This window comes from Patella vulgata, chromosome 5 (genome assembly GCF_932274485.2).
Source record: "Patella vulgata chromosome 5, xgPatVulg1.2, whole genome shotgun sequence".
Taxonomy (NCBI): domain Eukaryota; kingdom Metazoa; phylum Mollusca; class Gastropoda; family Patellidae; genus Patella; species Patella vulgata.
Genome location: NC_065883.2, coordinates 8,371,115 through 8,515,293, shown reverse-complemented (window position 1 = coordinate 8,515,293; position 144,179 = coordinate 8,371,115). Strand labels below are relative to the sequence as shown.

Sequence of the window (144,179 nt, the reverse complement as noted above, 5' to 3'; positions counted from 1 at the left end):
GAGAGAGAGAGAGAGAGAGAGAGGGGGGGGGGGGTAACGTCTACTGGACACAAACTAGGTCATTTTGGGAGTAACAATTGATTCAATTTTATTTCAATAATTCTTGCGCATACTGGTCTCGGAGAAAAAACACGAGGTTGGACAGGGGACCTTTCTCTTTGTCACGTACAATCTGGGAATCGAAACCACGCCACTTGACTCAATGACAGACCTTAAGATCTAACGCCTGTCCAGTCCACACTGTGTAAATAGTACATTTGTCAATATATACATTCAAGCTGATGATCGTCATTTGAACTTCTGGGACAATATCCAGGGTGGGACGATTTACCCAAAACTACCCAATACCACCAACTACTAACTAAATACTACCAGATACAATCCGATTAAAATACAGATCTATTTCATTCCGTTTTTTTTATATACTTTTGATGGCCTACACTACATGAAGATCTGACCAGTTGTAGTGGGAGGTCGTGTCAGGGTCATACAACTGACTTTTGACCCTATGACGTCAGATATTGATTAACCAATGACCATTGAAGTTTCTAGTGAGTTACCCAGTTTCGTGCACCTCACGCCAGGAACTCGCCTTAACAGACCGTTTTATTGGCTAATCCCTCACATCAATCAGAACACGGCTTATATAACAACTCTTCGAGATGCTAGTGTAGTAAAGACAAATAAAACGAAATTTTGAACTGTAAAAAACGAAACGAAATAGGATCTGTGTTTTAATCGGATTGTACCACTACTACCCAAATATTGTGAAAAACTAACAAAATACTTCAATTAAAAAATCAAACAAAATTGAATTAATTTGTGGAAAATATGCAAAAATGTACTGCAAAAATGATGGCCAATGTCTCGATGTTCCAGTATCCCCCTTTGATCACCCAGATCTACCAAATATTAGCCCCTACTATTAGAAATCAATCAATTTCTATAAAATAATGGGCCTAAATGAGACAAAAGTAGAATTATTTGAATAACAACACGTTTATTTGTGGAAAATACGTTATTTATTATATGTTAGCCGTTTCATTTATCACTGATACTATAAATAGATATTTCAAATGTTTGCACTTATTATAGGAATTAACTCATTGATATTGACGTAAATTGCAAATTTCTGCAAGTTTTGAATAATAATAAGGTATAGTAAGTAGTATGTGGTAGAATTTTGTAGTATTGGGTTAGAATTGGGAGACATTTGATCATATTTGACTAGATTTATATACGCGTCGGCTACCGGGTACTGATACTATAAATAGACTTTTCCAGTTTATCGTAATAAGGTTTCTAATTCCGCGAATTGATTCATTTTCTTTGCATATAATTGAAGTGTTTTGTTAAGTTTTTCACAATAATAAGGTAGTAGCAAGCGACTAGAGAAATCTAGTCGAAACGTCGCTTAGAATTGTGACCTGTATATTAAACCAGTCCAATTGGTAACAGTCTTGACGATTATTCACCCCAAATTGATTTACCGGATATGTGTGCGCCCACTATCCTTGCTGCTTATGCAACTGTTTCTGCCACACCCGTTACTCGGTTCGTCAAGGAAGTCAACGTTACATTAATTTTAGACTTCCCTGTAAAGATTTTAGTTCCAATAGAATGTTTGTCTTTCCAGCTGAGACATTTTTCTGTCTCAAAAAAGTCTACTAAATACTATAAACAAAGAGATGGGTATCTTGACAATGAATAAATACTAAGCATGTCATTCTATCAAATCTGTAACTTGAAACGTCGGAAGGCCACCCACTATTTTCTGGACATTAAAGTCATCTTAGTACACTGATGGGTACTTGTGTACTATTTCGTTGTACAGTAAACGATAAACTAATTTCAACATTGGTTTAATAACATTTTAACATTGTTAAAGTACTTTTCGCTGATCTTGTTGCTTTTCAAAATAATGTCGTTGTATAGCGATGGACAGAATACAACAATTTATATATATTTACATAGTAACACTGTGATTTTAATTGTATATAGTTACTATTTATACATATTTACATAGTAACACTGTGATTTTAATTGTCTATAGTTAACTATTTATACATATTTACATAGTAACACTGTGATTTTAATTGTCTATAGTTACTATTGATACATATTTACATAGTAACACTATGGTTTTAATTGGTTACAGTTACAATTGTTTATGGTTACAGTTATACAGGTATCTAACAGAGAAATGAAATGAAATGAAATGAAATAGGGTTAACGTCCTACTGTTTTGCTCCGAACTGGGCTAATGAAGACGGGCATACACCATACAGTGTGCTATGAGGGAAATTTTGCCCGGGCAGCGGCGCTACGGCCTACTCTTATATCGAATTCCAACTGCCAAGGGATCTTTTACGTGCACGCCAATGTGTACACGGGACCTAAGTTTTTCGTCCCATCCGAACGACTAGACAGCTGTCCTTGTCAGGAACATGTACACACGTGTTAATGTTTTAAAGGGCAATGTTGGAGCCCACCAATATATGTGATAGAACTGATTAAGCACATTCCAATATTATATTAACACACATGTCATTGCTACGGTAGATGTGTAACAAACACTTGAAGAAAACGGGAAGTGACGCAAAAAATGGAAAAAAATGGGTTATCCATATGACTGAAGTAGAGGGGGATAATAGATAAACGGTCGATTTTCAGCTCACTGATAATTCCTTTGAAGACGAAATGTTGTTACATGTGACTTGAGAGGATTCCGGTTCAAATCTGACAATTCATAAAAGATTTACGAAAGCGAGAAAAATAGAAAGTACCTACATTACATTCTTTTTGTCGGTAACAAAAACGTTGAGACAATGTTTTCTGTCGGTACCGAACTTGGCATAAATTTAACATAAACTATAATTTTGAGGCAAATATTAATTTGATATATCAAGATGGGTGACCCTACTAAAGGCGAATGAGATGTTGAGCTCAGTTTTTTTTTAAATTTCGGCTCCGTATTTCTGCCATTTCGATTTACAATCTATTCAACTTCTTCATATTTTCCAATCTGATTAAAATACAGATCTATATTTCGTTTCGTTTTTTTTTTATACTTTTGATGGCCTACACTACCTGAAGATCTGACAAGTTATAGCGATAGGTCACGTCAGGGGTCAAAAGACCGACATATGACCCTATGGCGTCAGACATTTGATTAACCAATCAGCATTGATGTTACTAGTGGATTACCCACAGTTTCGTGAAAAAAACGCCTAAAGCTCGCCGTAACAGACCATTTCATTGGCTTATCCCTGACACCATTCAGAACACGAGTTAAATAACAACTCTTCCAGATCCAAGTGTAGTAAAGACATGTAAAACGAAATTTTGAACTATAAAAACGAAACGAAATAGGATCTGTGCTTTAACCAGATTGCATATATTCAAATATTTCTTTATATCTTTCATAAACCTGCCCAATAATGCATACGAAGACAACCTAATTAAAAAAATATATATAAAGTTTTTAAATTTCTTTTTATTTCATTGTTTTGTCAATGGTTATTTGGCGTCCATTTTATAATGTAACGTGCTCATGTATAAAAATCTGTTTAACGGTTTCATTGGTAAAGGAAGTGACGTCAGTTTGTGGGTAACGTGCCACGGTGAAACCCGTCATCACAGCATCGCAGTTGTAGTTACTTCTAATTTTGTAATTTTACCAATAGATTTAAAATTGTCTCCAAACAACGCAGCCATGTTTCTTTCTGTGACCACCATCTGTACAACCAGCAAGATAATTGGCATCCATAGACATCGTAAACTCCAGTAATAAACAGCAATCAAGCCTGCAATTCCTGCAAATAAACCTGCCTATAAGTAGACAGTCGGTAGCTCCGAGAACCAACAAGGCAACACGTTAAAATGACCATTGATTATTGAGCGTGAAATGCTCGTCAACTCGTATGGAGCTGCCAAGATGAGTTAACCAGATCCACTTAGTAATAAAAGTTATTTGAAATCGTTCCGCTTGGTGATTTTCTCGTAGATACTGTATGTCGAATAGATATATTGGTGTTAAAATAGTTTAATTAATACCCGAATATATCTCACTGTAAATCATATTGTCAGTGTTATTTAAAAACAAAAAGGGAAATAGTGCTTTGGGAGTAGACTCCTTTGTTAATGTTCAAATGTCATTGTTGGTAAAATTCCAGACGTTTAAGTTAAGCTAGTAGTAAGCGCAGGAGAACCACGCCACACACAACACAAAACTGGACAAGGCAAACTACAAAGACATTGCAAGCAATAAACAACAAATATCAGATCAAATACTAGCCGGGAGGTAGGGTGTTCGATCCCTGCATTGGCCGAGAAAGTTCATCCAGATTTTCCGGCGTGGTTCTCCCTTGTCAGTGATGCAGGACGGATGACCTGGCTAGGACAGCTGTCTCGTCGTTCAGATGGGACGAAAAACCGAGGTCCCGTATACACATTGGCGTGCACGTAAAAGATCCCCTGACTGTATAAATTCGATATAAGAGTAGGCCGTAGTTCCGCTGTCCGGGCAAAATTCCCCTCATAGCACACTGTATGGCGTATTCATTAGCCAAGTTCGGAGCAGAACAGTAGGACGTTAAACCCCATTTCATTTAGTTCTCAAATAATTATTAGTACAATCGTGTAACAACCAATTGGTGCATTACCATAAAACTGTTGATTTGTATTTGATGAAAAAGTCTGGAGTGTTCGTCAATAGTGACTACATGTAACCAACGTAACCGGATAACTCTAGCTAACTTTATAGATGACTGATTAACATTTAATTAATAGGGTCATTACATTAACCTATAATTAGCGCAGACATTAATGACGACAACGAGGCGAAAAACGAGGCGAAGCGCTAAATTCCGTCACAGTTCGTTTCGTATTGCTAGTTTCAAATTCAGCTATCATTTTCAAAGAAAATTCTTCGCTTGAGATATTGAACGTGGTTTTTGTGCGAGGAGATAGCGTGTCTAATGCTTAGAATATTTGTAATAATGTGATGTCATTAGTTGTAATTTGAGTTCTTTCTTCTGAGTTTCTGGTAGCTAGATGAGATGTTTGATGTATCTTAAGACTACTAATACAACGTACAGGGGTGTATATATATCATTATTATTGAGGTCATAACTCATGCCTAATAGTCTTTTGTCTTAACGGTAGGGGAGTACAAGGATAGTTTAGAGGAATTCCATCAGTTCTAATAGGTCATGAAAGGATTTTGGTACCACACACTGTTAAAGGAGCTAAATCGCTAATATTTGGGACCTAGAAATTAACACAAATGGGTAGCGAGAGAGAGAAATGGGGTTTAACTTGACACAAACTAGGTATTTCCGGACTAACATATGATTCAATTTTATTTCCATAATTCGCTTGTGCGTTGGGGTCTTTAGCAGTGGGAGGAAACCGGAGGCCCCGGAGAAAACCCACGAGGTTGGATAGGCGACCCTACTCCTTGTCACGTACAACCGGGGAATCGAAACCACGCCAGTTGACTCAATGACAGACTTTATGATACAGCGCGAACGTGTTAACCATTCAGCCACCCAATGTGTAGAAACACATTTAATGATGTAATATGGATGTATATAAACTCATTTACAATCAGTCGTTTCCGTTTTTACTCTAATTTCGAATCAATTATGTTCGGCGAAATACGCCAGACTTCTCAAACGAATGACAATCTCTAACGTCTGTTTATTCCAGGCTACACCGATAGTATTTATTGCGCATGCTCTCCAGATAAGAATATGGCATCACCGTTTGTCATGACTTGTGAAATATGTCTAGCCTCGTTCTTCGAGTCCCTTGTTACAAATAGCGCTGAAACGTATTATGGTACATGATTCGTGTACCAATGATCAGAAACCCATCTTTTCCTGGTAAGATCACAACATCAATGTTGATTTAAATTGACAAATGGTTCGTGTTTTCAATGTGGAAGACTTTGGATGATATTGAGTTAGCGACTTAGCTACTTTAGAACAGTTGAAATATACAGGCCTTTAAACATAATTTAAAAACAGAACAATTTTTTTCTTCAGCTGTTGTATTGTTAATGAGTTTCGTGTAACACTATAATTAGCGCCACTTGGTCGTATCTGTAGCGCTATAATAAAAGGAATATTAAAATTATTATTGGGGTATAAAGTCTTGTTAAAGATACGTTATGGGAGATTAGATAAAGAGCTGGCATTTCTCACTATAATAGTTAAAAACTAGATAATGTAAAGGCACTTTGCTGAAAATTTCTGTCAAATTGATCCACTATGAACCAAGATTTTAGCGATTGAATATTGGGACTAGCCTCGATCATCATTACTTAAGTCGTAGGATAAAAACAGTCTCGATTATCCATTTTTTTAATTTAATTATGACTGGAAGTCGAAACAGCAAATCGGAACGTGATCCAATAAACATCACAGGCTAGCGATGCCATCGAGAGTTGATTATGCTTTGAATAAGTTAATTAATGTCTAATTAATAACCTAGATAATATTTCAGGCCTAAAGAAAGACCTGCAATAGGCAGATTTACCTCTTGCATAATGTATGTTTAATGCATTTGATTAACATTAAATTTTTGAAATGGTCTTTAACGTCCCACGTTTCTGCACAGACTGGACTAACGATGCCGGCCACCGAAAAAAAAGACGTACGGTAGAATAATAGTCAAGAAATATACACTTAATTTTTTTTTATCTGAGAAGTGTTATTTTACGTGCACACCAGTGTGTCCGGGGTGGACTACCATTTTCTTTTTTAACCCATCCGAACAACTAGGTACAATTTGATTGTCTATCTCGCAAGTATCAACCCTGGCAAATGGTATGAAGTGTGACACTTGTCATATTATTCTGTGATCATTTATCCCCAAACCATCTATAGTTGTTAGATGGGCTATAAAGGCAACAGTGTTGGATGGTCGAATGGTTAGCACGTGCGCGTTGTATCAGAAGGTCTGCCATTGAGTCAACTGCCGTGGTTTCGATTCCCCGCTTGTACGTGACAAGGAGTAGGGTCGCCTGTCCAACCTCATGGTGGGTTTTCTCAGGATCCCCCGCCCCTCCCCCACTGCTAAAGACCCATACGCGCAAACGAATTATTGAAATAAAATTGAACTATATGTTAGTCCCGAAATGACCTAGTTTGTGTCGAGTGGACGTTAAACCCCACCCCTCTCTCTTTCTCTTCTATAAAGACAACAATGTATTTTGGAATGGTGCAAAACATAAAACAAAACAAAATAAACGGCTGTTGCAGATAATACCAAAAAAATATCCAGAGGAAATGAAATGAAATGGAGATTAACGCCCTACTGTTCTGCTCCGAACTGGGCTAATGAAGACGGGCATACGCCATACAGTGTGCTATGAGGGAAATTTTGCCCGGGCAGCGGCACTACGGCCTACTCTTATATCGAATTCCAACTGTCAAGGGATCTTTTACGTGCACGCCAATGTGTACACTGGACCTCGGGTTTTCGTCCCATCCGAACGACTAGACAGCTGTTTTTGCATCACTGACAAGAGGGGAGGAACGCCGGAAAATCATATCCAGAGTAACACCTTGACATGATACACGGTGTAAGAGACGTCCTACGTGTAAAACAACCGACAGTGTAAAATTAGGACTAAAAATAAAATTATCTAGATAAGTGACACATATTTAATGAAATTGTGCCCATGAAATGGGCGAACAGCCTTTTGAACAGTTAATATGGCTTAGTTCAAATAATGCCTCATGCAAACATTCCTGGGTCTGTGCTATGTGTGCTCCGAAATAACATTAATATCCAATAAATATTATAAATTAATTTGAGTGAACTATTAAAAGTTTAAAAACAATTACTGACAACTTATTTCATGACTACTGCTAAACAGTTCTACCCTGATTAATTACATAATATTTACAAGGGTCACTGAATAATTTGTGGTCAAAATTACATTCCGAATTTTCAGATCAGAAGTTCATTCATAATTTTCGATTCAAAATTTCATTCATAATTTTCGATTCAAAATTTCATTCATAATTTTCGATTCAAAATTTCATTCATAATTTTCGATTCAAAATTTAATTCCGAATTTTCGATTCAAAATTTCATTCCGAATTTTCGATTCAAATTTTCATTCCGAATTTTCGATTCAAAATTTCATTCCGAATTTTGAATTCAAAATTTCATTCCGAATTTTCGATTCAAAATTGTATCCAAATTTTCGATTCAAAATTGTATCCAAATTGTCGAGTCAAAATTGTACTTTGAATTTTCGAGTCAAATATGTATTTAGGATTTTCATGTAAAAATATCGTAATATTTATACAGAAAATTTGAACCGTTTAATGTTTAATGATGATAGGGTTGTAGATGAAATGCGAGAACTGGCGGTGACCCTCACGGCCCGAGGGAGGAGATTCTACTTCCATTTCCTCGAATGAAGATTTAAAATAAACAATTTCTCAAAGATGAATGTGTGAACGGTGTAAGAGGAGAAGCGTCTTACATTATTACTGTCGTTTCTTCAAGAGAATGGTATTATTCTACCGTACGTCTTTCTTTTCGGTTGGAGGGGAGGGGGGTGGATGGAGGAGTTTAACGTCCACTCGACACAAAGTAGGTCATTTCGAGACTAACATATGGTTCAATTTTATTTCAAAATTCGTTTTCGCGTAGGGGTCTTTAGCAGTGGGGAGGGGGGAACCGGAGGACCCGGAGAAAACCCACGAGGTTGGCGTAACAACATAGACACCCCTTATGATACAACGTACACGTTCATCAGTATTCCCTTGTCATCTGTGCAAAACGGATAGCCTGGCAAGGACAGTGCCTAAACGTTCGGATGGCACAAAAACCCGATGTCCGTGTAAACATTGACTGGCACATTACACATGACAGTTGGAATTCGATATAACAGCGATCCGGACAAAATTTCCTTCATAGCTAATCGAAACAATGGTCACCGGCCAGAGGTCACTGGTGAGCTAGAGATCGAAACACGACCCACTAGACCACTAGGCCACATAAACCCCCTTTGAATGTTCAAAAATTCAGAACATAAACACTATACTACCCAAACAGTAAGTATACAACGAGCCAAAATTAATGCCAGAATGAGTCCAACTCAACTATAGTACAACTCTATCTCAGACGATCCCTGAAGCTGTACATCATACAATAAGAACAAATGGATATTTATGTGTCAGAGGTCATGAGATAAAAGTTTTATCAACTGTGCCATCTACTTATAACACCTAATATTACCCAGCTAAAAGCTAATAAATATCCTACCAACTAACCTACATCTCTCTCCGTGATAAACATCTTAAACACTGTGAGGACATGGTGAGGGAAACTTTAAGATTGTTGTAACAGTCGTATACAACAATACTGTTGAGATATTTACAGAGAGAGAGAGGGAGAGAGAGAGGGGGGGGGGGGGGGGGGTAACGTCCACTCACCACAAACGAGGGAAAGTTTAAGATTTTTTTAACAGTCGTATACAACAATACTGTTGAGATATTTAAAGAGAGAGAGAGAGGGAGAGAGAGACAGAGAAGGAGAGAGAGGGGGAGAGTAACGTCAACTCAACACAAACTAGGTCATTTCAGGACTAACATATGGTTCAATTTTATTTCAATAATTCGCTTGCGCGTAGGGGTCTTTAGCAGAAGCAGTGGGAGGAAACTGGAGGACCAGGAGAAAACCCACGAGGTTGAGCAGGCGACCCTATTCCTTGTCACGTACAACTGGGGAATCGAAACCACAACAGACCTTATGATACAACGCACACTCGCTAACCATTCGGCCATCTCCCTAGTTTTTATGCAAATGAAGGTGGCGGACCATTTAAAAGAGATATTATGACTATCTTTTAAAAAAATAAAACAACCATAAATATATTTCAGAATTCATCCACTATATTAGGGATTATTGAAAGGTTTAGCCATGTTGTCTATTGAACTGATTATTGATTCCACATATTATATGGAAGTTGAATAGGTGATTGGTTTCTATATAAAAACAGTGATAATTTGGTAAAAACACAGGTTATGACCTTGCCATTGTCAAAATATCTCTCTTGCTTAAAGGCTCAATACCACTCTTGTTGTAGCTGAATAATATGTCCCAATCTTTATTCTGGTCAACAAATTGCACTATTTTACAATATTCCAATTAATTGATGATACAAATTTCATCTTAACACACCTAATTTAAAAAACTGGAAAAATTCAACTAAATGATTTGAAAAGCCTGACGTAAAGCTTTTCAAATGTGACTTGGATTTTAAACTATTTTTGAACCCACTGGACAAGTAAAATAGGATTTAATGGATAATTTACGCAACAGGTAGGACACTAACACATCTAGTACTTAGAATAAGGCTATTTTCGTATTTTCTGGAGCTGTCAAGCCAGCAAGAGTGTTATTGTCCCTTTAAGAAATGTGTTTGGTGGACCAAACAAGATAATGTTCCCCCCTGGTCTTCGGGGTATGGGGGATGTTTATTCAATATTTTGGAAATTAGCACCAAGGTCAGCCTATGACGTAATGCAATTTGGGTGTAGGGAGATATAAAAGACGGTCTTGGGCAAAATTCATTAGAGCTCACCAAGTCTGTCAGAGCAGCCATCATTAAGAACGAAGAAGACTGGTGCCATCCTGCTTAAAGAATAAATTTGTAGTTGTAATTTCGATCACGAAGAGAGCCCAACAATGAAGTAGTTCTACAAACGTTCCACGCCGTCCGAAGATAGCGCCACCCGCTTGACAGCGCTTTACAGTTGATGATGGTGGTAGAATTAAAACCTTGGTAGAATAGCGAACTGCAAAGAAATTAACGAATTCTAAAACAATTAGACCGTACATTAATGAATGATACTATGACATTTCGAAATCGAATTTGGAGTAAGTCTTAGCACCGCTACCAGGACAACATTTCCCTCATAGAACATTGTACAGCGTATGCCCGTATTTATTAGCCCAGTCGGAGCAAAACAGTAGGACCATGGACCGTAAAAAAAGGTGTTTTAGTAGGTTTTTTTTAACGAAAATTCGACATGTTTTTTTCGGATTCACATGAGCGCGTCCGAAGTGAACAAATATGATGTGTTGATACATTTACACCCCAATCATCAGTTAGTAGTATATCTATGCATGGGTTGAAAAAAAAAAGAGTAGCAAAATTAATAAAAATATTATGAACTGATTTCTGTTTCTTTGCTTTTAAAATTGATACTGGTAATTGCGCGAGGGGGTGTAATTTTATTTTCGTCACGATTATCCGGTCTATTTTTTGCCGCGGCGCAGAATTCTAAAGGCTTCGTTTACGTTGCCCGTCCATCTATACACGGTCCGTGTTGGAGAACGCTAGATCGGAGACGGTTAGGGTAAGGGTTAGGCTTGGCCCAGGTTTAGGTTGGGGCTAGCCCTGACTACATCTCGAGACTATGACGAAATCTGCAGATCCTAGCCCTTACCCTAACCCTTATCCTAACCTACAATCCACATATGACGTCATAAAATGCACAGAACCGTCTCCGATCTAGCGTTCTCCGTCCGTGGTAGGACATTAAACCCCATTTCATTACAATCCATCCAGGCATGGGTAGCAGACCATGGATTATGCCAATAAGCTGCCTTTTATTTTTTTCTATACATGTTATTTTCTTGAACACCATCGAGACCCATCTTAAAATAATTTGTCACTCTGCCTCAGCTATCTGTATATCTTTATCTCATCTATCTCTGCCATTATAAATAATATCATATCACTCTACTCCTGTAGTCATTGTATTTACACGGAGCGTTGAAGAATATATACACGACAAACCCAATGTTTATGTGACAATCTTGTCTAATAAACCACCAATAAAACACCCAAGTTTAAAAACAATTGTCGGTAAAAACTGACACAAAACTGCACAAAAACGTGTTTTTAGTAGGTTTTGTTACAACACACTGGACAGATTTAGATCTTGAAAACATTCATTTGTAAGCGCATTACTTTTCTATTTATGAAGCTGTGATGGGGATGAAAGTTACTCACAGAATTCAGAAAATGCTAAATAATTATCTTCAGTATTTTTAAATAAATATTTTTAGACAAAATCAAAGACAAATCGAATAGAGGGGAAATGTATATTTTTTTGTACGTTATGTTATATATTTTGTGCATGTTAACTATGATGAAGAAAGGTCGACACGGAGATGTAGACCGAATACATATATCTACCTGCTATGAACTTTCCTTATGTATGTATGTATGTATGTTTTTACGTATGAAATGAAATGAAATGAAATGGGGTTTAACGTCCTACTGTTCTGCTCCGAACTGGGCCAATGAAGACGGGCATACGCCATACAGTGTGCTATGAGGGAAATTTTGCCCGGACAGCGGCACTACGGCCTACTTTTATATCGAATTCCAACTGTTAAGGGATCTTTTACGTGCACGCCAATGTGCACACAAGACCTCGGTTTTTCGTTCCACCCGAACGACTAGACAGCTGTACTTGTCAGGCCCTCCGTCCTGCATCACTGACAAGGGGGAACCACGCCGGAAAATCGGGATGAACTTTCTCGGCCAATGCAGGGATCGAACACCCAACCTCCAGGCTAACGAGCCAGCGCCTTACCCATTTAGCCACAGTGACCCCCATGTATGTATGTATGTATTGGGGGGGGGGTATGATGGCCGAATGTTTAGCGCATGCGCGTTGTATCATATAGTCTGTTATTGAGTCAACTGGCGTGGCTTCGATTCATTTCGGAACTAAAATATGGTTCAATTTTATTTCAATAGTCCGCTTGCGCCAAGGGGTCTTTAGCAGTGGGTGGGACCTGGAGAAAACCCACGAAGTTGGACAGGCGACCTTACTCCTTGTCACGTACAACCGGGGAATTATAAATTGTATATGATATCATATATGAAGAATATATATAACATATATGTCGTTGCCGATCGCTTTTTTCAATACTATGGGCGCTTCTGACAAAAAAAAAACCCCACCCCCCCCCCCCCCCCCAAAAAAAAAAAAACTTTTTTTTTCAAACTTTTAATTATCCATAATTTTGTCATTTTTTATTATATATATTTTTTTTTTTAAGGAAATCATTTAAATTTTGGACATCATTTGCAGAATGTGCATACCTGTAACATTTCCTTTTTTTCAATACTTTTGGCGCTATATTGACAAAAGAATCGTTCGTGTCGATTGTTGTTGGTGATTAATACGACCATGCCTCCATGGCGGGGCGATAAATCCCATTAAGTTTTATTCGTTGAAGTTGCTAGGCTCATAAAATTAGGCCTACTCTCTGTTCGATTGGTTTATTCTTCCTACTTCAACAAAATATAAAACATTTAACTTCAATAAGTTAAATCACCGTCGATGGCTTCAATTAAAGCAAATTACCACTTCAATAATTACGCCATATAACATGTAGTTATTTGTAGCGAGAGGTGAAATAAATTCGTTAGCCAAACTATAAACAAACAACGACATTACATGAAATGGCGGACGTGTGCCTTTGATACGACTAGGAAATGAGGCTAATTTGGACATAACGCGCTAATCAAAACGCCACAAATCACCACAAGGTGTCGCGCTCCTGCTCATATTCACGCGTGCACTGTTTACACACGTGCATGTGAGGTGTCGATGGAACTTGATACATCGTCTGGTGTCCATCATCAAGGCGGTAAATCAAAGAGGAAAAGGTTTGAACCCGATGACAGATACAATAGGCTGACCACTCCATTGTTTGTAACCAAACAAAATGGCGCGTTTGAAGATTTCGAAATATATCGGATCAGATATCCACCTCAAGAGAAGTTGCAATATGATAGTTTAGTTTCTGAAACTTGCTGCTAACCAGCTGCAGGATTAGTACCTATTTGAAATTTAGTCAAAGCTTTACATTTAGGTCTACATCGATTCATTGCATATCCATAGGCATGTAAACGACGTTGGCAGTGTAGACTACTATGGACATTATTCATTTAGGCCTAGGTCTAACCTAACTGTGCTGTATGTGCTTTTGTGGCTGGGGTTAGCCTAGATGGCCGAATGGTTAGCACGTGTGTTCTGTATCATACGATCTGTCATTGAGTCAACTGGCGGGGTTTCGATTCTCCGGTTGTACGTGACAAGGAGTAGGGTCGCCTGTCCAACCTCGTGAGTTTTCTCCGTGTCCTCCGGTTTCCTCCCACTGCTAAAGACCCATACGCGCAAGCGAATTATTGAAATAAAATTGAACCATGGGTTAGTCCCGAAATGACCTAGTTTGTGTCGAGTGGACGTTAAACCTCATTTCTCTCTCTCTCTCGCATTTGTGGTTTTCAAGTTGACAACATTAAATAACATTGTTTTTAGATTTTAACATACTGACATCTATACACGAGAACCGAGCCTTCTAAAACGGGAAATATTTTAGCCAAAGTTGCAATATGTAATTGAACTGAAATGTTTAATATGTAGGGGTCTACATTTTTCATTATCTATTTTTGAACTATTATTGCAGGAACTCCCCGCTCTTTATCTCGCACTGGAAGGTAATCTAACAGTACTTAAACTAATCAAATAATTCGGAGACAAGTTTTGGTTTAGTTTTTTTTCTCTGTTTAAGTATTGGCAAAAATTCAGTCCAAGTTATATGTTCAAGCTAGTTTAAAGGGAAACGACTCTCAAATGACTATAATCGTAAACCGTATTTGCAATAAACCCAGTCTTCATGTGTCGTTTATAGAAATATTAGGCTATTTGTCATTTCTAAAGCACCAATTAATGATTCTGGCAGTTTTATATTAGGGGGATAATCAGCTACCTAGGGGTGCTATGACGTCATAGCTACAACACGAGCCGGCTGGAGATTTGTCTCGTGAGGTTTAGCGCGTTAAGCTTCACTTATCAGACTTGACATTCGAGAAACCTTGGCAGCTGGTTTATTAGTCTCACACCTGCTTCAAACTTTTTGATCTTCTAATTCCGCCATCTTAGATTAAGATTTCAGCTGTACCGACAAATGCTTCGACCAACCGCATTGGCAGAAAAAAAAACAAGAAAAAACGAAAAAATAAAAACAAACCATCGAATACTAAATCTAAAAAAATCACAACTTGTGGATATTTCGTTTCAGACATCGGTATGTGAATGTAATTTTGTCTTCTCGCGTTATCTCGTCTTTCAACGTGCATAACACATCCATGAGGTATAAACTCGTGGAGTGTTTTTAATCTGTGTTGAAAGTTTGTAAATGTAGCCGTAATATAAACACGTACTGATCGCTTGGTAAATATTTCACGTGTAAAAAAAACTGTCAGTATAAATATGGAACTGTGTGTTCTATGTTGTCTTTGCACGGTGACTAGAGCAATAAGTACATTCACTAAATACTGTACAAAAAACAGAAGCATGCAGATAGAAAAGGGATGGGGGGGGGCTGACTGGTATGACATCCTAAATAGGAATAGAGGGTTGGATGGCCGAATGGTTAGGACGTGCGCGCTGTATCATATATAAGGTCTGTCATTGAGTCAACCGGCGTGGTTTCGATTCCACGGCTGTACGTGACAAGGAGTAGGGTCGCCTGTCAAACCTCGTGGGTTTTCTCCTGGTCCTCCGGTTTCCTCCCACTGCTAAAGACCCCTACGCGCAAGCGAATTATTGAAATTAAATTGAACCATGTGTTAGTCCCGAAATGATCTAGTTTGTGTCGAGTGGACGTTAAACCCCCTCTCTCCCCCCCTCTCTCTCTCCTAAATAGGAATAACGCTAGAGCCAGTCCATTTACGAAATCCCTCGGGATTTTGGAGTGTGGTTGCCCCCTGATCAGTGGTGTAGGACGGAGGGCCTGGCAAGGAACAGAGTCTAGTCGTTCGGATAGGACCAAAACCAGAGGTCCCGTGTACACGATGGCGGGCATATAATAGATCCTCTGGCGTGAAATCGAATTAAGGGTACAAGTAACTAACCCCTCTGCCCAGGTAAAAGGTAAAATTTCCTTGGTACCGGTATAACCTCGGATGGCACAGAAATGTTAAACAGTAAAGGACAATATTGGTGCCAGTCATTATCACATATGTGATAGAACTGGTTAAACACGTTCTAAATATAATTTCAACACATAAATCATTGCTACGATAGATGCGTATAGAAGGGTAACTCGTGTTTTCCTTTTGCGTTCGTCACTTCCCTTTCTTGAAATCTTAATAACGCAGTTATCGTAGCAATGATCTCTGTTAAGATTATATTTGGAACGTGTTTAACCAGTTCTATCACATATGTGATAATGACTGGCACCAATATTGTCCTTTAAGATCAATTAGCCAAGATTAAAGATTCCGGGCCCCCATTGCTAAAAAACCCTACGTGCAAGCGAATTGTTAAAATACAATTGAACAATATTATGCTATCCCTAAAACGCCTTAGTTATCCCATATCTCTATCTTGAATAGAATGGTCACCCCACAGTTGACGACGCATGCAGTCGTGTACCGATCCTAATGTGGTCAATTGACATTAGTAAAGGGAAGTAACTACAATAAAACAACCCAGCATCTGGATGCAGACCAACACATATTCAAACGATATCTGAAGTTGTTTTCAGCCACAACACGTTAAATATCGAATTGATTTTAAGATTGTATTACTTACTTTTAAATATTTAAATAATTTAGCTCCTGTTTACCTCTCAGACCTTTTAGAACTTCATACACCTGGCCGAACATTACGTACATCAGATACGTTTTCAAGCCCCTGTTTTATGGAATAATCTAACATTTAGTTTAAGATGCTGTACGTCTCTGTATTCTTTTTTTTTAAAAAAACAACTTAAAACACATTTATTTCAATAACCCTTTAACTGACTCTGTATTACATGTCCATAATTTGTTTTTGTTTTATAATAACATTGCCACTGAACCCTTGATATGAAAGGTCGTAGAATAAAAATGCTATAATAATAATGATAATAATGAAACAATTTCTACCTTAGTGAAAATTTTCCGTACAAAAGATGATTTATAACCAAAACATGTCAAATATAATTCGCTTGCGCGTAGGAGTCTTTAGCAGTGGGAGGAAACCGGAGGACCCGGAGAAAACCCACGAGGCTGAACAGGCTCACGTACAAACGAGGAATCAAAACCACACCAGTTCACTCAATGACAGACATTATGGTACGTTCTAACCATTCAGCCATCCAACCCCCCGATAAAATAAAATAAATAAATAATTAATTATTTACTAACTACTAACAAGAACTTAGATACTCTACAATAGGACGGACATTTTACATTTAGGTTCAATAAGGTCAAGTCTCCGTGGGTCATTAAAACTCCCTCAAATGACAATCAGGGATTTTAAGTGATATTGTAGTTAGAAAGGGATTTTAACTCACTCAAATGATAATCAGGGATTTTAAGTGATATTGTAATTAGAAAGGGATTTCAACTCCCTCACAGACTTGAAATGACCCAAATGTAATTGAAATATTTATAAGGCTTTGGTAAGAAATTGTAAACACTTGAATTAAACCGTATCTAATACAACCAAGGAGCCAAGGTGGCTAAGTGGGTAAGACGCTGGCTCGCTAGCCTGGAAGTCACGTGTTCGATCCCTGCATTGGCCGAAAAAGTTCATCGGGATTTCCGACGTGGTTCCACCTTGTCAGTGGTGCAGGAATCAGGGCCTGACAAGGACAGCTGTCCAGTCGTTTGGATGAGACGAAAACAGAGGTCCCGTGTATACATTGGCGTGCACATAAAAGATCCCTAAGCAGTCGGGATTCAATATAAGAGTAACCTACAATAAGGGTGTTGGGTGGTCGAATGGTTAACGCGTTCGCGTTGAATCAGAAAGTCTGTCATTGAGGCAAGTGGCGTGGTTTCGATTCCACGCTTGCACGTGACAAGGAGTAGGGTCGCCTCTCTGGCCAACGTTGCGATTTGAACTGAGGGATGAACCCATTTTTACCACCCACCCCCCCCCCGTCTTTGAAATACGTTTAAGGCGGGGGACAACAAAAGCTTCATCAGTTGGAGAGAGGTATGTAATGTATTGGATAAATTCAAAATGTCAGTAGTATTTCCTGTTACCTACATTGTACGAGATCTGAATATGTATCTAATCTGGCCATTAAACTCTCTAAATGATGTTGTTTTTGACGGTTAGTTTTTATATTCAGATAATTTTTAACGTTTGGTGCAGAAAAGTTACACGTTAAACACCATTTCCGTTTATTTGTCCAAGTAATATTTGTCGTCCATTATGGTAAAGAAGGCATTCATTTATAATAAAAGTTCAGCTGCTTATGCCAAATCCACCCAAGTCAGTCGTAAAACTTCGAGCTACACATTGACTTGTTCCATAAGCAGAAAAATCCCATGAATATGAAAAGGATTATCATACAAATTCCCATACCGGAATCTGTTAAACTATGAGAATCATTTAAGTAGTGTCACAATCGAAAGCTGTTGTTAAAGGGAGACAAGTCCTGTCAAGCACCTGGATGCAGACCGATCAATTCCATCAAATCATTGGCTCGAATCAATCAAATCCAACTAGTTGGCTTGGATCAATCAAATCCGAGTTTTTCAGCACTGTAGCAAACACCAAGCGGAAAATCTACCCCATTCCATAGTATAGTAGACTAACATTACTGCCCAAGCGGTTTCAGCCACATAATTTATTATAGCCATAGCCGTTATCGCCCCATTTAATAGGTCCAACTTGTTTGGGTTGAGGTTCTGGTTAGAGTTAAGGCAATAAAACATCTGTAGCCACAGCGATAGCGGCTCCTGTCACCGGGATGAAATAGGTGCTAACTGCTGTCAATGGGAGATAACAGGTTGGGGTTGGGGTTCGGCTTAGGGTTCGGATAAACAAACCCTTGTACCCGGAACGTCGGGACTACCAAAATTCCAATTCCATACCACGTGTGATTATTAAAAGGTAAACAAAGGTAAATCTGGTGACATGCTGACTTAAAGAAGTCCTCCTGTCCTTCATACGATGTGCTATGAGGGAAATTGCCGGGCCGTGGCACTATGGCCTACACTTATATCAAATTCCAACTGCCAGGGGATACACGGAACCTCGGTTTTCCGTCACACCCGAACGACTAGATAGCTGTCCTTGTCAGTCCCTCCATTCTGCATCACTGACAAGGGGAAACCACGTCGGAACATCCCGATAAACTTTCTCGGCCAATGCAGGGATCGAACACGTGACCCCCAGGCTAGCTAGTCAGCGTCTTAACCACTTAGCCATCGTGATCCGGGTTAGGGTTCGGATAAACAAACCCTTGTACCCGGAATTCTATACCACGTGTCCTTATTAAAAGGTAAACAAAGGTAAATCTGGTGACATGCTGACTTTAACACGAGATAAGATACATGTATGTTGAACGGAAATAGGTGAGATAAATATGTGTACTGGACTTATAATACCTATAGCACAGGTGAGTCATATAGATTACAAATCACCATTATTACCTGTGTTTTGGACGTTTTACCTGCTGTCGTATTAAGGATTATATTACACCCTACTCGGATTATTCTTTGACAGACATTGTTTTAATCTTTATTCTGAATTAGGAAAGGGAAGACATTGTATTCGCTGAAACCATGGTTAGCAGTCATGTACTCCTTTCATTAGTATTATTGGTACGGTATTTATAATGTTTTCTTTTTCTTTTTATACATTAAAGATACATTATGTAAGATTTAGATAAAGAACTAGCCATTCTTGCTATAATAGTTCGAAAGTAGATGATGTAAAATGAATAATTTGAAAATTTCATTCAAATTACTCTATTGCAAGCGAAGATATTAGCCTTTGAAGGTTTGGCAGACGTGTGTAATAATTTCAACCACCGTACTGGTTGATCGAAGCTAAGTCTCGGTCCTCCATATTTCATTAAATCAAAGTATCGCTGAACCATTCTAATCTATTTAATATCGGAGAAATCTGATGCCATCGAGAGTTGATTAAGGTCTAGATCAGTTAATTAATGTATAATTAATACTTAAGAAAACATTTCAGGCCTAAAGAAAGACCTGCAATAGGCAGATTTAACTCTTGCATAATGTATGTTTAATATTTCTATAAACATCTTTTTGATTTCTCGCTTGAGAATGTCCAATCTAATTAAAATAGAGATCTGTTTTTCGTCCAAACAATGTCGAATTGTCACCGTATTACCTGTATAACATCACTAAATTATTTATTTTAGATTTCACTGATGTCGTTGTCAACAGAACAGAAACATAAGGTATGGTATATTATTATTATCTCCAGTATCGGCCTTGAAATGTGGTTTAATGCCCTACGTGTTTACTCCATCTAGGCTAATATAGACGTGAATACACCATGCAATGTGCTATGAAGGGAATTTTGCCCGGACAGCGGCGCCACGAATTCCATGTGTCAAGGGTTCTTTAACGTGCAGGCCAATTTGTTTTTAGCTCACATGGTCCATTCTTGATGTTCAACACTGGTTGGGCATCGTGTATTTTACCCTTTGAAAGGGGTGGTGGGCGCTAAAGACTTTAACTCCATGACGTCACTAAGTCCCTGGGTTCTGTGTTTGTATTTCAGTGTAAAGATGGCCAGGTTTATTATGTAAAGGAATTTGGTTCAGGAATAAAACATGAAATATGTAGTAAGTATTAATCTAATTTGTGGGGGGTTGGATGGCCGAATGGTTAGCACGTGCGCGCTGTATCATAAGGCCTACCACTGCGTCAGCTGGCGTGGTTTCGATTGCACGGCTGTACGTGACAAGGAGTAAAGTTTCTGTACGTTTTTTTATTCACAACTGTGAATCGAGGACATGCAAGATTTCGAGTTCCAGCACGTGCTAGGGGCGATTCCCAATTGAATCACGGGCACACAGCATTCAGTAGGCCCCCGAATATTACAAGATTACAAGAAATACATTTTTTGTATATTATTTTCAGTACCTTCACAATGTTTAGAAGACCCAGTTAAAGGACCCTGTCGAGCTCGTCATATCCGGTGGTATTATAATACTTCAACTAAACAATGTGAACAGTTTATATACGGTGGATGTAAGGGCAATCAGAATAAATTCCGTACTAAAAAGGAATGTGAAGAGACATGTATGCTTGAAGAACAATACTGAATATAAATATAATATGTACTCTCACCTATCATTCAGATTAATCTATACCGCATCTACCATTCAGATTAATCGATACCCATCCACCGTTCTGATTAATCTATACCGCATCTACCATTCAGATTAATCGATACCCCATCCACCGTTCTGATTAATCTATACCGCATCTACCATTCGGATTAATCGATACCCCATCCACCGTTCTGATTAATCTATACCCCACCCATCATTCAGATTACCCGATACCCCATCCACCGTTCTGATTAATCTTACCTCACCTCACCTCACCATCCAGAACAATCTATACCCCAACCTCATTGGTTATAAGTAGCCACAGTTGCGGTACACGAGACAGAATATGCCTGCTGTGTTTAGAACATAATATGCTGCCACTTCTAATTACTGAGCAATATTTCTACTTGGCTTCACTAATCTTTATCAGGAAATGAAACAATACAAATGTCATATATTATGTAGAAGTGAGAGGAGATGTATTTTCGTGTATTTTGTAAAAAACTCAAAATGCTTAAGAAAGGTTTGGTAGCAATGGTGGCACAGAGGGTGAGGCGCGCATTCTCTAACCAGGAGCACAGGGGGTAGGTCGGGGTGTTGGTCAAGACAGTTCACCAGGATTTTCCAGTGTTTTTTCTCGCTGTCAATGGCACAGGACGTTAAAGTTATCGAATCGCATTTAACAGTAGGCCCTACCACTGCTACTAGGGTAAATTTTCCGGCATGGCGTATTATTCCGTTTGATACAAGACATTAGTACGAGCATTAAACGTGCGTGTTTCTTGTTTTAAATAAAAGGCTGTGTTGCAGTATATAAATCTCCAAGGGACACCTCCGGATTTCATTGCTACTGTCATTGAATTATAAGCCCGGAAGCCGTCGCATTCTATATCAGATCCGGTTATGCCTTGAAAACATCGGGGTTATATTTTCGTCATGGTATAGGTGTGCCAGGATATTGACCACAGTACGCAAGATTAAAGTGAGATACTATAAAACCCGTGTTTCAAATTTGTTCCGCTTTCCTTTTCCAGTATCTAGTTTTTATACGCCCACATTTTCGTGTGGACGTATATTGTCGTGAACACTCTTCAGGTCACAATTCTTATCCGATTTTGACGAAACTTGAAATATAGGTTTATCTCCAAAAGATCTCGGCTGGCTGCTTTCGATATTGGCATGTATCGGATCGAAACTTCATGGATTATGGCCCCTGTTTGTACGAAAAATCACGTTTTTAGCTTGTGGACACTATAGAGGTCATACTTTTTATCCGATTTAAAAAAAACTATTACTATATCACCATTACACCCTAAGGACGGCTGATTTCGAATTTCGTGAAAATCGGCCCAAAATTGACAGACAAAATGGCCGCCGTTCGTTCTCAACTAGCGTAAAAATATGGTATATCAAGGTTGTTGACCCTATAGAGGTCACAATTTTTATTCGATTTTGTTGAAACTTGAAATGTAAGTTTATAACCCGAAGATCTCGATTCATTTCGATATTCGCGCATATCAGACTGTAACTTCCTGAATTATGGCCCCTGATTGTACGAAAAATCGCGTTTCTAGCTTGTGGACCCTATAGAGGTCATAATTTTTATCCGATTTAAAAAAAAAACGTATTACAATATCACCGTTACACCCTAAGGATGGTTGAGTTCGAATTTCGTGTAAATCGGACCAAAATTGAAGGACAAAATGGCCGCTGTTCGTTCTCAAATAGCGTAAAAATATGGTATATCAAGATTGTGGACCCTATAGAGGTCACAATTTTATCCGATTTTGTTGAAACTTGAAATGTAAGTTTATAACACAAAGATCTCGGTTCCTTTCGATATTTGCGCATATCGAATTGTAATTTCCTGAATTATGGCCCTTGATTGTAGGAAAAATCACTTTCTTTTTAGCTTGTTCTCTATCCATCTCTCGAAAATGTGGGCGTATCCTGCCTAGCAGCCGCTGGTTAACTTTTATAGTGAGAAGTGTCAGCTCTTTATCTAATGGCCGAGAAAGTTCATCCAGATTTTCCGGCATGGTTCCCCCTTGTCAGTGATGCAGGACGGACGGACAGCTGTCTAGTCGTTCGGATGGGACGAAAAACCGAGGTCCCGTGTACACATTGGCGTGCACATAAAAGATCTAAGTAGGCCAGGCCATATTGCCGCTGCCCGGGAAAAATTTCCCTCATAGCACACTGTATGGTGTATGCCCGTCTTCATTATGCAGTCGGAGGAGAACAGAAGGACGCTAAACCCCATTTCTTTTCGTGTGTCTTGTCTTCTGGTTTGTCTTTTGGGTATATGTGGACGTCATATGTGATGTGTGGGCTAGGGTTAGAGTTAGGACTGCAGATTTCGACAAGGTCTCGAGATATACTTACCCTAACCCACACTCCACATATTACGCCATTTGTGCTAGACCGTCTTAGATCTAGCCTTCTCCATGTTAATATGATTATTACAATGACATCATTATTACCGTGACGTCATAAGGCCAGTTTGACTCAACAAGATTTATTGTGACATCTTAGATACGGTAATAAAGTTATGACATAAATATTACAATGACTTCATTATTAGGTTTGTATATATATAAATAAAATAAACTACAGGCATCATTTACACATATAACATCTTGTTACAAATTAACACGAACATAAACAAAAAGATAAACTAACAATTATTCACAAATAGGAGCATGCTATATTAACCAGGACCCGGGCATGACGTCATCGCGGCCATCTTGGATCTGTGACGCCATATCGATCATGCGCAGTTGTTCAAAGAACAAGCATGCCAAGTTCCATGAGTATGCAACCAGTTTCTTTGTCAAAAATGGTTTCCCGGATATTGCGTAGCCCCATCGTCGTTGCGTTGTATCTAGGCCCATTGGGATATCAACTATAGCACTACAGTATTTATATCAAAATGGACGCTATGAGGTCGGAATGTTAAATGAAATATCAACTGATTTATGGATTTGAGTGGGGTAATTATAGTGATAAAAATACTTAATTAAACACTGGGTCGTTTTACACCCTACCCAGGCGTGCGATTAATGAATGGAGGGGGGGGGGTAGTTTTATCAGAAAATTTGACAGAAATGTATCACGGCCGTCCTAGCCAAATTTTCTCATATTCGGATGGACATTTAACTGTCCATATTTCTTTTCTAGATGTGAATGTTTAAAATCAATTTGACTTGCGTTAGTAAGAGTGGAGTGAGGCCAGGGCTATCACCCTTAACCCATATTCACTGTAAAGCATCTGGTTCAATTGTAATCCTTTCCCAGAGAAATTTTAATTGTTGAATCTTAATATTCTGTCTTCTTTAAATAAAATGTTTCTTTTGTCCATTCACACTGATCAATTTCCGGAGCAATTATTCAATAGTTTATAATATAGACAATACAGAGACAGACTAGTCCGGTAGTCCTTAGTTACCACACACTTTCATACACTCATTGCTGGTGTTAAAATTATTGGCATTTCCTTTACATCCTCCAAATATAAACTCCTTACACGATTGACTGGCTTGTTCAAAATACCATCTAGGTTTAGCAGCACGACATGGACCCGTTTCTTTATCTAAATGACACAACTTTTTACCTGTAAGAATAAATAATACAATTTATTAATTATCACGTTCTTATCGGTTACCATGTAAACACCGTGTAAACACCTTACATGTTACCATGTAAACACCTTACAGTTTAGAGAGAGAGAGAGAGAGAGAGAGAGAGAGAGAGAGAGAGAGAGAGATGGGTTTTAACGTACACTTGACAAAAACTATGTCATTTCGGGACTAACATATGGCTCAATTTTATTTCAATAATTCGTATGCGCGTAGGGGTCTTTAGCAGTAGGAGGAAACCGGATGACCCGAAGAAAACCCACGAGGGTGGACAGGCGACCCTACTCCTTGTCACGTACAACCGGGAAATCGAACAACGCCAGTTGACTCAATGACAGATCTTATGACACAGCGCGCACGTGCTAACCATTCGGCCAACATCGGAAGCGAACCCGCGACGTCCAGGCTAGCGAGTCGGCGTTGCTTGGTACAGAACGTTAAAACAAACCCTGTATACTTACTAGGAACACAGACTTGTTTACATTGTTTCTCCGTAGCAAATCTGTTGTTGTTACCGTCACATCCGGTATAGATAAACTTCTCACATTTACCGGAAGTAGAATTAAAGAAGAAATGTTCATAGTTATAAGTACATCCACCAATAACCAGAGGTTCACTACAAGATTCGATAGCTTTTATTTCTGAAACGAAGAGTTCAACATTGAAATAATATACTGGTCAGTATCTCGTCACACCCACAAATACACACGATACAATTTAGTAGAATACAGTTAGTTTTTACTACTGGGCAACGATTCAAATAGGATCCTTTGTTTTCATCAACGCTTGATACACATATGAGGGGTTGGATGGCCGAATGGTTGGCAAGCGCGTGTTGTATCACAAGGCCTGTCATTGAGTTAACTGGCGTGGTTTCGATTCACCTGTTGTGCGTGACAAGGAGTAGGGTCGCCTGTCCAACCTCGTGGGTTTTCGCGGGGCCCTCTGGTTTCCCCCCGTTGCCAAAGACGCCTACGCGCAAGCTAATTATTGGAATAAAAGAGAATTGAACCATATGTTAGTCCCGAAATGACCTAGTTTATGTCGAGTGGACGTTAACCCCATTTCTCTCTCTCTCTCCCTCTCTCTCTCTCTCTCTCTCTCTCTCTTGGTACAAGTTAGAAAATCCTATTTTTGTCGTCGCCAAGTAATAAACGGTAATTGTATTCACTAGAACTCGAAGTTATTTTTGGGACAAATTCACCATACACCATACACACAGTCACACAGTTCGGAAGTTTGAAAAATAATTTCGACCGACATTCTAACTGATTTTTGTTCCCTTTGCAAACTGGCCTGTCACTGACCATTTTACTAGCATTGTAACACAGTGTCACTGTTGGGAGTTGGTGCGGATGTAAAGAACCCATAGTATCCTCACTCGGCAAACCTCAGCAATACCCTACATCTAGCCTCGGCCGTATGACGAAGGCCGCCATTGGAACTACTTTCAAGTTCCCGGATTACCAACGGCGTCGCCCGTGACGACGCCTGGCGACGCCTTCAAAGAATGCTTTATCATACAAAGCTTTCAAAGTCTAAAGCTGTTTTTCTTTCAAGTTAATCCGATTTCCTCTAAACGACGCAATTTTGAGAAATTCTTTCTAAAAGCGGCAAGTTTTCCTAATAAGTAAAGTGGTGTCGCATCGCAATTGTATAGGTGTAGGTACATATCACTTACCGTCAAACAGCCGAGGCTAGATGTAGAATACCGGAATCTGCCGATTATTGCCGAGTGATAGTATCCTAAGACAGGCACTGGTTACGATAGTTATATAACCTACCATTTAATAATACTCTCTATACTAAGGGGTGAATCAAACTAAAGTCGGAGAATACAAAACGATGAATAAGAGTAGAGTGAATTCTCCATGGACCGTGTAAAGTAGACGGTCGATCCACTATCGTGCATACTATGCTACGTGCACTACACCCACAATAATTTGTTACATGTAGATTTTGCGGTATTAGATAGATCTTAAGTTATGGTTGATAAATTGGTTATATTATACTTACTTTCACAAGCAGCATATTTAGGACACGGCGGATTGGTACATTGACTTGGATGAGATGAACATAATGTGCCTTTAGGACAAACCACATACTGAAAATTAAATGTTTAAATAGTAAAATATGGGTGCTTGGGTAAGATATTTATGTTTATATGTCTGTGCAAAAATAACAAGGTGACGAGATCTGTCATTGAATCACGTGTACATGATAGGGTCACATGTCGAACCTGGGTCCTCTAATTTCCGCCTCCAGCTAGAGACTCCTACAAAAACAGAAATGAAATGGGGATTTAACGTCCTGCTGTTCTGCTAATGAAGACAGGCATACGCCATGCAGTGTGCTATGAGCGACATTTTGCCCGGACAGCGACGCTACGGCCTACTCTTATATCGAATTTCAACTGCCCAGGGATCTTTTACGTGCACGTCAATGTGTACACGGGACCTCGGTTTTTCGTCCCATCCGAACGATTATACGTTGTCTCTGGCCAGGCCCTCGGTCCTGCACCACTGAAAAGGAGGAACAAGAAATTTCTCAGCCAACGCAGGGATTGAACACGGGACCTCCAGGTTAGCGAGCCAACGTCTCACCCACTGAGCCACCGTGGCTCTTTCCCCTGTGAACAAGTAAAATGTGCCATATGTCAGTCCCGAAATGACCTAGTTTGTGACGAGCGGGCGTTAAACCCCATTTGTCTCTTTTTATCGCATTAATGACACTCAAACGAAGTGAACCCCTCATTCTGTACACAGAGCACGATCTAATTTGAGAAAAAGATCTCTGACCTGAAATGACCGCCATGTTTATGTGGTTCTAACCCGTTTTACATATTTTATGCACACAAAGAGAGAGCGAGAGACAAATGTGGTTTACCGTCAATTCGACACAAACTAGGTCATTTCGGGACTAACGTGTGGTTAAATTTTTATTTCAATAATTCGCTGGCGCGTAGGGGTCTGTAGCAGTGGGAGAAAACCGGAGGACCCGGAGAAAACCCACGAGGCTGAACAGGCGACCATACTACTTGTCACGTACAACCGGGGAAACCACGTCAGTTGACTCATTGACAGACCTTATGATACAGCGCCCACGCCATCCAACCCCCGCCCCCGTACACAAAGAATAAATGGACATTTTGAATATCCATTCAATATGAAAATAGAAGCAGTATATTGAACTTCTCAAAATGGCCATATCGTAGTCTCAAAATGGCTGACATCTTGCGTTAGCGAGACGTTAAACCCCATAGCTTTGGTCTAAACCAAACTGTTTCTTTAATCGTCACCATTTTGTAAATTCAACGTTTCAGCTTAGTTCGCTTAGTTTATGAAAAATATAACTTACCGAACACACATCTGCTGGGATAGTGGCAACTTTCATCTTTTCTGTCGTATCTGACAAACGTATGGTTGGGTTTTGCTGATTAGCAGCGGCTTGGAAGCCTTGATTAACAGGTTTTCCATCACCGGGGTAATTAGTGGGGCGTGGCATGTTAAATTTGGTATCTTGCCTGTTAGTGTTCAGCTCTTGTTGACCGATAGAAGCGTGGAAATCCGGAACATCCTGGCCGTTTTCATTGTGATGACCAAACAGTGGTGCCTGGAATCCCATAAATCGACCGTTCGTCTGACCAAAACCAAAGTTTCTTTGAGGAATGTTGTGTTGGTACACGGGAGGAAACTGATTATGAAACGGTCGAAAGTTGGCCTATAATTAAAAATACAATATGTAAATTTAGATAAAAAGTTGACCAATCTTACTATAATAGTTCGAAAATAGATAATACAAAATGAATTTATTGAAAATGTCTTACAAATTGCTCCATTGTAACCACCGCACTGGTTGTTCGAAGCTTAGTCCCTCTTCACCATTTTTAGATTGAATTAAAATAAGGCTGAACCGTTCTAATCTACTTAATATCGGAGATATCCGATGGCATCGAGAGCTGATTATGTTCTTGTCATGTTAATAAAACCCTAATTAATAGTTTATATAACATCTCAGGCCTTAAGAAAGGTCTGCAATGGGCCGATTTAGCTTTTGCATAATGTATTTTTAAGAAAAAAACAATGGTCTATAATTAATTAATTTTTGATGTATTATCAATTGTATCCATTGGAAGTTTTTTTTCAGAATTTACAAAGCATAATGGCACAAAAAGATTTAATTCAGACAATCTTATAAAACCACCCAAAAAAAACCCAGATCTATTCGTATCTTCTGGTGGAAGAGGGGGTCGGATTTGAGGGAAATGATATCTGTTTCTATGGAAACAACATTTTTTCAAATGAGCGATCTCTTATTACTAAAACGCACACTATAATACGCCGATGTATGTACACAATTTCATAACGATATCTTGAGTGGGTCCTGAGATATACTATACACTGTAACAAAAATTTCCGTGAAAAAACGTAAAAAATTCCGGAAACAAAAATTACCAGGAAACTTTTATCCGTATTTGTTTTTCCTGTAATTTACAGAAATTCCTTCAATTAACATAAATTCCATTTTCAAATTCAGAAAAAAAAATCCTGGTAAATTTTCTTTCCTGAGCATGAAGATGATAAAAATTTCATTGAATTAACCATTGACTTTATACCCGTGCGTCAAATAGCTTTATCTAACGTCCGCTTCCACCGAAGTGATATCGCAGATAATCTTTAAACATTACCTCTTTTCGCTAATATATGAATCGATAGCAAGGTATCACAACCCGCCACTTGTCAGTAGTTGGAGGCTTTCAGTGGTAGACTCTGCTATAGAGACAAACTGACTTACACCGGCCAACGGGTTGTACTATCTGGATTTAAGCCTGCTTGATTACCAGATATTACAACATTACCACACGAGGCATTAAAACATATTTTTACATATTTATGAAAATACTTACAATCTGATTTCCGTATGATGAATAACAATACACTTTATAGATCTTATAAATAATGGAAATTAGATATACATTTCAATTAATATACCAAACGTTACAAAATATGATTCTTCATATTATGGTTAATCCATTGAAATGAATACTATAACATGATCATTATTATAAATGATTATATATGTATACGATTACTTATCGTTGTACCGCTTATCCCATAAAATAACAGAATTAAGTCCATTACAGAACGGAATAAAACATTTTATCCCTAAATTTCACGGAACTTCTTTGTCATTCCACCGTATATTCCGTAAAATAACAGGATTAAGTCCATTATAGAAGGGAATAAAACATTTTATCCCTAAATTTCACGGAAAGTTCCTGTTAAATACTGAATATTCCACAGAAATATATAAAACACGTAATTTGAAGAAATAATTCATGCTTTTAACACAATTTTACCAAAAAATCCTTCGATTAACAGAAAAAAGGTGTTAAACTACGGAATTCGGCCACATCAAAAATGGATCTTTTTTACAGTGTAGGCGTAAGAGCCAGGGGGGCGGGGGGGGGGGGGCAATCTGACTTTTTTCGGGCAGTCGGGTAAAGTGATTAGATGGATGGAATTCCGGTCGGCATAGAATGGGATACCGGTTACAAAACCATTTATTTGGTAGGGTGGGGGGTGGGGGCATACACGGTAAGCTCCGCTTCGTCGCCTCTCACAGAAGACTGGCGCCGCTGTCTGTAAACCCGAAATTTTTTCGGCCATTTCGGGTTCTGTCCCCCTAACTGCCATCGAGCGAGTGGATGCTATCGTGGAAAGAAAACCTGGAAGAGACGAACGGCCAAAGTACATAATATCAATATTCCAAAACTTCCCGCGCGGGATGGGATGAAAATAATTAATGGAATAGCCCTTATCACAATTCATGTCACAGTTATAAGTATTTAAAAGAGGAAGAGCTATTATGCAAAGTGTCATTTATGCAAATAAGAACCCCCAACGTTCTCTAATATTTTAAATTAAAAGATTTTGTTTTAAGACTATTTAATTCTTGACCAGTTTAAAAGAATGTTGTAGCCACCATTCTCTTTCATAGTGTACTTAAGACACATCATGCAGTTCAAAGGAAGGGGTTAGGTCGGATTAAGGGGGAAAGCCCCACAACGCCGTTTCGTGAACAATTTGACTACATTTAGAAAAAAATGGAAGCGTAATTATCACTTGTGTAACGTATCCACATACTGGTTTAAAATGGCGGACCACCACCTGACCGTACTAAATAGTACCGTATTTATTTACTAGAGCTTAGCTTGTTTAGAAGTCATTATCAATAGGGATTTAACAACAGTTTTGTAAACATGACCTTACGAAGACTCATTACATCTACGACAACCTCAAAACAAATGATTTAAATAGGAAACCTGAATGAATTGAGTCGTGACGAAATATTTTGGAAATGTTTTTCTAGTCTTTTAAAGTAGAAGGAATAAATGAAATGGGATTTCACGCCCCACTTTTCTCTGTCGATCGGGGCATAAATACGGGCATAAGCCAAGCCATATAATGTGCTTTGAGGTAGCATTACCTAGGCAGTTGAGAGAGAGAGAGAGAGAGAGAGAGAGACTAACACAAGGTTCAATTTTATTTCAATAATTCGCTTGCGCGTACGGATCTTTAGCAGTGGAGGGTAACAGGAGGACCCGGAGAAAAGCCACGAGGTTGGAGACAGGCGACCCTACTCCTTGCTAAGGCAGTCGAAATAGAAAATTTCCCATATCATAGCACACCGCATGAAACATCCCCGTCTTAATAATCCTAGTTGGTGCATAAACCGTGTGCATTGGAATAGTTTAAGCTTAATTATCCAGGTCGGTGCAATTGAAATAGTTTTAGCTTAATTATTCAGATCGTTGCATTGAAATAGTTTCAGCGTAATTATCTAGATCGATGCATTTGAATATGTAGCTTTAGGCTTTAACATAAGATCTTTCCAAGAGTTGTAGATTACACACAATTCTAATATATTTATTTATATTCCTTGAGAGGCATTTATCAATTGATTTATGATATAATACTAGAACACTTATTATGGATACAATCACGTGGTTTATTGTACTGCAACGTTGCTTGGGAACGACTGGTGAAATCTTGTTGAAACGTTGCAGTAAATAATAAACCAAGTGATTGTATCCATAATAAATGTTCTAGTATTATATATTTATTTAGTTAACCAGTTATCTTGTTTTGTTTTTATTAATCGTTTTATATTTTACTTCTCATTGTTATCATTATTTAATCTCTGTAAAATCGCTTCAACGTGCAACAGTAGGACATTAAACCCCATTTCATTTGCTTCATCATGCCTATCGCATATATTAGGGGGTTGGATGGCCGAATGGTTATCACATGCGCGCTGTATCATACGGTCTGTCATTGAGTCAACTGGCGGGGTTTTGATTCCCCGGTTGTACGTGACAAGGAGTAGGGTCGTCTGTCCAACCTCGTGGGTTTTCGCCGGGTCCTAACGACCCCTACGCACAAGCGAATTATTGAAATAAAATTGAACCATGTGTTAGTCCCGAAATAATAATAATAATAATCATTTTGTATAGCGCTGAGTGCTCCAGCTAACAGCTGCTCCGCGGCGCTAGTTTGTGTCGAGTGGACGTTAAACCCCATCTCTCTCTCCCCCTCTTTCTCTCTCTCTCCCTCTCTCTCTCTCTCTCGTATATACCCCAAGTTTACTAAATGTGGAAGCGGATGTTAAATAAAGCTATTTCACATACTAAATGCCATTGTCTGCGATATCATCTCGGTAGAAAAGGACGTTTAATAAATGTCATGTGCTTGATAACAATAAGAGAATATTTGTCGAAACGTTGTGCCTTTAGGATAAAACCAATATACAGTTCTATAAAAACATTGTGCCTTTAGGATAAAACCAATATACAGTTCTATAAAAACGTTGTGCCTTTAGGATAAAACCAATATACAGTTCTATAAAAACATTCTGCCTTTAGGATAAAACCAATATACAGTTCTATAAAAACGTTGTGCCTTTAGGATAAAACCAATATACAGTTCTATAAAAACCAATCTCTAAATGCCACAGTACCTAATTATGGTTATGATGATACCCCTTTGTATCAAATGATCTTTTATTATAATGTTTTTGTACTAGGATAACCCCACACTGATCCGCAGTGAATATTTGCTTGGCCGCGACAATCACTGATAAGGATGACATTGATGCGGCTTAATGAGCTAGAAATATTAACTTTTTTCCTGCGACAAATTAAATTCTAAAACTTTTTTTGTATATATTGGAAAAATAAATAAAGGCGTTTGACGTATTTGTAGGTAAAAAGTATTTCCGATTTAGTGTAAATGGGTATTAAATTGACTAAAATGCAGCATTTTCTCCGAAGCAGTTATGTCTTATGTAAACAATGCACGCGCCATTCAGCCAATGATTCACACCGCGTGCTGTGACAGCACGTGTTAAGGCAGTCATCTATGACAGAGATATTATACGAGACTCGTAATTCTCTGTGAAACAGATTGGGATAACCCAATACGCCAGCCTTCATTTCTGTGAACTTAGACTATGTTATCTGCGTTTGTGTTTAACTTGTTCACATTTATAAAGGCCAGAATAATTGTCGCCTTGTCATGAAACATCTCAATGGAGAGAAACAACGCTAACCATTCGGCCATCCAACCCTCTTCTTAATGAAGATATCCAAATTGAAAAATGTTGGTTTTTATTTATTTTTTTTATTTTAACAAAATTCGTTCTACAAGTGAGCTATCAAAGAAAGAGAATTGATCCTTCAGATGAAGGTCAAATTAATTAAAGATTTTCTATCCCTGTCAAGAAATACCTGAAACGTTTTAAGGTCACGGAGATTAACCTGATGATGGAAGCTACTTTAGTTGTATACAATGGTTTTGGAGATTTACAGTCAATATATTATTTAAATAAAGAAGGCGTGTGAAAATAACATACAACCGTCTTTTAGATTTTCACAAGTTCGTGTGATGATTTTCATGGACAAAATTTGTTGATTGACCGTCGACTGGTCACGTTTATCACGGATGTTTTGTCTTTAGATGTATAAAGTACGTAATATCTTCTGACTTTTTGGGAGTTACGGTGGCCTGGTGTGAATGGCGCTGCCTTATCAATCAGGAGGTCCGGGTTCGATCCCGATGTTGGCAGAGACAGTTGCTAGGGATTTTACTGCGTGTCTTCCCCTTGGTAGTCACGGTTGCGTGGTGTTAATGGTACTGGCTAACCGATCAGGAGGGCCGAGTTCGGTCCCGATGTTAGCAGCGACAGTTCCTAGGGATTTCACTACGTGGCTTTCCATCGGTAGTCACGGTGGCTTGGTGTTAATGGCGCTGAATAAACGATCAGAAGGTCCGAGTTAGATCCCTCGGCAGTCACGGTGGCTTGGTGTTACCGATCAGGTGGTCCGGTTTCTATCCCGATGTTAACTCGAAAAAAGGTCCTCGGAGGTTTCCTTCGTGGCTTCCCCTTGTCAGTGGGTCTAGTCATTCGGGTTGGACAAAAAAAACCCAACAACGTGACAGTGAGAATTCGATGAAACATAAGCGGAAATGCCACCTTCCGGGAAAAATTTTCTTCGTAGCAAATGACATAATAATTATAATAATCTTATCTACATTAAAACAAAATCTCAAACCGGTGTACAAACATACGTAATGTACTTTAAAAAGAGCAAAAACCTTTGTATAATAGACTGAACTTTAAAATTATTTAAAATGGTAAATGAAACTAATAACTAAAACCGCTCTATACACTGTTAGAAATAAATGTTAATTTACCGTAAGAATGTGGTAAAATATTTACGTAGTTGTATGTTATTTTACAAATGTATGTTTTATTACACCAAACAGGAGTGATAGTACAAATAGTCGTAAATATAACATATTATACAGGTGATTTTACCGTGAAATAATTTATTTTTACATACGTAACGTCAAAATACAGTAATGTTCAGTGTATTCAAACTATAGGAAGATGTACCGTAGCCCAAATTGGTTGTCGTAAAATGTTGAAATCACAGAAATGTTTTATTCAATAGTAATGAAAGCAAACCTTGAAATATTTTTGTTAACATTTCTCAACACACAACCAATTAACAGTGACCGTTGAAGTCCACAACCAAATAGCAAATGATGTTACGACAACCACCAGGTAAACTGTCAGAAATGTATGTAAAATTACAGTAGTACGAGGGTTTTTTGTACCTCAATTATCGGTATATTTTACAACATATACTACTTTTACCAAGTCTAATGTAATTTTTACCGAATTTCAAGTATGTTTATCGAGTTTCATATTCAAAATCCTGTAAAAATACATATAATGTAATAAAATTGAACTGAAAGTAACGCAGCAGGCGTGTTACTTTACAGATTTTACGTTTGTTCACATTATTATGTAATTTACTTTTAGGTAAGAAATATAAGTAAAATTACAGCAGTTAAAGAATTTGTTTTTACCTTAAAATATTGAACGGAAAATAACATAGCCAGCATGTCATTTTACAGACTTACGTTTATTCACGTTATTTTGTAAATTTACATATTCGGTAAATTTACTATCTCTTATTGTATTTTAGTATTCCATAGAAACGAAACATTCCTAATAATTATCTTCTTATGGTATTCATTTCAATTTATTAACCATAATATGGACAATCACATCTTGTAAATTTAGTATATTGCATGTCATGTATATCTAGTTTCCATTATTTATAAGATCTATAAAGTGTATTGATATTTAGCGTACGTTAATCAGTAAGTCTGTAAAGTATTTTCTTAAATGCATAAAAAAAAATGTTTTGACTTTCTGGCCGTAGGTTGTATTATCTCGTTTTCAAGTTCACTTGAAGACGGTAAATTAAACCGATTGGCCAGTGTTAGTTGTCTGTCTGTCTGTAAAGCAGGGTTATAATGCCTGCAAATAGATAGTACCGCGAGCTTACATCTGAAAGCCTGGAACCATGCTCTCGTCTACCAAACAGGATTATCGATATTCAATATATATTGAAGTGATATTATACGAAATAATTTACACCGGGGCTATTGCTCGAATCTTGCATGTAAAATTACCAATATTAGTATTTTTAACAAAAGTGTAAATTAACAGTGTGATGTATTTTTACAAGAAATGTAAATTAACATTGTGATGTATTTTTACAAGAAATGTAAATTAACAGATATGTCCTTCTACAGTAAATTGTTAAATAACTAATGGTGTAATTTTACCTATGATTTAGGGGCAACTTTTGCTGCCCGTAATTTTAGGGTAAAATAACCAAAATAATTTTAACAGTGTACACATACACATTTAACTTTAAGATTTACCTGTAAAATTATTTAAATTGTAAATTGTCAGAGAAACTATTAAATAAAGAGAAAAATGGGGTTTAACGTCCACTCGACACAAACTAGGTCATTTCGGGACTAACATGTAGTCCAATTTTATTTAAATAATTCCCTTGGGCTTAGGGGTCTTTAGCAATGGGTGGAAACGGGAGAAGACGGAGAAAAGAAACGAGGTTGGACAGGCGACCCTACTCCTTGACACGTACAACCGGGGAATCGAAACCACGCGAGTTGACTCAATGACAGACCTTGTGATACAACGTGCACTCGCTAACCATTCGGCCATCTAACACCCTATTTTCTAAAAAGATGGTTTTAAGAGCACGTTTAACAGAGTTCAAATTATCAATTATTCTCAATGAAGATGGTATCCTGTTCCTTATTTTAGGTGCAAATATGTTAAAAGATCGATCCCTATACGCTCGCGACGGTTGAGTACGGACAGTTGGGTAAGTTTTGTGCCCATCACCACGGCCAGCTCAATTTTTCGTCATAGGTCACGAGATGTAAACAGGTCTAGCGCCAATCTCACCCCTAACCCTAACCCTGGACCTAGCCCCAAATGCTTAGCCTAAACCTAACCTACAATCTCGTCAACAACCACGTGCCCTAACCTTATTTACATCTCGGCAACCTTGACAAAAATTGAGCTGGCCTTAACAAATAGATTTAGTCCGTTGTTATTATCACAGGTGGTGCAGAAAAGTAGGACAATAAATCCTATTTCTTATCATTATACGAAAATATCTGAAATGTATTTGATTACTACGCACTGGATAAGGGTTGGCAGGTTCACATGTTACATGGGCATATACTGATTTAACTTTTTGTCAAAGCATCGCAAATAAACGTTTTTCTTAATTTTACATTATTTATTGTGAGGATAAAATTCTCTCGACGTTTCGTTGTACTAGATTATAGATCAAAGGTGTTAATGTCAATAAAGATAACATATTTATGTCATGTTTTAAAGATTGAGTTCTAATTTAGGCAATATTTATATTTACTTAAATGGTGTTAACATTGATAAAATACTTGAAGAAACATGGAGCATGAAAAAAACCTCCTAGTGAGTGATGTTTTTTTTAACTATGATTTGAATCTGTGACTAAAGATATACGGCCTGGCTATTAACCAAATAGAAACAGGGCCGATCGTAACCGGGATATTACTGAAAAGATTACACAGGTGATTCTCGGTATTTTTGTCCCATCCGAAAGGACTAGACGATTTTCCATACCTTCTTACCAGGCCCCCCGTCCGTGACAAAGAAAACCCCAGGATCTTTCTCCGCCTGCTCCGGGATCGAAGCGGGGCCACCTGGTTTCTGTGCTAGGGCCTTCTCACTGATCCCCAGTGACTCCAATACCAGACAACTGAGAGGTGATATCATGTGTTGTTGAAAGATAAGGCGATACTGCCTCGTGCACGACACGAATCACTGATTATCGTTAATTCGAATTCCCTGTCCCATAATATCCCTACCCCACCGGACCCCATTGCTACTCCCCGCATAAATAAATCATACGAAGACAACATTTTAAATAGCTTATATAATTAAATCGAATCGATTATTGATTTCTTTGATTGGTTGTTTTATAATCGATAATAATATATATGTACTTACTGGTCGATACCATCTGTACTGTGCCTGTGACAAACCAACAGCTAATAGTAACAATAAAACGCTTGTAATTTCCTGATACATTTTTAACAGTTTAAATTTATCCAAAATATTTCTGAACGTAATTCGACCTCGGCTGTTCCGTTTCGCCGTCTAGTTCCCCAACGCTACTCGCTGGCTTTAAATAGCCATACAATTGTGACGTAGTGTTTACATCCCGGAGATTAGTGTGACGTAAATCAACAAGTCCTATTTATTCTCCGTTGCGGGTTACTGTTCTATCCTTTAGTAACAATGCGCAGAATCTTTTCTCCATTCATTTAATGTGGACTTTATTTTCTTATTTATAAATATGATCTTTACGGGGGTAGATCTTTATCACATGTAGGAGTAAGGCCTATTGAATATTCCCCTAAAATGCACCTCACATTAAATCATCAATCCCTTTGAACGTGACGTTTTAAAAATTACAGACTGAGCAGACGCGACCTTTTGATCCTATTATTATTATTGAAGCAACTAAACGGATGTGATAAATTTTCTAAGTAATCAAGTCGACGAGACGCACTTTTTAGTAACTCCCACTAACGAGATCTGTGGCATATCCTATTATTCACTCCGGTTTAAAAAGGTTATATGAATCCAGGTTTAAAATGCTAAACATTTATAGAGTTAAAATAATAAATACACGCCATCAATAAATAATATGTTATTTAATGCCATAAAATGAAAACTATTTAAAAAATTCTTCAACAGTTAGAAATGAAATGAGCTAATAAAACGAAACGAGTTTTAAAGACCTACTGTTCTGCCCCGACAAGCCTAATAAAGCTGGGCAACCGTCATACAGTATGCAATTTAACCCAGGCAGTGTCGCTACGGTCTATTCTAATATCTAATTCACCGTTCACATGAATAATGTAGTTTGCAAGTGATTCCTACTTTAAGGGACATTTTAGGTGCATGCTAACGTGTAAAAAAATCTCGTTTCTCGGTTCATTAAAATGGGTATCTCCACCCATTGTCATTCTTGTGGAAATTACGGATGAACTTTCTCGGCTAAAAACCAGCATCCAAGATGCGATATCACTTCGGTGGAAGCGGACGTAAAATAAAGCCATTTTACACACATGCCACCCCTTCGCTGGTGAACCAGCGTCATACATAGGGCCACGGTGGCTCAGTAAGTAAGACGTGGCATCGCTAAACTGGAGGTCCCGTGTACAATCCCTGGGTTGGCTGAGCAAGTTTATCGAGATTTTCAGGGCGTTGTCCCCCCCCCCCCTTTGTCAGTGGTACAGGGCAGAGGGCCTGGAATTGTACAAGATACTGTCGTGCGGATGGGACGAAAAGCAGAGGTCCCGCGTGAACATTGCAATGCACGTAAAAGATCCTTTGGCAGTTGGAATTCGATATAAGAGCAGGACCTAGTGCAAAATTGTCCGCATAGCACACTGTATATGGCGTATGCCTGTCTTCATTAGCCCAGTCGGAGCAGAACAGGACGTTAAACCCCATTTCATTTCATTTCATGTCCGTGGGCCCCTTAATAGTCAGATGTGAAATTACATTTCGTTTATTTTTCATATTTTATTGGATCCAAAATAGCAACATGATAAATCAGTTGTCAACTGTTATAGATATGAAAACAAGAAATTAAAATATTTCACCATACCGCGACACTCCAAACGATTTCGAAATTAGTCATTACTGACGTGATAATATTATTTTTGAATGTATACAGGATGACCTTGCTGCACCCAGAGAGAAGTGGAATTTAGCGTCCACTCAACACAAACGAGGTCATTGTGGGACTAACATAGTACACTTTTAGGGATTGGGAGGAAATTTGCGGACCCGTAAGAAACCCACGAGGTTACAACATGGTAAATAACAATATCAGGGAGCCACGGTGGCTCATCGTGTAAAGTTCTTGTTCAGTCATCCCTGTTTGAGAATGTTCCTAGGGATTTTTCAACGGGTCCCTCCTAAAAAAATCTGTGACGTCATTCTGCACACAGAGATCCATCTACTTCATTCCTAGAGAATAGATCTCTGCCCCAAATGGCCGCCATATCCCAAAATTAGTATAATGTTATGTAAGGTGTTTAGACTCCATTTAACATCTGTCATACACACAAAGACTAAATATACCTATTCAATTCCATTAAATGGAAGCAGAATAAATACTCAACAAAATTCTCGAAGAACACTTAGTATTGTCGACTTAAATCGTCGATTTAGGAATTAAAATGTCGGTCAACTAGCTTAGTGTCTGTTCCCAAGCGGAGAGCTAACTGTAGACAGACAGCCTAAGTTAAGTATGCCAGTCTTCATTAGCCGGGTTGGTGTAGGACAGTAGGACGTTAAACCCCATTTCATTTAAAAACATTAGAACTAATCACGATTTCTCTTAAACAAACAACTTTTAATGAAAATCAGGTCAATGATTCTAGGCTGTTTTTGTTTGTTTGTTGGGTTTTTTTGGCACTTAAAAAGCCTGTTAAATCAAATGGTATTAAAAACGTCAAAGAAAGAATTTAACTTATGAATATTAACGAGTTTAACAATTTCTAATGACACCAGAATCGTGCAAGTCGTATTAAATACAGGCGCGTCACTACGATTTTAAACCATGTGAACTCTTCAATGACATACCCTCTGGATGGCCGAATGGTTAACCCGTGCGCGCTGTATCATACGGTCTGTCATTGAGTCAACTGGCGGGGTTTTTATTCCCCGGTTCTACGTGACAAGGAGTAGGATCGCCTGTTTAACCTCGTAGGTTTTCTCCGGGTCCTCCGGTTTCCTCCTACTGCTAAAGATCCCTACGCGGAAGCGAATTATTGAAATAAAATTGAACCATGTGTTAGTCCCGAAATGACCTAGTTTGTGTCGAATGAACGTTAAACTCTCTCTCTCTCTCTCTCTCTCTCTCAATGCGGTTTAAGGTCCACTCGACACAAACTAGGTCATTTCGAGACTAACGTATGGTTCAATTATATTTCAATAATTCGCTTGCGCCTAGGGCTCTTTAACAGTGGGGGAAAAAACCACGAGGTTGGACAAGCAACCCTACTCCTTGTCACGTACAATCGGTCAATTACAGACCTTATGATGCAACGCGCACGCACTAACCATTCGCTCTCGCAACCTCCACCATTATTATGTCTCTCCAAGCACGTGTAAAACAAAAGGGTGGTACGGGTGGCCCGGAGAGAACATAAGGTATAGAAAGGGGGTTTTAACGTCCAGGATTCTAAAAGAAACAGAAAAACAAACGAAATCTGAACATTATATTAATCCGATTAAAACTCACCATATGACTGATAGCCACGCCCCTTGACAACAACACGATTAACCCTCTTTCTCCGTCAACGTGGTTTCTGAAAACGTGTCACCCGTAATAGAAAATTGCAGTTCTTACAGAAGATTCAATTGTTCACGATTTAAGTATTCTGTCAGTTTGTAACAATGGTAAGAACGTATTGGGTAGTACTGGGAAGTATTGGGTGATACTGACTGGTATTTGGTAGTATTGGGTTAATATTGGGTTAATTGGATAACTCGTCCTGTCCCAAAATCTATCTATCCTGATATTTTGATTCTAGGAATTATGATCATGTAAAAGCGATATGCAGGAACTTAAATATTTACTTCCGGTATAATTGCTACTACATTTAGGCCCATAATATATTCAACATTCTACCCCTCTGTTTTATGTGTTTCAATTTTAATCAATACTGGATAAGTTGTTTGTTGTTTATCTATGGTTGTTTTTTCCGACTGTAATTTGGTTTATGTATTTATTTTGTAATTGCTGTTTTGGGGTTTTTTTTCTGACTTAATATGGTTTGTGTATTTATTTTGTAATTGTTGTTTCTTGTTTTTTTTCTGACTGTGATATGTTTTATTTTGTAATTGTTGTTTCTTGTTGGTTTTTTTTTGACTTAATATGGATTTATTTTGTAATTTATGGATTTATTTTGTTATTGTTTTTCTTGTTTTTTTCTGACTATGATATGTTTTATGGATTTATTTTGTAATTGTTGTTTCTTGTTTTTTCTGACTGTGATATGTTTTTAGGTATTTATTTTGTAATTGTTGTTTCTTGTTTTTCTGACTGTGATATGTTTTATGTATCGTTTCTGGAATTGTTGTTTGTTGTAACTATATGTTTTTAATGCATTTGTACTGTAAATGCTCCCTGTTTTATCTGACTGTGATATGTTTTTAAGTATAATTTCTAGAGTTGATATGTCTTGTTTATCGAACTGTGATATATTTTGATGTGTTTATATTGGAATTGTTGTTTGTTGCTTATGTAACTGTAGTATGTTTTAATGTATCTTTACTGAAATCGTTGTTTGTTGATCATCAGTCATAATTTTTTTTTATGTTTTCATGTACCCTTACTGAAATTGTTGTTCTTTGTGTATGTAACTGTGATATGCTTTAATGTGTGTATATTGAAATTGTTGTTCCTTGTATATCTGTGATATGTTTTAATGTATCTATATTGAAATTGTTGTTCCTTGTTTATGTAACTGTGATATGCTTTAATGTGTGTATACTGAAATTATTGTTCCTTGTATATCTGTGTTATGTTTTAATGTGACATGTTTTAATGTGTGTATATTTTATAGGCGTCATCGAGCAACTTTAAGTGTCTTTATACCCACCATTATTTATAATAAATATAAAATTTAACTAATTTCTTTTTTGGAGAGATATTTATATACGCTTTATGTACATGTCCTATTCAGTATATTAAATGGACTGCTTAATAAACTGACTTTTAGTGTAGTTTGATTTTGGGCGCATTACAGTAAATAAGAGATTTAACTATTTTATATTTTGGAGAGAACTTATATAGACACTTGCTTGTTGTTCACACTGATTCAGTTTTTTGTAAATAAAATATTGTTGGATTTTAAAAGAGTGGTTTGATTTTAGGCGCGGTTTCAAATAAAACAAATTATTGTATAATCATGAACACTGAGTCATTGTATTCAGGAGAAAAAAAAGGGGGACCGAAACATATTTCATATCCTTTGATAACTGTCTTAGATTGTATAAGTCGATAACCGCCTTATAAATTCTAAGTTTAAACCTACACACGATCGTGACATAACTGAACATCACGAAGATATTAGTAAAATAGGTTTATTATCCATTATTTAATATATATAATACACAGACACGTATAGAAAACACAGACATCACTTGACTTCAAATAGAAACCAGAGTTACATTCAGGTGTCATAATATCCGACCAACATAAACATTGAGTTAATATTAATGATAAATAATATATTATGTACATAAAATAAATAATTGGAATGATTCGTATTGGAAGAGTTGTTTTTAAAATTCAAGGTGTTCTATAGCTTAAGGTCATTGGACTTACATAGTAGCATTGTTATGTTAATATAAAAGATGGGTTGCCAGGCAACAAAACATACGCCCACAGCAGCTAAATCGTCCGAGTGGTTGGCAAGACTTGTCGCATATTTATTCTTTTGTAGGTAATTAAGGGCATTTAACAGACAAGATTCACAAAGTAAAACAACGGCCATAACTCTAGAAGTAATTGACAAATCGGATGATAACTGTTGTCATTAGAGCATTCACACGATTCAACAAAGTGAAACAAGGGCCATAACTCCAGAAGAAATTAACGGAAGTTATTGAAATTAAATAGGCTTCTTCATCTCACTAATGCAAACAACATATATCAATTTCAAAACAATCAGATGACAAATGTAGTCTGTGGCCTGGGCGTATAAAAAGGGAAGCCTAACTGTTGACTCTATGAAATATTTTACCTCTCTCTCTCTCTCTCTCTCTCTCTCTCTCTCAGAAATAAAGTCCATTCAATCCATTTGTTTAGATTTAGCACGCCTTTTTCAAATCAAGTAAATAGTTATTTTGAATTACATACTGACCAATACATTTAAAAGATGCTCTAACTACAACTATCGATTTCCATTTACGGATATTTGGTATATGATTTTTTGGAAAATTAGTTCTAATTGGTCAAAATATATAAAGTTTTAGACTACTTAAGGCGCCATTAGTAAAATGTCTCATTAACTAAAATTCAAAAATTAATACCATACATTTTAGCTATAACAAAATTAATATCATTCATTTTATCTATAATAAAATTAATATCTTACATTTTAGCTATAACAAAATTAATACCATTCATTTTAGATATAACAAAAGTAATATCATACATTTAGCTATAACAAAATAAATATCATTCATTTTATCTATAATAAAATTAATATCATACATTTTAGCTATAAAAAAATTAATACCATTCATTTTAGATTTAACGAAATTAATATCATTCATTTTAGATATAACGAACTTAATACCATACATTTTAGCTATAACAAACTTAATATTATTCATTTTAGCTATAACCAAATTAATATCATTCATTTTAGCTATAATAAAAATAATATTACACATTAATTAATTTAGCTGAAATTAATACCATTCATTTGAGCTAAAGCAAAATTAATATCCTACAGCTACAAACAATTTAATCTTACACATTAATTTAGCTACAACAAAATTAATATCATTCATTTAGCTATATTACACATTAATTAATTTAGCTATAATGAAATTAATACCATTCATTTTAGCTATAGCAAAATTAACATCCTACTGCTTTAAACAATTTAATATCATACATTTTATCCACAACAAAATTAATATCATAATTTTATCATAATAATTTTATCTATAATAAAATTTATATTATAATTTTATCTATAACATAATTAATATCATACATTTTATCTATAATGAAATTAATATAATAATTTTTTCTAGAACAAAATTACATGTAAGTTAAATATATTACTACCATATATCAATAGATAGCGGCGTTACGCGTATAAAGCTCGGAAGCGGAAGTAGCATAACTGGGAAACAGAGAGTGTTAGTGCACCGCCACCAGGCCTATGGCATCACTGGCTCAAGCTGTCCCTATATTCGAAACATCAGCATAGCGACAGGCCGAATGTAACAGTCAATTCTGAGCAGACAAACGTACAGTTACACATATACAGATTAAGATTGGAATTAGTAAGTGAACAAACCTATTAAAACACAGATCCTATTTCGTTTCGCTTTTTATAGTTCAAAATTTCGTTTTATTTGTCTGTACTACACTAGGATCTGGAAGAGTTGTTATATAACCTGCGTTCTGAATGGCGTTAGGGATTAGCCAATGAAACCATCTGTTACGGAGACTTCTTGGCGTTCGATGAAAGGAACTGTGGATAAACCACTAGAAACGTCAACGCTGATTGATTAATCAATATCTGACGTCATAGGTCAAAAGCCACTCGTATGAACCCTGACGCGACCTCAAATACAACTGACGGGATCTTCATGTAGTAAAGGGCATCGAAAGTATAAAAAAACGAAATGAAATATAAATCTGTATTTTAACCAATTTTTTTGATGTACAAAATGTAAATAGTGTATAATATGACCAGTGGCTCGGCACATACAGAGTTATATGGCTGCTGCCCTTGCGTCCTTCCTGTTCCAGAAGACAGCTCATCATTTTGCAGATCTAGAATTGATCGTTTAATTCTGGATCTCCAAGCATCGCCCTCGCCTGACTGCAGCAATGTGTATGTCGATGACAAGGTGAAATCGTTGGTTGACAGTGAAGACATGCCGGAACTAGGAAATCTCCATTGCTTCAGGTGCTGTTTCCACATCAAATACTGATGAATCTTTTATAACGATACCATCTGTAATTATAATAGAACGATTGTAATTCAATGTATAGAAAGGTTGTCATTCAATATACAGATAGGATGTTATACCGAAGGCTATTATACAGAGAGATGTTGTTATACATAATAGAGGAATGTTGTTATACATAATAGAGGGATGTTGTTATACATAATAGAGGGATGTTGTTATACATAATAGAGGGATGTTGTTATACATAATAGAGGGATGTTGTTATACACAACACAGAGAGATATTGTTATACATAATATACATAATACATACATGCTGTTATACATAATACATATATATTGTTATACATAATAGAGGGATGTTGTTATACATAATATACATAATAAAGAGATGTTGTTATACATAATACTGAGATGTGTTGTTATACATAAGCATAGATGTTGTTATACATAATAGAGAAATGTTATATCTAATACAACGACACTGTTATGCCTAATAGAACGACGTTGTTATACATAATAGATTGATGTTGTCATACATGTTGTTATGCCTAATAGAAAAATGCTATACCTAGTATGAGAGATGCTGTTATGCCTAATAGAGAAATGTTATATCTAATAGAGAGATTTTGTTATGCATAATAGATCGACGTTGTTATACATAATAGAGAAATGTTGCTATACATAATAGAGAGATACATAATGGAGACATGTTGTTCAACATAGTGGAGAAATGCTGTTATTCATTATAGAAATGAAATGAAATGAAATGGGGTTTAACTTCCTACTGTTCTGCTCCGACTGGGCTAATGAAGACGAGCATACGCGATACAGTGTGCTATGAGAGATCATTTACATGCACGCTAATGTATATATGGGACTTCGGTTTTTCGTCCCACCCGAACGACAGGACTAAGAAATAAGGACTAAGAACACTGAATAAAGAGCTGTTTGGTCCACCATATTTCCATAGGCCTATAGTTTTACAATCTCAAGTCATTTATTTGTAGTGTTTTTAATTTGGCCTACATATGCAAATTGGGTTTCAGCTGGTACCCTGACAAATCCCCGGGTATATATTCCCCAGGTATTTATTTATAATATCTTACCTGATGCATCTAACGCTGGGTTAACAACGCCACCTGTCGAGGGACTAGCACTACTCTCAGCTGTGGCTGCCATTTTCTTTTTATTCTTTTTTTTGTCTGGTTTATTAGTTTCCCCCTTCTTTAACAGTTGCATACTCTGCCTCGTAGTACGGTTAAATCGCGCATAAATATCACTGGAAAACAAAAAAGCAAACAAATACAGTTCAGTGGTCTGAGAGATTGAGAGAGAGAGAGAGAGAGAGAGAGAGAGCACTTAACGTCCACTCGACACAAACCAGGTCATTTCAGGACTACCACATGATTCAATTATATTTCAATAATTCCCTTGCGTGTAGGGGTCTTTAGCAGTGGGAGGAACCGGAGGTAGAAAGGCAACCCTTCACCTTGTCACGTACAATCTGGAAATCGAAACCACGCCAATTGACTCAATGACAGACCTTATGATACAACGCAAACGTGCTGACCATTCGGCCATCCACGCCCCCCCCCCCCTCTCCAAGAAAGGTTCGATCACCTGTAATATATTTTGAAACATGAAGAATAAATATATTTACCGTGCTGATACTTCCTGATTTCTGTGCATTATTTCATAAGCTATAAATGCTATAATAATTAATAGGAATATCAACAAAGCTAAACCCACATCTGAAATAAAACAAATCATACCATATAAAACATATCTATATGTATATCGCTACATTTCTTGTGGGAGGGGCCACGTGGCCATCGTAACTATAAATTTAACCATAGTCACTACAAATTTAGATAAGGTGCTGCCTGTCCTTGCCAGATTTCTCGTCGGGGGATGGGGGGGGGTCAAAGTGCTGCTGTTCTTTGTGGGGGGAGGGGGTGTCAAAGTGGCCATTGAAACTATAAATTGACCAATCCTAACTACAAATTTAGCTAAAGTGCTACCTGATCTGGCTACATTTCTTGTCGGAGTCAAAGTGCTAGCTGTTCTTGCTACATATTTAACCATGGTAACCACTTAAGCATTTAGATAACGTGCAGCCTTTTTTTAGCAACATTGCTTGTGAGGGCTCAAAGTGCTGGCTGTTCTTGCTAGATTTCTTGTGGGGAACAAAGTGGCGCAGTGGTTAAGGCGCTTGCTCATTAACCAGGTGGTTCGGAATTCTATCCCGGTGTTTGCGGAGTAAGTTCATCCATATATTTTTAGCGATGTAGTGTACACCGATGGCACGTTTATACGTTGGTGTGTACGTAAAAGATCCCTTGTAAGTACACATATAATTGATGAGGCGCCATCGTGTGTAACGCGCTGGCTTACTAACAAGGGAGGCCTGGTCCGGAGTTCACTAAGCATTCTCAGAGAATTTACTCAACTTTCAATCACTGCTTATTCCCTTAAAGAGAGAGAGATAAAGGGAGAGAGAGAGAGAAAGAGAGGGAGAGAGAGAGACTTAAGTTGAGAATTTACTCAACTTTCAATCACTGCTTATTCCCTTAAAAAGAGAGAGAGAGAGAGAGAGAGAGAGAGAGAGAGAGAGAGAGAGAGAGACTTAAGTTGAGAATTTACTCAACTTTCAATCACTGCTTATTCCCTTAAAGAGAGAGAGAGAGAGAGAGAGAGAGAGAGAGAGAGAGAGAGAGACTTAAGTTGAGAATTTACTCAACTTTCAATCACTGCTTATTCCCTTAAAGAGAGAGAGAGAGAGAGAGAAAGAGAGAGAGAGAGACTTAAGTTGAGAATTTACTCAACTTTCAATCACTGCTTTATGAGAAATATCTTGGTTCCAGAAACACAAAACTTTGCACATAGTTTCTTATTGATGTATTTGATACATTGAAACAACACAAGTTTTATAAAGGGTTATATATTAGTTAATATAATGCGAACAATTTTGAGTAAATTCTTAATTTAAGTCTGAGAATGTTTTGTGAACTCGAGGCCTGGATTCGATCCCGGGGTTTTGTGTGCACTTAAAAGAGTCAGTGACCGTTGTCATTCGACGAACATTAGAACATTGTATGGCGTATAACACAGTTGGTTTAGGACTATTAATCACGCGCATTCTTTTAACTATAAATTAAGATAAAGAGCTGGCTGTTCTTGCAATAATAGTTTAAAAAATTACTTTATTCTGAGCCAAGAACTCTTTGTAGTTTTGAGAAGATGTATGCATGATTGTTTATTATCGTAACTACGGTACTGGTATATTCCAGTCTAAGACTTGCTCCTCCATTTTTATATTAAATCATTGAATAGCCAAACCTTTCTAATCTAGTTAAAATCTCGAGTATCCGATGAGATATCGAGAGTTGGTTATGGTTTTGTCATGTTAAATGAAATGAAATGAAATGGGGTTTAACGTCCTACTGTTCTGCTCCTATGCTCGGCTAATGAAGACGGGCATACGCCATACAGTGTGCTATGAGGGAAATTTTGCCCGGGCAGCGGCACTATCGCCTACTCTTATATCGAATTCCAACTGCCAAGGGATCTTTTACGTGCATTCCAATGTATACACGGGACCTCGGTTTTTCGTATCATCCGAAGGACTAGACAGCTGTCCTTGTCAGGCCCTCTGTCATGCATCAATGACAAGGGGGAACCACGCCGGAAAATCTGGATGAACTTTCTCGGCCAATGCAGGGATCAAACACCCGACCTCCAGGCTAGCGAGCCAGCGTCTTACCCACTTAGTCACGTGATCCCCCTTGTCATGTTAAACAAATGTCTAATTAATAATATATATAACATTTAAGGTCTAAAGAAAGACCTGCAAATTTAGCTCTTGCATGATATATGTTTAAGGTGATGTTTTTTAATTAATTTCTAATTAATAATTTAGATAACATTTCAGGCCTAAAGAAAGACCTGCAATAGGCAGATTTAGCTCTTGAATAATGTATGTTTCACCAAGTCAAGCATGTGGTATAAAATCGTCTAGAATTAGTTATTGTCTCGTTCACTTCCTTTTCATCTTTTTATAAAACATTTCATTCAGGCGGTGGCGGCGTTTTGACAAGTCAGTTAATAATTTATATTAGGATTTTATCAGCAATCTATGACACATACATAGAGTTAAACTAACTAAATTTATTTGTCAACCCTGCATTTAAGGTGGGTGGGACGGTGACAGATAGTACTGGGTCAAACTTCGATTCATTAAAGGGACAAACTAAAAGAATGCACAATCACGTGGGCTGATATATTTATATTAATTCCAAAAATGTTGAGACATCCTGGACTGGCATGTATTTAGTACAACAAGGTGAAACCCTGTGAACTGGCCCAAAGTTCACAAAGCATTCTCAGATTTAAGTCAAGAATTTACTCAAAATTGTTTGCCTTATTTTAACTAAAATATAGCTCTTTATAAAACTTTTGTAGTTTTCATTTATCAAATACATCAATAAGAAACTATGTACAAAGTTTTGTGTTTCTGGATCAAAGATATTTCTCATAAACAGTGATTGAAAGTTGAGTAAATTCTTAACTTAAATCTGAAAATGAGTTCTGAACAAGGGGTCTGGTGTATATTAAGTACAACAAGTTGAAGGTTTGTTTATATGTACTTACATTCCCATCTTGTTTGACAATTATCACTTGAACAACTAAAAAAAAATACCAAAAAAAAATATTATTTAGATTTAATGAATTAATATCAATATTAAAAAGCAATAGACAGTATTTATAGTCAATAAAATAATTCAATCAATGAAAAAAATTATAGCGTGAAATAATGGATTACTCTGCTGAATTCCTGACGATATTAAAGTACAAATTAGAAATTTCCTCTAAATTATCAAGGCGAATTATTGCATATAAATATAAGAGTGGACTTTGTTTTATTTTTGTGCTCAATGATCTTCCTCGGCTCAAAAATTTATTGTCGCGTCTCGTGTTCTAATGATTCAAGCATGGTTAAATGGACAATACACCCTCTCTAAATACGAAACAGGAAATATTTATCTCCTAAATAGATAATAAATATTATTTCAAGAATGAAATTATTAAATTCAGATAATAACAGTATCACATAAAATTCTTCTCAGTTGTTAAAAAAGCAACTTATTTAATCAGGCTTTTAACTGACTCTGTATAAAACGTTAACATGTCCATAATCTTGTCTGTCCAACCTCGTGGGTTTTCTCCGGTTCCTCCGGTTTCCTCCCACTGCTAGAGACCCCTACGCGCAAGCGAATTATGTAAATAAAATTAAACCATATGTTAGTTCCGAAATGACCTAGTTTGTGTCGAGTGGACGTTAAACCCCATTTCTCTCTCTCTCTCCATAATCTTGTTGTTTATTTATGATTACATTGTCACTTTGTTAAGTGCCTCTGAACATGTTATATGAAAGTGCGCACTATAAATATGCTGTAATAATAATAATCATAATAATTTTCAGACGATATTTTCTGGAGTTACTTTCTTTAGTTACAACATAAATAGTGTGAAAATAAATATATACCTGTCACTGTGCGACTCGGTGGTGGTTGGAACTGAAAAAAAAAAAAAGATTTTACATAAAAGAAATAAATAAAAATGAAATTTATTTGTATGTATTTTAACTAAGTTGTTGTGGGAAGGGGTATCGGGTGTTCTAAGAGGGATTATACTTACTCTATGATACGTAAACCATATGGAGGTATCAGTTCGCAAGGTTGGACTACATGATAGAATGGTAAACCCTGTGCAATGGTCTCAACTCCGGATGTTCAAATATAACACACGCGCAGTGGAAGTAACGATTGTCTAATCGTTGTGAAGACTTTAAAAACAAAAATATGTCTTCAAATGTTAATGAGAAATGACCAACCAAATATAATATTTAGTTAGCTCCTCAAATAAACCGGGTTGGGGGGTGGGGGTGAAATCATAAGGTCTGTCATTAAGTCAACTGATGTGCCTTCGATTCCCCGCTTGAACATGACAAGGAGTAGGGTCGCCTGTCCAACCGTGAGGGTTTTCTCCGGGTCTTCCGGTTTCTTCATACAGCCAAAGATCCCTACGCGTAAGCGTATTGTTGAAATAGATTGAACCTCATGTTAGTCCCGAAATGACCTTGTTCGTGTCGACTGGACGTTATCTCTCTCTCTCTCTCTCTCTCTCTCTTCTTCTTCTTCTTCTCTGTGAAATAAACGGGTTATTTACCTATACAATCTCTACCGGGTCTCTTTTCAGCTTCCGCGGATACATCATCATAGGCCGATTTACACACACACATAAAACTAGACATTGTATTAATACACCAAGCTTCACTACTACAATCACTATATAATGTCGTATTACACTCTTCAAAATCTGAAAACAGTATAACAACGTTATCAATATTACAGTCACTACATTGAAATGAAATGAAATGGGGTTTAACGTCCTACTGTTCTGCTCCGAACTGGGCTAATGATGACGGGCATACGGCATAGTGTGCTATGAGGGAAATTTTGCCCGAGCAATGACACTATGGCCTACTCTTATATCGAATTGCAACTGACAAGTGATCTCTTACGTGCACACCAATGTGTACATGGGGCCTCGGTTTTTCGTCCCATCCGAACGACTACACAGCTGTCCTTGTCATGCCCTCCGTCCTGCACCACTGACATGGGGGGAACCACGCTTAAATCTCCGCCATTTGATCATTTAACATTTAATTAAGACAAACAAAATCATAGATAATCTCCCAGATTATATTCAATCGGTTTAAAGAGGATTCCATCAAGCAAATTTAGTTCATATAAGTGACGCTGGCTTGTTAATATAGGTTATAGCTAAAATAAAAAGACACAAAAATTTGGTCAATTGTTAGTCATAACGGCCAGTGAAAAAAAAATTATAACGACAAATTTACGAATCCAATAATATATTTATATTTTGTCTAAAGATTGGGTCGTTTGATCATTAAGTCAATGGGTAGGGTCACCCGATTAACGGAGTTGCGGAAGGTAAGTGAGTTGGACGTTGGCTCGCTAATCTTGGCGCAGTGGTGCAGAACGAAGAACTTGGCAAGGGACAAGGTATTGTCCGAAAAACCGAGGTCCCGTATACAAATTGGCGTGCCCGTAGTGCTGCTGTCCTGGCAAAATGTCCCCCATAGTACACTGAATGCGCATGTCCATCTTTATTAGCACAGTCGGAGTAGAACATCAGAGATTGTTTCAATGGCATTTAGTAATTGAACTGGAATATACAGGTGACAATTCTATGGAATACAATTATTGAGCTTGATAATGACTAGAGAAGCCTAGTCGAAACGTCGCTCAGTAATAAGCAGTAATTGTATTCTATAGAATTGTGATCTGCCTGTCTAACCACTTTACTATATGCGCATATTTCACTACTGAACTTCTTACCTGCTAAAACTATATTTTCGTCATAAGGGGAAGTAACTCGTAATCTACTTTCTCCAAATTCGCCCGATCTTCTACAAATATGAATTAGAAAAAATGTTACAAGTAGGCCTACGTAAACCAGTGAATTCGTTGAACAAAAAGCCATAATACTGAATATAAGTCTATATAGCTCCGTTTCTATGAATCTAATTCGTGTTATTATAAATGTCTTAATACATTAATAAGGAATTAACACTTTTGTGTTTATTGGCGGGTGTGTGAAAAATAATTTTCGATTTGACTCTACAGTTACATGTAGCCTATATCGGATGTTTTCAAGTTAGATCCTATACATAATTGAAGACTCATCTGTCGAACTTTGATGACATACATCTTTTTAACTTTCATGGGTATTTTGAAAATTGTTTAACATCAATTACATTTATTTTCTTGATCAGGGGTCCTATGCACGAAAACTTAAAACAAAAATATTTTAAGAAAGACACCTTTTCATTGGTTAAAAACAGAAATTTGTTGCAGGATTTTAAACCTCGTCCAATGAGAAGTCCACATCCTTCAAATATTTTATTTTACGTTTTCATTAGTGATACTACTTCTTTCATATAATGCAAATATACAACCTGTTATATACGAATACAAATGTTAAGGCTTATTAAAAGATTGGATAACAATCTGTTTCTGTTTTTAAATATTATGTCTTTGAATACAAACGAATATAATATTAACGCGTAATGAATGAATTTTGCAAAAAACAAACATACGATATTAAAGATGATATGACGTAGTTGTAGAATACTTCCGGTTCGATGGGATTGTGGTAATTCTCTTCAATATGAAAGATGGCGGATACATGAATACCAGGATTTAAATCTGACATATTTAAAAGTTCGCTGTTGACAAATCTATGTGAGTGATTGGTTTTCGCCATTATTTTGTTTATCTGAAAATAAAAAAAAAAATAAAAAAACACCCTATAAATAAAAATGTTTATCTAAAATCAAAGATGAGCCGCTGTAAGTAATTTGGTAGGGACTATAAATGTTCGGCTCCGACTCGGCTAAAGAAGACGGGCATTACAACATACAGTGAGCTAGAGGGAATTTTACCCGCCAATGTGTACACGTAATCTCGGTTTTCCGTCCAATCCGAAAGATAAGACAGTGTTATCCCCGACAAGGTAAACCCACGCCGGAAAATCCTGATGAACTTTCTCGGCAACCAATTATGACCTCCAGACTAGCCACCGTGGCTCCCTGGTTGGGACTATAAAGCCTCCATCAAACTTTGCAAATCAAAATAAAACGAAATAGGGTTTAACGTCCTACTTTTACGCTCCAAATGGACTAATAAAGACGGATATGGTCATGCATACGCCACGCATACGCCTAGTCCTCTTCGAATTGCAATTGCCGAGGAATCTTTAACGTGTTAACAATGATATACACTTGACCTCAGCTTTTTTGTTCCATCCGAACAATTAGACACCAAGAAGAAACAAATATATAACAATGTAATATTCAGATATTTAAAAAAAAGACTTACCCCTGAAAGTGTTATTCTATCATTCATATCGTTATATTGTGGGGACTGTACGTCCGAGAACAAAACATCGTATATTAAAGGGAGGTAATCGAATTGACCTCCTTTTGTCGTAAAATTAATATCCAGTCTGTAGGTTTGAACATCTGAAATATATGATGTTATAATGAATATGTAGAGAGCCATCGCCCATGACAACAATGAGCTGGTCTACAGAATTTCAGGGGCGTGCGCATTGGCTCAGACGGCCTGTCATTGATTCAAGTGGCGTGGTTTTGATTCCCCGCTTGTACTTTAATATCAATGAGTTAATTCCTATAATAAGTACAAATAGTTGACATATCTATTTATAGTATCAGTGATAAATGAAACGGCCCATAGCCCCCCCCCCCATTTTGGCCACCAAATGCTGGGAAAATTTGTAAAATTTGTACTTTGTAAAAGTTGTATAAAATAAATAGAAATTAAATAGAAATCTTAAGATTCAAGCCCTCTCTTGTTTGGAGTACAGTAAGCCACGAGTTACAGTTACATAAACAGCTGATTTTAGTTGTGTAGTTTTATAAGAAAATAAAGTTATTATTATCATTATTATTATTATGTAACATACTAAGAACCTAACTACATTTTTTGGGCACCAACCACCACTGCCCCCCCCCCCCCAAGTCAAAAATTTCCCCGTACGCCTATGCGGCTAACCACTAAATAATCTCAATTTTGGGTAATATTAGCCAATTACTTTATAGAAATGGATTGATTTCTGATAGAATTGGGTGATCAAGGGAGGTAACCGGAACATACAGTCATTGGCTATCACCTCCCTGAAAAGAGAAACCGAAACATTCTAGCCGAACACTCCCGCTAATTCACAAATGAATTCTAAATACACCTTTGTGATATATTTTAAATACGAACCTAAACATAGATGGTCTAAATGTCGAGCAGCATATCCTGGAATACATTTACAATAACCCACGGTACCCGTGTCGCCCTCTAGTGGTACACAATGTTGTTTAATACCACATACATTAGATTTACTGGTATCACATGGTACAGGAACACCTTCATGTGGTAATATATAAGGTGGTAACGTCGCACCTGAAATAAATACAATCATAATAGCGAATTCGTATATATACCACACAATTCCATTAAAGTTAAAGGACAATATTGGTCTCAGTCATTTTCACATATGTGATAGAACTGGTTAAACACGTTCAAAATATAATTTTAACACAGAGATCATTGCTACGATAGATGAATAATACAGGTGTCACGAATCGGAAGTGACGAACGCCAAAGGAAAACACGAGTTATCCCTCTATATAACTTACTGAAGTGGCGAGTGATAACAGATATACGGCCGAATTTCTGCTCACTAATAATTCCTTCGAAGACCAAAAGTTGTTATATGGGACTGTAAAAGACTGGTTCATTGGCTAATCCCTTACATAAACCAGAACGTAACTCTTCCTGATGCTAGTGTAGTAAAGACAAGTAAAAGGAAATTTTGAACTATAGAAAACAAAACGAAATAGGATCTGTGTTTTAATCAGATTGGAGTTTTAAAAATCGTTTAAGGCATGGCATGGATTTAACATTGTAGTCAATATGCAGATAATTACTGGTCTGTTTCCTTAATAACAGGAAAACGACCAGGGACTTGTTGTTCAAGACTTACGTGGAAGACATGTTGTTAAGTTTGTAGATGCTATAAAACCATATTGACAGGAACACGTCTGGTTATCCGAGCACTCTGTGTTGTTGATGTTTCTACAATGTTCGTTAATAAGACATCTATCTTCTACCAAAACAGCAACTGGAAATATTCATTGATAGTTACATCAGAAAAAAAATCATGCCGTAGTTTATTTGTCTCGTTTAATAATGTATTCAAGAGACATAATCTTCAACAAAATAATATTTTAGCCTTACAATTTTTTTTATTTATTTTTTTTAGGGGGGGGGGGAGTGGTTGGATGGCCAAGTGGTTAGCACATACGCGCTGTATCATAAGGTCGGCCATTGAGTCAACTGGCCGGGTGTCGATTCCCCAGTTGTACGTGGGTTTTCTCTCACTGCTAAAGCCCCTACGCGCAAGCGAATTATTGAAATAAAATTGAATCATGTGTTGGTCCCGAAATGACGTACTTTGTGTCGAGTGGACGTTAAACTCCATTTCTCTCTCTCTCCTTTTTTTTATCTTAAAACTGCTACAGTTTTTCGGGGATTCGGCTCCCTAGCTAGGGATTGAATTGCAAGGAATTTTAACAGAACACAAAATTTCCATTTTGTCTTAAATATTGGATATCAGAAGCCCATCTTTTCGCGCTAAGATAACAACATCAATGTTGATTTAAATTGACCAATAGGTCGTGTCTTCAATGTCGATGACTTTGGATGATATTTAGACTTGCCTCCTTTAACTAACCCCCACTTGATTGCCGTCACAAATTTTTCCTCCCCACCCCACCCTAGCTTGCTGCGATCGTCGCACCATGCCACTTATCACCACGGCTCCTATTGAAACATTTTCATTTTATTTCATATGACGTTTTAGATATAAAAGTCTACATTTCTTATTTGAGCATAAATAATATAGTTAATATGGCATGGATAGTGATAGTAAAAAATGTCTAGTTTTTATTCCTGTTGACTGCTCAGGTATTAAATCATGTCCCCAATTAAGTTAGCTTGTTACAAGATTACAAGATTGGGTGCACTGTAAAAGATAAGTAGGACATTACAAGGTCTCTACGAATATTAGTCTGGATGTTTGTCAAGATTTGAGAATAATAGACCATTGGCTAGATTATCCGGTCTTTTACATTATCATAAACAGAGTTTAAGGGAGGTAACAAGATGTTGACGCCCATGAAATTAATTCAAGAATATCATTTTAAAAAATCCATTTGATTGCATGACACTCTTATTTTTTTTGTTGTTGTAAAATAAAATTCCTCTCTTAATGGGCCATATCTAAGTTGTTTTTTTTTAAAAATTAATCCTAATTCGTTCTCATGATTCATGTTTGTTTATATTAATGCAAGAATTATGGGATTTATTGCGAGAAGGGTGCAACTCTTAATTGACTTTGGCCAGAAGATACTGGATAAAAACTAAACTCCCGGTTACGCATGAGCAATGGACTTTTCGTCAAATATTGACAACAGTCCCAGACCCTCCGTACGTTGAAGACTAGCAGGTTCAGGGGTGATCGAGACTAGACATTACTATACAAAGCAGGAACTGGACATAACGTCATTACCACCATGACGTCATTTGTCCAATGAACATGTATACTAAGCTTCGAATATTATTATTGTACTTTACATGAATTGGTTTAGTATTAGGCTTTTTAAGAAGAACGTTGCCCTCAAAAAGGACACCAAGATGTGCAGCGTTAGGGCCGAATAAGTGGTAAAAAAGTCCAAAGACAGTTATGATCTGATATGAAATAAAAAAGCTACCACATAGCATGTCATCAAATTAATATTGGGAATTTGTTGCTAATGCTTAATAGTTTAATAAAACTTAACTTACACTGTTGACAAATGGTATCTTGTTTATCGTTATAGAATCCTGGTGGACAAACACAGGAATCATCATCACATGTACTGTTGGCTATTTTTATACAATGTTTAGGATCATGACATAACTCATCCAGTTTATCTGGTACTGCAAATATAAGATGGACAATCGTTGGTAAATATGAGAAGATAATAGCAATTACATGACCCAATATAAGGGTAGATGATAGCAATAGTCACAGCATGGCCGAATATAAGGGTAGATGATAGCAATAGCCAAAGCATGACCCCCAATATAAAGGTAGATGATAGCAATAGCCAAAGCATGACCCAGTATAAAGGTAGGTGATAGCAATAGCTAAAGCATGAACCAATATAAGGGTAGATGGTAGCAATAGGCAAAGCTTGACCCAATATAAGGGTAGATGATAGCAATAGCCAGAGCATGACCCAGTATAAAGGTAGGTGATAGCAATAGCCAAAGCATGAACCAATATAAGGGTAGATGGTAGCAATAGGCAAAGCTTGACCCAATATAAGGGTAGATGATAGCAATAGCCAAAGCATGACACAATATAAGGGTTGATGATAGCAATAGCCAAAGCATGACCCAATTTAAGGGTTGATGATAACAATAGCTAAAGCATGATCCAATATAAGGGTTGATGATACCAATAGCCAAAGCATGAACCAATATAAGGGTAGGTGATAGCAACAGCCAAAGCATGGCCCAATATAAGGGTAGATGATAGACATTAAACTCCATTCGAGTATATAACAAAACCGTAAACAACCCTTGGCATTTAGAATTCGATATAATTCCCCTCATATATTATTGTATATCATTAGCCCAGTCGAAGTAGGACAGTAGGACGTTAAACTTCATTTTATTTCATTGCAATACTAGGACACAGTAGTAAACGCCTTTTGTGTACTCCACCGATTTAGACACGTGATCAACGTCAATCACCTCTTTTAGACACATTTACCATTTCAGACCTGCAGGCATTACAGCTTGGAACCGGGCATGTAAATTCCGTAAGCTATTCTAGGCCAATGCTGTAATTCTATCCCACGGCAATTTCCGCGGACCTCAGAACGAGCCATAGTCTAGTATGTCCAGTTCCTAAGCACACATTTACGTATAGTAGGTCCAATTTTGAACCCAACGTCTACTGCGAGACGATTATTGTCCAATAAAAAATTGTTTTACTTACACTTATGACACGTGGTTTTGTCACGTGACTCAAATCTTTCTTTGGGACAATCACACGTGTAGTCGGGACCGCAGAAGGTGTCAGCGTTGATGTGTTGACATTGTTGTGTGAAGTAACATCTCTCACCTAGAAACTGTGGACCTGAAATCAACGTTCAGTTAGAATAAAGGCATGCAGGTTAGTAGTGCTAAAAAAACAGCCAGCTCTAATTCTGTGTCATCCGGGAATCTTCGGTAATTTAGTTCTTCATCTGTAGAATAATTAGCTGGATAATCGAATGGGTCAGGGATCAAATGAACTTAAAATTAAAGATGCATTATGTAAGAGCTAAATCTTTACTTTGGTGTCACATTTTACATAAATTATTAATTAGACATTTATGTACATGACAAGCCTATAATTCACTCGCTAGATCATCGGATGGCCGCGATTTCAATGGATATAGAGAAAATTTCAATATATTCATTTTTGCAGGATCTATTTGTGAACTATTATATCACGAAAATTCAGATTTTTATCAAATTCTTATGTAATACATATTTAAATCATGGATCTACCAAGGTCAAAGGTTATTTGATATTCTTATCGTTTGACAGTTATTGGGTCCATCCCTAACCCATTCGATGACGTGTTCCATCAGCATCTGTTGTCTGGTTCTCCGGGATAATGACAAAAGAAGATGTCGGATGAGGCGATTGATGAAAATGAATATGAATGATTTATATATTTCAAGCATGAACATTGAAATATAACAAGGATTGAAGAATGTATTAAACAAAATAACGATTTTATTATAAGGGAATCGTCGGCTTGCACAAGATGGCGGCTAGAATCAGTTCAAGATAAGGCGCTTATTGTAATGAAATCATATCCGTTATGCTAATAAGTTATTACAGATAAGAATACACGTTAAGACCACTAATCCTCACAAGTACTTTTATAACAAAACCTTGTCCCACAAGTAATTAAGTCGATCAATTCTAACCCAGTTTGTGGTCGGCCATCTTACGGTCATTAAAATCTTTCACTGGCTGATATTGATTTAACAGCAACATCTTTTAATTCTACTGTATTTTACTAGCACGTTCTTATGGTGGGTTTTTAATACTCGAATGAGCTTTGATAATCGAGATATATGTAAACGATCTGACAATGGCTGGTAGTGCAAAGGGACATAACTTGCATTTTGCCGAATAAAATCTTTTGACACAACATGTTTGATTTCACCTTTACAACGACGCTACAAATACCCAAACTAGATTATTGACTGTGAAAACCCTGTATTGCCTAGATTATTGGATGTGAAAACCCTATATCGCCAAGATTATTGAATGAGAAGCCCCTGTATTGCCTAGATTATTGAATGTGAAAACCCTGTATTGCCTAAATTATTGAATTTGAACCCCCTATATTGCCTAAATTATTGAATTTGAACCCCTGTATTGCCTAGATTATTGAATGTGAAATCCCTGTATTGCCTAAATTATTGAATTTGAACCCCTGTATTGCCTAGATTATTGAATGAGAAACCCCTGTATCGCCTAGATTATTGAATGTGAACCCCCTGTATTGCCTAGATTATTGAATGTGTAAACCCTGTATTGCCTAGATTATTGAATGTGAAATCCCTATATTGCCTAAATTATTGAATTTGAACCCCTGTATTGCCTAGATTATTGAATGAGAAACCCCTGTATCGCCTAGATTATTGAATGTGAACCCCCTGTATTGCCTAGATTATTGAATGTGTAAACCCTGTATTGCCTAGATTATTGAATGTGAAATCCCTATATTGCCTAAATTATTGAATCTGAACCCCTATATTTCCTAGATTATTGAATGTGAAATCCCTATATTGCCTAAATTATTGGAATGTGGAATCCCTATATTGCCTAGATTATTGAATGTGAAATCCCTATATTGCGCAGATTATTGAATGTAAAAACCCTATATTGCGCAACTCTGTTTAAGATAACTTGAAAAAAAAATGTCAACGATGTTCATTTAACATGTTGCAATAAATTAATTTATGATGACATCATGTATTAATGGAATGTCCTTTCTCTTAAAAACACTGTATAATGAAGTCATTTACCTATTATAAGGGGTTTCTCCCAATTGCGTTATTGTATTTCGTAAGAAAACGAAATAGTTAAGACATTTCTTGAAAATAGTGTTTTATTGCGTGGACTAGGAAGCTAGTAGTATATTGATTGACTGACGAAAGTCTCGATCAACCAGAGCATCCTGTTAGCAATATTTCTGTAGGTTATTATCACAGTAAAAATATAGATTCGTGTACAGCAGCACACTTGTCGTGCGATATATTATATGTGCTTTATGGCAATAGAGGCGTTAATAGAAATTTAATTCGGCTATTTAATTATACTGCATGCCTATACTTAGGGCCACGAGACTCTGATGTATCCATCGCTTAAAGTGATACTGGTTTAAATGATTCGTCGATCGCTAAGCTTGCTAACTGAAAGGTGATATAAATAAACCAGTAAACAAGGCCCAGCTTGCCACCAAACTACGGGTAATTTTCTTCCTTAAGCTGACTTATCTTGGCCGCCTGAACACGTCGGCTTACAAGTGTCGATTCACACTGATCCGCAGTGAATATTCGCTTGGCCGCTACAATCACTGATAAGGATGACATCGATGCGACTTAATGACTACAAAATATTAACTTTTTTCTTTCGACAAATTAAATTCTGAAACATTTTTTTTTAGTATTAGAAAAATAAATAAAGGTGTTTGAAGTATATCTTGATAAAAAATATTCCATATTTAGCGTAAATAGGTACAGAAAATAGTACGCGGAGGCGTAAAATGGGTAAAACGATATAATTTTGCCCGTACCAGTTCATATTACTACGTTCGATGTAAACAACGCACGTGTGACCTCAATTTGACTTTTTTTTCTGTTTGTTTACTCTGAATTCTTTCAGAAGTACATTTTTTACCGTCTAATCTGATTGACCTGCTCGTGTTTGTTTTAAAACAACAAAAACAAGCCACAGAAGTAATCTTTTTTGGCGTTATCGATGCCATCTTGCTTTGTTGGTAAACATTGTGATGTGACGTCACCCTTAGAACTACACCGGTCTGACCTTTTCAAGGTCAGTCATCTTGGACAGAGATAAAAGACGGATGTCGCATTAGGTCTGTAAAACAGATTGGTGTCGATTTCAGTTGATTTTGAGGCATGCGCATTTGATTACGCGCTTTCGTGTATGATATACGCGTGTGTAATCAACTATAATCAATTACCGTAGCTGTCAGAATAGTCGTACTGGTCTTACGCACGCGATACGCTCCTGCCTCACAGGTCTCATACAGAAGCCTTCATATAGCCGTCTGAACGGCATAGTAATGTAAGCATTACGTTTTACACCTTTAACAACTAATACGTTATTTATACACGAGGTCTTGTTTTAATTAAGATAATATCTGCCAAATGTTATATATTACAAATATTTTTAAATCTGTAAAGAAAACGGGGCCATAAATCTAGTCAGCCAGCCATCTTTTTTTTACATTTAAAAAACAAGGCGGTTTGTAAATTAAGTTAGTTGAATTTCTTGCGTAGTTTTTTTTTTGTTAGTTGAGAAAAAGGCTGATATATTATTCAACATGATATATTTGTTCGTTTTTTACCAAATTAACCGAATTTTAGACAAATGACTCATCCCAGACGTATATCAGTTTCGTTATGAATGCACAGTGGCTGCGGATCCTCAGTTTTATGTTTGAGCAGACGTCTGTTGTCATTGGTTAAAAATTTCAATGATTATTACGTAACTGAAGCTAGAACCACATAGACAGACCATTTGGCATATCAATTATTGTAAAGTCTTAATGGCTTCTGCAGAAATATTATAAAATTAAAATCGCTCTGGAGGGAGGCAGGTGTGAGTTAATTTTCTAGAAACATAGTAATTGTAAGACATGGTACAAACGTGAGATGTGAGTCTTTAGACTAGATAAACTACGGAAGCCCGGTATTACCTGGAATAAATCTGAAGAAAGATGGATTCAACCCTGTCCAATGCACCGAAAGTTTACTGGAAGGGGGATGTGTGTCTTGGAGAAAATCGATTATCAATTCAAGATGGCGGATAATAACATGGTTGGGTTTAATATGTTAGATATCTTGCTTTAGTGTTCAAATTAATAAGTTGAATTTGGTTTCGGGTGTAATTCCCTGTTTGATACTCAAATTGATTTATTTTTAATTTTAGAAACGGTTTATATTTTAGGTTTCAATTTCAAAATGGCGGACAAATAACATAAAACCCAGTTCTGAACCTGATATACTTACGTTTGACACATTCTGTATTGTCATGGAAGGCATCAAATCCCGAGTTGCATCTGCACATGTTGTTATGACAAACACTATTAATGACAGCATCTTCACAATCCAGGTGTTTACTGCAAACATCGCCTAATTTACCTAAGTCAAATACACAATAACAATGATTAATACCATCTTCACAATCGAGGTGTTTACTGCAACATCGACTAATTTACCTAAATCAAATACACAATAACAATGATTAATACCATCTTCACAATCCAGGTGTTTACTGCAAACATCACCTAATTTACCTAAATCAAATACACAATAACTGTAGTTAATACCACACTGAATGACAAGGGTGGTAGTCGAAGATGCATTATGTAAGTCTCGGTTGTCATGTACCTAATTGCTACGATAATGAACGTTCTACACTATCTACATCGCCCTAATTTACCTGAGCCAAATACACAATAACATAGATCAATACCCCACTGAATGACACGGGTGATAGTCGAAGATGCATTATGTAAGAGCTAAATTTGCTTAAGTCTCGATTGTCATGTGTTTTTGCTACGATAACATAGATTAATACCCCACTGAATGACACGGGTGATAGTCGAAGATGCATTATGTTAGAGCTAAATCTGCCCAAGTCTCGATTGTCATGTAGCTTTGCTACAATAACTTAGATTAATAACCCACTGAATGACAAGGGTGATATTGGAAGATTCATTATGTAAGAGGTAAGTCTCGATCGTCATGTACCGTTGCTACGATAATGAACGATCTACACTTTACCTTCAAACAGTCATAAATTCACCCAGAATATAATAATTTGAATGGAATTTTTCATATATTCAATTTTCAGTATGAAGTTTTGAACTATTAAGGCAAGAAGGGTCAGCTCTTTATTTAAATGGGGGGTTGGCTGGTCGAATGGTTAGCGCGTGTGCGCGTAGGATCATAAGGTCTGTCATTGACGCAACTGGCGTTGTTTCGATGCCCCGGTTGTACGTGACAAGGAGTAGGGTCACCTGTCCAACCCCGCGCGTTTTCTCCGGGTTCTCCGGTTTCCTCCCACTGCTAAAGACCCCTACGCGCAAGCAAATTATTGAAATAAAATTGAACCATGTAATAAATGACCTAGCTTGTGTCGAGTGGACGTTAAACCCCATCTCTCTCTCTCTCTCTCTCTCTCTCTCTCTCTCTCTCTCCCTCTTAAAACAAAAGAAGATTATTACGTTTTTGACAGGTAGTGTTTCTGTTTACGGCCATGAACCCGGACACACATAAACATAGCTTACTCTCTTCATCTGTTCCACAATAACTTTTATCCACAGCAGCGGTACAATGGTGGTCAAACTCACAAGTTCTATCGTGAATCTTCCTCTTCAAACAAATAGTATTGTTGTTATAGGGATGGTAACCAGGCAAACATAAACATGTACCGTTGTCGCAGTGGCTGTTGTCTATAGCGTGACTGCAGTCGCTATCTCTTAGGCATGTTGCGTCTCCGACCCGCCTCATGGTGCAAGTATCTCGGTCTCCGTTTGGATGGTAACCGGGATCACATAAACACTGTCCGCTGACACATGTACTGGCGTTAACAGATGCGCTGCAATCCTCATTGGTAATACAAGTCCGATCAAAGATACGACGAAGGTTACAGGAGCGTACCGGGTCTTGGGGATTAAAATGGAACCCAAGAGGGCAACTGCACGTGCTATTGGAACATAAGCTGTTGATTATAGCATTGGCACAATCTGGTATGACGTCACACGGGTCACCAATGGTACGCTGTATACAAGCCGTATTGTTTTCCCTGGCAGCAAAACCTGAGCCACAAATACAAGCGCCGTTACCACATCTACTGTTGATAATGGCGGCCGCGCAGTCGTTGTCCATACCACAGGAACTACCAATTATACCTGGAAAATAGTCAATTGTAAAAGAGTGGGTTACGTTAATAGGCCCGGAGCTAGCGTGGGGGGGGGGCGAGGGAACAAGGGGGTGGGGGGACAGCACAACTACCAATGTCACTCGGCTTTATGGGGCGCCCATAAAGCACGTTCGTTCACCCACCTGAGAGTGTTGGTCTTTTTCTTCATCCATTGGAAGCGCTAACAATGTTTGCCATCCATGCAAAAGTATAACACCACCAATGACACGTGATGGTCGCCAACGCAAAATCCCAAAGTATCCACTGGTCCCACGCCTAGATTCGTAACGGGGTGGGGGTAGGTGGTATTCTAGAGGCCAGTTCCAGTTGGAATACCGAGGAACCCAATATTCTTAAATTTGTCTTCAGCCTTAATGCACGGGAATGAAATTGAAATGGGATTGAACGTCCTACTTTTATTTAACCAAAAGGGCCATGAAGACGGGCGCCATGAGGGAAATGTTCATTCCACCACATGTTACATGACTTTAATGTTACAAAATACAACCTAAATCCTACGAGCAATTTGTTTCCTAATTACACGGCAATGAGAAAAATATTTTGAGGGCCTCTTTTTTAACTTACGTTTAGTACACGTGGTTTTGTCGGCATTAACTTGAAATCCCGGAAGACAGTAACAGGTGTTGTTCGTGCATGTACTGTTCGTTACAGAATCCCAACAATCACTCGTCCTGTCACACTCGTCTCCAATAACTCTGGGTAGACACTTGGAGTTGTCTCTAGAAGCTACAAAACCAGATTTACACTGACAGGTGACGGCGTTCTTACAAATACTATCATCTATCACTGCTTGACAGTGGGCGTGAAAAAGGCAGGAATCACCGATCATTCGGGGAGAGCACTTGGTGTTGTCTCTAGTATTCTTGAAACCAGTGATACACGCGCATCTATCACGGTCACAAACGCTGTCCGGAATAGCTGCCGCACAGTCCAAATCGTCAAAACATTTGTCCGTTATGTTCCGTCGTGAACAGGAATCCAGGGAGGTACTTGCCAGAAACCCTATCACACATTTACAGACGCCCGAGGAACATGAACTGTTTGCCACTGCAGCACTGCAATCAAGATCGTCCAAACACGTCCGGTCCCCGATTTTACGTTTGATACACACACTGCCGTCAGATGTTGCTTTGTATCCCTTCTGACAAAGGCATGTGTCATTGGTGCAAACACTGTTGATAATGGATGCAGTACAGTCTGTGGTAACCGAACAATAGTCATTGACTCGTACTCGCGAACATGTTCGGAAATCCGAGGACGTTAGATACCCACGATTACAATAGCATCGCCCGTTTGAACACTGGCTGTTTTCCACGGCCGCGGAACAGTCAGCATCAGTAAGACACAAGTCCGAAATCCTGCGTTTCATGCATTCCAGTTTGTCTGCAGAGTGATAGAAACCCCTTTCACAATTACATTTATTCTTGTCACAAAAACTAAGTTCGATTGATGATACACAATCCAGATTGTTTGCGCAAACATCGTCCAACATCCGTCTCGTACAATTGTATATCTTCGAACTGTCGCGTATGAAGTGTCCAGTGATGCAGGAACATGTTCCACTAGAACAAGTGCTCTTTGAGATCGCGCTTGAACAATCGGTTGTCGATGAACACGGGTCACCGATCTGTCTCTTGATGCATTCGGTGTTATTGTTTATTACTCGGAAGCCCGGTAAACACAAGCAGACGCCATTCAAACAGTGGCTATCAAACACTGCGTCACTACAATCTCGGTCTTTTTCGCAGTTGTTGTCGCCGATAACGCGTCGGATACAGGAGGCATTATTCGGGCTGTTGTACAAACCCGAATTGCATCGACAAGCAGAATTAAAGCAGTAACTCTCGTCAATGGCGTCGTAACAATCGGCATGGACTTCGCACTTGTGACCCAACCGACGCTTGATACAAGATGTACCATGTGCATTTTCTATAAACCCAGATTTACAAACACAAAGATTTCCAGTACAAACGGAATTCGCAATGGAGTCAGAACAGTCCGCGTGTTCGCTGCAAGCATCGTTTATAGTCCGTTGTACGCAACTGTGACCACCGTCTGCGCTTCGGAACCCTGACACGCAAATACATTTACCAGACGAGCATGTGCTGTTATCAACCGCCATAACACAATCTATTTCATAAATGCAGAAATCGTCTATCTTTCTGAGAACACAGGCTTCTTCTGCATCGGTAAAATAGAATCCGGCTTCACAATCACAACCGTAAGGAGTGCAAGTACTGTTAGCTACAGCGTCGCTACAGTCCGTCTTAATGGTACAAGCATCGCCGACTGAACGTAAACGACAAGTGGTACCATGAAGACCTATATAACCGGATAGACAGCCGCACGTATCATTATAACAGAAACTGTCTGGTATAGCATCTGAACAGTCTGTATCTAAGTAGCATGTTCCTTCAGCTAATTTATCTGAAACAGAATGTTTTACCAAATTAAATTGTACATCAATATTAAATGAAATGGGGTTTAACGTTCTACTCCGAACCGGGCTAAAGAAGACGGGCATACGCCATACAGTGTGCTATGAGGGAAATGTTGTCCGGTCAACGGCACTACGGCCTACTCTTATATCGAATTCCAACTGTCAAGGAATCTTTTACGTGCACGCCAATTTGTACACGGGACCTCGGTTACTCGTTCCATCCGAACGACTAGACAGCTGTCCTTTTTAACCCCCCCCCCCCCCCCCCGTCCTGCATCACTAATAACGGGAAACCACGCCGGAAAATCTGGATGGCATCAATATCAAAATACAATGCATCAATTATGTGGAATACATTTTCAGAAAATATCCGATAATATGATTAAGTGTCAGTGTTCAAATCCAAAGTGAAAACTTGGTTATTTAGTCAGGGGGTTGTATGGCCGAATGGTTATCACGTGCGTGCTGTATCATAAGTTCTGTCATTAAGTCAACTGGCGTCGTTTCAAATCCCCGGTTGTACGTGACAAGGAGTTGGATCGCTTGTCCAAAATTGAAATAAAATTGAACCACGTGTTATTCCCGAAATGACCTAGTTTGTGTCGAGTGGACGTTAAACCCCATTTATATATATATCTCTCTTTCTCTGGTTCTTTAATCACTGTCATTAACAATCGAAAGGAAAAACATGTCCTGGCGCCTAGAGCATTCCCTTGTGGATTGAACAGTTGTGGAATATATCATTTTTAAAAAACTAATGTGAATTCGTATTTGTAATTTAAAACAAAAATACTGGGGGCTTATTGACGAATATTCCCGAGGGTTCAGTCTTTGTTATACTGTTTAAATGGCCATTAATGATTGAACACATTTAATTACAATAAAAAGAATTCCTGTATTGTTTATCGGAGCTTAGATTCTTAAATGACTCTCGTCGTTTTCAAGATTTTTTTGACTGACAGTTACAATCTTAGCTATTGGCCAATGAAAGGTTTGGTTCTATGTGAATTGTCCAATTAAAATAAAACTAGTAACTGTTGTTCTAGAAATATAGGCTGCAGATAAATTGATCTATTAAATATTGATTTGAATAACAATCTAAATAAACGGATAACAATTTGAATAAAGTTTCGAATAAAAATTTGAATACAGATTTAAATAACAATTTGAATACAGATTTAAATAACAATTTGAATACAGATTTAAATGACAATTTGAATACAGATTTAAATAAAAATTTGAATAATGATTTGAATGATAATTCGAATAAAGATTTGGATAACGATTTGAATAACGATTGAAATAATAACAAGTTCAAAATTCTAGTATGGAACGTTATCAATCTAAATATTTTGAGAATGATCATTTGAATAACGATTTGAAAGACAATTTTATTAACAATTTGAAGAATGATTTTAATAGGAATTTTAATGACGATTTTTAGTTACGATTTTAAGAACGATTTTAATAAAGATCTAAATAACAAGATGAATAGCGATTTAAAAAAGGATTCTCATAACGATTGAAATATCAAATGGAATAAAAATCTGAAAAACGATTTTAATAATGATTGAAATAATAATTTGATTAATGATCTTAATATTTTGAATAACGATTTTCAATTACGACTTGAATAACGATTTTCAATTACGACTTGAATAACCATTTGAACTCTAGTATGGAACGTTACAAATCTTAATATTTTAAGACTACAAATTTGTTTTGAGTTTTGAATCCTATACAGGATAACTTTCCTCTCTTCTCAGAGAAAACGGTCTGAAAATGTAAAATATAAATTTGAATTTATTGTGTTTTATAAGTACTTACATTGAAAACAATGCGACATATTCTGTGATGGATAAAAACCAGAATCACAATAACAGACACCATTAGTACAGTTACTATTGGCAACAGCTTCTGAACAATCTACGTTCACTTTACAGGTGTTGTCACCAATTTTACCTGTCAATCAGAAATATATGCTATCTTAATGGACAAAACAATGACATGAAACCAAATAGGATTTAAGGCCCTTCTGCTCTATTCCGCCCGACTGAGTTAATGACGACGGGTATCCGCCATACAGTGTGTTATGAGGGATATTTTGCCTAGGCAGCGGTACTATCGAATTCCAACAGCCAGGAGTTATTTTACGTAAATGCACATGTGTATAAAGAACCTCGGTATTTTATCCCTTCCGAACAACTATACATTTTCCATTGAAAGACCGTCCGTTCTGTACCACTGACAAGCAGGAACCGCGCTGGAAAATGCTGATGAAAAGGAATCAAACACAGGTTAGCGAGCTAGTCACTGAGCCAACGTTTAGGACAACTTAATGTTCTCTGACTTTAATAGTATCAAAAGGACTAATGAAAACGGACATAACCGGTTTGTGCCGGATGTGGGGGGGGGGGCAATATAATATCGCATTTAAATATGGGCGTATCTAGCAAACAAACCCGTTTTTCTTTCGTTTTTATTGTTTTCCAGCTAGTAACCGCATTTTGCACGTTATTAGCCTACTGCGTTTTACTTTCAAAAGGTATAAAATTGTCGACATTATCAGGTGTATCAATGCACACCTGGACGAACATTTCCAAACGGCCAAATATTTTCAGAAAAAACTTTCGGAAAAGATAAATGCTATTACGTCACATTAACAACCAGTTGACATCTTTTATGAAAATACTCACGTTTATTACACTTTGTTTTATCATCTGACGGATGTAGTCCCAGTTGACAAGTACAGATACCATCAACACAGAGACTATCATTGATAACCGATTCACAATCACTGTCTATCTTGCACGTGTTATCACCAATTTTACCTGAAAGATTCACAATTCAAAACCGGAAATTAACATCCGTTGAATAATACTCACGGTTATATATTCTCCCCAAAAGTAATTAAGAATTCAAAAGATAATTATTATAAAACAAATGTGTAAATTATTGTAATTATGAAATGTATTATGAATGATGAATGATTGAAGCCTGAAACAGAAACAAAACATGCAAGAAATAAATTAAAATAGATTTGAAAATAATTAATTAATTAAATATCTGAAAATAAGAAAAACAAAAAAGAATGTCATTCAAAAGTTCAAAGAAAATCAGAAAAATTGTTATTAGATATTTATGATACATTTTCATTGATTTATTTTTAAAGTACAGCTTGCGCAATGTGGTTATCGAACTCAAATATTCCCCTGTGTTTCTAAATCAATGGTTTCTGTGATGAATATTCAGTTTCCTTTTCGAGTACATAAAAGAGTCAATAATCCCGTTACGTAGAGAATGTAGACCATGTTCCAAGAGTATCCAGGCTCGCTAACAACTTCGTTTCGTAGACAAGCTAATGTGGTTTCCGGTGTTTGTGTCAGACTTTACTAAATAATATTCTGTTTTTTGTTTATGTATTTTTTTATGAATTAATTTGTTGTAATTTTATATTAGTCATATTTATGTAAAGCGTCCGACAGCTCGGTGAGTTGAATTGTCGGTGCTATACAAATTATTATTATTATTATAATAACAATTTCGTTTCTTAGAAACGGTACACGATATTTCGGGTGTATTCAATTTCGTTAACATCTCAACAACATGTACCTTATAAATAAATAAATAAATAAATAAATATGATATACAATCGTACTCTCAATTTGTTGATAGGATACAGATTACAACACTGTTATTTATCTTTAGTACTTACGTTGTGAACAGCCAGTTAAATTATCAAATCTGTAATAACCAGTTTCACATCCACAGGTTCCTTGACCTTCGACACATACACCATGTGTAAAGGCGCTAGAACAATCTGTATTCTCATTACATTTATCATCGAACTTACCTGAAATAATGTGTATATAAATATATAATAGTATGCATATAGAACAGGTGCTCGCCATATCTATATATATATTACACTCCAACAACTCTATGCTCAAGTTAGATGAAGCGATCAAGCACAGAACATGGTCAGGTACAGAACTCCAGAAAACTTCTTTATAAACGGAAGTTCGCTAAAGTCTTTCTATAATAACTAGAGCTCTATCTAACGTCCTTCCATAATAACGAAAGTTCTATCTAAAGTCTTTCTATAATAACGAGAGCTATATATAAAGTCCTTCCATAATAACGAGAGTTCTATCTAAAGTCTTTCTATAATAACGAGAGCTATATATAAAGTCCTTCCATAATAACGAAAGTTCTATCTAAAGTCCTTCCATAATAACGAGAGTTCTATCTAAAGTCTTTCCATAATAACGAGAGCTATATATAAAGTCTATCTATAATCACGAGAGTTATATAATGTCCTTCTATAATAACGAGAGATCTATATAAAGTCCTTCTATAATGATAAGAGTTATCTAACATCCTTCTATAATAGCGAGAGTTATCTAATGTCCTTCTATAATAGCGAGAGTTATCTAATAATAATATCCTCCAAGAACACCTGAAGTTTACTATTGTGAAAATCAGAGAAATGCAATCTAATGTCCTACATGGACACCACGTTATATTCATATGTACGCTATTATAATCCAATGATGGTCATGACTACGTTCTATGTCCATAACATCTTCTAGTACTATTATAATTGTTCCTGATTTCAGGACCTTCAACTAGAAACAAGAATACTTGAACTGATGTTTGGTGTTTTAAACTGTGAAATAGCCACATATCTCAGATCACTTCACAGCAAAGTGTAAGCTTGGTTATTAATACCATATCTCTACGCAATTCACATCACGCTATCTCACGGATTTCAAAAAGACGTAAAAAAATGAAACACCAAGAATACTTGAATATCAAAGGTATAGAATGAAGAGATATGCTTCATTTAATTTAGTTCCCAACAGGTGCGTTCAACGGGCATTTATCACAAATGTCAATTCATTTCTAGGTTCACTGAATCTGTTACACGGCTGGAAACCCATTTCAATTTTTACATTATTTCTCCCTCGCCCTCCGATATGTAATACAGGTATCAGATGTATTACCCTTTGCTGCTACCAAGAGTCACACATTTTCTAGAATTAAAACTTGGTGTATTTATATAATAAATATTATATATTTGTCCTAGAAGATCGCGACATCGTTTGAAAGACTAAAATTCCTTTAACAAAAACATACACCGCACACAAGGCATACGAATTCAACTGTTTTATAACAATAACCATTCGTTGACGCTGCAGTTACTTAACTAACACATATACAGCATACACGGCATATTAATGCAACTGTTTTATAACAATGATTGGTCGTTGACGCTGCAATGATCTTAAAATGTGAATCATAACGTTGAGGAATCAGATAACGACGCTCCAAACTGAATAGCAATCAGTGAAGCCCACCAATTAGATAACTAATAATACACACATGGGTTAATAATATACTGTTTCCTAAAAAAATGTTCGTCGCCCGATGACGTTAAGAGGAAATTTGTAAACGTTACGGAAATCAGATAAGGAAACGCTAAATCGACCCTCCGTATTTACATGTTGATAACTAACTCCAAATTACATATGTGATATACATATACTGCACATAGATAAGCATCATGATTTACTGGCATGACCAAAAAAAAAACATGTTGTAACAGAAGTCTAGATACATGTAACACACACTAGTTTTTGTTCATGTCTGGCTTCGAAGACATTGCATCCTGTTCCGGTATAATTAACAATAGCACTACCAGCAAAATATAGAATCTTGTAAAAAAAATAATAGTCTAAATACAAATAACACATTTTATATTTTGTTCAAGTCTCTTTGGTTACGAATAGACTGCATTCTAGTCCAATACTTTTAACAATAGACACTACCATTAAATATGGGATCTTATACACGGATATTATAACCGAAGCCTAAATGCAAGCAACAGATTCTCCTTTACATTAAAGTCTACTTGGCTTACAAAGAAACTGTTCCAGCACTGTTAATATCCCATCATAAAAACATAGGTTTTTGTAAAAGGAAGTTATAACTGAAGCCGCAATACCACCAACAGATTCCACGTTTTGTTCACGTCTGCTGGGTTACGAAGAAAATGTATTCTGTTCCAGCACAATTAACAATACAGACAAAACAATTATAAAGTCTTGTTGTCAAGGGGCGATTTAAAACTGACGGAAAACTGTTCAAACTAGTTTGTTCCAGCAGAACTGACGTATGCCTGGTTACAAAGAAAATGTATTCTGTTCCAGCACAATTAACTATACACACACAAAACAATTATAAAGTCTTGTTGTCCAGAGACAATTTAAAACTGACGGAGAACTGTTCAAACTAGTTTGTTCCAGCAGAACTGACGTATGCTTGGTTACAAAGAAAATGTATTCTGTTCCAGCACAATTAACAATACACAGACAAAACAATTATAAAGTCTTGTTGTCCAGAGACAATTTAAAACTGACGGAGAACTGTTCAAACTAGTTTGTTCCGGCAGAACTAACACTATATATAGTAAAACGTAATAAATTATACAGCCTTTGTAAAGATCTGAGAAGTAACGCCACATTATTCGCATTGTTCCAGCAGAATTAACAATATATATAGCAAAACGTAACAAATTATACAGCCCTTTGTAAAAAAAAAGATCTGAAACTAACGGCACACTATTCGCATTGTCGATTTTATGACATAATCAGTTAACTCTTTTTCATCTATTCTGAGACTTTATGACTCCAAATAATAATACAAGATCTCGATTCCTTAGTGAATATAAACACACGTTAAAATCTGTTTGAATATTTGCATGTTTGAAATGACCACAGTCGAGTTTTCAGTAATTGAAATACGGTGATTATTTATATAACATGCAGTGGTATATTTACAGGCTGTCAGATGAAAGGTAGTCGGATCACCAGATGACTAAATCTAACGTGGAGTTTACTAATTGCATGCCATAAAATCGTTTAGTTAGAAAACCAGCCACGTGGACTATTAAACAGATTCGGATAATTTAAACCACCCTTTCAAGGTATATAATTATAACAAGTACGTTGAAACCAGTTTTATAAATAAATTAATAACACGTCCGGAATTTTAATCGAGCTTCGTAAAATGGCAGTAATAGATATCGGCGGACTAGTGCACCCGCGAACTAGGGAGGGGGGGGGGGGATTGGCTTTAACGTCCACTCGACACAAACTAGGTCATTTCGGGATTTTCTTATGGTTTAATTTTATTTCAATAATTCGCTTGTGCGTAGGGGTATTTAGCAGTGGGAGGAAACCGGAGGACTCGGAGCAAACCCACGAGGTTGGACAGGCGACCCTAATCCTTGTCACGTACAACCGGGGATTCGAAACCACGCCAGTTGACTCAATGACAGGCTTTATGATACAGCGCGCACGTGCTAACCATTCGGCCATCCAACCCCTTCATGGAGTATATATAGAACGCAATCTAGATGGAAAACTGATGAAATGAAAGTGCGTTTAGAGTCCTATTTAAAACACCCTTCGTGGGAGGTAATACCTCTTAAACCAGTTTCGTGAATAACTAAATAACACAAAGTTTCAATCAAGCTTCTTGGGGTATATAAAGTTTCGATCAAGCTTCTTGGGGTATATAAAGTTTCAATCAAGCTTCTTGGGGTATATAAAGTTTCAATCAAGCTTCTTAGGGTATATAAAGTTTTAATCAAACTTCTTGGGGTATATAGAGTTTTAATCAGGCGTCTTGGGGTATATAAAGTTTTAATCAGGCTTCATGGGGTATATAAAGAACGGATAATTGGTAAAATTAAATGGGGTTTAACGTCTGAACTTTTAGCGCCAACTGGGCTAATAAAGACATGCATTCTCCATATAATTGCCCGGTTTGGTTTCCACTTGTCAGTGGTGCAGGACAAGGACAGTTGTGTAGTCGTTTGGATGGGACGAAAAACCGAGGTCCCGTGTACACATTGGCGTGCACGTAAAAGATCCCTTGACAGTTGGAATTCGATATAAGAGTAGGCCGTAGTGCCGCTGTCCGGGCAAACTTTCCCTTATAACACACTGTATGGCGCATGCCCGTCTTTATTAGCCCAATCTGGGCAGAATACCAGGATGTTAAACCCCATTTTATTTCGCCATGCAGTGTGTTATGGGAGAAGGTTTACCCTGAAAGGGGCTCTTTCGCTTCATCTGCATCGAATTCCAACGGTAAAGGTTTACTGCGTTGCATGCTGACGTCCACTATGGACCTTAGTGTTTGTCCCATCCGAACGACTAGACATTATCCCCAGCCAGACTCTCCTTTCTACGGCCGTAACAAGGATAAGCTCTTCTGGAATTACCAAGGAAGATTCCAGATCGACATCGGGATCGTACGCGAGGCTCCCTAAATCCTGTGGCCCCAGAAAAGGTAATACCACATACAGCCACATTTACTACAAAATGTAGGAATTGCAAATATCGCGGACGAAAAGTCTACAACGAGAAAACATATCTATTTGATTTAGAGAAAATTCAATCCAAATCCAAATTCTCGAATGGAATTCTCAAAAAAATAGTGGCTATCGAGGGAAAAAGATGATTTCGGGCTACAACGCATGCGCCTACTGAATAAGAATACGTTTCAGCCAACCATGATAGCTGAAACATATTCGTGATATTTAATTACGTCACGATTCTACTCACACCACCTGCGTTGTCGGGGCTGTCAGAAGTATGACAGAACCGAATTCCACGTCATTCGAGTGCATTTCTGTCAATTCGGAACTCTCCAGACGAACAATCGAGAAACCCGGTGGACTTTCTAGTAATTAAATTTAGAAATACAATCTTTAACATCAAATTCAAATATTTTAAAATCACGAATATCACTCTCTTGCACCAGAAATATCCAAATTTGTTATTGTCCCTGAAAGTCGATAAATTCTCGTTTCTGTGTGCTAATTAGGCTTCCTGGATCCCCACCCCCTCCCGTCTATACGGAATTTTAAATAGAACTCGTTCGCCACTTTAATACATTTCCCGCCAAGAAGGACAAATTATACCAGAAAACAGACCTATTACTACTCAGGCCCCTGTGGAGGTCTTCGCTTCGTTTCTCTATAGCTGATTGACCTTTCAATCAGTTCCAACCTGGCTATATTAATCACGACTACCGGTACCGGAAATAGACCCGCAATTTGTTCAAAAATATCTAAATTTGCACAGCGTAATCCGCGCTACCATGTATTCAAATTCAATATTTAATATTTGACGTGTAATTAAGAGAGAGAGAGAGAGAGAGAGAGAGAGAGAGAGAGAGATGGGGTTTAACGTCCACTCGACACAAACTAGGTCATTTCGGGACTAACATAGGGTTTAATTTTTATTTCAATAATTCGCTTGCGCATAGGGTTCTTTAGCAGTAGGAGGAAACCGGAGGACCAGGAGAAAACCCACGAGGTTGGACAGGCGACCCTACTCCTTGTCACGTACAACCGGGGATTCAAAACCACGCCAGTCGACTCAATGACAGACTTTATGATACAGCGCGCGCACGCTAACCATTCAGCCATCCAACCCCCCAAAAGAAAAACATCAAAGGTATTAATCTCCTGGATTGGATGCAAGCGGGTTAAATAGAGGCCTATCAAAAATATTTTACCCCAAATGACCTTGACCGGTGTATATCTTTGGTAGAGGATCCCGAATGTTGCGAATTAATTTTCAATGCATCTTATCTTTGTAAATTCTGAACGATGTTGAAATATTTATGAACGGATATTCCTTTTCGAGATCCAACTTCTAAATGGATTTAAAATCCTTAAAGGGGTACAAAATCCTTAAAGGGATTCATAATCCTTAAAATGGCTATCACCAACTTTAACTCGTCATCGGTCTGAATGAAGCGGAAGCGATATTTATAAGCACTCTGCTGGTTTTCGTATCCTTAAGACTGTATAATTGAATAATTATGTGAAATTATTTTGAATAAAATATTGTTTAAACCATGGAGCGGAATGAGACATTAAACTCCATTTCATTTCCAAATAATGTAATCACTAACTATAGCACACAGTTACATAGATAATTCCAGAACAGTTTACTTCCAAACAATTATATATAATCACCAAACAAACACACTCCAATAATTTTGATTATAGTCAATTGTATTCGTAAATTACATTGCAGACCACAACAATATATCCAGACACCGTTATTAAGACCAGGCTAATTTGATAACTAAACGCTATAGGAGAGATGTAGAAGAGCACGTGCTAGTTTCTATTGTAATTTGGCGTAGGGATTGTTACATTAAATCAGTGAGTATGAAATTCATAAATTAAGGTAGAGTTAGAAAGGTATGCAATAACGCATGTTTATAATGTCTTTATATCTAATAAAACAAGGGAAATAACTCATGTTTATTGTTTTTACTTCTATGAAATGCTTATATAATGTTTTTTTTCTGGTTTAATAAAAGCAAATTACGACGATATGGTGTGTATAACATACAGTTATACAAATAAACTCTAGTAATTACTGGTATATGTTGCATAAAGTAAACACGATTGCATAAAGTTTTGCCATGTTGATTTTATTCATAATCGCTTTGCCTTATTTTATAATTAACTAAAATAACATAGTCGGTCATTCTGACACACGTTCATCTTTTGGCGGTTTTAGAAGTTATAGAACGTCTGCATCACGACTTAACTAAACCTGGTCCACCACTTCTATACTAATCTCCGTAAATGTTGTCTTGAGAGAGAGAGAGAGAGAGAGAGAGAGAGAGCGAGCGAGAGAGGGGGGGGGGGGTAACGTCCAGTCGACACAACCCTACTCCTTGTCACGTACAACCGGGAAATGAAAAATTCGACCACCTTTTTTTTCTATTAACGTTTAGAGAAAAAATATAACTAACTTATTTCTATGAGATCCACAGTGCCCGAAAAGTATTTTCTCGTCTTTTTCTTGTCCACTGCATGTATGCCCGAAAAAACGGTATTGATTTCGGGCAATTTTCTCTTATGCCCCCCTGAATTACTTTGAGCTCCTACGCCTATGAAACCCGTAACCACGCCAGTTGACTCAATGACAGACTGATTAGTTTTATCTTAAGCACTATATATTTGCGTATGAATACTTGATCAAGGTGTAAACTGTATACATTGAAATTACTCCTGTTTACATCAGAGTTTAAGGAATGCATACGTTGTGATAAGATTGAGTAGACAGTAGACAGGAGAACGGATTACGTCCTACGCTAGCTATATGCGTATTACACTAGTTTATAGACGTAGTACGTTAGTTTATAGACGTAGTACACTAGTTTATAGACGTAGTGCATTAGTTATATGCGTATTACACTAGTATATAGACGTAGTATACTAGTTTATAGACTAGTTTATAGACGTAGTACACTAGTTTATAGACGCAGTGCACTAGTTATATATGCGTAGTTTATAGATGTAGTATACTAGTTTATAGACGTAGTACACTAGTTTATAGACGTAGTGCACTAGTTATATGCGTATTACACTAGCTTATAGACGTAGTACACTAGTTTATAGGTACACTAGTTTATAAACGTAGTACACTAGTTTATAGACGTAGTGCACTAGTTATAGACGTAGTACACTAGCTTATAGACGTAGTACACTAGTTAGATGCATGTTACACTAGTTTATAGACGAAGTACACTAGTATATAGACGTAGTGCACTAGTTATATGCGGATTAGATTAGTTTAGAAACGTAGTGCAATAGTTTAGAAAAATCACCAAGGTCCATCCATTACAAAATAAAATCAATGGAGTGCGAGTAGTGAGGCAGACATAGTGTTCAATAATTAATAAATATATTATTAAAGTGTATACCAACCGACTAAAGTAATAAGAATCTCAGCACAGTTTCGTATTTCAAAACCAAAACGAAGAAAAGCTATTAAATCACAAGATAAAAAGTTTCGTAAGTACTTTGCACACCAAATACAAAATGAATGTTTTTGCAGACCTTACAATACATCAAAGATGTATCCGTGGTGAATTTCAAGTGTGATTATTTTTTTTATTAAACTACTTTTTACAGAATCTAGACAATGTCTATCTTGAGATTTTTGTTTTACTGTTAATTTTCTGCTTCGTTTATGAAACAATAAAATATCGATGAAACTGAGCGGTTTAACTTTTTACCAACCTACTAATTAGTTACATATTATCTAGCCCCCTTTCATATCAATCGAAATAACAGCACTTTGTTTCACCACAGCGAAATAACGCAAATCCCCAGACCGAATAATAGCTAAATTAATGATGCATATTACCTTTAAGCATGCAAGAAGGGGAATTACCCGCATTGAAATGTTCTATCTCAAAATCATTTTACTCACTGCAATTGCGTGTTTAGAGAAAATTTTATCACAAAAATATACTTCTTTGATGTTAGCTAATCATAAACGGGATATTTCAAAAATGATTCACAACACACTTAAAGCTCCTTCAAAGAATTTCAATACTTGACATGAAAAATCTGATGTATTTTTAGTGCCGATATACAACAAGCTCGCTTGATAGAAGCAAATGGCAAAAACAACAAAGATTGTAGGGAGCTAACACAAACTGTAAAGCGGTCTAACAAATACTGAAAAGGGATTTAATAATGACTGTGAAGGGAGCTAACAATGACCGTAAACCGAGCTATCGATGACAGTAAAGGGAGCTATAAATGACGTATCAGTTACTGTAATGGGGCCTATCAATGACTGTAAAAGGAGCTATCAATGACCGTAAAGGGGGGCCTATCAATGATTGTATATAAAATGAGCTATCAATGACTATAAAGGGATCTAATAATGACTATAAATGGGCCTATCAATGATTGTAATGGGGTCTAATAATGACTCTAAAGTGAGCTAACAATGACTGTAAAGAGAGCTAACAATGACTCTAAAGTGAGCTGACAATGACTGTAAAGAGAGCTAACAATGACTGTAAAGAGAGCTAACAATGACTGTAAAGAGAGCTAATAATGACTCTAAAGTGAGCTATCAATGACTATAAAGCGGGAGATCAAAGTCTATAAATGGATCATATGTGCAGAATCGTCTCCGATCTAGAGTTCTCCAATGAAGACGGTTTCGGAAAGTGGCGTGTCCGTCCAATTCCAAATGTCAAGGTTTATTTTAGGTGTTTTTCATCCCAACACATCGATCCGGTATCTCCAGCACCTTTCTCGCCCAGCCGTCGTGGCCTAGTTTTCATACTTTAATCACAATTTTTAACTTAAAATAATCACAGTGTGAGAATACAGGTTCCGGATATTCGGATATCCGTTGCATCTTTTTATCAACATCAACATCTCGATCTGTCAAATTAACAGTACGATGTAAAAATTTACCCCAGTAGATAAACAGGAAAGTTACTAAATATGACTAAACGTTTCTCGTAAATGTGTCAGTATTGAAAACTATTTTGATGTAACAGTTAATTAGTTTCGTCCGTCAGGCATCTTAATCAACTTGTGTAGACAATCTGTTGATTCTAAAATTTCACACTCGGTTTACACGCAAGTCTAGATTATGATTATTTTGTACCCAATAACTTATATTAATGATGAAAAATTAATTTCAAAAACACATTTATAAAATAACTACAAATTAGTTTTGAAAATTCCAAGTACATTGGACGAATTCAGTGAAATCCAGAAACAGCGAGTGGACACGTAGACATGCCACATATCCATGACGATGTCAATGCGCATTCAGAACACAGGGATTAGATAAACTATGTACATATATAATACATCCGTCTCTGTTTTAGAAAGGCAATCAAATAGGGTTTAATATCCCAATGGCGACGGACCTACGCCGTGCAGTGTGCTATGATGAGAATTTTACCGGATATCTGTGCCTCCACCTACTTGTACTTGAATTCCAACTGTCAAGGGTTCTTTTACGAGTAGACCTCTTTTCGTCCCATCCCAACAACTAGACGTCTCTATTAGACATTCTCCATTAAATGCTAGTCCAGAAATGAATTTTTTAACAATATATAATTCATTCCCCTGACAATAACAACTGCACACATTGGGGGAAATAGTGTCAGGGGTTCTTTTACAAGTAGACCTTTTTTTAGTTCCACCCCAACAACTAGACGACTTTAAAGCTGGTGGCACATTCTCCAGTAAATGCTAGTCCAGAAATGAATGTTTAAAAAATATATAATTCATTCCCCTGACAACTATAACTGCACACATTGGGGGAATAGTGTCAAAGGTTCTTTTCCGAGTAGACTTTTTTTCGTTCTATCCCAACAACTAGACGTCTTTAAAGCTGGAGGCAGATTCTCCATAAATGCTAGTCCAGAAATGAACGTTTTAAAAATAATTCATTCCCCTGACGATTATAACTGCACACACTGGGGGGAATAGTTCCATCGGAAATGACACAACAACCACGGTCATACCGTGGAAAATTGAAAATAACATAAAGCCGGTCTGAGTCATTGAAGCTGTGGAAACGTTGCCAAGATGACCGCCAGGAAAGTATAAACTTAGCAGAAACTCGACAGCATCCTCCTGTCAGCGATGACGTCAATATGTCAAAGTTCAGCCATTTAGCCAATAGATATAAACAATGGGAAATAAATGGCAATTGTAGAATAAACGAAACGCAATAGGCGTGTGTGTGTGAAAAGGAATGAAATAATATTATTCTGAGATTCTGATAATTCTGCAGAATATTTGGTTTTGACTATAAAAGCAGATAAGGATACCATTCGATCGTGTTTTCCAAAATCCGAATTCCTTCTTTTTAACTTAAAGTTGCAATTTCATATTTTTACGTTATATTTTTTAAAATTTATTAAAATAAAGCCTTAAAATAGATGGTATCTATAAACAGTCCTACCTTGTTAAAGAATAATCCTATTAATCCTATGATTCACTATTGCCAGTTGAGAAATTGGCAAAAATATCATTTTCCTATTCAAATTCAAACGTTTGAGGATAGCTACTCCATGGTGGAGAATAGAAAACAAGGGAGGTAATTGGGAGGTAATTGTGTTATTATTTCCGGTGTAAATGAGTTTTAAGTGTGAGAATGACACCTATGATCGTATAATAGTGATTTGACAACCAATTGGGCAAAAGACATAGAAATAATTATGTTTTGACTTTCTTAGAAAATATGAAATTGTAACTTTAAAGATACATTGTTCCGAAAGTATTAATCGGATGGTTATTTCCAATAAAAGTATGGCAAGTATGGTATATACGGAAAGTATAGACGTCCAACCGTAGTAGTAAAATTACCAGAAAACATCCACTGGGCCAGCACTGGGCAACAATGTCTGGATATCACTAACTGGCAACAGCTTGACCGAGGGAGAGAGAGAGAAATGGGGTTTAACGTCCACTCGACACAAACTAGGTCATTTCGGGACTAAAACATGGTTGAATTCTATTTCAATAATTCGCTTGCGCATAGGGATCTTTAGCAGTGGGAGGAAACCGGAGGACCCGGAGAAAACCCACGAGGTTGGACAGGCGACCCTACTCCTTGTCACGTACAACCGTCACGTACAACCAGGGATTCGAAACCCCGGCAGTTGACTCAATGACAGACCGTATGATACAGCGCAGCGCGCACGTGCTAACCATTCGGCCATCCAACCCCCCATGACTGAGGGAGCGGTTGTTATTATTTGGTCAAATGGTTAGGCGGTTTTGGCAACATTGAGGGATGTCAACGTATAAAAGACTCTACAATTAAACAGCGGGAAAAGCGGTTGGCAGAAAATAATTAAGAATTTACTTAGGCCTCAATATGTATGTTAAATGGAGAGTAAGTAATGGTAAATACATTCTGGAAAATGGACCCTCTCTCAATGAAGTTAGCTTAAAACATGGCTTCTAACAACAGTTTATTTATAGCTTGAAGTATCTCCCCGCGAATTCAAAGTTTGAGAGGGATTCGAAGCAAATGTTTGAAACATTAATTAGTTAGAATATGTTTTAGTCCAAATATATCAACAAATCACCCAGTTTGTTCGCGGGAAATTATCTTGAAAGATTCATTATGTAAGAGCTAAATCTGCCTATTGCTGGTCTTTATTTTGTCTTCAAATATTATATACACTATTATTTAGACATTTATTCACCAATCTGATTAAAACACAGATCCTATTTCGTTTCGTTTTTATAGTTCAAAATTTCGTTTTACTTTACTGCACTGGGATCTGGAAGAGTTGTTATCTTTGACGTGTTCTGGATAGTGTGAGGGATTAGCCAATGAAACGGTCTGTTACAGCGAGCTTTAGACGTGTTTTGCAAGGAACTGTGGGTAATCCACTCGAAACATCAATGCTGATTGGTTAATCAAACGTCTGACGTCACAGGGTTAAAAGGCGCTCGTATGACCACGGATGCGACCTATCGCTACAACCGGTCAGATCTTCAGGTAGTATAGGTCATCGAAAGATTAAAAAAAATGAAACGAAATATAGATCTGTATTTTATTCAGGTTGTTTATTCACAATACAAGTGCCAAAACATCTCTCTAGACCATAGGATGACAGGGATTTAAATGGAATAGAAGGCCAGCAAAATTAGAAATTTAACGATAAAATGGATAATTGAGACCTAGCTCGTTTGTCGAGTACCGTTGTCACGATAACAAATAATCTACTCTAAATTTTCCCACACATAACTTCGCTCAGAATCAAGTAATTTGAAAGAAACTTTCAATATATTTATTTTTTCAGTATTTATTTTTGAACTATTATAGAAAGAATGTCCAGCTGTTTATATAAATAATATTTTTCCATTATTTATTTTTTAAACTATTATATTAAGAACATCAAGCTGTTTATCTAAATATTTCATAATGCATGTTTAATCTAATAAGCACGGCATATTCTACCGCAGACATTATCTTAAACACAGCATACCTTGATGGACGTAAACATTTTATACATATGTAAAAACCCAAGCACCCAGAATTTCTCATTTCTCTTATTAACATTTAATTAGCTGGAATTATTGTTGAAAGTAAGATAATTACCTAACAAATGTTTGTTGTATGCTGGTTTTATTAAAGAACAGGGTTACTGTTCGTGAAATGGCAAGGGTTGAATTGGTTTAAACAATTGAGACACAAGCCATATGTCTAATATTAATGAACTTCTCAAGATAGGTTTAATTAATCTGATTCAATTAAAGAAATTATATATATAGCCTAGAGAGAAATGGGGCTTAACGTCCACTCGACACAAACTATGTCATTTCGGGACTAACATATGGTTCAATTTTATTTCAATAATTCGTGGGAGGAGGACCCACTCCTACTCCTTGTCACGTCCAACCGTGGAACCGAAACCACGCCAGTTGACTCAATGACAGACCTTATGATACAACACGCACGCCATCAAACACCCCCAAAACTTATAATAGCCATATATATATATATATATATATATATATATATATATATATATATATATATATATATATTTAACCCTAACGCCGGTCCTAACCCTAGCCAGTTAGCGTTTTCAAGGATCAGTTGGCGCATATTTAACCTCTTTAACGGGCCGAGTGGTCGAAACGCCCGTGTTCCAATCATCCAATATAATTTAATCTTAAACGGTTTTATAGGATATACTCTCTCTCTTCTCTCTCTCTCTCTCTCTCTCTCTCTCTCTCTCTCAGTACACAATCAAGCTAGGCTTGAAGATGCCGAGATTTATGTTAAAGTGTGTACATGCTATCTATGATCGTTCATGAATATAAGACGAGCTCTCTATGATGAAAGCAATTACTACACCAAAGATATCACTTCTCTTTATCTTTAGCAACGCTCGCCAGAATTGACACGTTTGTGTATCTTTGTAGCTTTTTGTCCAGACAATTCCCTTGAAGAGATTCCCTGCAATCTGATTAGGAAGCGATTGTACACATTCGTGGCTAAGTGAAGTTTTAGAGGTTAGAAACACGGTCTATAGTTAATGATAGAGTTGACTTGCTTTAACAGTTATCAGCTTGACTACAGATATTTTACACTGTGGTTCAAGATGTGAGTCCACGATTGCCAATAATTACAAGAACTTAACGTCTTTCGTATGAGATGAATTCCAATTAAACTCTTTTAAATTGCACGTTTGCTTGCATAGTAATAGGCTTATTACTACAAACCTTTGATCATATTTGCATTACAGTTAACTGGATTTTGGTGTCTTAAGCTGAAATATGTGCTACAAAATATTGTTAGCTATGTGAAATCCTCAAACAGGCAGAGGGTGGGGGGCGTGCGCATTATATCGCGTTCTATCATAGGGTCTATCATTGAGTCAACTGGCGTGGTGTCGATTTTCAGGTTGTACGCGACAAGAAGTAGGGTCGCCTGTCCAACCTCGTGGGTTTTCTCCGAGTCCTCCGGCTTCCTCCCACTGCTAAAGACCCCTGCGCAAAAGCGATCTATTGAATTAAAATTGAACCATAATATGTAAGTCGCGAAATGACCTACTTTTGTCGAGTTGACGTTAAACCCCACCTCTCTCCCTCTCTCCCAGCAAATCAACGGGGATAATGAAGACGGGCATACACCATGTAGTGAGCAGCTATGATGAAAATTGTGCCAGGACAGCAATTGAATTCTAACTGCCAAAGGTTCTTTTACGTGTACAAACTGATAAATCAACAAACATATATATATATATATATATATATATATATATATATATATATATATATATAAAATAAAAAAATCCGTCCAGATAAAAAATTCTCCACTTTACTTCATTCTGACATACATTAAATCATATAAGCTAGCTGTCTGCCTTCTATGGGCGTCTTCAGATATTAATAATGTTTACAAAATATTACAAATACGATACATATATACATATATACATTATCTAACACATCTACTTCTAAATGTCACCTAATCGTCTTACTAATGGAGCTGTTGATCTTCATATTAGTTGGCCAATGTCTAATCAAGACAGAAGAATATTACCTCCTGCCCTCGAGACAGCAGAAATAATTACCTACAACACGAGAGACTCATACAACTAGACAAATTATAGACGTTGCCTAATGTATATAAATTAAACAACAACTAATAGGGGTTTAACGTCCACTCGACACAAACTAGGTCATTTCGGGACTAACATATGGTTTTAATTTTATTTACATAATTCGATTGCGCGTAGGGGTCTTTAGCAGTGGGAGGAAACCGGAGGCCCCGGAGAAAACCCACGAGGTTGGACAGGCGACCCTACTCCTTGCCACGTACAACCGGGGATTCGAAACCACGCCAGTCGACTCAATGACAGACTTTATGATACAGCGCGCGCACGCTTACCATTCAGCCATCCAACCCCCCCTCTATACATAGACAAGGTTAGACATTTCTAATCATATACAAATGGCATGGGGTTTAACGTCCTGCTGTTCCGCTCCGACTGAGATAATTTCTATACCTAGAAAGTTCAGACTTTTCTAATCATATACAAATGTCATGGGGTTTAACGTCCTACTATTCAGCTCCGACTGGGCTAATTTCTATACATAGAAGGGTTAAACATTTCTAATCATATACAAATGAAATGGGGTTTAACGCCCTATTGTTCCGGTCCGAATGGGCTAATTTCTTTACATAGAAAGGTTAGACATTTCTAATCATATACAAATGACATGGGGTTTAACGTCCTATTGTTCCGCTCCGACTGGGCTAATGAAGATGGGCATAAGCTATAGAGTGCGCTTTGATAAAAACTTTTGTTCGGACAACGGCAATATCGACTATTCTTTTATCAAGTTCCAACTGCCAAGGGTTCTTTTACGTGCACGCCAATGTTTTCACGGGACTTCGAACGACTATACGTTGTCCCTTACCGACAAGGGGAACCACCCCGGAAAATCCCAATGAACATTCTTGAACATTGGACATTCCAGGAGAGAGAGAGAGAGAGAGAGAGAGAGAGAGAGAGACAGAGAGAGAGTTTAGTAGTGTATGTACCTTTAATATTAGTGGGCAATTGCTAAAATGTCCGCCGAAAAGTCTAGTCGTTTCGATAAGACGAAAACCCATGTCTCGTGAAGATCATTGTAAGTATATGCTACTTAAATATTAATTCGAAATTGCTAAAATGGGCGGTCAATTTCCTCATAGCACACAACATGGGCATGGACACAACATGGACATGGTGTATTATGCTGATCCTCATTATCATAGCACACAACATGGACATACCAGTCTTTATTATCATAGCACACAACATGGACATGGTGTATGTCGGTGTTCATTATCATAGCACACAACATGGACATGGTATATACCGGTTTTTATTATCATAGCACACAACATGGACACCGACAGACCGGTCTTTATCGTAATAACACACAACATGGACATGTACATACCGGTCTTTATTATCATAGCACACAACATGGAAAAGTAAGACTTTAAACCCTAATTACTTTTATTTATTCTGGTTTTGTAGTTAAACATGAGTACAAGTAGGGTAATCTTTCAATCTGATATCCGTTTAAACCATCGCAGTGTTTCTTTAAAGGAGCTAAAAATTGACACAAATGGGTCCCAACGACAGACGTCTCAATCGAATAGCAATCTCTAGCGTTTGGTTATTCATGTCTACACAGAGAGTATTTATTGCGCATACACTCCAGAAAAGTTTATGGCGCCACCGTTTGACATGACTTGTGGAATATGCCTAGCCCCGTTTTTCGAGTCCCTTGTTACAAATGGCGTTGAAACGCATTATGGTACCAATGGTAAAATGTTTAATTTGTCTTAAATATTGGTTATCAGAAGCCCATCTTTTCCCGGTAGTTCCACAACATCAATGTTGATTTAAATTGACAAATAATTCAGGTTTTAAATGTCAAATACTTTAGATGATATTGAGTTAGAGACTTAGCTACTTTAAACCCTCATTTCATTTCATTCCAAAGAATGCATACTGTTCTGTTAAATGATGTTCTCACACGTATCATATTATAATAACATATTTTACCCGTGTATAATGTTGTTATGATATAAGTTAAACTATGTTATCAGTATTATTATGATATGTGTTAAAATAGGTGTAATTAGATTTAATTTATAGGGTGGTTCACATACCTGTCACGTCATCAGCCCATCATCTTGTATAAATATTATTTCATTAGTGCGTTCTATCTAAACCTAAATTGGCGTGGTTTTGGGCCCAAACTTGTACGTGGCAAGAAGTAAGGTCACCTAAGTTCAACTGCATGAGGTTTCTTCGAAATGACCTATAGGGTGGTTCACATACCTTTCACGTCAACCACCCATCATCTTGTATAAATATGATTTCATTAGTGCGTTCTATCTTAACCTTAAGTGACGTGGTTTTGAGCCCAAACTTGTACGTGACAAGGAGTAAGGTCGCCTGTGCAACCCCGTGGGTTCCCCTCGCAACCATCCCTCTCTCATCTTTTTTCAAACTTTATATTTATACACGTATATCGTCTTCATTTTGATGGGTTGGATGGCCGAATGGGTTAGCACGTGCGCGTTGTATCGTAAGGTCTGTCATTAAGTCAACTGGCGTAGTTTCGATTCCACGGTTGTACGTGACAAGGGGTGGGGTCGCCTGTCCAACCTCGTGGGTTTTCTCTGGGTTCTGAGGTTTCCTCCCACCGATAAAGACCCCTACGCGCAAGCGAATTATTGAAAAACAAATGGAACCATGTGTTAGTCCCGAAATGCGAAATGACCTAGGATGTGTCGAGTGGATGTTACTCCCCCCCCCCACACACACACTCCCTCTCTCTCTCTCTCTCTCTCTCTCTCTCTCTCTCATCTATGCGATAAATGGATTCTACACCAGCTGTTCTCTAGGTACACCAGTTCCCTCATACCACGCATCCACCCCACCCCCTCTCACTCTCTCTCTCTTTCTCTCTCTCTCTCTCTCTCTCTCTCTCTCTCTCTCTCTCTCTCTCTCAAAGTCTGTTCACCATTTGTCAATACTAAAATGTAAATGTATTCTGTCAGAGGATTACTTGTTCTGAATATCATCCAAAAAGGTTGTTCTTGTTTAGCAAGAGGTATGGCAGGATCATACAGATACTCATACATCAACACCGTGACTTGGTTTTAAAACATAAACTCTTACATTCTTTATTCGTGATACTTTTAGATTCTTCTCGAACATTTATACAATAATTCTTATCTGGGAATCCCAAGAAACATGGGAAATCAATCTTATCTTGATTCAGCCCATCCTCTTTATCGAGGTTCGTAAAACACATCCACACAGAAAAAAAACAGATATCGTAAATTATCCAAAATAACCTTTGCTCACCAACGTACGAAGGCTGGTTGAAAAGTTCAAAGTCCATTTTTAAAAGACCTATTCAAAGTCAATGGTTTCCATTTATTTTTCTACATAGTCCCCTTTGCCACTTTTGTCAACGATGTTGCAAGGAGCGGATGCCGGCCAGGAAGAAATTTTCTTCAGCCACCCTAAAAAAAGACGTCCACGGCTGACATGACGTCATTATTACTCGTATAATTTAGGGCAGGTTATCCAGTCTATCGACCGCCCAGCTTCCTATAATTAAACATACATTATGCAACAACTAAATCTGCCTATTGCAGGCCTTTCTTTAGGCCTGAAATGTTATCTAAATTATTAATTAGACATTCATTAACTTATCCAGACCATAATCAAATCTCGATGGCATCGGATTTCTCCGATATTAAACAGATCAGAACAGTTCAGCTATATTTTGATTTAAGCTAAAAATGGAGGAGCGAGACTTAGCTTCGAACAACCAGTCCAGTGGTTGAAATTATTGCACACGTCTTGTCAAACCTTCAAAGGCTAATATCTTCGCTCCAATAGAGTAATTTGAATGAAATTTTACATGATCTATATTTAAACTATTATAGCAAGAATGGCTAGCTCTTTATCTAAATCTTACATAATGTCTCTTTAATATAACTATTATAGCAAGAATGGCCAGCTCTTTATCTAAATCTTACATAATGTCTCTTTAATATAACTATTATAGCAAGAATGGCTGGCTCTTTATCTAAATCTTACATAATGTCTCTTTAATATAACTATTATAGCAAGAATGGCTGGCTCTTTATCTAAATCTAACATAATGTATCTTTAATATAACTATTATAGCAAGAATGGCTGGCTCTTTATCTAAATCTTACATAATGTCTCTTTAATATAACTATTATAGCAAGAATGGCTAGCTCTTTATCTAAATCTTACATAATGTCTCTTTAATATAACTATTATAGCAAGAATGGCTGGCTCTTTATCTAAATCTTACATAATGTATCTTTAAATAATGCCTGATTATATCTATTTGAACAAAAAAACCTATTTAAAGCGAGAATTTCAAATTTTCTAAGAAAGTCAAAACATAATTATTTCTATGTCTTTTGCTCAATAGGTTATCAAATCACTATTATACGATCATGGGCATTATTTCCCACCCTTAAAAATCTATGACACAGGAAATAACAACACAATTGCCTCCCCTGTTTTGCTATTGACAACATGGGGCAGCCATTTTCCAACGCTGGAATTTGAAGTTAAAAATGATATTTTTGCCAATTTCTCAGCTGGCAATAGCGAATTATAAGATTAATAGGATTATTCTTTAACAAGGTAGGACTGTTTATGGATACCATCTATTTTAAGGCTTTATTTTAATACATTTTAAAAATATAACTTGAAAATTTGCAATTGCAACTTTAAATGCATCGTGTGTGGTCGTCAGCATGTTTAAAGATATCAGGATTATAAATGAATTAAATGGCTAACCAATATTTCAAATAATGACACCAGTGGCGACATCTGGTATTCAAATCTCAAAACTAATCAGGTAAAACATGCTCGGTGGAAAAATAATTTTACCTGTGTGAAATAAATGCAAATGGCGAAATGATAAATTCTTCAGAAGAAATAGACATGTTAAAATAATGAATGTAAAATTTAAGTGAAATGGGGTTTAAAGTCTCGTCAACACAATTTGTCGGCCATTTTGAGACTGAATGAAGAAAATAATGAAACGGAGTTTAGCGTTATAGTTTCCTCAAGACGGACATACGCCATAGTGTATGACCAGGAAAATTTTGCCTTTTCTTCGTCGAATTTCAAACGGAAACCGTTCTTTTATGCGCATGGCAACCGTTGATATTTTGTACATGACAACCTGTGACAACGTGTGGACTTGTAGTTTTTCGTCCGAAGAATTAGACGCGTTTGCTTTGACATTATTTAAAAAGAAAATATTATTTTTAATAAAATAGCTGCTGTATATCAAATGCGTTTTAAATTAGAAAGCTTGGCAATCCTTCAAGAAGCATTAAAATCGAGAATGAAAATCAAAAAGGCGCTATATAACGGCTGAATAGGGAGCGTACAACTTCTATCAGCAGAGGAGATGATTAAGAAAACCTGTGTTTAGATGTCAATTAGAACTTGTCTTGACAGATGTCCATCAACACCCAAACAACGTATATTTAACTAACGTGAAAATATTAATCTTAAAACATATGTTTTTCTGGGGTTTTTTTTTCTTATTATTTCAAAACATATTTCTGATTTACAGTATGTTAGATTTTCAAAGAGGATTCGGGATGCAATTCTAAACTCAGAATTGAAATGGCCGCGGATTTCTTTGACGACGTAAATAACTTCTCCGATAATTATTACTTGTCTGTTACGTCAGTAATTTTTAAAACCGTGTTGAACGTCACATTATATATTCTTCGTGTTGAAAATATTCAATTCGTGTGTTTTTTTTTGTTTTTTTTTTACTGTACTGCGAATTTATTTTTCGGCTCCCCAAAACAGTATTGTCATTTGCTTTTAGATAAACCACGCAAAAAACCAAAAAAAACCCCAAAAAACTTCAGAGTTTAGGATGTGTACATTTTTATCGATAATAAATCTCAGCAACAAGAGTGCACACTTTATTATTATATCCCAAGACAATACCATTAGATCACAAATAGTATAATACACTGTTACAGATGGTGACGTAAAATGCAAGTGGTTATTCGGGTGCTATTTGTAACAACATTCCGTGTTTTATGGTGTCACATTCAGTGCTTCATGGCGTCATATTTAGTATTTTATGACGTCACATTCCGTGTTTTATGACGTCACATTCCGTGCTTTATGACGTCACATTCCGTGTTTTTGAAAAGCTTCTAGTTACTCGGATGTGATGTAACACTTGATATTTGGAATTCTAGGAAGAAAATTCACTGCATTGGCAAAATAACCCTCATAAGGCAGTGCGTAGCGTATGTCCTTCTACATTATTCCGGTCAGCGCAGTAAAATAGTACGTTAAACCCCATTTCATTACATCTTATTCATTACAAGCTAGAATGCATGTTTTACATGGCTAAGAATATTTTTCGTGAAAGTCGTTGTGACTCCTCTTTACAACATGACCTAGCCACTTTAAGTATTAAACTAATCTATCCTTGAGGTACAAGAGATAAAAGCATGTGAAATATCCGTCTATTGTCAGAAATAACGTGTAAGAATTTTATCTCTAAAGGTAACACTGAATGAGTTGCCTGGAGTTTATTGGTAGATGTTATCATCCTTGAATCTAGACACATCAAAGATTTAATCTTAAAGACAAATACAAAACTCTATTTTAGAACGGCGTGTTAAGAAATCAGAATCGGAAATTTGATGTGTTGGTTTATTTTGCAAAGTTGTTATCTACATTAACATGTACCGCCCTACTATGGATCAGGTACTGAATATGACGTCATTGCAGCCATATTGGAATTGTGACATAATATCAAAAATGGAAGTTTCTCTTCATCGATGAGCAATTTTCAAAGGAAAAAATAGCATGCCACGTTGATCGTACATGAATTGGCGGAGCAAGCATACCCTTGTCGAAGAGCTTCGCCCCCAAGAACAACAAGAGGACAAGAGCAACACGAATAACTAGAACAATAAGAACAACAGAACGACAAGAACAAGACGACAAGCACAACAAGAGCAACACAACGACAAGAGTAACAAGGTGACACGAACAAGAGCGACAAGAACAAGAAGAACGACAAGACAAGAGCAACAAGAACAACATGACGACAAGAGTAACACGAAGAACAACAAGAACAAGCGGCGGTTGGGAACAAGTTCCTCGTACAAAAATATAAGGTTTGTGGATAACGTCAGTTCCGGGATTTGTAAACAAAACACGAAACTAAAATATATCGGAGTCTCGCTATCTCGAACCTAATAAACTAATAGTATCTGACCTCTATATTTAATTTGTTATTTATAACAATTAGAGTTTTTTCCCTTTGATTTAAATCCCAGACAAGATAATTGCCCAAGTTATTATATCATCTTTTAACAACACCTTTAATAGAAACACCAATATTATATAATATTACCACATCAAAATAAAACGGGTTAGATCACTCGACCACTTCTCTGGTTTCAATTCCCTGGTTGTACGAGACAATGAGTAGCGTCTCCTGTACAACCTCGTGGGTTTTCATCGGGTTCTCCGGTTTCCTCCCACTGCTAAAGATCCCTACGCGCATTCGAATTATTGAAATAAAATTGAACCATATGTTAGTCCCGAAATGACCTAGTTTGATAGATCTCCGCGGTCTTTGATAGATTCTTACGGTCTTTGATAGATCCCTACAGTCTTTGATAAATCCCTACGGTCTTTGCTAGATCCCTACAGTCGTTGTTGTTTTGACATTTGTTTTTGTCAAACGAACCTGTTTTATATCAGCACTAAAAATACATCAGATTTTTTAAGTCAAGTATAGAAATTCTTTGAAGGAGCTTTAAGTGTGTTGTGAATCATTTTTGAAATATCCCGTTTATGATTAGCTAACACACACCCCTCTCTCTCTCTCTCTCTCTCTCTCTCGATCTCGACCACTTCTCCTTAAACAGATCGCATCATGAAGATTACATACTGTACATAATGATATAACACCTTTTTTTTAAAACACAACACTGCGCCAAGAACTATTTGTGTTTGTATGCTTCCTCTAGAGTATTATTGTAGAAACTACGACAAATATTCCTACCGTCAAAAAATATAAAAAAAACTATCACATAACATACATATCTTGTCTCAGGTAGAATATAAATACATGTGGGCACCTTGTGGTTTAATGAATACGTCGACATCAGATAGTGTTCCAGACAATCAGTGGCGTACGCATGATATTTGGTTGGGAGGGGCGCGGGGGTTAAAATAGGTGTGGCAATAATGATTTGTGACGTTTATCTGATGTAGCGGAATATAACATTCATTTTCCGACAAAAACAAAGCTCAGTCAAATTTACACGTTTCATAGAATCAGAATGGTATACAATCTGATTACAATACAGATCTATATTTCATTTCGTTTTTTATACTTTCGATGGCCTCTACTACATGAAGATCTGACAAGTTATAGCCATAGGTCACGTCAGGGGTCAAACGACCGACTTATGACCCTATGACGTCAGACATTTGATTAACCAATCAGCATTGATGTTACTAGTGGATTACCCACAGTTCCGTAAAAAACACGCCTAAAACTCGCCGTAAACAGACCGTTTCATTGGCTTATCCCTGACACCATTCAGAACACGTGTTAAATAACAACTCTTCCAGATCCAAGTGTAGTAAAGACAAGTAAAACGAAATTTTGAACTATAAAAACGAAACGAAATAGGATCTGTGTTTTAACCAGATTGAATGGTATAATACTAGTATTTCAGGAGGAGGGGAGGGGAGAGGGCGGGCGAAGGTTCAAGCCACTGACAACAATGTTCACATAATGGAAATACAAGTGGTTTCCACATTCGTCGATAAAGCTAGATAATCCAAACTTGGTTATATGGATAACAGCCGGCTAGGATGTGGTGGGGTTCGGGGGACGGGGGTGGGAGGTAAAATAAAGATGTTGCCTAAATTGTTTACAACGAAATATTAATGAATAGGATACTTACGTCTAGTGCAAGCGATTCCTGATTGGTCAGAATAAAAACCGGAAATACATTGACACGTGCCCTCTTGACATTTAGAATTTGTGACGTAATTCTGACAAGGACAGCAGTGAGCATCATTACATGTAGTATTTATACGTTTAGCTGAAATAGTAATATTAGTTAGATTCATTACATTTTTATAATACCAATCTCTTTGAATTAAATGGTTTTAAAATGATCGAAAATTGTATATTGAATGATTGAAACAGAGATGAAAGCCTTTGAGAGAGAGAGAGAGAGAGAGAGAGAGAGAGAGAGAGAGAGAATAGTCTTTAGAGATATGAGGAAACCGATGTACCTTGAGCAAGGCCCGTGTCGAACCCGTGTATCGCATAGATGACAGGTCTTATAACCTAACAAATGATCAATTTTCATATTATTTAATAAACTGGTATCTTTATTATGTGTGCCAGATCATTACGACCATAATGTATGACAGTTTATCAATACTGTATAGACAGTAAATTAGAACGAGAGAGAACCAGTTAATATTATTTAATAAACTTTAACTTGGATTAATTTCATAAACTAAATTCTTCATTACGACAATAATATATGACAGTTTATCAATATTAGGCGGTAGACTGTAGATTACATATAGATTTCTTATCGATAGATTTTATAAAGGGCCAATAGCTGCAATAAACAATCTATAAATACCGTCTATGTGGTATTATATAAAGCTGATATAATACAGTCTATATTCCGTATTACATGTTTCTATAGTTTTATATACAGTTGAAATAAAACAGTCTATATTCCGTATTACATGTCTCTATATATATGTGCAATAAACAGTCTGTATTCCGTATTACATGTCTCTATGTATAGCTCTATATTCCGTATTACATGTCTCTATGTATAGCGCTATATTCCGCAATACATGTCTCTATGGTTTTATATACAGTAGAAATGATACAGTTTATATTCCGTATTACATGTCTGCGCAGATGTGAGTTTCATAATGGCGGATCAGTTCAAACGAATCTTGTTTGTGTTATTGTTATCTAAATTCTACATGACAATAGTGTTGGATTATTATAAATTTGTGGCAAGAAATGATTCCTTCTGGCGAACAAAGAAGAATCATGGTAAAAAAATAGACGGTAAGGATTCCAAAATAGCCTTAGAACCGGAATGGGTAAAAAGCCTTCTTCTCGCCTTATTTTCATATTAGTAGTGTTTAGGATCAGGCAGTAACGGATAGACAGAGTCTAATAAGAATCCGTTACTAAAGTAACTATGAATGCCCATGACTCCAATTATAAATAATGATTATAATATGAACATATTACCTTCATCAGAGCCATCACCACAATCATCAACTGAATCTAAAACCCAAGTACTGCTCACACATTTACCACTGCTACAAGAAAACGCTCCTAATTTACACGGTTTTGATACTGAAAATAAAATAATTAGTAACAATAAAATAAAACCAAGTACGAACAATCCAAACCATAAGACAGAATTCGAAGTCCTAAAAATCGTTATAGGCAAAATAGTGTATTAAAGCAAAATAGTGTAATCAGCAAATGGACTGCTCCTTGTGTATAAAATACACGACAAACAGTGGTAACAGGTGTCCGGAAGAGTAAGCTTACCCTGCCTGACGCCACACCCGCCATAGCTGCATCCAAACTATTAGGCGAACAATGTGATAAATATATTGTCTTGCAATTATACATGGCATAGTGAAATTATACATGGTTTTGATACTGAAAACAAAATAATTAGTAACAATGTGATAAATGTATTGTCTAGCAATTATACATGGAATAATGCATTATGTAAGATTTAGATAAAGAGATGGTCGTTCTTGCTATAATAGTTCAAACAGTGGTAATGAAAATTGACTATATTTAGAACTTTAGTCAAATTAGTTTATGCTAGGTTCCCATTGTCGTACGATGCATTACAATTGGATTGTCTCTATTGAGTCGACGATCTGGTATGTGAAAATACGTTCGGATACGTTTCTATACGATCAACACGATTGCTACGATTGGGCACAATATATGATAAGACATGATAGGATCACCACGATCACTCTACGGTTAAAACCAAGATTTCAATCGCAGCACATGAATCGTGATAGTAGGAACCTAACATTATTATGAACAAGTTAGGAATGTTTGGAGTTTCAAAACGTTGGTCTCGACTGGCAAGTACCATTAGTAATGATGCAAGTCAGAATAACATGTGGTCACTAATCAGTTTTAATTAATACAGTGTGCTTAATATGCATCTTGAATTAAAAAATAAAGATAACAGTTTAAGCACCGTAACATGCAATCGTCATGAACAATACCCATTTTGTATCTTTTTAGGGCATCACTTGCTGTATATACACGTTATTTTTGTAGCCTACCAATTTAAGAATTAGAGTTTTCAAACCTTGTTTTTGAGAAGTTGTCGCGGTTTATAAGATTCGATAGGTTTGTAAATAACCACCATATTATGATCTGTTTTAACTCTATGCAAAGACTCGAGGTAACTGGTTTTTATAAAAGGGAACGAAACCTGAACTGTAAAAAATGAATTTGCGCATGACTTGATAATCGGAAGTCTTAGCCAATCCAGGAATAGTTTTAGAGATAATATCCGATTAACACGAAGGCTTTCGAGATATTTTTACAACAATCGTCTGTAGAACGTGATTATATAACAGATTTAATTTTTTTTTCAGAGAAATTCGATGTTATATAAAATGTTAAATCCATGCTTGAGCTGTAGACAGATTCAATGTATATGTTAACACAGTTTTTAAAACCAGATAGTTTATTGAAGCAGAGAAAGAAAACAATGGCTGTATTAAGTTAAAATGTTGAAAGGATTTATTGAACGAGATAAAACAGATATTAGCCGAGACAAGTATGGTCGAATGCTTCATTCCAAGATACAAAAGTAATAATTGAAGATTTTAGATGAAGTCGAGCAAATTCTTTCCACGCCGTTAATTGAAATCAAAATGAGTAATTCTTTTAAACGTCTCTGCGCAGACTCTGGAACATGAAATTAGACGAATTGATAGTAATGATATTTTTTTTTATTTCGATAAGCTTCGTAAATGCAACTACGTTACTGTACTCCCCCACTCATACACAGGCGCCTGTAACGTCGAAATTATTTTAAAAATAACACCAAACTATGTCTAAGTATATGTCTAAAATCTGTTACGTCCAGGTTTGTAAGCGAGATAATAAAATAAATGGTCTGATTCCAATTTCTAACTCAGGGGAAAATAACTCGTCTGATATAAATGCAGCACCGTTTTCTATACTCCCCCACCCATATGCCCACTTACACTACGAGCCTCATTATATAATGTATACTAATAACGTATTATATCTACTGAAAATAAATCGGTTTTAGACGAGTTAGAGATTGGAATCAGACCAGTTATTTGATGATCTCGCTTATGAACATCGACGTAACAGACTTTAGGCATATACTTAGTCATTTTCAAAATATTTTCCACGTTACAGACGCCTGTGCATCAGACCGCGGATGGCGGGTGCCCCCCCCCTCCCCCAGCCCCCATCAATTGCGTCAAATAATGAAAGTGTTATTTAGTGTTTAATATGCTTACCTTCATCTGAGTTGTCGCCACAATCATCAACGCCATTTTGAAACATATCACGTAGTAAACAATTACCGTTAGCGCACTGTAACTGTGCCTTAGTACAAAATGGTCCGGCTGCAAAAAAAGGGAAAAAACTGAAGTTATTATATTCGCATAACATCGCTTTAAATAAAACCAAAGCTGCTTTTAAGAAAAACATGTTGGGTCGTTAAAGCACTAGACTCAAGACAAGAACTGCGAGAACCTTAACTGATTCGATGCCAGAGTCAAGCTGCGTAAACCCGAAAGACGCACAACTTTCTAGGTTTGAACAGCCACAGTAATTCAGTGAGTGAGTTATTGGCTCACTAACCAAGATCGCCCCCCCTCTCTCTCTCTCCCTCTCTCTCTCTCTCCCTCTCTCCTCTCTCTCTCTCACTCTCCCTCTCTCCTTTCTCTCTCTCCCTCTCTCTCTCTCTCTCTCCCTCTCTCTCTCCCTCCCTCTCTCTCTCTCTCTCTCTCTCCCTCTCCCTCTCTCTCCCTCTCTCTCTCTCCCCCCTCTCTCTCTCTCTCTCTCTCTCTCTCTCCCTCTCTCTCAAGAATTGAGAACCTTAACTTATTTGACGACTAGTCGCGCTGCGTAAACCCGATAGACGCTTTCTGGGCATTATAAGGTTTGAGCAGCCACCGTGGCTCAGTGGGTAAGTTACTGACTCACTAAACAAGAGATCTCTCTCTTTTCCCCTCTCGCTCATAGGCATGGTGGAGTCATTCAGCAATAATAGGTCAACCCAAACTACTGTACCATCAACAACAATACATTAATATTTAAAGCAGGTAAAATGAAATGAATGCTAAGACAGTTCAGAGAGATATTACTGTCGAACAAACAGTCTGGAGTGAGTTAACGTGTAAAACTTACTTTCGTCGTATTTGCCATCAAAACAATCATTGACACCATTTTGTACGTTAGACCAAGGTATACACGTACCATTAGGACACCTGTATTCATCAACATTACAGTAACAGGAAACTGAAATATAAAATGATATAAGTTAAATTACAGAACGTAATGATAAATTGATATTGTGTAATTACTGTGCGTAATGATAAATTGATATTGTATAATAACATGGGCTCATGGCTAATTGGAGAACGTAATGGCATATTGAGATCTATGTAATTACAGAACGTAATGATAAAATTATATATTGTGTAATTACAGAACGTAATGATGAAATGATATATTGTGTAATTACAGAACGTAATGATAAAATGATATATGTGTAATTACGGAACGTAATGATAAAATGATATATTGTATAATTACAGAACGTAATGATGAAATGATATATTGTGTAATTACAGAACTTAATGGTGAAATGATATCTTGTGTAATTACAGAACTCAATGGTGAAATATCATATCTGTGTAATTATCCCAGGTGGTACAGAAATGTAGGACGTTAAACCCCATTCCATTTGATGTTAGCCGAAAGGATATTTCAGATTTCCAAATCAGAGCGGGGGGTTGGATGGACGAATGGTTAGCACGTGCGCGCTGTATCATAAAGCCTGTCATTAAGTCAACTGGTGTGGTTTCGAATCCCTGTTTGTACGTGACAAGGAGTAGGGTCGCCTGTCCAACCTCATGGGTTTTCTCCGGGTCCTGGGGTTTCCTCCCACTGCTAAAGACCCCTACGCGCAAGCGAATTATTGAAATAAAATTAAACCATATGTTAGTCCCGAAATGACCTAGTTTGTGTCGAGTGGACGTTAAACCCCATTTCTCTCTCTCTCTCTCCAAATCAGAGCAGACATACGGTTAAAGACAATCGTAAATCTTTTACCATTTACAGATTGATAGTGTATGTATTGTACAAGTTATTACATAGCATATATTGCCATAGGGGGATATAGAATCACAGTTCAATAAAAAACAAAATCCGAGACAGTCGATGAATTAATTCATATTTTCCTTGATCAAAACTCATTATTAGTGATGAGGCGATGTGTGTGAAAATATGAGATATTTTCCAATATCCTTTTTGTATTAATGAAAGTATTAAATTGAGGAGATTTGTATGAGTTTATTGTGAGACGAGAGAAAGAATCCCCACCCTACTGACTTCCAGACTTTACTTTACAGATTTACAGAAGAAAACGAGAAAAGACAAATACGGCATGTTGCAAATTAACATGGATATGTTAAGACAATGTAAACAAGGAGAAATGGCGGGTTTTAGTATCATTATGAAATAGAATATAATTCTTTGGAGATTAATACAGACTTCAATTGTTCGAAACTATTAGCAGCATTATAAATGATACAAATATTAGTTTCAAAATTATTTTAGAGGGAGATGAAATCTTATCATTGGAATTAAATATCAAATTAACTAAAGCTGTTCACCATTTCATCAAACAACGTCAATAGAAATGAAATGAGGTTTAACGTCCTACTGTTCTGCTCCGATGCTGGGCTAATGAAGACGGGGATACGCCATACAGTGTGCTATAAGGGAAATTTTGCCCGGGCAGCGGCACTATCGCCTATCGAATTCCAACTGCCAAGGGATCTTTTACGTGCATTCCAATGTATACACGGGACCTCGCTTTTTCGTCTCATCCGAAGGACTAGACAGCTGCCCTTGTCAGGCCCTCCGTCCTGCATCACTGACAAGGGGGAATCACGCCGGAAAATCTGGATGAACTTTCTTGGTCGATGCAGGGATCGAACACCCGACCTCCAGGCTAGCGAGCCAGCGTCTTATCCACTTAACCACGTGATCCCTTCCAAAGTCAATAGTCAATATTTCTGCAAAATGTACTTCCACACACCTTCTGTGTGTATATATATTTATAAAATCTATTGTTTCTACACACTTTAAAGGAGCTAAATCGTTAATATTTGGGAGCTGGAAATTGACACAAATGGGTCGCAACGAATATAATAATACGCCTGCGGACACAGACAAACCTGTGACAAGACAAACCTGGGGACAAGGCAAACCTGGGGACAGGACAAACCTGGGGACAACAAGCCTGTGACAAACCTGGGGACAAGACAAATTTGGGGACAAGACAAACCTGCGGACACAGACATTGCAAGAAATAAACAACAAATATCAAAGCAATTGAATGGATCAGAGGGCCAACTGTATTTGTCAACTGTGCTGTACAACAAGATAGGAAGAAAGTGTGCCGAACACGTTTCTTGTTCCGGGTTATATAGTTTATGAACGAGATGAATTGACGCCTGTACAAACCGTATGACTATCCACACGCCATTTGCGCTGTAATTTATTTTTTTTAGACCTCCCCTTTTTTTTTTAATTAAATTAAAAAAAAACAAACGCTAGTATTACGAGTCTTGTTATTATCAGTTACTTTGCTGCGGGCAGTCTTCTATATTTTAATTGGACAACCATATTGGAGTCTGTAGTTTGGTCACAAATTAGTTTGATGACAAATTAGACCCAGACCAAATGTATTTCTTTTTTACTTAAATGTACATAATGTAATCTTTAGATAAAGAGCTAGCCGTTCTTGTTATAATGGTCCCACAATAGATAATGCAAAATGAATATATTGAAATTTTCAGTTAAATTCCTTTATTCTGAGCGAAGTTATCACTGTTTGTAGTTTTGACAAGATGTGTGCATTGATTGTTTATTATCGTAACCACGGTGCTGGTTATTCGAGGCTTATCCGAACTCTTCTAATCTACTTAAAATCGGAGCCATGAAATAAAATGAAATGGGGTTTAATGTCTGCATCCAGAAGATAGTTATATACGCCATGCAGTATGGTATGATGGACACTGTTTTTCGAACTCCAACTGTCAAGGATTCTGTTACATGCAAGCCAATGTCTACAAGGGTTATTGTCCCATCCGAAGCATTAGACACCTTTGCATGCCAGTCCCACCATCCGACACCAGGTTAGAGTAACCTAAGGACTTCTGTCGGTCAACACAAGAAATACACTTAGGTGTGACAGTTTTGTCTGGAAGTGGAATTGTTTTAAAGTTGAAAAACATTTTCCTATATTTGCCTGGCTTTTGTCTGTGTACGATAGAGACATGTAATATAGGATATAGGCTGTTTATTGCAGCTGTATATAAAACATAGAGACATGTAATACGGAATATAGACTAGTTTATCTCAGCTGTATAAAAACTATATAGACATGTAATACAGTATTTATAGACTGGTTTATTTCAGCTGTATATAAAACTATAGAAACATGTAATACGGAATATAGACTGTATTATATCAGCTTTATATAATACCACATTGACGGTATTTATAGACTGTATTATATCAGCTTTATATAATACCACATAGACGGTATTTATAGATTGTTTATTGCCGCTATTGGCCCTATATAAAATCTATCGATAACAAATCTATATGTAATCTACAGTTTACCGCCTAGTATTGATAAACTGTCATATATTATTGTCGTAATGAAGAATTTAGTTTATGAAATTAATCCAAGTTAAAGTTTATTAAATTATATTAACTGGCTCTCTCTTTCTCTCGTTCTAATTTACTGTCTGTATAGTATTGATAAACTGTCATACATTATGGTCGTAATGATCTGGCACACATAATAAAGATACCAGTTTATTAAATAATATGAAAATTGATCATTTGTTAGTTAATAAGACCTGTCATCTATGCGATACACGGGTTCGACACGGGCCTTGCTCAAGGTACATGGGTTTACTCGCACTTCTAAAGACCCTCCTCTCTCTTTCTCTCTCTCTCTCTTTCTCTCTCTCACTCTCTCTCTCTCTCTCTCTCTCCCTCTGGGGATTGGATGGCCGCATGGTTATCGTGTGCGCGCTGTATTATAAGGTCTGTCATTGAGTCAACTGGCGTGGTTTCGATTCCTCGGTTGTACGTGACAAGGAGTAGGGTCGCTTGTCCAATCTCTTGGGTTTCCTCCCGCTGCTAAAGACACCTACGCACAAGCGAATTATTGAAATAAAATTGAATCACATGGGTCGAGTGGACGTTACCCCCCTCTCTCTCTCCCCCCCTCTCTCTCTCTCTCGCTCTCTCTCTCTCTCCCCACTCCCCTATTGGTTTATAATTTGTTTATAATTTAAAAATCATTTGGTCTGTCTCTACCACGTTTAAGCATTAATGGAAATGTTCTCCAATTATTTTTAATAACCAAAATGTCAGCTCAATATAGAATTTAATTAAATTAATTCCGGAGAGAAGAGTATTAGAGTAGTTGCTTTGAAATTAAGAAAGGTTCATCAGATTAGGTTTCCTGGGCAGACAAAATGTCAATTACATCATTTAGTTTCTCTAAGAGATATCATTCCGATGTTTTAATATGACTGGGGTATTTAGATGTTTCAAATAACAGCCTGGCGATTTTGTGTTTTATGCCAGGAAAAGGCTGGTTTGTTTAAAGTTTTTATTACATATGTCAATCTTAACAAGACTGAGATGTCTGGAATTCAGAATTTCAGGAAATGCTTTTAATATGTACAGCCTTATCTCATTCAGATTGTTCAAGATCTTTGAGCATCATATAACTTTAAATACAAGACAAAACATTGCTGGGTTCCTCTTTTGTGTATGGCAGCTAACTTATGGCAGATGGAGGAGAGAGAGAGAGAGAGAGAGAGAGAGAGAGAGAGAGAGAGTTTATCGTCCACTCGACACGAACTAGGTGATTTCGGGACCAACACATGGTTCAATTTTATTTCAATAATTGGCTTGCTCGTAGGGGTTTTTAGCAGTGGGAGGAAACCGGAGACCCGGAGAAAACGAACGAGGTTGGATAGGCGACCCTACTACTTGTCACTACAATCAGGGAATCGAATCCCAGCCAGTTAACTCAATGACAAACCGTATGATACAGCTCGCACGTGCTAACCATTCGGTGGTTCACCCCCCCCCCCCCTCTTTTCCCTGGGAGGAGTGCAATAGCTGGGGTAGAGGTTTTAGGTATAAAGCGTGATGAACACTTAAAGATAAATTAGGTAAGATTTAGAGAAAGAGTTGGTCGTTCTAGCTATAATAGCTCACAAATAGATAATGCAAAATGAATATATTGAAAATTTCATTACAATTGCTTTAATCTGAGCGAGGATATTAGCCTTTGAAGGTTCGACAAGATGTGTACGCTGATCGTAACCACGGTACTGGTGTGAATTATATCTCGGGCGTCACTGTAGTGTGAATTGTGGCTGTAGACGCCACTGTAGTGTGAATTGAGGCTGGGGACGTCACTGTAGTGTGATTTGAGGCTCGGGACGTCACTGCGGTATGGAGCTTGGGACGTCACTTTGGTTTGAATTGAGGCTCGGGGCTTCACTGTGGTTTGAATTGAGAATGCATAGGAGATTGATTAAGCACTGACGCTTGCAAATTGTTTCATACAATATCGAAACAGTAACCAGAAAAGCAATCAGATAACAACAGCCATCATAGGGGTAACATTCCATATTCTCTCATTAACATTTCCCCAGTCAAATTTATATCTAAAATTAATGAGTTTTGTTCTTGTATTACGAGTTATGTCCTTGGGGTTGATATTAGTGGTGAGACGGATGTTTTCTTATATTACACTATCTAATTCAATAAACAGACAGAAATTATTCTTTTCTATTCGCTTGGCGTGGCGATTCGTTTTCTATAATTTATCATCATTCTATTGGGTTATAATAAGAGTTAAAGACGGTTTCGTTTATTAAATACATAAAACAAAATACGAAACTGCCAGAATTAATTTAAAGCGTACGCGAATCAATTGATTTGGCAGTGCCTGTTATTAATGAAAGTCCGTAGTGGCTCCGTGGATAACCTAGATTCCCTTAGCTCGATCCCGGTGTTGTCGGAGAGAATTCTTGGGGATTTTCCAGAGTGGCTGCCCATGGTGCAGGGCTAGACATACTCCTCGTAGTTTTTCGTTTGATTAGAGCTAATCCCACTACTCACTGCTATAAACAAACGAAACAAAAGCAAATTCTTGTTCTAAATTATGACTGGTAAATAGTCCGATTAACAACCAATAGCTAACTGCGTAACAATACCAAACATAGCTTCACATTGGACCAAATATGTTTACATAACGTTACGTCATAACTCAGGATTTTATTATGCCCAATTAACCAGTGCATAGCAGGATATTGCAGAAAAACTAATTGTGTGACAAACAAGGCTATCAACTGTCAACACGATTTTTACTCTGCGCATATAATGTAAACAATATTGTTTTGAGATGAACAACACTTTCACCGTTTTTAATACCTTAAATCACTGTCCAAAGTTTTAAGGAAGACCGCTGATTAAACGAAGGTCTGTCATGTTGCTGTGCTTTTGGATAGATTTGATTGAAGGGGAAGAATAGACACACTCCCTCAAAAGCGCAAGTCTCAGAAGCTAATCCAGCAATGGCCAGAGAGGGATTTCTCGGGGCATTGCTTCAGGAATATGAGGGCTAGAGGGCCTGACATGGCGCAATGTCTAGTTTTCGGAAGGTACGGAAGAAATTACGTCCCTTGACAGCTGGAATTCGAGAAATGAAATGAAATGAAATGGGGTTTAACGCCTTACTGTTCTGCTCCTAAACTGGGCTAATGAAGATGGGCATTCGCCATACAGTGTGCTATGAGGAAAATTTTGCCCGGGCAGCGGCGCTACGGCCTACTCTTATATCGAATTCCAACTGCCAAGGGATCTTTTACGTGCACGCCAATATGTACACGGGACCTCGGTTTTTCGTCCCATCTCCTGGCACACTAGACGGGAGACGTGGATCTTCATTATCCCGGTTGGTGCAGAGAGAGAGAGAGAGAGAGAGAGAGAGAGGGGTGTATGGGTGTGTGTTTGTGTGTGTGTGTGTGTGGGGGGGGGGTAACACCCACTCGACGCAAACTAGTCATTTCGGGACTAATATATAGTTTAATTTTATTTCAATAATTCGCTTGCCGTATGGATCCTTAACAGTGGAGGGAACCGGAGGACCCGGGGAAAACCCACGAGGCTAGACAGGCGACCCTACTCCTTGTCACGTACAACCGGGGAATCGAAACTAGTTGACTCAATGACATACCTTATAATACAAAGCGCACGAGATAACAATTCGACCATTCAACCCCCCTCCCCCCCGCCCCTTGGTACAGAAAGGTTGAACCTCATTTCATTTTATTTGTGTATAATGATGAATATTATTAACGCACCTACACGATATTATAACTTGTTGATATAACCTCGGTGTATGAAGAGGGCGCCATGTTGTTTATTTACATTTCGTAATCACCTATACAAATTGTTGACTTTAATACAGAGCTAGCATTTTCTATTCATACTTGACATTCCAGATTACTGTAGTTATCCTACCTTCATCAACGTGAACTAGACAATCTCGCAGACATTCCATCGACTTTAATAGATTTTCATATAAAACACACACACACACACACCGAGAGAGAGAGAGAGAAATGGGGTTTAACGTCCACTCGACACAAACTAGGTCATTTCGGGACTAACATATGGTTTAATTTTATTTACACAATTCGCTTGCGCGTAGGGGTCTTTAGCAGTGGGAGGAAACCGGAGGAGCCGTAGAAAACCCACGAGGTTGGACAGGCGACCCTACTCCTTGCCACGTACAACCGGGGATTCGAAACCACGCCAGTCGACTCAATGACAGACTTTATGATACAGCGCGCGCACGCTAACCATTCAGCCATCCAACACCCCCCCCCCACACACACACACACCGAATATTTCGGATCTCATAGACTTAAATGTCATGCGTATGGCATTACTGAACTCAACCGGAAGTGACACGACGCCATTATTTGACATGGTGATACGTATTTGCGGCTTTTATTGAACGTCAGTGACAACTAATAGACTATTGAGAAAAAAACACACATAAAGATTATTTCGGGAATGAGATAACATCTCATAGACGTAAATGTCAGGGGTATATGACATTACTGAACTCAACCGGAAGTTACACGACGCCAATATTTGACATGATGATACGTATTTGCGGCTGTTATTGAACGTCAGTGACAACTAATAGACTATTCAAATGTCTTTATTGGAAAGTAAAAAACACAGTCCCTACTCACACTTATATTTTCAAATCTCAAGACTTCAGATTCTTAAATACCTCTTTCAGTAAAAATACTACGGCTGAATTTTGTCCTTCAAGTGAGCAATTTAAGACACATTGCTGTCAACACGGAAGTCATTACCGCCATTCCAAAAAGGTTAACCATTTATTGGCATTATTGCAGCAGCTAAAGAATGGCTCTATTCACAGCTTTATTTGAACAGAACCGTAATAAATATAGTTAAATAATGCCCAATGAGTTTAATTGGATTCCTGTGAGAAGGTTTTAAGTTGGTCTGATGACCCTCTATCACCGGGGTGGTAATTAAACGGCCATAAATACACGGAACTCTCAGCAACTTTATAATGATTAATGCCTTTTATATTGGGCAATCAAACGAATTTAAAAGAGTAGTCGATCCAGAACTGTCTATATGGAGAACAAACGGAACGATTTCTCAATGTACCCGCTAAGCGTTCTGCACAATTCAACCAAACTCTTGTTAGCTGTGAGGTATGATAGAGTAAACGTCAAAAGGGGAAATATCGCCAAACTATGAATAAAGAACGATTTGGTTTTTTGAACAGTTCAATCAAACTCCGCCTCTCAATTGCTGTGGTTTGAAAAAGGGTTAATGTCAACAGCGGACATATCACTAAATATGTATTAAAAAATCAGACGTCATGCCATGAAATCAAACGTCATATAAATGATGACGTAGAAGCATAGAATGATGACGTAGAAGCATAGAATAATGACGTAGAAGCAGAGAATGATAACTAGAACACCCCACCCCCTGCTATATCTCTGCTGTTTTTGGCTATATAATGTATTGGAAAACACACATAAAAATCCCCTGCAAACTACGATGTTGTGAGAGTTGGAACTTTTAGAGGAATATCGGTCAAAAAGAGAGAGAGAGAGGGGTGGTTTAACGTCCACTCGACAAAAAACTATGTCATTTTGGGACTAACATATGGTTCAATTTTATTTCAATAATTCGCTTGTGCGTAAGGGGTCTTTAGCAGTGGGAGGAAACCGGTGGACCCGGAGAAAACCCACGAGGATGGACAGGCACAAATTTCGAACTTAAACATGCAGCCATATAATCTGTATTGGAATTTTCTCCTGACATCGTTTCCCATAAGTAACTAAATTGTCGGTGAATAAAATTAACTGACTTGTATAAATCCACGAAGGCCATCGAATGAGGTGTTCCAACGAGAGAATGATAAGTTCATCCGATATACTAGTCTCTGTCGCTCCAGGCCAACGAATATTCCGTGCAGTCGTACCCGAGATATTTTGGACTGGGACAATCGAGACTAATCTGATATTTGTATTAAGCTATTAGTCTTGGTATAGTCATTATACTACCACTTTTAATGTGATCAATTCCTGCTATACCCTGACCCCAGGGTGGCTATTGACTATATAAGATGACCCCTATAGAGTAATTGGCTGTAGGTTACAGGTTTGATTGATATAACTGACCTATGGCCGTCGCCATCTTTGATAGACGACGTGCGGGGATTGTGAGTTATCCGCGTCAATCCTAAAATATCGGAGACGAATCCCTCAATGGTCTTGGAGTTCACGTCCTGTATTATACTGAGTAAATTACTTTATTATCCTGATATGAGATATTTGGAATCTAATGATTCTCATGTCCATCTTGACTCGCACCAGATGGAAGAAGCTATGATGGATAAATTGGCTTTTAATCGGAGGGAAATAGATTAGAAAGAAATAATTGAGGAACCAACCTTAATATATCACATTGCTGGTCAAACCCCGTATCAATAGTGACTCAAATACACAGATATGGTGAATTAGCAGATGGTCAAATACCAAATACAATATTAAAATATACCGGATCCTTATAGATACAAAATAATATTGTTTGTAAATATTGAACAGGCATTACACAAAAGCTAAACCTGCCTATGCCAGGTCTTTCTTTAAGTCTTAAATGTTATATAAAATATTAATTAGACATTAATTAGCTTACCAAGACCATAATCAACTCTCGATGCCGTTGGATGACTCCTATATTTAGTGGATTTGAATACGTTTTGCGGTTGTCGAAATAACCGTAAATATGGATAATCGAGACTTTGTTCATTATCGTAACAACGGTAGAAATGACACTCGAGGCTACAGTGTTATTGTTTCGGTGATAACGAGGCTCAGGTTGAAGTAATTTGACTGGAATTTTCAACATATTCCCTTTTCATTATCTATTCTTTAACCAGTATAGCGAGAACTGTCAGCTCATTAACTAATCTTACCAAATGCCCCTTTAAGAATTAAAATATTGATTAGATCAAGTAATTATATGTAAGGTATGTGCTTCTAACATTGCGGGGTTGGATGGCCGAATAGTTAGCGCGTACGCTTTGAATCATAAGGTCTGTCATTGAGTCAGCTGTCAAGATTTCGATAACCCAATTGTACGTGACAAGGAGTAGGGTTGCCTGTCCAACATCAGTAGTTTTCTGCGAATTATTGAAATAAAATTGAACCATATGTAAGTCCCGAAATGACCTGGTTTGTGTCGTGTGGACATTAAATCCATTTTTATCTCTCTCTTTCTCTCTGTCTCTAACCTTGATATTCATTTTCGATAAAGTAAAGATTTCGCTGAAGCTAGAAGGTTAGACACCGCCATTGTTATACGGTCCTATAGAGTTATCGTGTTACGTGGATGTATATTGACAAATACCAGTAAAGATCTCGTTTGGTTTTTTTAGGTACGGAAATAAATCTGCTCAATATGGTAGAAATTTGACACTAGGAGATATCTGCTACATATTCCGGTGGCGACATATAGCGTATAAACTATTATAGTTGAGAGACTTGAACTGTCAGCCCAATCAATAAATTAATCGTCTTCAAATCTTGAGGGATTTTTGCCAAACTACGTGAATAGTGTTCAAAACAAAATATCTATATAGAGAACTACTGTCATAAAAGAAAGCGAGAGAGAGAGAGAGAGAGAGAGAGAGAGAGAGAGGGAGAGAGAGATGGGTGTAACGTCCACTACAACATAAAACTAGGTCATTTCGGGACTAACACATGGTTCAATTTTATTTTAATGATTCGCTTCCGAGTAGGGATCTTTAGCAGTTGCAGAAAACCGGAGGACCCGGGGAAAACCCACACGGTTAGACAGGCGACCCTACTCCTTGTCACGTACAACCGGGGAATCGAAACCACGCCAGTTGACTCAGTGACAGACCTTATGATAGCTGAAGTCATCGGATGACAAACCCTATTGTTAAGCCCTTATAGTCTTTAGCAGATCGACAATTTAAATATCTATATACATATATAGACGCATTGGCTACTCTATGTAGTTCAGAGGATCAATGACGATTAAACATACATTATGCAAGAGCTAAATCTGCCTATTGCAGGTCTTTCTTTAGGCCTGAAATGTTACAAAACTATTAATTAAACATTAATTAACTGATCCAGGCCATAATCAACTTTTGATGACATCGGATTTCTCCGATATTAAATAGATTAGAACGATTCAGCCATATGTTGATTTAATCCAAAAATGGAGGAGCGAGATTTAGCTTCGAACAACCAGTACGGTGGTTGAAATTAATGCACACGTCTTGTCAAACCTTCAAAGGCTAATATCATCGCTGGCAATAGATTAATTTCAATGAAATTTTCAAATTAATCACTTTTACATTATCTATTTTCGAACTATTATAGCAAGAATGGCTAGCTCTTTATATCTAAATCTTACATAATGTATCTTTAATAACCAACGTTGATCCGATAAAGCTTTTCCCATTCAAAACGAATATCGTTTCCATTTTTGTTATGTATATACACCAGATATATAGGATCTTGAAGTGACAAATCTGTCTTGTTCTCATGTCCCAAGAGACGTCTATTTCATATGTATATGTATCAAAATCATTCCCCCAATCCTTTAACGTGACTTATGAACATAAGCTCCCTTGATCCCAATCGTCTGCATGTGACAAGCTTGGCTTGACTGAATGTCCCTTAAGGTTCACCATTGACCGTCTTATAATTGCTTTAAGTCTAGTTCATGTTCTTAACACCAAAATTATCTGTCACGATTCGTTATTTTTATTCAGTAATCTTTATCTGTGGAAGACAGGTTACGCCTTCCTTGTCCCAGGCGAAGAATTAAGACATCTTTACAGCCATTACATTTTGATTTCATTTAAATCCTTTACATATATTACCTCCCTTGTCGATAGGAACAGATTCTATAGAATTAACGAATGTCTTAAAGGGTGATTAACTCCATTCTTTGAAAGCTTAAAAAAAACGAACATGGGTCCCAAGGCACACCAATCTGATTAAAACACAGATCCTATTTCGTTTCGTTTTTATAGTTCAAAATTTCGTTTTACTTGTCTTTACTACACTAGGATCTAGAAGAGTTGTTATCATTGACGTGTTCTAAATGGTGTGAGGGATTAGCCAATGAAACGGTGTGTTACGGCGAGCTTTAGGCGTGTTTTGCACGGAACTGTGGGTAATCCACCAGTAACATCAAAACTGATTGGTTAATCAAATTTCTGACGTCATAGGTCAAAAGCCGCTCGTATGACCTCTGACGCGACCTATCGCTACAACCGGTCAGATCTTGATGTAGTGTAGGCCATCGAAAGTATAAAAAAACGAAACGAAATATAGATGTGTATTTTAATCAGATTGAAAGCACACATTAAAGTAATATGAATGCATATAAAGCTTGAACGGCAGACATTTTTAATTACGTCCACATTGTCTTCTGGGATATGTTTTCATTTGTTCCTTTCATTTGTCCATAAATACACGAGTCGTACAGTGATGAAAGGGACCAATATTGAATTCTAATTCGTGTTTTTAATTTCCAATATTATGGATAACATTGAGGTAGAGGTTTAGCTCCTTTAATGTTTCTATCCAGCTGTAAGTTATAGGATAATCTGTAGGTGTGATCAATAAATATTGATTTTTGATATTTGTCAGTGACTCGGTTGATGTGGTCTGATTTGGAGATCGTGTGGGTGGACTAGCGCTTTAGACCATAAGGTCTGTCACTGAGTCAAGACGGGTGGTTTCGATCCCACACTTCTACACCACAAGGTTTCGGGTTGCCTGGCTAACTTCGTGGGTTTCCTCCGGGTCTACCGATTTCCTCCAATCGTTAAAGAGAAATATTGAAATATGGTAGTCCCGAAATGACCTGGGATGTGTTGAGTGGACGTTACCCATACCCTCCACCCACACACATACCCTGTCTGTCTGTCTGTCTCTCTGTCTCTCTCTCTCTCTCTCTCTGTTTAGGGGTGCCTATAGTTATAGCAACTCGACCATAATTGATTTGACGAACATGCGCATGTCTAGGCTAGGACATAATTATTCAAAATGTCGATTCGATCATTCTGTCATATCCTAGTCTCATTAATCAAATATCAAAGTTAACAATCTGAAACCACTAACAATATATGGACGATCAAAACGGTTTTATGTAAACCTAGGAATAATGACAAAAGATTCTACACAGGAAGTCCACATGATATGCAATGACTTATTAGACAATTGCTCTCATGTATCTGTGGTTGGAAATACAAGACTACATTAACTTGAAAGAATTACCGTCCGTGTCACCCGACGTCGTTCGACATCTTGGAAATAAACAAATAGAAACATACAGCTGTGCTCTTTATAGCACACCGAAATTTGATCTTTTAGAATAGAATGAATTAAATGGGGTTTGGCGTCCTTTTTTACTACATCAATCTTGCTAATGAAGACGCTTTTTTAGAATAGAGTAGCCTATTATTATCGCTGTCTGACACGTACATGCTATCAATGGGCATGCTGAGTCGCATCCGTCATTCGCTATTAAATTAGAGAAATCATATCATAAATATGATGATATCACATCACCAGAAACTTGAGTGCATTTACGAATTAGGAAGGATAATAAAATCTAGACAAAATCGATATTAATAGCATAAATAATGAAATGTATTGCAATCCTTTAAATGTCACCCTCACTTCACAGGCGTATAAAAAAATCCTTAAAAATACATTTCTAAAGATTATTAGATAATATACGACAATATCTTCATTACAGCCTAAAGTCAAGGGGTTATTTCCATCCGTAAGTAATCTAATAAAACACGGGTTGGTCTTTGTTACACAAGAAATGTACAAATTAAATTACGTTCGTTCGAAGCTGGGAAATTCGAACTTCTGTATGGCTGGCGAGCACAAAGGTCATCTATATGGGGTGGACCTCCAATTAGGGCACCGAAACTAATTATTACAAGTTTTAGTGAAAATTACATTTCATCTGTTGTTTTTGTTTACATATTTAAAATGTCTTCCTTTCTAAAATTTCTCAGTACAAGACCTTACAGTTCGGTCTTGGGGGCATGTAATCAAAACTTCTGTACACCCCGGCGTTAAACACAGTACAAGGTCTTATAGTTGGGTCTTGGAGGTATGTAATCAAACTTCTGTACACCCCGGGGTTGACATCCAGACCTTCTAGTTGGGTGTCGGGGTCATGTAATCAAAACTTCTATACACCCCGGCGTTAACATCCAGACCTATAGTTGGGTCTTGGGACATGTCTGCGATATCACCTCGATGGAAGCGGACGTAAAATACAACAACATGTCATCAAACTTCTGTACACCCCGGAGTTGAAGGACAATATTGGCGTTAGTCATTGTCACATATGTGATAGAACTAATTAAACACGTTCCAAATATAATTTTAACACAGAGATCATTGCTACTATAGCTGAGTAATACAGGTTTCCTGAATCGGAAGTGACGAACGCCAAAGGAAAACACGAGTCATACCTCTATATGACTGACTGATGAAACGAGTGATAACAGATACACAGCCGAATTTCTGCTCACTAATAATTCCTTCCAAGACCAAAAGTTGTTGTGTGAGACTGTGAAATTTAATAGTGGTCTGCCTCCGTTTATCGTACTGACATTAGTAATAATGCTCGAGGCCAGACGGAAATTTCAATCGCTAAATTCTCGGTTCAGAGTGGATCAATTTGACTGAAATTTTCAGCAGATTCCCTTTACATTATCAAGTTTTTAACTATTAAAGTGAGAACTGCCAGCTCTTTATCTAATTTCCAATAATGTATCTTTAAACATAGTACATTATTATTGTATTCCTAAATCAAGAAAACTTTGACTGTATGTGGTGTAAACAGTAATTGATATATACTATTCAAAGTCAGAGTCGTGCAAATCTTGGGTTGGACCCCCATGATGATCCCAAGCATCACCTGCATTCCATGCGGTAGCTATTGGTGCGTTTGGGCGTCACATGTAACTGGAAATGTTTCTTCTATTAGGTTCTATAGTGACTTTTTTCGTAGTCATTTGCATATTTTAGTATTATGCCCCCAAAATCAAATATCCCCTACTTTTTTTGAATAGTGTACTACAGAAAATGAAGCATACAGTCAACAAAGAAAACATGATGTTGTAATGTATATCGCCTTAAAAACTATATTACCGTTATTTTGTGATGTAATCACGAGTAATTAATATAATTATAAACTCTGGGTTAATGCATAACATCATAATTAGTATTGTTATACAACTAATTAATATAATAAGATAGTCATGTTACAGGAGCGTTGGTGACTCAATGAGTAAGAACCATGGATGGCATACTGAAATGGTTTTATTTACGTGCACACCAATGTGTACACGGGACCTCAGTTTTCCGTCTCATTAGCCCGGTCGGTGCAGAAACGTGAAATGAAATGAAATTGGGTTTAACGTCCTACTGTTCTGGGCTAATAAAGACGGGCATACGCCATACAGTGTGCTATGAGGGAAATTTTGCTTGGGAACTGGCACTTTGGCGTACTCTTATATCGAATTTCAACTGCTAAGGGACCTTTAATGTGCACTATGACCTACTCTGGACCTCGGTTTTTCGTCCCATCCGAAAGACTAGACAGCTGTTCTTGTCAGGCCCTCCGTCCCGCACACGGTGACCCCAATTTCGTTTTATTTATTCTTTGAAGAAAGGTGTTTTCTTTCATGAACAACCCTACACTTGAAAAGCTCTTTGTATAATCCCCATAAGTCATTGATGACAGGGTGTTTATCTTTAATATCAAATTATGTAGGTCCCGAGAGGCTAAGAGATCGTGTGTAAAGCCAGCAATATCCAGACGACGTTACACTCAATTTCTAAATTAGATTTGTAAGTTTCTTATCCGAGACCAAACAGCATCCGCGCAATGCTATTGACGAATGTGTTCCATTAGACAATCCAATTTTCATTTGAAAAGAATAGTCTTGATCGTCAAGACACTTGCTATAATGATAACACGTTTACAAACGTTTTAAATAATAGATAACGGCGAGGACTTTGTTGGCTCAATTATCTTTCTTGGGACACATCACGCAGTAAAAGGTTATAAGTGGCGTATTGATACTACTAGTCTAGACAGTTAGTGGGATAGAGAGAACGTTCTCATCTCTGATGTTGAATAAGATACGTGAAAACTTGGTTTCCGTGAATTCTGCACGATTTAGTAAATATTATCTATAGATTAAGATTTGGCCTTAAACATCATTTAATCCACATGTTGATTCCTTTGCACTCGTCTATTGGGACGAAATAAAATCAGGTTTGGCGTCTTGCTTTGCTGCACCCACAGGGAATATGAAGATCGCCATGCCATACAGTGTGTTATAGGGGATATTGGAGACCCTAACCCTAACCCTAGCGATTCTTACTACTACGTGTACATGGGACCTGGGTACTTCGTCCCATCCGAAGAACTAGACCATGTTTCTTGCCAGAATTCTCGTCCTACACCACTGATAAGTAGAAAGTAGACTGGAGAATTGCAAGACATGAAATGAAATGGGGTTTAACGTCCTACTGTTCTGCTCCTATACTGGGATAATGAAGACGGGCATGTGCCATACAGTGTGCTATGAGGGAAATTGTGCCCGGCCTACTCTTACGTCGAATTCCAACTGTTAAAGGTTTTTACGTGCAGTGTACACGAGTAATCGGTTATTAATTCGTATCATCCGAACGATTATACGTTGCTCTTGCCAGGCCCTCCGTCCTTGCACCACAGACAAGAGGGAGACTACGTCGGAAAATCCCGATGAACCTTCTCGGCTAACACCGGGATTAAACATGGGACCTCCTAGATAACAAACCTTAATCTCTCAACTCTCCGTGTTTCGAGATAAGAGATGAGGCCATTGCCTTCAACGTAGCACATGCAGGAGCGATCCGCACCCGGCATTTGTAAACAAAAATGACAATATTTTTAATCAAAATAACGATTGGTTATTGTTATTTATAATATTTCTGCCACACCCAACTACAATTAAGCATATAATCCTACCTGAAACGGGTACAAATCCCTTCTTTTTAAATCAAAGCGACAGTAGATCGCTTTTCCCGACATTTTAAATTTACGTCTGTATCGGGGCCTCGTGTGCAATAGCAAATCAAAGTACCCATCTGATCAAAGTTGCGCAGTAGGTATTACGGCGTAATTATGAACGTCTGAATCAATTATGATAAAAACAACGCTTGATTTACTTTATTGTCAATATTTGCTGATAAATGAATGTTGTTTCAGTAGCTTGTACTGCGTATATGTAATAAGCACTAATAGTATAAAATTAACTTATTTTTAAGATGGTACATACATTAATAAAGAAATTGAGTTTGCCACTTGGAACTAAAGGCATCCAATCGTAGCTAAAAACAAGCACATCATAAACAGGCACAAGTTACGTTCTCGTAGCTAGGGACCTCCAGGCTAGCGAACCAACGTTTTAATCACTGAGTCACTCCGAGAAACTATACCGAATTGTCGAAGAGTATGTACATGTATTTATATAAGCTAGCTAGGATTCGACAAATATAAGTTATAGAATATTACGAAGATCAACGAATATCTATCTACCCAGTGAACTCTGTACCATAATCAGAGATAATGTTCAAATGAGATTCACAAAAAACCTTGTAAACGAAACAGGAATGTTAATTCATAAAACAATTTCTCTTGTCAAAAGATTTTTTTTCTTGTGCGATGTTTCTTCTTATCTGGTATACGCAGTCTTAACATGTGGGTTGTTGAATGTTGGGCATGACTGCTATTTTTATTATCATGTTTCTATTAAAGATACATTATGGGAGATTAGATAACGAGTTGGCAATTCTCACTATAATAGTTAAAAACTAGATAATGTAAAGGCAATTTGCTGAAAATTTCATTCAATTTGATTCACTATGAACCGCGAACTAAAAGATTGAAATTTCCGCCTAGCCTCGATCATCATTACTAAAGTCAACATAGTCTCGATTATCCATTTAATCGTCAAATCGTGAAGGAAAGTTATGCAGTAAATCGGCTCATAATCAACTAAGGATCATAGGCTAGCGATGCCATCTAGAGTTGATTATGGTCTGGATAGGTTAATTAATGTCTAATTAATAATTTAGATAACATTTCAGGCCTAATGAAAGACCTGTAATAGACAGATTTAGCTCTTGGATAATGTATGTTTAATAAGGAACAGTAATTAATAATACCGTTGTATGTACTTTAGATAAACAGCTGCCATGTTCAGGATGTTTCCTCTGGGCCTTTCCAGTTGGAAAGCCAACAGAATGGTCAATACATTGTATTGGATGTTCAATTGTTTAAATGGCATTTAGTGAGAGAGCGAGGGGGAAATAGGGTTTAACGTCCACTCGACACAAACTAGGTCATTTCGGGACTAACATATGGTTTAATTTTATTTAAATAATTCGCTTGCGCGTAGGGTTCTTAAGAAGTGGGAGGAAACCGGGGGACCCGGAGAAAACTCACGAGGTTGGACAGGCGACCCACTTGTTACGTACAACCGGGGAATCGAAACCAAGCGAGTTGACTCAATGACAAACCTTATGATACAACGCGCACGCTATAACCATTCGGCCATCCAATCCCCAATGACATTTAGTAATTGAACTAGAAATATACAGGATATGATTCTATGGAAAACAATTACTGTTTATTACTGACTTGAGACCTGGATATTGGATATTAAAAGAGCGAAACGTTTAACTCAATATCATCCATAACAAGAATAAAAAGAGAGAGAGAGAGAGACAGAGAGAGAGGGAGAGAGAGGGAGGGGGAGAGAGAGGGAGGGGGAGAGAGAGAGAGAGAGAGAGGTGTAACGTCCACTCGACACAAACTAGGTCATTTCGGCACTAACATATGGTTTAATTTTATTTCAATAATTGGCTTGCGCCTATGGGTCTTTAGCAGTGGGAGGAAACCGGAGGACCCGGAGAAAACCCACGAAAGTTGTACAGGCGACCCTACTCCTTGTCACGTACAATCGGGGAAAAACACGAATAAGAATTTAATAATGGTCCATTTCAATCAATATTGATGTTGTTATCTTGCAGTGAAAACATATGCCCCGGGTGTCTGATAATTGATACCAAAATGTTTCGAGAGCCATTTTTAATGAGAAAGCTGGATGAACAAATTACAAGGCAAAACATATCCCAAAAGTCAAAGCGGAAGCAATTAAAAATGACTGATCCATAATGACTTGTAGGCTGGACTAACCAGGAGCAAGAGAGAGAGCGAGAGAGAAATGGGGTTTAACGTCCACTCGGGACTAACATATGGTTCAATTTTATTTCCATAATTCTCTTGCGCGTAGGGGTCTTTTAATAGTGGGGGGAAACCGGAGGACCCGGAGAAAACCCACGAGGTTGGAAACCAGAAGCAAACGACGAACATAATAACTAATTGGAAAATGCAATAGAAATGTAACAATTTGAATGTAAATTATATGCACTCATCTTCCATATTTTCGTCCCTTTTAACATTCCCAAGAATAAAGTATTAGCTCCTTTAAGATGTTAGTTTTGTATTAAACATTTAGCGATTGGGAAACACATTAACAGAACATAACGATAAGAGTATACTTGTCGAAACCTTTTGCTTTTAGAATAAAACCAGTGATTGTTTACCCACAAAAATTGTGTTCTGTTAATGTACTAAACGAAATGAAATGAAATTAAATGAAATGGGGTTTAACGTCCTACTGTTCTGCTCCGAACTGGGCTAATGAAGACGGGCATACGCCATATAGTGTGCTATGTGGGAAATTTTGCCCGGACAGTGGCACTACGAGTCTACGACCTACTCTTATATTGAATTCCAATATCAAGGGATCTTATACGTGCATTCCAATGTATACACGGGACCTCGGTTTTTCGTCCCATCCGAACGACTAGACAGCTGTCCTTGTCAGACCCTCCGTATGTACTAAACAACTTAAATGTAAATTAGTTTGTTTCAACACATTATCGCCCATTTTAAGTTCCCAAAGGCATTTCCTGTTTTCAGTAGTTGTGTTTTAACTGTAACAAAATGTCGACATTTGTACACTCTTGTCTCCAGCCTGTTTCCATACTTTACATCGATGTTTACGTCACTTCCGGTGGAATAATGAAATGAAATGGCGTTTAACATTTGTTCACTCTTGTCTCCAACCTGTTTCCATACTTTACATCGATGTTTACTTCACTTTCGATGGAATAATGAAATGAAATGAAATGAGGTTTAACGCCCTACTTTCTATTTAAATATATAAGACACCGTATGAACAGACATGAGCTATTTTTTTTAAAGAGTTTTATAATACCCTGGAGATACGACAAACTTCTACACTAGATTAACTTGTCTTTGATGTGTTGTATTTTAGACGAGGTTTTAAAATAGGCCTGACAAAATTAATCTTTAACGTATAACAATATCGATTACTTTACAGAGTCGGGTTCATCTGATTTCTTTATAAGATTTCTTTTCAGAGTAGATTTAACGCCCGTAGAAACCAGGCCCCGAGATCAAGTAACTAGGGTTACAGCTCAATTGTTCGTCATAGGTTACGAGATGTAAACAGGGCTAGCGCTAATCCCAACCCTAACCCTGGACCTAGCCCAATGCTTACTCTAACATACAATCTCGCCAACAATCACGTGCCCTAAACTTATTTACATCTCGGCGACCTTGACAAAAATTGAGTTGGCCTTAACAAATAGATTTAGCCAGTAACTAGCGGATCTTATACATTAACATGAATATCTGAAACCATCCTTATTTCTTACAAAATCTTTACCTATCAAATGATATTATGTGTGCCATTTAAATAATGAATGCTTTTTTAAAAAATGGTTGAAGGAAATGTAGTTTGGCATGCTCGCGCATGCACCTGGCGCAAATAAATCGGAATACATCCATCCGACACAAGTACCCAATTTGTGTCAAATATAAGCATGCGTGATCGAAAATACGTCATTTGAACAGAGAACAAACCTAAAGAGCAAGCGTTAGACCACTCCTCAGTCCACTTTATGACGGAAGGTTATGAATGACGACAGCAGTTTATTCAGTAAGGTGTCGATAGTTGAACGCCCACTCGACGTAAACAAGGCCATTTCGGAACTAACATATGGTTAAATTTTTTTTCATAATTCGCTGTAAAAGTCGGAAAAAAACGGATGACCCGGAGAAAACCCACGCGGTTGGACAGACAAACGTACCCTACAAACGGGGACTACTGGAAACGACGCCAGTTGACTCAATGACAGATCTTATGATCCATCGCGCACGCGCTAACCATTCAGCCACTCCCTCCCCTCTCTCCTCCAACGGATACAGTTTTAAGAACAATCCCTACTATGTAGACGCGCGTGCACAAAATACATTAAATTTCATACACAAGTTACGCGGCAAGCTCATCCGCCGGGAAATAAGTTAAGCGCAATTATAACTTTCATCACGTGACTTGTTCAATTATCAGAAGACGTATCCTTGCACAAACTCACGCCATCTTTAAAAACACATTTTCCATTTCCACATGTCAGTTAAATATACAGCATAATGAAAGAATAATGTTGTTGTTCCGCCAAATCCTGGAGTTTCAGGTCCCAATTACCATCGGTACCGTATTAACTCCCTCAACACGGTTTTAATTACATACACTGTTTGTTGAATGTTAACTTTTCTCTGTTGTCAAAAATAGCAACCAAAATTAAGCCAAATAGGAAATGAAATGAAATGGGGTTTAACGACTACTTTTCTGCATAAACACTGCTATTGAAGACATCGAAACGCCATTCCTGTAATGAGATAAGAGGGAGAGAGAGAGAGAGAGAGGGAGAGAGAGAGAGAGAGAGAGAGAGGGAGAGAGAGAGAGAGAGAGGGGGGGAGAAAGATGGGGTTTAACGTCCACTCGACATTCAAACTAGGTCATTTCGGGACTAACATATGGTTTAATTTTATTTCAATAATTCACTTGTATGTAGGGGTCTTTAGCAGTGGGAGGAAACCAGAGGACCCGGAGAAAACCCACGAGGTTGGACAGGCGACTCTACTCATTGTCACGCATAACCGGGGAATCGAAACCACGCCAGTTAACTCAATGACAGACCTTATGATACAGCACGTACGTGCTTACCATTCGGCCATGCAACCCTGCTTTGGAGACATGAAACCGCCATGAAGTGCGCTCTTAGGGAAATTTTAACCGAAATTTCGTCCAATTCCAAAGGCCAGGCGGGCTCCGAATGGTTTAAAGCGTACACTTTAGATCACAAGGTCTATCATTGAATCAAGTGGAGTGGTCGACCCTTGACCTCTTGACCCTGTGACCCCCCCCCCCCCCCAATACACACACACACACTTCTAAACTTCTAAAAAACCCTACGCGCAAGTAAATTATTGACATAAAATTGTACCATGTGTTAGTCGCGAAAAGACCTAGTTTGTGATGAGTGGACGTTAAACCCAGTTCCCCAGTTCTCTCTCTTTGTGTTTTTTCATCATCGTCCATTTCTAAAATTTCTAAAATTACATGTCTTATTGTGGATATTTTTTTAGAGGGGGGGGGGGGGGTCACGGTGGCTAAGACGCTAGCTCGCTGGCCCGGAGGTCGGGTGTTCGATCCCTGCATTGGCCTAGAAAGTTCATCCAGTTTTCCGGTGTGGTTCTCCATTATCACTGATGTAGAATGGAGGGCCTGATGACAAGGACAGCTGTCTAGTCGTTCGGATGGGACGAAAAACCGAGGTCCCGTGTACACATTGTCGTGCATATAAAGGATCCCTTGACAGTTGGAATTTGATATAAGAGTAGTCCGTAGTGCTCTGTCCGGGCAAAATGTCCCCCATAGCACAATATATGACGTATGCCCGTCTTCATTAGCCCAGTTCGGAGAAGAACAGTAGGACGTTAAACCCATTTCATTTCATTTCATTTATTATGTTGTTCTTGTTGGTCGATTCAAGTTAGAATATTGCCCCTATATTTCCATGACATCAACAATGCATTCTTTTTATTTCTTTCTTTCTATTTTTTTTTATATAAAAGACCAAATCATCCATCGAGATCCGTGTTTGATGTCAGTTCTCAAGCTCCAACCTTCGTGTTCCTGAATAAAACATCCAGTTGGCTATGATAAAAATTGAAACGACTGTTTGAAGAATTCTGTTAGAGGATATTAAGATATCGTTTGATGATGTGTGATGTTTTTATGTGTGTTAAATACTAAGGTTGGTGGAGTTATTGATTCCATGAACTCGTTGTGGAATCATCCATTCTAACACCTTCAATTATAACGCCATGTGTTTCCTCCAAACTCTTATATTATTACACGAGGTTTTTTTTGTCGATTCTGACATAATTACGAAGTGCATGGATTCTCTAGTTAGCAATTGTAGGCTTTTTTTGCGCACCGTTCAATTGTCTTCTAGAAATAAAATATTATTAGAAGTTCTTGCTGGTGCGATAATTAACCATTTTCCTTTGTTTTACGCTGTTGTGTTAGCTTGCAAACAGCTATAGGGAGCTCCATAAAAAAAATTATACAGTTTTCTGCAAACGGAAAATATCGAATATGCCAAGTCGATAAAGTAATTATACATTTCATGTCTCAACTGTGGGTCATTATTTTACCAATGAGTGTTGATAAAAAAAAAAAAAATAAAAAAAAACGAAAGTGAGCCGGAATATGTGCTTTCCTTGTTTGCACTAATTTTTTAACCGAATTTAAAAATATAAAATAAAAATTTAAAAAAGAAACAAGTACGGGCGTGCTATGGCCGAGAAACCGAGTGTAACGTCATTACGCAGTCATCACAATGCACAATTGTCGAAGTAACAGCACAATTGTCGAAGGAACAAGCCAAGTTTCATGCCAATCCTACTTTAATTGGCGGAGTCTTAGGCCCGTTTTCTATGTACGCGTTTCCGCGCGCATTTTCGCCCGTTACATGGAATCGGTCCCATTACATCTGCATTTGACAGACTTTTTCGGGAGTAAAGAGAGAGAGAGAGAGAGAGAGAGAGAGAGAGGGATGGCGTTTAACGTCCATTCTCACAAACTAGGTCATTTCGGGACTAACACATGTTTCAATTTCATTTCGATAATTCTCTTGTACGTAGGGGTCTTTAGCAGTGGGAGGAAACCGGGGGACCCAGAGAAAACCCACGAAGTTGGACAGGCGATCCTACCCCTTGTCACGTACAACCGGATAATCAAAACAACGCCAGTTGACTCAATGACAGGCCTTATGATATAGTGCGCACGTGCTAACCATTCGGCTATCCAACATCCCGCACCACTTTGAGGAGGAAATTATTACTAATAGTAAGTGCAGGGGGGCTGCACCACACAAAATTTACACAAAAACAAATACACGGACAGGACATCATACTCAGGAGAACACAAACATACAGACAATTCAAAAAAAGTGGATGGATCCGGGGGCTAGCACGTGTAGATGTTTGAACTTGCAAGCTGTGGTATTTATAGATATATAACTCAATCAAGTTTTATATACAAACCATCACAAGGTTAGATAGGATACTTTAAATTTCATCATGCAATACAGTCGTGTTTATATTACCTTAGTTTTCTATTTATTTATATTATAAAGTTTTAATTCCTGCTAGCAGCCATGTGTTACGTGTAGGATAAAACACGAGACTGCATGAGGTAATGATGGGGAAAGAAAGACAGAAGAAAATAACCCGAGAAAAAAACCCGAGGCCAGCAGTCCGATGTTTTTCTTTCGAGGGTTTTTTCTGAAATCTTTCTTCCCCAGCATAACCGAAGTCGAGTGAAAAAAAAACCGACGTCGGCAGGCCGAGATTTCTCTTTCGAGGGTTTTTTTCTGAAATCTTTCTTCCCCAACATAACCGAAGTCGAGAATTTTATCTTGCTTATAAACCGTCTATGTTTACATGTATGTAAAATGAGAATATCCCAGAATTCCCGTAAGAAAAACCTTATTTCATGTTTTCTTATGGAAAATAAAAACCTACCCTGGAAGAATAACTCCTTACAGGTTTAAAGACAAACTTTCAGAAGAATAACCCCAAATTCCCCTGTATATATCCAAAGACGCCGCCGACTTTCAGACCGCAAGTTATTCCGGGCATAGAAAATACCCCAAAGATCAAAGAGGTTTACCGTTATAGGTTTATGAAATGAAATGAAATGAAACGGGGTTTAACGCACTGTTCTGCTCCGACTGGGATAATGAAGACGGATATACGCCATATACTCTGCTATGAGGGAAATTTTGCCCGGACAGCGGCACTATGACCTACTCTGGACCTCGGTTTTGCGTCCCATCCGAACGACTAGACAGCTGTCCTTGTCCTCCCCTCCGTTCTGCATCACTGACAAGGGGAAACCACGCCGGAAAATCCCGATGAACTTTCTCGGCCAATACGGAGATCGAGCACGCGACCTCTTAGCTAGCGAGCAAGCGTCTTACCCACTTAGCCACCGTGGCTTCCGTTATAGGTCCAACCTCGTGGGATTTCCCCTGGTCCTCCGGTTTCCTCCCACTGTTAGTTCCGAAGTGACCTAGTCTGTGACGAGTGGACGTTAAACCCATTTCTCTCTCTCTCTGTTCCGTTATAGGTTTATAAAGAGTTACAATCATCCACGTTTTGAATCAAAGATATATAGTTTCTTTGTAGAATTCTGACATAATTAGAATATATTCACAGCTGGGTTATTTAAACATACATTAAGCAAGAGCTAAATCTGTCTATTGCAGATCTTTCTTTGGGCAAGAAATGTTATATAAACTATTAACTAGACATTTATTAACATGAAAAGACCTTAATCAACTCTCGATGTCATCGTATGTGTCGGATTTTGACTGGATTTGAATCCGATTTGCTGCTCAACACTCATTGATGATTTAATCCAAAAATGGATAATCGAGACTATGTTTTTTTTATCGTATTGACTTTAGGCTAGGTCTAAAATTCAAACCATAATATCTCGGTTCAGAGTGAAGCAATTTGACTGAAATTTTCAGCATATTTCCTTTACATTGTCTAGTTTTTAACTATTATAGTGAGAATTACCAGCTCTTTATCTAATCTCCCATAATGTCCGTTTAATATATACATTATGTTTCTACATGTTCAGACAATGGTGCTTGTATATGGCAAAATTTCATTCTTTGTTTACAAAAACTCGTATCCACAACGACAAATATTTTTGTTTAAACGACAAGTATTAGACAAAATATTTTGGTTACAGCGCCACGTATCGGACACAACACTTTGGTTAAAACGACACGTTTCCAGTCCAAGATTTAGGTTACAACGATACGTATCTGATTAAACATCCGACAAAATATATTGGTTACAACGATGCGTATCCGCCAACAATTGTTGGTTACGACTCGTATCCGACACAGTATATTGGTCACGACACATATCCGACGCTCCTCAAAAAGTAAGGTTTTGCAAATTCAAGCACGATCGACATTAAAACTCGCCATGCACGTTCTTTGGGGGATTGCGCATCGATTTTGATATGACGTCATAATTCCAAGATGGCTGCCATGACGTCGTGGACCAATACGATCGGTTCCTGCTCTATACAGTACAGTCGTACTTGTTTTAAGATCGCGACATTTAAGATCGTGGCATTTTTAACTGGCCCGTTACTGGCGTCACCCACTGGATAGAGTCGATGATCTTTTCGTCGCTTTAACATCGAATCCCGTCAAGTACCGTTTCTTTCATCCCCCACAAATTAGATTATAATTCTACATTAGCTTTCATTTATATTTTTCAAACATGTGTAAAGACATAAATTGTTTGTGTAGTAAGATGTATAGCTATTTCAGGTGCTCTCAAAGTCGAGTAATTACTCCTAATGTAAAACGTAAAGCACAATAAATATCAACCAAAAACAATTTACAAATAAAAAAAAACGCAAAGTGGGTCTAATCCAACACAGGTTTTGAGAAGAGGTGCAAGTATGATAGTACTGTTGTACCTGGAACAGAGCGCGTCACCATCGTGGCCATCTTGGAATTGTGACGTCATATCACATATTGAAATCCAGCAATCGATATGCATGTCGATGGCACTTGAATTAGGTTTTTTGCGAAGAGCGTCGCCTCAAAGCAGAAGAAGATGAACAAAGAAAATGAGTCCAGTCCATTTCCTGGTCCAGAAGCAGCACCTCCTGGTTGGTTATGATTGTAAATAACAAAAGACCTAAATAAAGAAGTCATTTTAAAGTCGCCGAAACCAATCGTGCTATCACTTTAACAAATTTAACTATGACAATATTGTTAATCGCGGGGCCGCGGGGTGGGGTGGTGTTTGGCTGATAGGGGTGGAGGGGGGTACTGGGGATGAAATACATCTGAGACTATTATAGGTAGGAGAGAGAGATAGAGAGAGAGAGAGAGAGCGAGAGAGAGAGAGGGGGGTTAACGTCCACTCGCCACAAACCAGGTCACTTCGGGACTAGTAGGGGTCTTTAGCAGTGGAAAGAAACCGGAGGACCCGGAGAAAATCATCGCGGTTAGACGGGCTACCCTACTCCTTATCACGTACAACCGGGATATCGAAACCACGCCAGATGACTCAATGACAGACCTTACCCCCCCCCCCCTCTATATATATAGGAAGTGGGATAAGTTTCGCATATGGCAAGAAAGTTCCGGGAAGACAAACAAAACAATTCGTCATGGTTGACATAACTTAGGTTTTGTTGATACATGTAGACTACATGGTCAATGTATTTTTATAACAACTACCTGTACTAGTAGAGATACATGAGCAGGTGTTAACAATGGCGGGTATGATAAATTATAACTTATCTTATTTTCAATAGCTAATGTATACCTTTGACATATGTTTTCATTTTTCATAATTAAAGGAGCTATATCGTTATTCTCTGGCACATAGAAATGAATGGACACAAATGGGTGTATTGTGATGTAATAATGTAATATGAATGTATATAAACTGATCTACATTCAAGCAAGGGTTAAAACTGAATGGCAATCTCTGGCGTCTGGTTATTCCAGTCTACATCGGTAGTTTTCCCCTGAGGGGTATGTTTAGCCTCGTTCATCGAGTCACATCATTACTAATGGCTCTGGAAACGTGTGCCAATTTTACAGTTTTCGCTGTGTCTTGAATATTGGATATCAGAAGCCCATCTTTTTGCAGTAAGATCACAACATCAATGTTGATTTAAATTGACCACTAAGTCGTGTTTTCAATGTCGAAGACTTTGGATGATACTGAGTTAGAGACTTACCTCCTTTAATGTATGTTGTTTATGTATTTTTCGTGTTCATTTTTAACAGTTATGTATGGTTTGTATTTTTTTTTTTTTTTTTTTTGAGTCCTGTATCAATTGTCTGCTGTTCAATCCTTTTCAAATGAAATAAAATGGTGTTTAGAGTCCTACATTTGATCAAAACGGTCAAACATTTGGTCAAACCGGTCAAACATTTGGTCAAACCAGTCATATATAACTCTATACAAATTAAACACTTTTTGTAAGAAGACAAAAATAAAATCTCTACGCATGCAATATATTAATATTGTTGACTGTATATTGATCACATATTCTTTTGGACGGTTTTAGGCAAATATTATTTTTGACCTTTTAGACCACATTATTGGCCGTTGTGACCACATATTTTTTTTGGAGGTTTTACCACATATTCGTTTAGACCAAATGTTCTTTTGTGCTGTTTTGGGCCGTTTTGACCACATATTCTTTTTGGTTGTTTTGACCAGATATTCTTGTTGACCACATATTCGTTTTGGCCGTTTTGACCAAACACTATTTTTGACCGTTTTGACCAAACACTATTTTTGACCTTTTTTACCACATATTCGTTTTGGCCGTTTACATCAATATTCTTTTGGGTTGTTTTTATCAAAGAGTGACCGTTTCGTCTATAACATACAAACACAGCTGAATTTCGATAAAAATGAATCACAAAACCAAGGCTATCCGAACTGGCCCCGAGTTCCCAAAGCATTCTCAGACTTAAGTTAAGAATTAACTCAGTATTGTTTGCCTTATTTACTAAAATATAGTCCTTTACATAACTTTGGTAGTTTTAATGTATCAAATACATCAATAGGAAACTACGTGCAAAGTTTTGTGTTTCTGAAAAGTTGAGTAAATTCTTAACTTAAGTCTGAGAATGCTTTGTGAACTCGCGGCCTGATATATTGTTTGTTTTAACTGAAGCGACAAAGACAAGAAACATCAGAATTATAGAAAAAAAAATTCCCGTTACGATGAAGTGAAAGAATTTAACATTCATGTCGGCTTTTCTTTTTTATCTGAATTTTGATAAACTTGAAGATTAGATCAGTGGAATGTAACCCAATCTACTCGTAGCTTCCTGATAACTAACATACTAACAGGCTTCGTTAGATTACTAAACGTATAGTCATACAATTATCATAATATTTACTTAAATATACAAACTATATGATGAAACCCAAAATAAACATCAAAGTACTATATATACATAGTCTTGGTTATCAACATCAATACTGTAAAAACTAAACGTATAGTCTTAGAATTATCTACATAGTTGCTATAAGATCTGAACATAGAATTGTTTGTACTAACAGATTAGCAACATACCTATACAGAATATACAAAATATATTAGGAAACTCAACATAAACATCAAAACATACTGTAATAATAATAAATATATTATGAACTAATAGATTGTCAAATAAACAAACGGGGGCCGAAATAACTAAACAGGATCAAAAAAAAAGTTGCTGCCAAAAACTTTCTAATAACTAAGCTATTATTTTTCTTCATAAACATTTTGTTTTGAGATCTTGAAAAAAACTGAATAATTATAATTCCAAAAGGCAAATATAGAGTTAAAGATACATTATGGGAGATTAGATAAAGAGCTGGCAGTTCTCACTATAATAGTTAAAAACTAGATAATGTAAAAGGAAGTTGCTGAAAATTTCAGTCAAATTGATTCACTCTGAACCGAGAATTTTTCGATTGAATTTTGGGCCTAGCCTCGACCATCATTACTAAAGTCGGTACAATAAAAAAAAACATAGTCTCGATTATCCACTTTATGATTTCATCATGAATGGAAGTTCAGCAGCAAATCGGATCCCAATCCAGTAAATATCGCAGACTAGCGATGATACCGAGAATTGATTATGGGCTGGATAAGTTAATAAATGTCTAATTAATAGTTTATATAACATTTCAGGTCTATAGAAAGACCCGCAATAGGCAGATTAAGCTCTTGCATAATGTATGTTTAAGCTTTTAAAAAGTCGAATAGTACAAGAAAACTAACCTACCTAAATAAACAAGAACATTACGACCAGATATACGTGTATAAATGCAAAGTTTTGAAAAGAAATGAATAACCAGCGTGAATAAATAAGATGATTACGACCAGATATATTTTATTAAACATTAATAAGTGAATTATCAATATTATGAAACATATTATAGAAACATTAATAAGTCAATTATCAATATTACCATACTTTTATAAACAAAATAAACATTATACACAACATATTCCATAAATATTATATTAATCATTTTTACACATTTCATAAAGTTCAATTAGACATTACTGAAACCTTAATCGTTTAACCATGTTAGTTTTGGATATGCCAATCTGATAATTTCATTATTACCTAAGATTACAGCCAATCCCTGAATTATTTCATTTGGTTCCAAAGTTGGCATACTATATTGTCTTGGTGTCCGTGTGTTTGTTTTGTGGATATCTAACTATATATAACGCGTACGACCAACCCCTGCAATAATTCGTTCAGTTTCATATAGGGGTGGGGTGGGGTGGATGGACTAATGGTTAGTCTGTCATTGAGTCAACTGGCGTGGCTTCGATTCACCGGTTTTACGTGACAAGGAATGGGGTTGCCTGTCCATCCTCGTGGGTTTTCTCCAGGTCCTCTGCTTTCCGCCCACTGCTAAAGACCCCTACGCGCAAGCGTATTATTGAAATAAAACTGAACCATATGTTAGTCCCGAAATGATATTCATGTAGTTTGTGTCGAGTGAATGTTAAACCCCCCTCTCTCTCTCTCCCCCCTCTCTCTCTCTCTCTCCCCTCTCTCTCTCTCTCCCCCCCTCTCTCTCCCTCTCTCTCTCTCTCTCGGTTTCATAGTTGGCTTATAATTACACGTACTCCTCTCAAGTCCACTTAATATTTATTCTAATTTACTATCATGGCGCTAGTATAATGGCGACATTATATCAAACAAATGTAAAGACTGAATAGCCGAGAATTAAAATATTATTGATAAACAATTCGTCTTTAAAGGACCCAAGCCTCCTCCCCAATCTCATTTTGATATCCCCCGAATAGAAGGATACTCCATCAATGAAATAATAATTTTAGATATCCCTGAAAAACCGGTCGGCACGAATGTACTAATGATAATTATTTTTTACAGATTGGTAAAACATGAATTTCTAACATTGTACACCTCTAAATAAGTTTATATCTTTCGTCAAAAGTCAAAACCTAGTAACTCACTTTTTTATATCAAAATTGAGTTAGGACCAAATTTGTAGTTACTAGGGTATGTGCTTCCTGTTGTTGTACTAGATATTCCAATCTTTTGATTTTGTAAGCAGTTACACCCATGACACAACTTCCTTCCTTCATTTGCCTAGTATGCCACAGAAAAACCTAGTAACTCAATAGTCAAATCAATGGATAAGCTGGGGGTTTAATATTCATTCATTGCGTTTTCCTTTGTTTTCTCAAAATAAGAAAAACCTGGGTTATTAGGTGTTGCCTTTTGACTGAAGTTATGATGTGTGTCTTTCTGTGTAAGGAGTCGAGGTGAGGGGGAGGGGGGGGGGGGGGTAACACAATATTATTTAAAAACGAAAATCGTCTTACCTTGTGTAACACAGATTAGTGAAATCAACAAGCTAGATACGGCCACATAATCCATGTTGAATAACTTCTCTCTCATCGCGACAAACACCGTCTTATAAATTATACGTTATTCTTCTAAATTCAGTTCAATAATCACCAATATCATCAGTAATCCAGCAAAGTCATTATAATATAAGTCTATATTACCACTACAGAAAATACCAGTATTTCACACGCAAACGTCCATAACATGCACAACCACAGCCACGCGCGTTGCCACTATTCAATTATTTTTAGTTGATAACAAAATATTTCTCGATTTCAAAGGCTTTGTCTCGAATGCAATATAATCCTTGCTGAAGGTTTATAATTTCCTTAGAATAATTTCAAGTAGCTTGTAATATAATCCTTGCCGACGGTTTATAATTTCCTTAGATTAATTTCAAGTAACTTGCATTTAAATAGGTTCTGTTGCAGAAAAGTAATTCGATTCGTTTATGTTTACTTCTGTCCTGCGTCAATAATGCACTCTAGCCACGACAGAAAAAAAAAGATGACAATGCTTTCAGTGTTTCTGTAAACACCCCCGCGAAGTAATCATTTAATTATTTAGTTGGTGGTAATCACTTGGTCCTATAAAGAATCCACACAGCTTTTAGTATTAAATCGAAGATCCGAACACGAGCTTGGAAACAAATAGCTGCTCTCCAGGATTCATCCAATTATATCCATTAGATAAATTGTCCAAAATAACCCAAACCTATAAGATAAAAATTGTTAAAAACAAAAAAAATCCAATACCAAATATTCCTACGCGGGCATATATTGCTCTGGGTTCATTACATGCAGCGATTCTCCAACTTGGTCCTTGCGAAAAAAAATTTCTGTGGACGTTTTTACTTAAATAATGGAGTTGACATTTATCACGAGGGTTGCTAAGCTTATTTCAGTAATTGGTACTTATCTCCCCCTGACAAGAGAAAAGATGACAGTTTGTACCTGATTAACAATAATCTATGACGTATTGCCTGACACGGTGCTATCAGACACTTTGTGGTATAAACTCTAATATGACATAAACAAACGTCTCTAACCAATTATGATCAACGTATCATAGACCTCGTGGATTGAGTGACATATATAAACCACGTGCTTAGATCAAACCGTGGCAAATTGAGTGACGTATAAATCACGTGATTAGATGAAACCGTCGCAAATAATACAGCATTTGTTTATGACAAGTCGTCCTTTCCGGAAATTAATTAACTTCTCGGTGATTGGTAACATGCAAGATGTCAATCAAAATATTACAGATTATATTTGATGGCCATATGATATACAGATATATAGAGGAGGGAAATAGAGGAGGCGCCACGGTGGCTTAGTGAGTAAGACGCTGGCTCGCTAACCTGGAGGTCGCGTGTTCGATCCTTGCGTTGGCCGAGAAAGTTCATCTGGATTTTCCGACGTGGTTTCTCCCCTGTCAGTGGTGCAGGACTGAAGGCTTGGCAAGAGAAATGTATAGTCGTTCGGATAAGACGAAAACCTGGGGTCCCGTGTACACATTGGCGTGCACGTAAAAGATCCTTTGTCAGTTGGAATTCGATATAAGAGTAGACCGTTATAGCGCCGCTGTCCGGGCAAAATTTCTATCATAGCACACTGTCGGAGCAGAACAGTAGGATGTTAAATCCCATTTCATTTCATTTCATTTCTTATTAAAGGAAGCGGACGCAAATATTAAACCAAAAAAAAAAACAAAAAAAAAAACACCACAATTCGTGGGACCTAAAGTTGACAAGACGTCTAGTAATTTATGATTTAAGAAAATCAACGTACGTGAAATGTTCGTGAAGAAAACAAAATACTTTTATAATTACGTCATCTTATCGCCATTCTTCACCACCATTTGTGCAAAAGTTGTTTCGATATCTTTTTTCCTTGATTTATTTTATTATTTAAAGCTATTCTTCGCCAATCAAAAAATATAAACCATTCCCCAATAATACTTTTACGCCCGTTTAGAATTTGATTCCTTTATTGTCAACTGTCAACAACTCCAAGACGACCAACTTCATCACATACAACTAAATGAAACGTGACATGCTAACAAATAATGTATCGCAATACACGCAATTCCTTGCTTCTCATGTTCGTGTTTTTATTTAATCCGAAATAATCATGGCTGATAGATCCGATTCCCAGGGTGAAAGAACACAATTACCACACATTAAAAATATCCAGAAAACAAAATGTCAAACGTCAAGGATTAAATTTTCAAGTCCCATGATGACGAATAGAGATGAAAATATTTTAGAAAAAAAAAACAAAAAAAATAGAAGTGGCTTTTCCGCACAGTGAGATGATATTCAGGGATATATTGTATAGAAAACTTGAATACGCCGGTAATGCCAGGCATGTTGTCCAATATCTACACGGTGCTTGTATAATATCTAAAATAGACTATTATAGTTGTTAGAGAAGCTGGTGTATGTGTATGTGTGTTGAGTATGTTCATGTAGATTTAAATATTTTAATCAATACGTACGTGACAAGGAGTAGGGTCGCCTGTCTAACCTCGTGGGTTTTCTCCGGGTCCTCCGGTTTCCTGCGCGCTGTATCACAAAGTCTGTCATTGAGTCAACTGGCGTTGTACGTGACAAGGAGTAGGATCGCCTGTCCAACCTCGTGGGTTTTCTCCGGGTCCTCCGGTTTCCTCCTACTGTTAAAGATTTCTACTCGCAAGCGAATTATTGAAATATAATTGAACTATGTGTTAGTCCCGAAATGACCTAGTTTGTGTCGAGTGGACGTTAAACATCCTCCCTCTCTCTCTCTCTCTCTCTCTCTCTCTCTCTCTAATCAATACCCGATGATAAAAGTTAGAGAACTGGTTCAATCGCTAAAATCATGTAAGATAATCGTTGGCTAAAGGGCAACAAGGAATCTTAGAACTAGAGTTGCGATTACTTGTAACGCATCCGAGAGCCAACAAAAACTCTGTCAACTTAACACGTCACTCAATGGGTATTAGTGTCTTGCTGTAATCGCTTTCCGTCATTTCCTTTAAAATGTGGAATAATCACTTAGGGAAACTCTAGGAATGAGAATACTTGTCCATTCAGAATTTCCTATCTCATTCTATGAGATTCCAAATCTTGACCACGTTGTTAAGTCCTTGAATGTGACAAATAGAGCATCGCTAGATAGGTTTGATGCAACGGAACCATAAGTGACATCTTTGACAGTTCCTGAGTGAATTTCAAGTAGACCGTGAACAATGAAGTAACTCTAAAGGTGTCATTACACGTGTCAATAGTCTCGATCAATAGGTTTGTTTAGCAGCGCATCACTCTGACACAATACCACTAATCTAATCCGTGACGTAATTACCTTGAAATTATGTCGATAGTGAATCTGTAGACTATGGAACAGCTAGTACAACCGCGACAAACTAACCCATATCCCATAAATATAAAGTATTGAAGACGTTCGTTCAGCTGAGACAAATTTGATATAAAAAGTTTCCGTTATTATACGTTTACGTGTAGACTTCTTTTGACCAGTACACATCCATGAAACATCTTATTCTACGGTTTGTAAAGGAATGCGTTGAACTGGGACGAAAAGTCATTGATTATATGGAAAGCGTTCAGTTATATTCTCTTTAAGATTACAGCTTTGGTAGTATCCTTTTGTTCGCCGACAAGCGGAGAAAACGCGAACGTAAACATTAACCCGACAATATTCATCCACCTGCGACGATAGCGAATTAGAGCTGGAAGCTGCTACAATCCTACTAAGAAAAATATTGGTAACACAATGATGAAGACACGAACGTAAACACCGACTACAAAACACCCTGATTCACATTACATTACACAAATTGGTTTTTACCACATAATAGTTCCTCGGAGATCTCTTTAAATTCACTTTCTCAAAATTCTGTAAAAGCTAAAAAAAATTGTATCAAAGCGTCAGAGCGGCACCATTCTTTGCCGGCGTCATATAAAGCGATAAAACTGACGTTAAAGCTAGTCGCTTGTATCACGGGCATTCAATTAACTAAATATAATCAGAGATGCCGAGATTCACTGGAGAACTGGTAGAAGAAACAGCCTGTGTCTGTTGTAATTAAAACCGGTGAGTGCAATATTCTGTATAAACCATCAACGAGATTGATAGAAACGCTTATCATAAAATCTTCATACCGGATTAAGTTCATCAGGCACAAGTAAAACGACTTATTTATTAAGAATTTGTGAGAGAATTCGCACAGCGGTTAGGGAGTGACCATTAAACCGTCCATTAAGAATTCGTTTACACCAAGGAATGGATATCTTGAAATGCACACATCAGCTTTGTATTGATAACTAAATCGCTCTATATATTAAGAAGAGGGGTTTGGTGGCCGAATGGTTAGCGTGCACGTTGTATCATAAGGTCTGTCATTGAATCAACTGGCGTGGCTTCGAATCCCCATTGTACGTGGCAAGGAGTAGGGTCGCTTGTCCAACCTCCTAGGTTTTCTCCGGGTCCTCCGGTTTCCTCCTACCGCTAAAGACCCTTATTCGCTTGTGAATTATTGAAATTTGTTAGTTACGAAATGACATAGTTTGTGTCAAGTGGACGTTAAACCACATTCCCTCTCTATAGAATTTATAAGAGAAATGGATCTTGAAAGATGGACTGGGTCATCACTAAATCGTTCTATTAGTATTTATTAAGAAATGGACCCTGAAACACACATTTTCTCCGCACAAGCGAATTATTAAAATAAAATAGAACTATATGTTAGTTTCGAAATAACCTAGTTTGTGTCGAGTAGACGTTAAACCCCACTCTCTCTCTCTCTCTCTCTCTCTCTCTCTCTCTCTCTCTCTCTCTAAAACACACACATGCTAGTGTGTGCGTGTGGGGGGGGGGGGCTGAATTAGGCAAAAAAGCGTAAGTCCTGTGTGTCAAGAAAATAGCTTTGATTTCGCCCTATGAGGGGGAAGGGGGGGACCCGGGATATTTATACCATTTTGCCCCCGATCCGGTATTAATAATAATAATAATATGTATATTTATATAGCGCTAGTACTCCGTGCATAAAGGCATGCTCACAGCGAATACGTATAGGAAATGAAATGAAATTGGGTTTAACGTCCTACTGTTCTGCTCCTAAACTGGGCTAATGAAGACGGGCATACGCCATACAGTGTGCTATGAGGGAAATTTTGCCCGGGCAGCGGCACTATCGCCTACTCTTATATCGAATTCCAACTGCCAAGGGATCTTTTACGTGCATTCCAATGTATACACTGGACCTCGGTTTTTCGTCTCATCCGAAGGACTAGACAGCTGTCCTTGTCAGGCCCTCCGTCCTGCATCACTGACAAGGGGGAACCACGCCGGAAAATCAGGATGAACTATCTCGGCCAATGCAGGGATGGAACACCCGACCTCCAGGCTAGCGAGCCAGCGTCTTACCCACTTAGCCACGGGATCCCCAATACGTATAGGATATTAACCTACCCGAGGTTGATATGGTAGAGAACGCGCGGCCGAAGCCCAAGCGTTCTCTACCATATCAATCCGAGGGAGAGTAGGTTTATATCCGACATATACAACGCCATTTCACCCTTAAATTTAATGGGCTCTTCCATTAAACGGCAACAACGATTGGATAATTGCTCGATAGTTTCCGCCAAATAGCGAAAATTACCGAAGTAATCACGTGCAATTACGTGCATGTTTTTGTTTGTACGTCGCCATTTTGGACTATTGAATTGAAAGCAAAAACAAAATGGATAGTAATACGAAGTCAGACGAATAATCAATCCTTTTTAGCCAACATATTGACGATGGAATAGATGTGAATGCAAATATCGACGAGGATCTATCCAAAGCCTGTAGAAAATTTGGACCAAAAGGCATTCTTTTCCAAGAATTCTGACAGTGAACCATGTTTGAAGGTTTTCGGTATGTTCAGAGAAGGATTTGACCGACTGTTTTAAGTGGACTGTACCCAAAAATACTTTACAAAGTCAAAGGAACTCTTGGACGATAAATACTTTCAAGTCTTGTAGTGTGTGGAGAAATAATCGCAATATGGACGAAAAGAAAATTCTGACATGTCTTAGACATGGATAACCGATCTAAATACATGTATGTCGATAAGTACGCCGTCTATTTCGGTCCTGAATGTTAGAAACTGTACCATAACAAATTTTAATTGTCAAAAGAATAAAAATTTATTTCTGTGGTTTTTTTTTTGTATTATTTCGATCATCTACGTCATCAGCGGTTGATATGAGCCGAATATATTGACCTGAGATGATGTCATTAGCGGTTGATATGAAATATCAACCTGTCATGACGTCATCAGCGGTTGATATGAACGAATATATCAACCTATGATGATGTCATGACAGGTTGTTAGGAGATACATGTATAACTGCTATGGACATCAAAGTAAAAACTACCGCCAGTTGTATATAGTTAAATAATTTGATTAATCATGATAACATTTCTCAAAAAAGATGGGTTTTAAATCTTGATTTAAAACAAGAGAGAGTTGGAGATGATTTAATGATTTCTGGTAGATTGTTTGTTCCACTGTTTAGGTGCATTAATGATTAATGACCGGAGTATCAACTCATGTAGGTGGTAAAATCTTGTGTTTTATTAATTGTAGAATTATCTATGACATCACGAGGTTGTTATGTACGTGATTTATCTATCTTCTAAGTTAATACTGTTATATATATCAAAATTACCCATAAACCTTTCCTCCCCGTGGTTGCCAAATACATCAAAATTACTGGATACCTATCTTTGTACTGTTGTCTTTAATTGGTTCATTTGGTTTATTAAGTAAGTATTGTTGTTTTTAATTGGTTCATTAAGTCTGTATATGTATACAGTAGGTAGTGTAGGGTATAATAATGATGGTATAATAATGATAATAGTCGACCATATTGATGATATAAACATACCTCCTGACATACTATGTGGTGGTATTGTCTGTAATTAATATTGTTGAACACCTTTACAGACATATTATACCTCACTTTAGGTAAGAATGTTCACCGTTTGGCACCTATTGCTACCTTAATTGCTCCCATTATAACTGCTAAATATACACATATATCAGCCACAAAGACAGGACCGAGTTCGGTTTGTGGTGATGGAGGGGGGGGGGGGCGAATGGTTAGCGCGTGTGCGTTGTATCTTAAGGTCTGTCATTGAGTTAACTGGCGTGGTTTCGATTCCACTCATTGTACGTGACAAGGATTAGGGTCGCCTGTCCAACCTGGTGGGTTTTCTCCGGGTCCTCCAATTTCCTCCCACTATTAAAGACCACTACGCGCAAGCGAATTATTGAAATAAGATTGAACCATATGTTAGTCCCGAAATGATCTGTCTCTCTAGTTTGTGTCGAGTGGACGTTATCCCTCCCCACCCCCGCTCCTTCCACTGCTAAAGACCCCTGCTCGCAAGCGAATTATTGAAATAAAATTGAACCATGTGTTAGTCCCGAAATGACCTAGATTGTGTCGAGTGTACGTTACCCCCCCCCCCCCCGTCTCTCGCTCCCCCCTCTCTCTCCCCCTCTCTCTCGAATTCGGTTAACCCCCTCTCCCTCTCTCTCGAATTCGGTTAACCCCCCCTCTCCCTCTCTCTCGAATTCGGTTAACCCCCTCTCCCTCTCTCTCGAATTCGGGTTGATGTCCACTCAACATAAGCAAGATATGTGTGTGTGTGTGTGGGGGGGGGGGGGGTAATAATTATGTCAATAATATTTCTGTGCTATATATGAGCGCAATTATGCCTACTCTTTTTACGAAACGGGGGATGTTTAAAACCCCAAGAAACTTTCTCGGTTCATTAGGTTGATATTTTATAGGCTTAGATGCGTTTTAAAATAATTGGATTATCGAAGATGATGGTCTGGTAGTGGAAATGGTCTGTAATGTATTTGAAGTAATTATAGTAGTTTAGCTAGTATTGGTCTTATTATTAAGTTAGGATGATCGGTAAACTTCTCCCTAAGGGCTTTACTACAAAAACTGGTAGATCGATTTATAAAGCTTACACCAGTTTCATAACCAGAATAAAAAAAAAACTTGTATGGATTTACAACTTCATTCTGCGTTTCACAGAGAGAGAAACTTAATGACCATTAGTACATTCGTGTCTACCGGTTTTTCAGGGATATCTAAAATTATTATTATATTGATGTAGTATACTTTCTATTCGGAGGATATTAAAATGGGATTGGGGAGGAGGCTTAGGCTCGCTCAAGAAGAATTATTGTTTATCAATAATATTTTAATTCACGGCTATTCAGTCTTTACATTTGTTTGATATAATGTCGCCATTTTACTGGCGCCATTATAGTAAATTAGAATTAATATATATTAAGTGGACTTGAGAGGAGTACGTGTATTTATAAGCCAACTATGAAACCGAGAGAGAGACTCGAGAGAGAGAGAGAGAGAGAGAGAGAGAGAGGTTTAGCATATCTACTCGCGCAAACTACATGTATGTCATTTCGGGAATAACATATATGTAATAGTTATCAAGGATATTACTTCAACTCCATCTTTTGTTTTATAACTGATTTAAACACAGATCCTATTTCGTTTCGTTTCTATGGTTCAAAATTACGTTTTACTTGTCTTTACTACATTAGGATCTGGAAGAGTTGTTATCATTGACGTGTTCTGAATGGTGTGAGGGATTAGCCAAAGAAACGGTCTGTTACAGCGTGCTTTAGGCGTGTTTTGCACGGAACTGTGGGTTATCCACTAGTAACATCAATGCTGATTGGTTAATCAAATGTCTGACGTCATAGGGTCAAAGGCTGCTCGTATCACCTCTGACGCGACCTATCGCTATAACTTGTCAGATCTTCATGTAGTGTAGGCCATCGAAAATATAAAAAAAATGAAACGAAATATAGATCTGTATTATAATCAAATTGGAAATAATGGTTCGTTGAACTTAACATCCAGAATTATAAAAATTTATCGATTTACTCTTACTGACTGTATTTCATACAACGTTTCAGTACACTTAAACGTATATTTAACAAAGATTATTTCTGTCTTATGATTGAAATTCGAATGTACAGGTCACCAATTGTGTGAAACAAAACTCTAACCCTAGCAAGGTAGCACCACGTATCCGTAATTTAAAATGTAGTAGCAAAGAAGGTTCATTGAACAGCTCTTTGGCGGATAACGAAAGGCCTGGCAAGGAAAGGCGCCTGGAGAGAAAACCACGCTGTAATACCCCCGCTCCCCTCCGAGGTCATTTCTTATAGGCCACCGCTGGTACCGAACACCCCGGAGCCTACTGTGCGTATAGTAGAGGAGGGGGACCACAACTGACATAAACCCACAAGATCAAAACCAGGGAACTGGGGGCCAACCGAAAGAGCTCACTGCACTGTACAATCCCGAACCAGTTTTCACTCAAAATGAAAATACACTAATAGTTAAGTGCAGGAGGACCGCACTACACGTAAAACAAAAATCTACAAGATAAACCTGCGGACAAGACAGAAAATAGACATTGCACCAAATAAACAAATATCAAATCAAGTGAATGGATCCGGGGGCCAGCCGTAAGCGTCCACTGCGCTGTACAGTCCCGGGCCTGTAGTGACACAGACTTCACTCAAGTTTGAAAACAATCAGGAATACAGAACATAGAAAAATATCACCAAGAAACGCGAATATTTCACAAATATTGTATTAATTTTGTATTATCTCTATGTAAACCCATGGAAGTAAACGTTATAACAAGAACAGATGAATACCTGTGTTTTTCAACAACGTTACAGTTGTTGTATATCATCAGTCCTGTGTATTTCAACACTGCTTTCATCATAATTAGTGTTACCTTACAGATTAATTACACTGAGTGTGTTCACCTTAATGCTAGGTTACCACTATCCCGATTCGTGCTGCGATTGAAATCGTGGTTTTAATCTTGGAGTAATCGTGGTGATTCTATCAGGTCTTATCACATATTGAGGCCAGTCATAGCAATCGTGTTGATCGTATCGTAACATATCCGAACGTATCTGCACGTACCAGATCGTGGACTCAGTAGGGACAATGCTATCGTAACGCATCGCACGACATTGGGGTGGGGGCCACGGTGGCTAAGTGGGTAAGACGCTGGCTCGGTAGCCTGGAGTTCGCGTGTTCGATATAAGAGTAGGCCATAGTGCCGCTGCCCGGGCAAAGTTTCCATCATAGCACACTGTATGGCGTATGCCCGTCTTCATTAGCCCTATCGGAACAGAAGAATAGGACGTTAAACTCCTTTTCATTTCATTTACGACAGTGGGATCCTAGCATATAGAATGTCCTTCTCTTCTTCACAGCGGGTCGCCTGTCCAACCTCGTGGGTTTTCGCCGGGTCCTCTGGTTTCCTCCCACTGCTAAAGGGACATAGGTACAGTATTCAACAATCGATTGATTCGTATGATTATTCGTTTTTATATCTATTGTTATGTCGAATCAGCACGATCGTTGATATTGTCGATTCAATAGATTGTTCTACCCCTCATACCTACTTCATCCATGAACCATATCGATACGATCTATACATGTGTCGTCGAATGAGTCGATCCAGTCAACCCTTCCCCGAGTCTGTAATGTCCTCGCACGATTGTATCGATCGAACTCTATCGATACGATCTATACACGTTTCGTCGAACGAGTCGATCCAGTCAACCCTTCCCCGAGTCTCTAATGTCCTCGCACGATCGTATCGATCGTACTCTATCGATACGATCTATACATGTTTCGACGAAATAGTCTATCCAGTCAACCCTTCCCCGAGTCTGTAGGCCTAATGTCCTCGCGCGATCGTATCGATCGAACACTATCGATACGATCTATAAATTTGTCGTCTATGCAGTCGATCCAGTCAACCCTTCCGTGCGTCTAGACTGTCCTCGCATGTTTCGACGAAATAGTCTATCCAGTCAACCTTTCCCCGAGTCTGTAGGCCTAATGTCCTCGCACGATCGTATCGATCGAACACTATCGATACGATCTATAAATTTGTCGTCTATGCAGTCGATCCAGTCAACCCTTCCGTGCGTCTAGACTGTCCTCGCACGATCGTATCGATCGAGCACTATCGATACGATCTATATATTATGTTTCGTCGAAACAGTCGATCCAGTCAACCCTTGACCGACCGAGTCTGTATTGTCCTCGCACGATCGTGTCGATCGAGTACTATCGATACGATATATATATGTTTCTTTCAACCAGTCGATCAAGTCAACCCTTCCCCGAGTCTCT

General features: G+C 37.6%; 1 protein-coding gene and 2 long non-coding RNA genes across 3 annotated transcripts; 1 reads left to right on the top strand and 2 right to left on the bottom strand.

The window, feature by feature from the left end:
- Positions 1 to 19,547: 19,547 nt before the first annotated feature.
- LOC126822473 (uncharacterized) lies at positions 19,548 to 22,065 on the top strand. The gene is made up of 4 exons (XR_008788363.1): positions 19,548 to 19,669; positions 20,239 to 20,277; positions 20,604 to 20,667; positions 20,966 to 22,065. It is a non-coding gene; the product is annotated as an uncharacterized LOC126822473 (long non-coding RNA).
- A 3,354-nt stretch (positions 22,066 to 25,419) lies between these two features.
- LOC126822463 (uncharacterized) lies at positions 25,420 to 37,914 on the bottom strand. The gene is made up of 4 exons (XR_007680826.2): positions 37,749 to 37,914; positions 28,155 to 28,517; positions 26,814 to 26,901; positions 25,420 to 25,438 (listed from the first exon to the last, which is right to left on the bottom strand). It is a non-coding gene; the product is annotated as an uncharacterized LOC126822463 (long non-coding RNA).
- A 7,547-nt stretch (positions 37,915 to 45,461) lies between these two features.
- LOC126821621 (multiple epidermal growth factor-like domains protein 6) lies at positions 45,462 to 135,515 on the bottom strand. The gene is made up of 18 exons (XM_056100899.1): positions 135,410 to 135,515; positions 132,883 to 133,621; positions 100,383 to 100,493; positions 99,488 to 99,595; positions 97,191 to 97,298; positions 95,857 to 95,997; positions 71,625 to 71,762; positions 70,606 to 70,740; positions 69,737 to 69,871; positions 66,034 to 67,896; positions 64,751 to 65,437; positions 63,531 to 63,662; positions 59,204 to 59,344; positions 58,000 to 58,134; positions 56,138 to 56,275; positions 55,372 to 55,554; positions 54,456 to 54,602; positions 45,462 to 45,532 (listed from the first exon to the last, which is right to left on the bottom strand). The coding sequence occupies exons 2-18, from the start codon at positions 132,956 to 132,958 to the stop codon at positions 45,462 to 45,464; spliced, it is 4,449 nt and encodes a 1,482-aa protein (XP_055956874.1). The 5' UTR covers positions 132,959 to 133,621; positions 135,410 to 135,515.
- Between the last annotated feature and the right edge of the window lie 8,664 nt (positions 135,516 to 144,179).

Coding starts and splice junctions, on each gene's coding strand:
- LOC126821621 (XM_056100899.1), bottom strand. CDS start 132,958: ATGAGAGAGAAGTTATTCAACATGGATTATGTGGCCGTATCTAGCTTG. Junction 58,135..59,203: donor CAAAACCACGTGTCATAAGT/GTAAGTAAAACA, acceptor TTATATTTGCAG/TACCAGATAAACTGGATGAG. Junction 45,533..54,455: donor AATAACACTTTCAGGGGTAA/GTCTTTTTTTTA, acceptor TTATAATTACAG/ATGGTATCGTTATAAAAGAT.